Genomic DNA, 144,179 nt, shown 5'->3' with positions numbered 1-144,179 from the left:
TTAGGAAAACTTTAAGTACTGGGGACCTTTTTTTTTTTTTTTTTTGCAGTAGGTAACTTTGCCGCCTCTTTTAGGAAATAGCTTCATCTCCCAGAATTTGCCTTCTGAATTGGAACTGAAAGCTACCCCATGGATTTGCTCCTCTACTGAGCCAGAACTGCAGATATTTGCTGTGATTGGCTCTAATTAAGACTCTCTCACCACCTTTCATCTCAGGCAACTGACCTTTCTTGAAATTTTTCCAGTTTATCTTGAATTGGAGAGTATTTTCATTCCATCAGACTCAGTTCATAGACTTGGTTTCATATGGTTTTTGAGGGAAACTGGAAGAGCTCAAGCAGGTTATTGATTTTACTATTATCTTGGCTCCAACCCCAGAAGCTGACCAAAAAAAATTGAAAATGATTCACCTTTTATTTATCATCCTTCCATTTTCTAATTGCTTCAAATGAATTGGGAGAATTTAATTTGGGCTGTATAAATTGAAGCCTATTGTAGATACATAAAGAATACCCATCCCTACCTTAAATAAACTCATATGCCTACACAATTTATCTACCTAGTTTCAGTTTGTCTAAGGAATGCTAAAGATTACTCCCAAGAATATCACTTTCTTAAAACTATTCTCAGCTTGGAAACTGTCCATTATCTTTATCTTCGTACTGAATGCCACGCATAATGGCTCCCAAATCCATCTTTCTAACCTAACCTTCCACTATACCTAGAGCAAATATTATTGTCATGTATAGTGTAATGTCTGGACTAGAGTTATGGAGGATTTCTGGATGAGCCTTGGTCTTAGTTAATAAGTGAAGGAGGCAGGAGAGCCATCATGAGGATGGTCAAGGATGGAGTCTGGAGTCCCCTCTGTGTCTGTATTTGAGTGTCTGAACTCCAGCTGGAGCACACAGTCTCTCTCCTCTCCAGTCCTCTCAGCCTTTAAACACCTTAGTATGAGTACATCACTACAGCACATTGAGCATGTGCCAACTGTAGAACCATTACATCACCATATCACACTAAGTATATGCCAACTAGAGTGATTACATCATTACACCACACTAAGTAAATGTTTACTAGAGAACCATTATCTCATCAATCACATTGAGTAAACACTCTGCTGTAAGTATCCTTGCTTCTAGTAGAACACAGGTGATAATACCTTCCCTGACTTCTCAGGAAAAGGTGTGAACAACAAAAGGAGATGGGGAGCCAAACCAAATATTGTCACCAGGTTTCCTCTGGGGTAAAAGGGTCTTATACCTTACCCAGAGTCCCACACTATCTGTGCCCCTCTACAGTATAGTATATTAGGTCAAATGAATTCCAGTAGTGAAATACCAGCTCTTCTAGAGAGTCTTGGGACAAAAAAATTGGAAAAACAATAATTAACTCCATTCAGTGAGGAAAAAACCTGGAGAATGTTCCATGTAGAAACTTCCACTAATATATTTGAGCATCTTCACACCCTGCCACAAGTACATAAATGTATTTGATCTTTGAGAAGGAATCAGAAGGAATGAAAGGATTTGAAATTTTCTTTTGATAGAAGGGTTGCTAACATGGGCTTTAGGGTACTTTCTCTCTAAATAACAGCAGCAAATTATCAGTCAAGTAATAAATCATTATATAAGGAACAATTTATGCATTATTCTCATAGTACACCAGAAAATTTGAGATATAATCAACCATTAGCAAGTGAAAGTAATTCATTTTGCATTCTCAAAAATGGGCTTCTATATAATTCCTAAAGGACTATTTGTCCTAGCACATTAGAGATACCAGCCTTTGAAAATCCTTCCAGCAATAACTAGTGTCTTTAGAAAACAAGATTTGAATCAAAGGAGAAATTTGTTTACTATGAACTCTCCTTCAAATACACTCTTAGCTGTCAACACTTCTGCTGTCAAAGATTCTTTTGAAGTAGCAATTGTTAACAGCCACCAGCTTTAAGTCTGGAAAATTGCTATGAAGTTCCTTATCAATGCTATTCATTCTGAGAGATCTAAAAACTTATTACTTTAGATATCCCATATATTGTAGACCTTGTCTTACTGAATCTTTTGTGGCAACTCCCTTGTATCTAAAAGCTCAGGTTACTAAATAAACAAACAATTAAGAAAGCCAAGATGTGAAGATAAAATGCCAATGAAACGAGTCAAAAAAGAACTTTAGAAAAGTAAAATTTAATTTATAAACAGAATCCATGTGAAAAAAAATATCAAATAATTCCACCTCACCCCCCCCCCCCAATCCCTCTTTGATTGGATGTAGCTTTTTTAAATGATTTCAGAATGATAGAAGCAATAGAATGAACTTATTCTAATTTTAAGCAAATCTTGTTCTTAAATAACACATGTACAAAGTAAAAGAAAGGCAGATGGACCATTATTGCTTTTCACTCTTTAAAATGTGACATGTGTTTTGATTACATATATTTAGATATATGAAAAATGATCATTTAAATCATACTAATAGAATTTAAGTGTCACTTTACAAATCTGAAAAGTACTTACCTAAAGAATCTCATTTAAAACTCATAACAATATTTTAAAGTTTAATATTTTAAGTATTGTAAGTCACAACTGAAGCTTAGAGATGTAAGTAACTTAAGTCCTCTGGTTTCATCAACTTATATTGTCTGAGGGAGGCTATGACTTTGTATCTTTCTAGAACCCAAACCAAAATGCAATAAGATTGACTTCTTATTCCTAGCTCCATTTTAACAAGGACATGTAGACCAATCATATCTTTTTTTTTCCCCAGCTAGTTTCTGGAAGTTGTTTTCATTAAAATATCCAAGTGTGGAATTATTGTCTCTTCCTGCTAGAATATAAAGTATTTGAGTTCAGAGACTGTCTTTCAGCTCAAGTTTGCATGTACAGTGCCTAGAACATAGTAAGTACTCAATAAAATCTTGTTTACTACTTGTTGAACATCTAATTCCATGTAAATTCACTAGTTGGATTTCTATATAGCTTCTGAGAACCCCCATACATTCATTTGGAAACACACATAAGAACATCTCAATGGCTAGTCAATTATTCCAGTGCATTGGCTAATCTATAGCACCTTATTTTGAAGGGAAAACAAAATTTAATGAATAGGCTTTTAATATTTTCATGACAGTTGACACAATTCAGAAAAATCTATGGTGTTTCCATACCCATTAAGTAAAAAATCCATTTTGTTTCACAGTATCATAAAATTTTCTGTTTTATGTTAGTACATGTAGAAGGCCGGAATTCTGGAGAAGTATATTTGAAACAAGGTGTTAACTCAGTGGAATTGATGAGATAATGGTTTTCTAATTCACATATATCTAGTATGATATAATCACTCTAGATTGTCGTATACTCAGTATATTATAATGATATAATTGTAATAGGGTATTTAAGGTGGGGACAAGTAAGATACAGATGGAGACTGGTTGAGACTGGCAGAGTGTCAGACAGCTGTAGGAGACTGGGTCAGACTGAGATTGGGTCAGATTATGACAGACACAGACTGTGAAAGAGACAATAAAGACTTTGGACTCTATTCTTGTCCATCTTCTGGGTGACTATTCTGCTGAGACCAAGGCCCTTCCAGAGGACCTCCAGAAAGCTAGCCCAGACATTACAATGACATATAATGTCTTTTGCCTTTCTTTGACTCTCAGACTTAGCACAATAGTGAACACATAGTAGGTGCTCAATAAATTCTTCTAGATTGAGACTATGAATGGGGATAAGGATAATATTTGTGGGATTGTTGAATAGGTAGGAGAGAAGTGAAAATAGCACTATTAAATGGGGCAGAAATACATCTGCAACCTGGTCTCTGAAATAGATGATTGGAAAGTACATCTGTGTTTTTTTTTTGGAGCTAGTAAGCATGAACTTATCCATATGCATATTCATTGCAATAATTGAGTACATACTTTTACTTTTCCTGTGAAAACAGAGCTGAGTTCATTTTTTTCACCTGCAGCTCTGTCTGTTTCAGAAAATCAAAGTTCAACATGCTTCCATGAAATTAAAGAGTTTGACAATTAAGAAAAAATAAGTCCAAACTGCAACAATTGCAAGAAATATTTATTTCAACACTATGTAAGTCAGCAGCATATGCATTAGAGGTACAAATATATCTTATTTATTGGATAATACTGTTTTATTGGAAAGAAAGAAAGAAAGAAAGAAAAAAAGAAAGAAAGAAAGAAACAAAGAAAGAAAAATGAGAGAGAGGGAAAGGAAGGAAGGAAGGAAGGAAGAGAGGAAGGGAAGAAGGGAAGGAAGGAGGGAGAAAGAAAGGGAGGGAAGGAGGAAAAAAGGTAGAAAGGAAAGAAGGAATGAGGAAAAAAAGCACAGAAAAGAAAAAAAAATTGGCTTTGTTTTTCTAAACAAATCTACTTTGCTAATGATCCATTCAAGGCAAATTAAAAGGCAGCATGAACCATTAATTAACCAACAAGAAGTTTAACACACAGAGGAATGACCAAGAAACTCTAATAGGTAATCTGTTAAATTCTTAATTTCTACATGATCAGAAGCATTATCAATGCCCTTTACTTTCTCCTTGGCTTCCATCTTTGACTTTAGATCAATCAAAGGAAATGCAATAGAATTTTTTTAAAAATTGGAATTGAATTCTAAAGCAAATTTATTATAAAGATTAGTCATGGTTGCATATTCTCTGTGCTTAATAGAAATAAAGGCATACTTAATGAGAACTTAGAAATTGACATAATAAAGCAAAACAACCATCTCTCCTATTTCCAGGCTTTATGCTATAAAACTTAGATTAATCAGTGCTTAAAAACTAATTATTGCATAATTAAAATAAACAAATCATAAGAAAACAATTTTATACCAAAAATCTACATGTCAAAAGAAAATTTGAGACAGGATGTGATATTCTAACAAAAATAAATATAATTTTAACAATTAACAACAAAACTATGTTGTCTGGGAAAAAAAACAAAACTGGTGCAAATGCACAGGCAACTAGATAGATAGATATGCATATTTTATATACACATGTACATATACATATATATCTACACATGTATAGATAAACACACATGTATATATACCCAGTATACTTCTATTTGCACATACCCATTACACAGAAAATAGAATCAAGAATAAGTACCTAAGAAGTACCAAAGCTAAGCATCAAGATAAGTGAAAAGATGATAAGAAATTGCATAGCTGTCTTCAATGACTTTGCAACATCAGGCCTACATAACAACATATCTAAGATTTCTAAAGGAACATGCAAAAGAAATTGTATAGTCAGTATTTGAAAACTATGAAAACTTATGATGACTAGGAAGTAATCTATAACATCAGACATGGGAAAATGTCATAGTCCAAAAAAAAATAATGGATGCTTTAAACACCCTTTAGTTAGTGAACTTAATTCTTGTTTAAATTTTGTATTATATAAATGAAAATATTCTTTATGTGTATATAGAATGGGAAGATCAGTGAATGTTTGTGGGTTCATCAAGAACATACTATGCCAGACTTACCTAATTTCCTTTTTTTTTTTTTTTTTTTATAGTTACTAGAAAATTACATTGAAAAAAATCTGGATTTCATCTAGGCATTTGAGTTTTTTACAATATTATTTTAGATATTATAGGAACGATATGGCATAGACGCCAGTAGCAGTCAAATAGAATCAGAACTGGTTTAATGTCAAAACATAAACAATAGTGATTCACAAATCAGTGCTAAGCTTCAGGGAGATCTCTGATTAAGAGAGTTCTTGTGATATGTCCATGACCTTATTTTAATCTAACTTTTTTTTTAACCAATGGTTTGGCTAAATCATGGACAGCATGCTAATCAAATCTGGGAATGACAAAATGTTGAGTTGGATCGTAAAAAAAATTTGGATTGCAAAATCAGAATTTTGAAAGTTGTTGGAAATTTTGAGGGACAGGCTGAATACAACAAGATGAAATTTAATTACAATAAGCAACAACATCTTTCATTTGGCCTCTAAAATCAACAATATAAGTATAGGAGGGCAAGAGTATATCTTAACAACAGTTCATATGGAAAAGATCTGGTCTTTCTTGAATAACCAGTTCAGTATGAATTCTGGAAGTAAAAATAAAATAAAATAAAGAACCTAATTTTAAGATAAATTACTACAATAATATGAGGGAATCTTTAGGTCTGCAGTATTTTGTCTTAGTTTTTAACCACATATTGGAATGTTGTCTCATTTTTATGTTTTAGATTATGATTGACTTGACAAAATGAGGCATATCCAGAGAAGGCTGACCAGTATGGTTACATGGCAATAAATTGTTTAACACATGAACAGTCATTGAGTTTTGGTTAAAAGAACTGAGATTTGTGTCAACCAATCAGTCAATAAATTGAAGAACTTTTTTTTGTTTTGTTTTGTTTTGTTTTGTTTTTTTCAGTCTGAGGAAGAAAATATTCCAATAGTCTTGGAACAGAATAATTCCAATTATAATAGATATGCCAGTTGTCTTCAAGCACTAGAAAAGAGGACTAAATTCTTTTCCTTGCATTCAAAGGAAATAACTAGGGTAAAATTTGTGGTAGACAGTTTTAATTTGAGGTAAGGAAAAGCACTGCAATAATTCAGATCTAAAAGGAGAAAATTCTACATTATAAGGTAGTGATTTCCTTGTCTAAAAGGTTATGAAGAGCTGAGTCTGGAAAACCATTTGTGGGGATGTTTGAGGAAGAATTTTTGCTAAAATATTATTTGAACTAAAATTGAGGGTCTTTCTATCTCTGAAATTACCTCTAAGATCAAAGATAACCTATCTTTACCTAAATATAACCTATCTTTCCTTTTTTTTTTAACTTCTTACTCCTCTTCATTTACTTTACAACAAAATGGCACTGACCTCCTTACCATTCTTTATATAAGACATCCTATCTTTTGACTATGCAATTCCAATGCTTTCACATTTGAATTCCACATCAAATATCCTTTCATGCTAATTATATGTCCACAATATCTGACTAAGCATATGCACTGATAGGCTTATTATTAGACTTCCCACAGAATTGCTTTTATAATTACATTCAATAAGTATCTTTCATCTATTTGACTTCTTAGTGGATTTCTTTAGTTCTTCAAAAATCTATACTTTTCTTTAGTAAGATATCTCCCTTCCTGAGTCTCCTATTAATGACACCTCTTTGTCACAATAGATGGTGTTCAAGACCTTATTGTTTTTTTTCTCATCAAAAGAAAATCATCATATGGTCATCTTTTCCATGTTAATATCCTTACCTATCAATTCTTTCCCTTTGTACTATTTAGTACTTTATTACTTATAAAACCACAAACTTGTATTACTTTAATATGTGCATATGGGGGATAGAAAAACACATGCAGATGGACTAGACAGAAAAGTGGCATTGTTGATAAATAGGGTTGTTGCAGCATAAATCATATGGAACATATACAGCCTGCACATATATCTAATACTTTAGAAGTATTATTTTCTTTTTTGTTACAATATAATAAATTTTACTTTATTTACTACTTAGAGCTGCTTATTGCTTAGGGCTCCAGAAGTCAGTAACAGCATAAGAATGCTTATCACCAGCTTGAGAAAAGGTATCCAAGTTGCTTGGTATGAACATAAAAAATATCTGAACATGTGGAACAGGAGAAAGCAATGCTGAAACATAATGCTAAGAATACATACACCACTGTTACCCTTAAAGGATGAATTTTGAAAAATGGCAGTTAAAATTAGAAAAGAAACATCAGAAATATGGCAATTATATTGCCACCAAAGCATTTGGGAGCAAATTATGCAATAGAATTTTTTAAGTAGCCTAAATTGCCTTACTTAAAAAAAAAAAAAGAAAAAGCTTATTCTGAATTAAAAAGGCAATTCTTTATGGATGACTGGTTTATTCATTGTTCATGTCATTTAAATATACCTATTTATGTTGAGATTGAATAAAGATCAACAAAGCTAAATCCTCTAGCAGATCACTATCTTTAGGAATACCTTTATCCTCCACTCACCAGAGAATCAGCAACCCACCATCTGAAGATACACGATCCTTCAGAGCAAGCCCATAATCTGCTGAGGAACCTTATTTCCTCTGACTGGCTACTGGTTGCTACTTCAGGCCCGTTCGTTCCTAATTCAGCTCAAGATGCTTTTCGTAGAGGCATTTGTGATGGTAACAATCCTATTTGGCCTCATATTGCGGCATATCCAGTGATTGCTATGGCATTAGGTAGTTTTTAATTTGGGGGTGGTTTATCAATAGGGCGGGAGCCTTGGGGACGCCATTAAAAGTGCAGACTTACATAACAAGGCCAACAATGTTTTAACTGGACATCAACTGAGAATGAAAATCGGACACGTGCTTATTTCCAAAATGGTGTTATTCAATGAATGATGATTAGACATTATATTAATTAAAAACAATAATAACATATAATGCTTAGATATTAAATAAAGTATTATTAATCAATTAAATTAAACACATAATTAATCAAAGATCAATAGACATATTATTATTATATTACTAAAACCTCACTAGACATGCGTTTATACTTCCCCCCCAACAATATGTAGCTCTCGACTAGACAAACATACTAAGGATGCATTTGTGTGGGTGCAAGTCTGTGTGTATGTGTGTGTGCATGTGTGTGTGTGTATATGTGCATATGTGTGTATGCGTGTGTGTATGCGTGTATGTGTGTGTGTGCATGTGTGCATGTGTGTTTAGGCAAGAAGCAAAGACAAACAATATTTATAATAGTTTCTTACCACTAAACACCCCTACCCCTCTTACTAAATTTTATCGCTTCTGTCAAACTCCAAAACCGGATGATAGGCCTTTAGTATGGTAATTAAATACCGGGGAGAAATAGATACTAAAACACATGCAAGCAACAGCTAAGTCTAACTCAAACCCACAAACAGCCACTCACTGTTAAACTACTATAGCTATTATAGGATATTATACTATTTCATTTACTGACTCACATTAGAGATGGAAATCACATGAATCTCAAAAGCTGACTCATGTTTTATTTTTTGTGTAGATCTCCATCACAGATAGAATTTTTCATTGGTCATTCCTCAGAACTAAATCCACTCATGGGTAAATAAAGGCAGTGAAAATGAATTTCACTAATAACAAAGGAGGAAAGGCCAAAAGAAGAGAAAAAATGTCACCAAGGCTAGTTCAGTTCTTAATTGGCATCAGATTTTGTAAGGGTTGACTCATAATAACCTAATTATATAATTGTTTGGGATCTAAGTTTCATTTGATCAGTGAGTGGCCTGTCTGAAAAGAACCAGTGATGACTATTTGGTTTTATCCTTCCTCTGAATTCAACCTCCTCTTTATGAGGCACAATGTGGATGATTTTAAGACAAAAGTCTGAAATCTTTGTCTATGGGAAACCTAAATGGAGTTGACATTCATATCCAGAATTTGATGCTGGATCCATAATATCTAAAGTTTCATTTAACTTTTTTCTTCAATTATGTTGATTGATGGGGCCACGCAATAGACTGAAACTGATATATATTTCTAAATTCACCACAACCCTTTGTAAGGGCATCATGTGGGTAATGTAATATTTGTATCTTCAGTAATTTCTTGTGCCCATTCATGATTATTGTCCTCATATACACATACAGCAGCCTTCATAGGATCTCAAATTTCTTTGCAACCTTCAAAGATTGGTGTGGTATCCCAAAATTCAATCCTCTTGCTGTGCAGTGGTTAATCTATCATGGGATAATCACTTTTTTTTTTCCCTCAGAAGCTGATTATAACCCAATACAATTTAGGTGCTTTCTAAGTTCTTGTTGAGGCTACCTGAAGAGTCATTCTGGATACCCACAGAAATGCCCATGGGATGTTTCTGCCTCTCTGCTTCCTCTTCCTTGATTGCCACTGTCACTGAAGCCACCACTATTACTGCTGTTGCTGCTAAAGCCATTATTTTCAACAAAGTCTATGTAGATATTTGAATATGAATTTATGCAAACCAGAGTTTCTAAATCTCACAGGTATGAAGAGATAGAATTCCAGGTATGGGAGACAATTTGTGCAAAAGCTTTGGGCTAGAATGTATCAGTTAATGTTTGATAGAAAACGGTGCTATCTGTTTGATTAAGTCTTGGTGAGCATAAAGGGGAGGATAGAGTCAAAAGTTTGGAAAGGTAGATTATGAAACACCAAAGGAGTCTGATGAATAAAACCCACCAAAGGATAAAGTTTCAGGGTAATTAATGATCAATTCATTAAGTAAGATAGTCTGTAATCAACAAATTGATGGTCAGTGATGTCTCCTGATAATCAGAGACATGAGGAGAGCCTCTGGAATGCCTTAAATCCCTTCTGAAAGGGAAGTGCCCCCGATAGGTGGTACTCAACCCTAATTGTTAACATTTAATGAGGAGTTAGGCTAAAAGTCTTCAGTTCTAAGAACTGCTAAAAACTTGTATCCATAATGATGAAACAAAGCTGCCTCAAGGGGAAGGAAAAGCCATTTTCTAGCTGGAATTCTCTGGCTAATTTTCTCTTTATTGAGTTGGGTTGCCCTAAACTCTAATGAAGGGGATAAAGACCAAGGAGTTCCTCTCCCAGGCATATACTTGGCAAGACTATATTCTGTTTATATTCTAAAAAATTACAGTTGGGATGGGGTCCTGACCAAGACAACCTAGTTAAGAAGGATAAGCATGTGCCTTGGGTTCTGGTAGAAATCTCATCACTCAGAGATCAAAAAGTTGATCATTTTAAGAATTTGAGGAGGAATAGTATATATCATAAATGAATAGTTATTAATAATACAGTATTAATTTCTCTCATTTCCCCTTTTATATACTTTAGGCATGTCTCCTCAATGAATTACTAATTGGTATGACAATTACTTCATCAGATTTTTAAAGCTTAGGACTTAAGATGGGAAATTATATAAGGAAGACAAAGAGATTGACTGAAGCATTTACAGGAGCTATTGTGGCAGATAGATGTTACAAAAAGCAATGGCATAGTTTATTTCTCAATAACCCATTCCTATTGTCCATTTTATCAATCTAAACTGTTTGTGGCATCTATGCAAGTACTTGAATTAGATACTGTGTGCAATGGGCTGAAGGGAAAACCTAAAAGAATCTATGAGAATCTGACTTACAGAATGAGCCCTTTTAATTAGGAATTTGGTATTTAGCAATGTAGTTATATAGACAAAGACTGCACATTCATTTAACATCTGTGTTTCTATTTCATTCTTCACTTCAGATTAATGTCCCAGAAGGGGAGGAAACTTCAGTTTATTACTTATAATTGAATTATCATATACTATAGTAAATCATTGTTGATATATTTAAGAAATTAAAATTACAACTAACTTTCTTATATTGATCAGGGCAAAAGATGAACAAAACAATTCTATCTATACACACATATATGTATATGAATATATCATATGTGTGTATGTGTGTATATAAATTTTGAACCCAATTTTTATATTTGACTTATTTAATATTTGGTATTATTATTTTATATAAAATAGTTATTTTAGCGGCTCAGGAATTTGTAAAGAAAAGAGTTGCAATTTATTGAAAAAAACAGATAAGGTGACATAGTGAAATCTGAGGTTTAAGAATATCACTATGGCAGCTATGTGGCATTTGAAATGGAGATGGGTGAGGTCTAAGTCATGAAGACCAACTAGGAGGCTACTAAAAGAGTTCAGAAAAAATATAATGATCTAAAGTACAATGCTAATCATGTGAAAAGAAAGAAAACATATGGGGAAATGCTATAGAGATGGACTCAATAAAACTTTGCAGATAATTGTGTATCACAAAACATTTTATAAGCACTATATATATATATATATATATACACACCCACATTTATTTATTTGATACTCATGCCATGTATATATATATATATATATATATATATGTATGTGTGTGTATGTGTATAAATATATATGTATATATATTATATACACAAATACATATAAATATATAGATTTAGATTTATTGTCTTAAGGCTGGTCCATTGTGGAACCACAAAAGGAATCATGATCATTTTCATTTTTACTCTCTTGTTGTTCAATCATTTAGTTGTGTCTAACTCTTTTTTACCCCATGGACTATAGTCCATGTATTTCAGGCCATTTAACATGGGCTTTTCCTAGTAAAGAGATTGGAATAGTTTGCCATTTTCTTCTCCAAGGATCATCCTTTGTCAAAACTTTCCATTTGGATCTGTCTACCCTGGATAATCCTTCATAGCATAGCTCATAGTTTTGTTGAGTTGCTCAAACCCCTCTGTCACAGAAAGGCAGTGATTTAGGTGATGATTCAGGCTTGTATTCAAAAGTAGGTAAAGATTTAAGCTCATAAGTAACTTGTTAAGCAAAACCTTATTCTTCATTTTTTCATGGTTTTCATAAAACATGATTGTTCCATCACTCAGTGTTTTGTAGCTTTTTATTTTAAGGAACCCAATAATGTATTTGCTTCTCTACAATCATTACACCTTTAAATGTGAACTATTATTATCACAACAACAAAAACAGACTGCAATTGCCTCTTAGGGAAAAAAGAATTGGAAAAAATAAGCACACAGATATTCAATTATAAACCTTCTTAATTATCAATACATTTATCATTTTTAGTCATTTTCTCAAAAAAAAGAAAACCTTGAACCTCCATTATAAATATTTTTTATCCCTCAAAAGGCATATTGCCTTTTCAATGCTGCTTAAAAAAAAGCCCACCTTAAATTGTTATCTAAATTTGAGTTAAGTGTTCAAAATGATCAATACTGAATCATACTGCAACTGTGGTCAAAGTCAATCCTGAGTTTCAAGCAGGAAATATGAACACTAAAGAGTAATACATTTTAGGAGGAACTAGTACAGATGATGCTGATGAAATCTTGATCTAGGTTGATGATGTATCCCTTGGAGAGGTAAATCCTGATAACAAGATAGAAGAAAGAAGATGCTTGTTATTAGAAAAGTTTTTATGTATTCATAAACATATATATTATACATAATTTTCACACATTATGTATTTAATATACACACACACGTGAGTGCAAAATATACACTGGTTAAGTGTTTCCTTTGTACCTGATGTCATGGTAACTACTATATCAATATTATCTCATTTTTGTCTCATTTGATATTCACAACAGCCTTGGGGTTAGAAGCCATCATAATGGCCCTTTTATATTTGTAAAAATTGAAGCAAATAGTGAATAAATCACTTAGTCTCAAATAGCCAATAAATGCCTGAATCTGAATTTGAACTCCAATTATCCTGACTCCAGTCAGAACTCTTATGCACTGAGTCGTCTTGCTACTGAGACATAGAAAGAATTCAAAAGAGTATGTCACAAAGTAACAATACTACAAGAAAAAGGGAGGAAACTATAGAAAGGTATGAGGTTATGCAATTTGGATGAAGAAGAATGCCTAAAAAGTCCATTACAGTTGATTATCACATAATCTTGTTGTTACTGTGTATAATAATCTCCTGGTTCTGCTCATTTTACTTAGCATCAGTGCAAGTAAGTCTCTCCAGCTCTTTCTGAAATCAACCTGCTGATTGTTTCTTACAGAACAATAGTATTCCATAGTATGCAGATACCATAATTTATTCACCCAATGCCCAAATATTAGGCATCGACCCAGTTTATATTTCCTTGCCACTACAAAGAGGGTTGCTACAAATATTTTTTTGCATGTCTGGGTCCCTTTCCCTCCTTTATGATGTCTTTGGGATACAGGCCAGTAGAAACACTGCTGGATCAAAGCAGGGAGGGGAGCGCAGTTTGATAATCCTTTAGGCATAGTTTCATCCTGTTCTCCAGAACCATTGAATGAGTTCAAATGTGTTATTCTGGTACTGCTATGCCACCATCTTTTGAATTTTTTTTTCATCAATTCCCTTGTCTTGGCCATTTTTTCTTTCAGATGAATTTTGTTATTTTTTTTCTAGTTACATAAAAATTTTTGACAGTTTGATTGGTATGGCACTAAACAAGTAGATCAATACAGACAGAATTATCATATCTATTATATTGTTCATTCTACCAATAAGCACTTGATATTCTTCCAGTTGTGTCTATGATTTGCTGTTTTACCCACTCATTCTCTAGGATTAGACTCTTTAGTTTCTAATTAATTTTTGGTCTATTTTCCCTGGTCCTTTTTTAGATGTAATTTTTATTGCATCATGTTCTGAAAAAGATGCATTTACTATTTCTGTATTTCTATATTTGATTTTGATGTTTTATGACCTAATATCATTTTTGTGGGGGTTTCATATGCCATCGAGAAAAAAGTATATTTCTTTTTGTCCCCTTCAGTTATGTCCAAAAATCTATTAATCCTAACTTTAAAAAAAAAATCCATTTACCTCCTTAACTTCTTTCCTGTTTGTGTTGTGCCTTTATTTATCTAGTTCTGATAGAGCAAGATTGAAATCAGTGTATTCCTGGTTCTGCTTGTTTCACTCAGGATCAATTCATGTAAATCTTCCCTACTTTCTAAAATCAGATTGTTCATCATTTTTTTATAGAACAGTAATGTCTTGTTACCTTCATAGGCCACAACTTGTTTAGTCATTCTCCAGTTGATGGGCACCTACTCATTTTCCAATTCTTTGCTACTACAGAAAGAGCTGCTACAAATATTTTTACACATGTGGGTTATTTTCCCTCCTTTATGATTTCCTTAAAATATAGACCCAGTAGTGCCACTGCTGGGTCAAAAGATATGCACAGTTTGATAGGCCTTTGGACATAGTTTCAAATTGCTCTACATAATGGTTGGATCATTTCACAATTGCATGGACAATGCAGTAGTGTCCCAGTTTTCCTACACCCCCTCCAAAATTTATTATTTGTTTCTCCTATCATCTTAGCCAATCTGATAGGGGTGAGGTGATACCGCACAGTTGTTTTAATTTGCATTTCTCTAATCAATAATGATTTGGAGCATTTTTTTTTCATATAACTGCAGAGGGCTGTAATTTCATCACCTAAAAATTGTCTGTTACAAATGTTGGAGGGCATGTGGGAAAATTGGGACACTAATAAATTGTTGATGAAATTGTGAAGTGATCCATCCATTCTGGAGAGCCAAAGGGCTATCAAACTGTGCATACCTTTTAATCCAGAACTGTTTCTAGTGGGCATATATCCCAAAGAGATCTTAAAGGAGGAAAGGGATCCAGATGTGCAAAAATGTTTGTGACAGTCCTTTTTGTAGTGGCAAGAAACTGAAAACTGAGTGGATGGCCATCAATTGAAAAATGGCTGATTAAGTTATGGTATGTGAATATTATGGAAAATTTTTGTTCTATAAGAAATCATCAGCAAGATAATTTCAGAGAGGTCTGGGGAGACTTACATTAACTGATGCTAAGTAAAATGAGCAGAACCATGAGATCACTGTATACTGCAACAAGATTACATGATGATTAATTCTGATGGACGTGATTTTTTTCAACAATGAGAGAATTCAGAACAGTTCCAATGATCTTGTGTTGATGAAAGCCATCTACATCCATAGAGAGGATTGTGAGAACTGAGTATGGATCATAACATAGCATTTTCACTCTTTTTGTTGTTTGGTTAAATTTTGTTTTTTTCATTTTTTTTCCTTTTTGATTTGATTTTTTTGTGTGCATCAAGATAATTGTAAAATATGTATGCATATATTGGATTTAACATATATATATATATATATATATATATATATATATATATTTTACCATGTTTAACATATATTGGATCACTTGCTTTTAGGGAAAAGGATGGAAGGAAAGGGAGGAATTAGAACTCAAGGTTTTGCAAAGGTTGATACTGAAAAATTATCCATGCATATCTTTTGAAAATTAAAAAGCTTTAATAATAAATAAATAAAAATTCAGTTTTTTATTTTTATTTATCTATTTGTATTTTTATTTATATTTTTATATATTTTAGAAATGAGACCTTTATCAGAAACACTGGCTATAAAATTTCCCCCTAGTCTTGTACTTCTTTTATAATCTTGTTTCTGTTAGTTTTGTTTGTGCAAAAAGGTTTTAATCTAATCAAAGCTGTCCATTTTGCCTTTCATAGTGCTCTCTAGTTCTTCTTTCGTCTTAAATTCCTTCCTTCTCCAGCAATGTGATAGGTAAATTATCCCTTCCTATCCTAATTTATTTATGGTATCACCCTTTATGCCCAAAACATATACCACTTTGATTTTATTTTGGAATGAGGTGTGAGATTTAGGTCTATGCCAAGTGTCTGACATATTATTTTCCAGTTTTCCCAGCAATTTTTGTGAAATAATGAGTTCTTATTCCAGAAGCTGGACTTTGAGGGTTAATCAAATTCCACATTACTTGAGTCATCGATTATTGTGTCACGTGTATCTAACCTATTGTCCTAATTTACCACTCTATTGCTTAGCTAATACCATTTGTTTTTGATGATTGCTGCTTTTTAATAGAGTTTTAGATCTGATAACTGGTAACCCATTATCCTTTGTATTTTTTCCCATTGATTCTTTTGATTTTTTTTGTCTTTTTTTTCCTTCTGGATGAATTTTGCTAAAACATTTCTTAGCTCTATAAAATATTTTTTTGGCAGTTTGATTGGTATGGCACTGAACAATTCTTTAAGAGATTCAGTTAATGGCTTACCTAACTCACATTGTGAAAAGAATCGCTGGGCAAGCTGTTCTTATTTGGCCACATCTGGAAGGGACATTTAAGGTGATTCTTCTGTCAATGATCAGGTGTTTTTTCTGATTATTTGGGGCTGTGGGTCCAAATATGGCTAAAGCAGCTAGACCCTGTACAGTGATTGGTGAGAGTTTCAACCGAGCTAAGTTCTAGGCATAAATTTGTCTTGGTATATACCTGGTAGATCTAAATGAAAATCAATTCATATGATTTTAATTATAATTGATTAGCCCAACTAATTATCTACAGCCCCCAGAATCAAGATCTGAAGGCAGTGAAGCTAAATCTAAACAATACAAAACAATCAAATAACAACCACAAACCACAAGTCAATAGAAATGAAAAATATGACCCAGAGAACTAACAACATATTTGTTTAGGTTTTTGTCATTTCTACGAGATGATATAGTGGTTTAAAGCACATAATTAGTCATTGTCTCTTGTCACTGAAAAAAAAAGGAAACATTTCAATCAAAAAATGAGATTATTTTATAAATAAAGATCATCTTTCTTTTTTAAATTCTTTCTTTTTCCTTCCCTTTCTGCTCTTTGTTCCTTTCTTTTTTCTGCAGCTTTCCCTTTCTTTCCTACCTTCCTTCCTTTCTTTCTTTTTTTCTTTCTTTCTTTTTTCTTCCTTTTTTTTTGTTTAAGAGAATTACATGGACAATCTCATCAGATGATATAATTACATTTTCTGTGAGTTTATAAATAGACATGATATCCTTTTGTCTATGTTAGGCTCTGTCTGTGCCTACACAATGCCAAAAGAATCAATTGAAAAGTAACAAGTTCAAGTGAGTTAGTTCATTAGTATCATGGAGCATCAGACAGTTGTTTCTAATTAATTCAAATAACTATTTCTCAAGGTCCCTTCCTATCAATTTATTATATTATTTAGTAAAAAGAAAATGAAAAACATTTGCTTAAAAGTTCCAAAGATGACTGAAAGAGGGACATATTTCTTTTCTGGATGAATTATAAATAGTATCAAAAAATCATGGTTTTAGATCCATAAGGAATTTCAAAAGTCCCTGTGCTTAACACTTAACCCTGTATTTGGCATATAGCAAATTACTTGATCAATGGTTGTTTCCTTTCTGGGTTTTTTTTTTCCTCCCTTTATCTTCTTTTTCTTTTCATTTTATTTCTTGGTACTACTCCCCCTTTTATTTTTTGGAAAGGAATAATAAGTCCAGATTGGTGAATGATTTGCCTTAGTTGACACAGGTATTAAAAACAGAAACAGCATTTGAACCCATGTCTCTTAACACCCATTCTGTCCACTCCTCCACTCTGGCTAATAAAGATCATTTTGATTTATATAGTGCTTTAATTTTTGCAATTCCTTTTATAATTGTCTCATGTGATCTTCACAGTAACTAAGTGGCTTAGAAAGAGTTATTATACTCATTTTAATAGAGGTAAAAAATTGTCTTAGAAAGATTGGGTAACTTGTCAAGGATCACTCAGCTAGTAAATGTTTGAGGACTTACTAAAAGTTTATCATTTCTATTTCAAATGCTTCATGGCTTAGATTTTGTCCTATAATGATAAGATCATAGAGATCATAGCATGACCTGCTGCTTATTTAGAACTTTTATTACACTAAAACTAGTCATTCACCTGCCATTCCCAACTCAATTAAGTCATATGATTTAACATCTTGCCAACTTGAAAACATTTGATAATGATATCTCAGAAATCTTGTAACCAAGGTGGATCCTCATTCTAAGCAAGATCAATTAGGAGTTTTGTTCCTTAAAACAGTCTGACTGGTTTTAAGGAAAATAGAGATCTGTCTCAATGCCCGAAAATTCTCTAAGAATTTCTCTAAGAAAATTCTTCTTTGAGAGTAGTGAAATTAAATAACCTCAAAATTCAGAAGACATTTCATCCACCTTATTGGAACAAAATTACCCTCTACATAAGCATAATAATAGCTAGCATTCACATAGGGTTTTAAGATTACATCTCTCTTAAAATAGTGCTTTATCTGATCCTTACAACAATGTTGTAAACAGATGTTGTAACAACTGAGGTAGGAAAGTATAATGATAATGACAGTCAATATTTATATCAATTATAATAATTATATAAGTTCTATTATGTGCCAGGTATGATGCTAAGTGCTTTCTAAATATTAGTTTATTTGATTCTCAAAACAGCTCTGGGAGAGTTTGTGGCTATTGGTGATATCAGCTCTATTTTACTGATGAGAAAACTAAAGTCAGAAGAAATAATGGTAGCTAACAGGTATACTGCACTTAGTATTGTAGGCATTGTGCTATGCACTTGACAAATATAAACTCATTTCATTCCCATAACAACTGTAAAAGGAAGATACTATTATGACACCTACTTTAAACATGAAAAGACTAAAGTGCAGAGAAATCAAGTGACTTATTCAAGGTCATGTGATTAGTGAGTATCTGAGGGTAGATTTGAATTCAGAGTTTTCTGATTCTAAGTGCAATGCACTATACACTGTATCACCTCACTACTTCTAAATGGTTGTCAGTCTTTGCCTGGGAATGGGGTGGGGAGGGGATACCCAGAGAGGAGAAGCCACTATTTGCTAAGATTAGCTATTTTACTTATAATTAGTCTGATTATTATGTATTTAGTGAGCTCTTATTCACTTAACAGAAAAATCCAAATTCCTTTATTTGATATATAAAGTGCTTTATAGCATGGTCCTACTTTCCATCATTACATATTAAATCTTTTCCTTTATAGTCAAACCAAATTAACCTTTCTTTGTTGTTCTGTATACATAATACTCTGTTTCCTTTCATCTTCTAAGTCCATGTCATTACACTGATCATCTCCCAGGACAAGAAGTGGTCTTTTACACATTTTTTTTTCTTGAAACCCTTTGTTTCTTTTAAAACAGGGCTCAAACACTTTCTTCTACTTTCTTCTTCCTTCCCTTCTGTCTTCCTTCCAAAAGTACTTCTCATTTATTTTGAATAAATTCTTCATACACAGTTCATATACATATATCTGGTTACATTATTTTTCTCCAATAGAATGCAAGCTTTTTGAGGGTAGAGACTATACCATTTTTTGCTATTGTATCTACAAGGGATAACATGGTCCATGACCTACTAGTGTATCCTAAAAGTCATTTAGAGGAATTTTCTCACATATGAATGTGATTTTGTGCATGAGACACATTTAAAGAATTTTTTATCGATGGGAGACATTGCAAAAACATCTATAAGGGAGCATTTTGTTTTAACAAATATGCCTTTTTATAATTAGAAAATAAGAACAGTGGATTTGTGAAAATTCACACTTTAGGTTTGTAATGGAGTTTCCTCCTGCTACTTTTTTTTATTAGGATCTTTCACTAAATGGCATTGTTTTGAAGTTGTTGTTATTATTGTTGTTGTCTCAAGACAGTGGTAGTACTTTAAGAGCTATAACTTTCAATAAATCTTGATTCAGAGCATGCCTCCAATCTGGGATAACTATTTAAGGAGCTGGCATATGAAAGGAGTACTCCAGGTGTTATATGTATCGTTAGCTTAAAAACAACAATGACAATAACAATATAAGTAAATAAACAAATAACAAAATTAACCTTATTCCTATTCAGCAATAGTACATTTCTGGGTGTTATTTGAAATGACCTGACTAGGTGATCATGTTGAATTGTTAAATATCCATTGAAAATGAATGGGAAAAGAAATGGAATTTCATGTTCTCTATAAAAGGTCTACTAGAACCTGTAATTGAACAACAATGTGAGAAAACACTGTTTTAGCACCTGTTTTATTGCCTGCACTTGTTGTAATTAGTGAATTTAAAGACAGCCCTATTGGTTATGCCATATGGTTTATAATCATTAGTAAAATAATAGATATACTGCTTAAAATGGAGCTTTGTCAATTGATTCCTATTGTTCCACTATGCTAGAGTATTAGAATGATTTCATAACTTTGACCAAATGCCCATTTTGAATCTACAGCACATTTTGGATCTCCATCTGGAGAAAATTTAGGTAATACAATAATAAATTTATTTAAATCTAAATGAATAAAATATTGCTAATTATTTTTATATTTAATAGATATAAGAAATTAAAAATTAATTATTATCATTGAGGCAACATGATAAAGTAAATTACTATATTTTGAATTAGAAAGACATGAGTTCAAATTCCACTGTCCTTATTTTTAAATTATAAGACATATGCTCCCTTATAGATATTTTTACAACATCTCCCATTGTTGAAAATTTCTTTACAGTGTCTCTCAGGCACAAAATCATTCATGATTTCTAAAAAGGTATAAAACAATTATTTATTATTTATATTCAAAGATCACAAATATCAGGTAAGATTACTATGTGCAATGACAGAAAAATACATGTTTACCACTCATTACTCTGAAGGAAATATACTCTGGAAGAATACACACACAAACACACACACACAAAATGTTTGCATATAGTCAAAATGTGATTCCCCATTTGGTGGTGACATCTTCCAAATTCTAAATTTTCATTTACTGTAATACAGAGATTAGAAATAAAAGAAAAATTACTTTAGAAGATAAATGTTTCACCAAAATAAGAAATCATTGCTATTTGTGCATTGAGATTTTCATAGAGATTTTCCAAGAGAATTTTTAAAATTTTTTTTTAATCAAAGAATAAAAAGCACTTATAAACATTTGTGTTCATCAGGCACTGTGTTAAGCACTCAGGGTACAGAGCAAAAGCAAAAACAATCCCTGCCTTTAAGGAACATACATTCCAATGTGATAGATGTATGCAATATATATATATATATAATAAGTGGAAAGTAATCTGAGAGAGCAGGGTATTTGCAACTCCCTACCACAGTTAAAAGATCAGAGTAATATTTTATTAACTCCCTGTAACCTTTAGAATCAATTATAAAATCCTTGTTATGGTGTTTAAAATAATTCATAATCTTTCCCCCTGACCTGACCTTTCCAATCTTTTTCCCCCTTATATCCTCTGCATATTCTAAGTTCCAATAACAAGCACCTTTTTTGTTGTACTTCAATACTTTTATATCTGATACTCCATCTGGAAATTTTCATTGATTTTTTCCCATGGCGGCATTTTCTCTCTCCTCATTTCTACTTCCTGTTTTCCCTGGATTCCTTCAAGCTCCATCTAAAACTCCAGTTTTTATTTTGCAAAACATTCTATATGCTTTATTTAGTTAAATGCTTCCAACAACTCTGTGAAATAGATTTTACAGATGAACAAAATGAAGCCAAGATATTAAGACCCCTTGCCCTGATCAGCTTGCAAACTTAGTAAGATCTAAGGAAGGATTTGAAATCACACAATTTTGATTCCATGTTCAATCTCTGTGGACTGTGCCACCCAGTTGCCTCTGTAGACTCCTTTAAAATTATTTAATTTCTAATAGTTTTTCCCAATTGCATTTTAAACTTTTTTTTTTTACATTTGATTTTAAAACTTTTGAGTTCTAGATTCTTGCCTTTATCTTAAACCCAGCCTCTATTAAGAAACCACAGGTGAAGTTATGGAAAACATTTCCATAAAAGTATTTTGTGAAAGAAAATGTAGATCTCCCAACCCTCCAAACATTCAAGAAAAATAAAGTAAAAAAGTAAAAGAGAGAGAGGGAGAAAGAGAGAGAGAATGAGACACAGAGAGAGAGAGGAAGAGGGAGAGAGAGAGAAGATTTCATCTCTATTCAGTCACAATCAGTATCTTCTCTGGGTAGGGATAGTCCATCAGAGTAGTAGTAGATCACTGTACAGCTGAGAATAGCAAAATCATTTACAATGTACATTTCATTTTCTTTGAGTTCATGGAATACTTGATTTTTCTCTGAGAGCATCCTGATAATCATATCCCATAGAACAATAACATTCCATCATAATTACATACTACAATTTATTCAGCCATTCCCCGGTGGGCATCTCCTCAATTTCCAAATTTTTGCACTGACAAGAGAGCTGTTATAAATAGTTTTATACACATAGTTCCTTTTCTAGTTTTGTATTTATGCACAGTAGTGATATTGTTAGATCATTATACCATCTGATCATTTATCAATGGAAGCATAGATTTTACTGTTTTTAGAAATCTGATTCAGTTCCCTCTATGTTTGAGAATTGAGACCTTATCAAAGAAACTTTCTTCAAAATTATTTTTACACTTATTTTCACCAATTGTATTTCCTTCCATTTGTTGTATTCTCTCATTTCAAAGTGTCTTTCCTCAAAAGTGTTTTGTTACTGACCACTTCCTCCCTCAATAGGTACTCTCTTTTATCATGCTCTTCCCTTTCTGTATCCCATTCCCCTCCTACTTTCCTGCAGGGTAAAATAGATTTCTATAACCCTATTGATATGTATATTATTTCTTTTTTGAGCCAATTCCAATGAGGGTAAATTTCATTCATTTCACTTTCCCTTCCCCTTCTTCCTCTGCAGTGTAAAAGTTTTTTCTCTTTCTTTTTCAGGGCAGATAATTTACAATATTCCACTTTTTCTTTTCCCTTTTCCCAAGGACATTTCTCTCCCATAAAGTAATTTTTAGGTAAATTGAATTTGTTCCTACCCACCCATTCCATTTAATCTATATAACAAAAGCATACACAAAATGCCTTTACATAAGTAATAAACTATATTAAAATGCATATGGATTATATATTGTACTGTGATAATAAACAACTTTATTAAATGAAGGGTAAAGCTAATGATGACATATTCATAGCACTGTACAGTAAAGTGAACATAGGTGTTCAGTATGTTGCTCTATCTTTAAATAGAACTTTGGAAAACTGGATTTTGATAAAGTCCATTTTTCTTGAAATGGAATTACCTGCCTATGCCTTAAACTCAAATCATTATGGCTGTCACCGATTAGCTAATCATAGGCCCCAAACCAATGCTCAGTTGGTCATTATTTGTTTTTTGTTGGCTTAGCATGAATGTAAGTAACAGTTGTTTCTTTTCTGCCTAGAATTCCTGAGGGGCTTCTCCCAGACTGCCTTTTTTTTTTTTTTCAAGTAGGTAAAAGAGGACATTTTTGGTCTCATTTCTTACTTAACCTTAATAACTGAATGAATGTTGCCTGAGAAACTTAGACCCAGAAAAGACCTTAGCTGAAAAAGGTCAAGATCTCCTACTGCATTCTGTGCTGTCTCCAATTATCCTGATCTATATCTTACTGCTGGACCCAGATTGCTCTGGAGGAGAGAATGAGGATGGAACATCTCTGCCTCTGATTTTACTTGCAATTCAGGACATCATCTTCATGATATCATTGTTCCTCTTTAAAAACTAAGAATAAATAACAACAAAAATACAGTCTACCCTACAAGACTAAGCTTACATGCTTAGGATGACAATTTTTCCTCCATATTTTCTAATTATTTTCATTTTAATTTCCAAATCTGTTGGCTTATGCTTAAAAATACATTTCCTGCTAGTCATGGTGAAAATATAAAGATCACTATTGAACACAAGGTGAGGCACAATATCACTCACTGTCTGAAAAAAACAGTGATCTAATTTAGAGATGCTTCTCAGCTTCCCATAACGGTTTAAACTGCCAGCATCACAGTCTCTGTTTTGCATTAGAAATTTTGTAATATTTTTAAAAGGAGAATTTGTGCCACAATTCTTTAGGCAAAGTCATGAAGTGCAATTTGCATGATGCAAATTTATGTAACATGATATTGTTGGTACATTAAATTAGTTTTTCTGTTGTTCTTCAACTTTCCAATGTTCATAGTTTCTATATCTCTGCTTTCTTTTTTTCTTTTTCTCTCTCTCTGAGGCTTTCCAATATTTGTAATTCCATTTAACAAAGTAACATTTTATTCCATTAATATGCCATAGTTTGTTCAGCCACTTCCTAATGGTTAAAGAAATAGTTTAAGTTCAATTTTTTGATGTGACATATAGTATTATTTTCAATATTTACATAGAGATGAGTCCTGGAGGTTTTGTTTGCTTGTTTGTTTGTTTGTTTGTTTGCTTGGGTTTTTTTTTTTGTCTTACTGGTAATAATCTGTTGGGAATATATGCCTATAGTGGTCTCTTTGAGTCAAACAAAATAAAAAAAAAAGTTTCCAGATTTTAAATAATAATTCTAAAATGCTTTCCAAACTTATCAAACCAATTCATAACACTACTAGCAATTAATTATTATGTTGTTTCCCCATAGTTCTAACACAGTGAATTTTACTATATTTTATTAATTTTAACTTAAAATCTCAATTAAATGGAACAAAACTCAATAGACTTATCTGAGTCAAATGTGTATTATGATAAGGCAAAAAAAAAACCTTTAATAATGAAGTGAATTAAACTTCAATTTATTTTCATTTCAAATTACAATTCAGTTTGTTTTCATTTCATTAATTCTTCTGAAAATATTTATAAAGTATCAACTATAAGGCATGTATTGTTTAGGTGCTATGGGTAGAGAGGAAGAAAAAAAGAATTAGCTCATGTTCACCAAGAGTTTAATCTCTCTGTTAAGGAAAACAACATGTGCACACATAAGTACATGCAAAATATGTAAAATAAAAAAAATACATATGTACTTTCTGAAACAAAATTATCAATTGAGAAGGATCTTAAAAGATCTTGTTACATGTGGTTTAACTTTGTGATATTATCTGATCATGCAAGTAATAATCCTATGAAAAACATTGAAACTGAGAGAAAGTGAGGATGAGAGAGAGGCAGAGATAGAGACAGAGAAATTCTGCCAATACTCTTCTTTTACATTCACCAATATGTTGAATTTTGTGACCTTACTTTCTTAGGGTCAGGATCTTTTAATGATTTTCTGCTTACCCATTTTCAATATCCTTGATTTCAAATCCATACTGAGGAGTATTGAGGAGTACTGAGAGGTCAATAAGAATTCCCTATACTTCTTGGATCAAATATGTCATATTCAAAAGACTTTATTCCATGACTCTATCCTTTTTCTCCATTCTCCTTCTCTGAGTACCCACAATGAACTTTACATTCTAGCTCCATTAGTTTACACTTCAAACATCAAACTCTATTTTCGCCTCAGTGACTTTGCCCTGGCTACCTGGAATCTGGTCTTTTTTGTTTTTCATTCTTGGTGGTTTCCTTCAAAAGTTAATTCAAATATCTTCTTCTAGAATGTCTCTCAGAAAGTTCTTTGCTGCTAAGTTGGTCTTCCAAGTTTGTGTTGGGCCAACTTTATATGAGTATTATATATACTTATATATAAGTACATCTAATATGCCCCTAATTAAGATGGAAAGCCATTTGAAGACAGTAACTGTTTCACCTTAGTCTTTGGATCCTCAATGACTGTTAAAGAATCTAACACTTAATAAATGCTTTAAAATTATTGATTGAATATTACATTTTGCTTATAAGAGTTCAATATTACGGCAATGCTTAATGCTAATTTAAAGATAAATGTTACCTTAAATAATATTCATTTTCTAAGAAGTTACATATTTTCATTTGCATAGAATACTAATAAGGGAGCTTAGTATACCAATGGTAATCATCACCTATTTGGGGATTTATATTCTTTGAACTTTATCCAAAGACAATAATTAGACATAAAATCATTTGCTTGGGACCCCATAGCAGATCCAAAGAGAGACAGGACATCCTGACTCAAAAGTTTCCTTGATACCCACTAAATAGTGCTTTTTCTTTTCCAGAATTAACATTATTTTGTAGGCACAGGTTGATTTTTTTTTTCCCAAAAGGTTTAAAGATAAACATCTCTACTCGGAGACTATAATTGGGTTCAATGAATTTAGGCAGCTGGCATAAAATACATTAAATATGACCTTTATTAGACTTGATTTCTATGGTAATCTGATTTGTGGAAAACAACTCCTATTTTATTGTAAGTTTGTCCTTTGTTCTGTAAGCTTATAATATGAAATCATAGGATAGGGAGTAACAAGCACAATTCTGACTAGAGCCAATGAAGATTGTCTGGACCAAAAGGATTATATGAAAACTATACTTGGTACATCTCTTAGTACAGTTTTAGCTCTTTCTCCATCTATCTTATTTCTCCAACAAGGCAGGAATTCTTTCTCTACTAGCCATTCAAGTAGATTTGACTGTGGCTCCTTCTGGCATTTCCTCAGGGCTTGACAGTGCTCATTCTGCCAATACGCCATCCCACAGTGTAGGCAGATGGCTGAAGATAAGTTAGTGACTAATGTTAAAACCAGTTGTCTCTCCTGAGTGTTGATGGAGCACTGACTATATTTTCTCTTTTAATTATAAGTCTGAAGAGATTATATCAAATTGTTCCCTCTGTAAAGAAGACTACAGTCTTCTCCTCTCAGTTTTTCAAAGAATTTGTGTTTGGTACTGTTTGGGAACTTACCATTTGAGCAAAGTTTATCACAGAATAGAGTCTGTTGACACATGGGTGAAGGAAGTAACTGGGCTTTAAAGATTTTGTCATTTATATTCATAACATGCTATACATGAAGTATGACTATTTCCAGTAGTTAAAGGGCAAATAAGTCAGGAAAATACTTTTCCTCAAAGAAAAGATGGCATAATGAAATGTACCAAATAATTCCATGCCTTAGATGAATGTTTGTATCACTACCCATATAAGTGACAAAAATTCAAGTTGACAGGTAACTGAAAGACTACTTTAAAATGCACATTATCTTTTCATAGAGCTTATAAAGGTATGTATAGAATCACAACAGAATAATTTTTAAAGTGCATCTCATATCTTTTATCTATAAAAGTTCATTGTAGGACAAGGTGACAGCAGATTAGTACAGTTTTGAATACTCAGTTCAGGAGTGATAAGAAGAGTCACATACCTAGAACACTTTTATTTCAAAGTAAAAGGAACAAATTGGTTGAGGGATTATGCAAACTAAAAGTGTTCTCTCATAGTTGATCTGAACAATGCAGGGAAAGAGGAAAACCCATTCTTCATTCTAGCTTGCATTTTAAGAGAAAAAATTATTTTGAGCAAAATATATTAGAATTATTTTCTGTGGCTTACAGAACATAATTTTAATTCAATACATGATTTTCACATTAACAATATTTGTCATATGCTAAAACAACTTTTAGCTGATAAGTTCAAAGTATTTTCTCAATAAGCACTATCCTATAAGGAATAAATATGACTTCATGCATGAAATCCAGAAATTGCTAACAAAAATAAAGAATTAGAAAATATTATGATTATTTACAAATTTTCCAAAGGTAAAGTATAGCCATTAAATATTTTTTAAAATACCAATCATGTGCCAGGAACTATGCTAAGCACTAGGGATACCAAAAAAAAAAAAAAAAAAAAAAAAAAAAAAAAAAAAAAAAAAAAAAAAAAAAAAAAAAAAAAGCAAAGATAATTCTTGCTACCAAGGAACTCAAGGAACTCCCTGTCTAATGAGTGAGTCAACACTTAAAACAATTATGTACAAACAAACTAAATGTAGAACTATTCATTTGAAATTTAATAACAGGAAAGAAGGTTTATCAAGTAATAAAATTCTTGTTAGCAAACATACCAATATTCATACTTCTGATCCAGTGAAGACAGTATAACATAATGGAAAGATCAAAGCCTGAGATTTTGACCTTGTCTTTTGTCAATTATAGTTACATAACTTTTGGTAAGTTGCTTTTCTATTCTACTTCTAAATACTGGCTAATAGAATGAGAAGAGGTGAACTAGATTTATATGTTTTCTTCTATTTCTAAATTCTTTATCTTTACTTTTTCCTATTTTATTTAAATGATTGTTATTGGGACACTTTCTAAATTTGATAGGGTCGATTTTATGTTATAAAAATGTACGTTAAGGCTGGTATTATATAAATTTCATTTCTTCAAATATTTATTTTAACATTTAGCTTTGATTTTAGGATACTATTCAATATTTTAATGCATTCACTCAGAACTTTGACATTTATTGCTTTATTCCCAATGTATCTTGCTTGAATGAAATCAAGATATCTGTAAGTACTTATTCCATACATTTTTATATATAATCCCTGGTTTCAAAACAAAATCTTAAGGTAGCCAAGTGTGATTGTAAATTGAGTTCTAGTTTCTGATGAAAAAGATTCAGGTTCAAATCTTAAACCCTTAATAAAGCTATATGAATTTGGGCAAGTCGCTTAATATATTTGTTTGCTTCAGCTTCATCATAAAATGAAGATAATAATATTACCTACCTTCCAGGGCTATTGTAATAGTCAAATGAGATAAAATTTCCAATGTTACCTTATTGACTGACACATAATAAACATTTAACAAATGCTTACTTCCTCCCTTTAGTCTCTGTCTTTTCCTTACGAACATTAAGAATGGATGAAACAAACAATATAAGGATTTTATAAACTGATGAAAATTTTTGAAAAAGAGAGAAATTTACACAATCACAATATTATACTTTAAACATTATTTGAACCCAAGTCTAGAATTCCAAAGATGAAATATGGTACTTCTGGAGAAGTGATGGAATCAAGTAGAATAAGACATGTATGTGTGTATACATATGTGTTTTTGTATAAACATGGCCAATAAGAAAAAGTATTTCGTTGGACTTTTTTGTTAGTTTTATGTTTTAAAATCATTGTTCAATTGAGGAGGAAGCTGTGGGAGAGATAATGAATACTTGAGAATTTGGCATGTGGTTAGATTGTATTGGAGATCTCTGGTATTGGAGAACCAGAGATTGGATGCAGAATATAAATTGGTAAAAATAGTAAAAGTCTAGATGAGACTTGTGAGGTCTTGACTAAACAGGTGATTGCATAAATATAGAAAAGATACATATGAGCTATTTTCTAGTTATGAAAATTAATAGAAGGAAAAATTTAGATGAGGATAACCTTGAAACTGAAACTCTTAGTGATTGGAAGAAAGATAGTGACTTGACAAAGTCAGGGGATACTGGAAAATCAGAAAGAGAAAAACAATTTTTAGGGGTTAGCAGAAGATGAGGATAAGATAAGATTCTGTTTTGGACATGTGATTTTCAGAAGCTGATGGGGCATTCATTTGAAAATCTTCAATTGGCAGTTGATTCTCCAAGTATATAGGAGAGACCAGGTCTGGATAGGTAGATTTGGGTATTAATTGCAAAGAAATGGTAGGGAAACTTTGAGAGCTAAAAAAGTTATTTAAAAAAGAGAGTGGAAAGATGTAAAAATAAAGGGGGTTCAGGACAGAAACTTTGAAACTATAAATTGTATATGAAAGCAATTATAAAACATGAGCTGTAGAAATAGTGTTAACATGGGCAGAATCATTGATCTGAGCAAATAATACTTCAATATGACAGCATTGTAATTTCTGGTGTAATTGTTAAAAGAAATTTCTTCTCAGAACCTCACATAGATTTTATATTATTAGTTAGCTTATTGCATGTTTACATGATTGTATATGGTATATGCATGTATGTATATGTGATATATATACACATATGCATGTGCATAAATTTATATAGGATAAGATCAGGGAGTAAAAATAGGCCTGCATTTTTATTGACATAGGGAATTGCAGAGAAGAAAACAAACCTTATTAATGAAGTTTAGCACCTTTATAGATAATTGGCCAGGGCACTGAGGTACCTATCCCATAGCAGAAACAATATTGTTTATGTGTGTTTATATTAATTCTCCTTTATGAAAGTTATTCAAAGGGAGTGACAACATCTTATGTCCATTAGGACATATCATAAATGTTTTAGATATTCTAATTTAATTTTTTGAGTTTCATATAAAAACCATGCTTAGATTAAAAAAAAATAAACATCAAGATCACCCACATGTAACAAGAATTCAGCCATTTAAAGACTACAGACACCATGATTGTTGTAACAAAATTCAGCAGAGCAGAGTAGTTCTGACAGGTGATGGAGAATAGGGCTAACAACTGTGGCTGACAAGGTAGTTTGGAAGAGGAGAAGAGGAGATAAAGTAACTATTTGGGAGACTAGTTCATGCAGTATGAAAAGCAAAAAGAGTAGCCAGTAGCTGCAGTTACTTCAGTAGCAGTCAATTCACTTGCCAGGATTAGAGGCTAATCATCACATGTATGCAATGGACTTTTCAGTCACGGCTGCCCATTTGGATAAAGGAAAAATAAATAAGTCACCCACTAAACACTATTTACATATTTCCATTCAACTGAAGACGTAAAACCATTTCATTTCTAATTTTAAATCCTAGAGATTTTAAAGAATTTGTCAAGTTTTAAAAGTTCAGAGAGGGAGATCATGTAGATTTATCTTAGTATTTCCAAGCTGAGGTAGTCTGAATTGGACAAGTTCTTTGATATTGATGTGACTTGTCTAGAAGCCAGACTTCAAAGAGAAACTGTTGTCATTAGAGGAAGGAAAAAAAAAGAGATTCACTCTCCCCCCTCCTCCTTTCTGATCAAGTAAACTTTTAAATTCAGTCATGAACATGGAGGGTAGGTTATATATAGTTTTGAACTCCCTTTTCTCTTTCAAACTGTATTGAAAGTAAACTTCAAAGACTGTCACCCAAGGCTGCTTACCTTGAGTTGAAGGTATGATTCCTACTTGCCTCAATTCAGCCTTCAGGGACACATGTAGATCTGTTTCATTGGAGGATATGGGACTTCCTCAGATCTACTCATTCCTTAAAAATAAAAGCAAACTCTACATTTGTGAAGCCAAAAGAATGAAGGAAAAAAATAGAAAAGTCTCAATATATTTCTACTAATGATGATCACGTTGAATTTAAATTATGTTTCTAATGGGAAGTATATCCTCAGGCTTTCTTCAATTTCTAAGGGAAAAATAAAAAATAAAATCCAGGCATGTATTGGACATTTATTGTTTTCCTTTACATCATGAACATTGTAGAAAGGAAGTATGTCTTAGGGGATAAAGAATGGGCCTTAGCAAACTCACGATTTGGGTTTGACATACATTCTGTCTATGATCCTGGACAATTCCTAGACTACTCTCTAATGTAAAAAGTAGTAGAACATTTGCTATTCTGCATTTGTAAATGAAGTTTTCTCTGTGAAGAGCCCCATATGGTAATAAATAGATCTCAAGGGGAAAAAATAATTATGCAAGACCTATTGCTGAATGACTAATATAAGAAAATTAGAATGCACACATTTTGATTAAGCTAGTTTAAAATGGAAATAGGGTCATAAGTGTAGGAGACAGAATGAGACTATACTATTTAGTATACGGAGATATAATTCTGTGATTAGGATGAGATGGTATTGCTTAAAGATAAATCTCATGTGTGAAAGTTTTTTGCTTTATTTTGTTTTTTTTGCAATTCATTGTCATTTCTTGGTTCTTCTTTGTTTTGTTTTATTTTTACATTGCATCTGAAAGCTTAGTGGAGAGAAGAGAAAGCAAAATTAATAATAGTATTTAAAACTGGGCCTTGAATGATCTAGTTCAGCCCCTTATTTTATAGATAAAAAAAAATAGAGAGATAAAGTGATGTGTTCAACATCTTAAAAGTTTTAAGTAGCAGTCAGGATTTGAATGCAGGTTCTGATTTGAAAGAAATATTAATAAAGAACACATTAAGAGGAAAAGAAGAAAATTAGATAAAGGAAAAATATAAAAATGTTTTGTCTCAGCTACTTCATCCTAGATTCTTTCACTTTGTCTTTAACAATATCACAATTAAACATTCAATTCTTATATAATTCTCAAAGCAGCCTTCTCAAGTAGTAAGTATAAATATGATTATTTCCATTTATCAGGTAAGAAATTCAAGATTAAGATATTTATCTGACTTGCACACAGTCACCAATAATAAATGCCTAAATCCAGGGTTGGAATCTGAACCTAGGTTTTTCCGACCTTCAGAGACCATAAGTCTATCCAGTATGCCAAACTGGCAATAACTGCATAATCATGGTGGCCAACAATATTGCTACATTGCAACTTCACTTCAATGACAACCTTCATTTCTTCTTTTGACTCATATAGTGGACTTCTCCAGTGTCCCCAAACCTTATTTTCTGTCCTTCATTCCGGAGATGAATTTATTTTTGTTTTTTCAAACTACTGACTCTTCTCATCATCTAGTGACCTCCAGGCTTCTATTGCTCCTGATTCTCTCCATCCCTTTCTCAAAGGACTTTGGTCAATAACTATGGGCTGCATTATTATCATTGTCACCAATAACTTCGTAATAAAGATATATTAAGTACTTTATATATTAAAGGCATCATGCTTTGCACAGAGAACCCACTCTCTCACTTTGGCATATGGATAGATAGGAATTGACTCTTTGATTTCATTTATATCTGGAATTATGAAATGAGCAAATGTTTAACAATGCCCATTGTCCCCTTAACATTGAGAAATTTAGTGTTATGCCCATGGTCACGCAAGCAGCATGTATCAAGTCAGAATTTGAATTTACATCTTTTTGGTCCTGGGGCCCTATAAAGTGTTTATTGTTGCTATTATTGTTTTTAATAAAACCATATATGTGTTTTTATTCATTGATGGATCTGTCATTTCATGCCTTTATCTACAAAAGTCACAACTTTCTATGACTTCTTATACTTTATAATTCTTATCTTCTAACTTTAAAAAATATCAAATATACAAAAAGGTAGAGAAAAGTAGAAGATATATTATGATTAGGAATAAATAAGTAACATATTCAAGTGCTCTAGGAGATTGCTCTTACCTCAGAGTTGGTATATTTCAACAAGCCTTTCTGAAGAAAAAAGAGCTCACTGTTTCTTGAGGACACAGGAGATCAAAGAAATGGACCAAAAATATGGAAGGACATTCCAGATTTTAAAAACTCATTGCCAGATAAGGCATTTATTTAACATAAAACATCTATTTTTCTTCTTCTTCCAATCTTCAATTAAACTCTTAGAATATTTTAACTTTAATTTTGGACATAATATAAGTGACCAACAAAATATTTTCTTTTTCCTACTGAGGCATATAGTTATTTGAAATTTGCATAAGATTATGGCACTAAACCTTAACCCACTCAATATCTTCATTTCTGTGGTTTGTGGTCATCCTAGAAAATCCAGAAACTATAAGGTTTTCTTTCTTTCTTCCATCCAATTTGTGACCTAATTTTCTCATGATTTTTCTAGATTTTAATTAGCTACTTTAACGATTAATGTTAGATTAATTTAATTAATTGATGACTTTCTTTTGCCACTCTAAGCTTCTTGATTTGTGTTTAAGAACTGTGGAGTAGAGCCAGAAGACCTTATCTTTGGATAAATTCAGAACTTTCAGCAACTAGTATTCAAATACTTAAGATCTTCTCAGTCACAAAACTGAAAAGAAGATATCCTATCAAATATGACACTACCATAAAAAAAATCAATCTAATTAGAAGTCATGCTATTAATATTTCCTTGGATAAATTCATTCTTTGTACTTGGAGTCAGAAATATTTGAGTTTAAATCTTTCCTTAGACACTTACCTAACTGTTTACATATAGATATAGATATAGATATAGATATAGATATAGATATAGATATAGATATATAAAACTAGCTATGTAATGTTACCTGTTAAAAGTTTCCTCATTTGTAAAATGGCAAAGTTAATCCTTTCAGTGTTGTTGTAATCATAAAATAAGAAAATGTTTAAGATATTTCTAAAACCTGAAAGTGCTATATAAATCTTAGCTATTATTGTTGCTAAACTGACTCCACAAATTTAATAACTGCTCATATTTCTATCCATGCATCAATGTTTTATTATGATATAAAGAATTTTTAGCTTATACTGATTTTTCATTCAGGAACACACAGGCAAAGTAGTTCATAGATTCATATGGCATTGTTCCTTTTCCTTCATATAGTACTTCAAATTATCAAGTATTTTCAAGGTCCTTGTTAGGAATATCAGCCATTATGTAATCATTCTAAAGTTAGTCAAGAAAAAAAATTGGGATGAACTTATGCTAATTTTATAGAACATCATAGAAGTAGTTTCTTTTAGAAAAAAAATCCCTCTTTTCCATTTTCTTGCTTAAAATGTATATCTTTTTTATTAAAAGAAGAGATCTTTCTATGCAAAAAAATTAGAAAATTATAAAAATAAAATATGAAATTTATGATTACTTAGACATTAAATAAACAGGGATTTAGTATAAGGTTTTGTATTTATCTTTTCTTGCTGTTCAGATTAGAAATTCCATCAGGTAAGAGATGGCATCTCTTTCATATTCTATCAATTCCCAATGGTTACTCAGATATTTGTGGTGGTGATTCTAAAGTGTGCAAAACATAAATTGATTCCTTTTACACCTCAGTCTGCATAAACTGTAGGATAATTTAAAAATGTGCAAATTGTATATTTTTCCTCCAATTTGTAAAAAGCTTTCAAAACAATTGAATGATTTGGTTTGAGAAAATTATATGTATTGGGAAAAAATAAAGACATTTTAATCATCAGATTCAGTTGCCATTTCTTTATTTTCACATAGGCTGGTATTTATTCACTTTTTTTCATACAGATTTTTTTCAATGTGAACAAGTTTCTTCAATTACTTATTTCTCAAATAAGATATGTTTCTCCCTTTGTACTCAATAATTTGGCTTTTTGTGAACAATCAGTAGATACTTTGAATGAATATGTGCATTATTAACAGATCAGAAGTACAGAATCCGTCCACAATTCAACTATACATTATGGATAAAATTAACCAGTATAATTCGGGAAATGTAAACCCGGTTATAGAGCTCCCAGTAATTACTTCTGTCATTGAAGGATCATAAATTGAGAGAAAGGTAATATTTTAGAAACAATTTGATTAAATTCCATCATTTCACATAATTTAAAAATGGATGTTAAGAACATATAACTGATTTTCCCCAAAGTTGCATAGTATGCAATATCCAAATAAGTTAAATCACTTTTCTCCAAGTCTAATGTACGTGTGCAATATGTTTGCATGTGTCTATGCTTGCACATGTGTACATTTATCTATATATACATACACATACATATATGCATGTATATTCTTTTCTTCATTCCATTTCTCTTTCTTATCATTTTCACTTTGCAATATTTATGCTATGATATTCATCTATTTTATATCCTTGTCAATTTTCCTTTTTCACATTATTTGATGCCTATCTATCAAAACAGCACTTGGAGTTATATCATTTAAGATTCTGAGGCACTTTGTCATTCATAATTCTAATCTGGATTTGTCAGAGAAAAGTATAATTGATGTTCATTCTCTAAAGAGCAATTCTAAACTAATTTGGTATGGATGAAAGGATAAAGAATTAATGGTGGTAAAAGAAAGAAAAGTGAGAAGGGATGAAAAAGAGGGAATGACTGGGAGAAGAGAGAAGGAAGAGCTACATTGGGAAAAATTTCCTCATACAAAAGAGAGGTTTTTTTATTTTATTACCTTTTAAAAATATATTTATTCATTTGAAGCTGAATACAAGATGAAAATAGAAAAAGAAAAGAGAAAGACATAAAAATAAGATAAAACAAAACAAAACATTGCTAGAATCCAGAAGAACATCAGAGAGGATTCAAAATATTTAACAATAAATTGCCATTACAAGAAAGCATACATATAATAATAGAAGAAATAATACTTTTGTGACTTATGCTATAGTCTTTATTCTAAACACCCTTCTGTAACTCTCCTTATTGTATGCAACACTTTCCCTCCTTCTTATCCTTTTTCTATTAATTTACACATCTGTGATCAATATACACAGTGTTCTATATCCCATTTTATCCTATTTCTTTCCCCCTTATTTCTTCATAGATTTTGGAAAGTGCCATACCCTTCACGGTGTATACATGTGCATATATGTATGCACGTGTGTGTGTATATATATATATATATATATATATATACACGTGTATATCTATGTATATACACATAGATATAAATTTTCATTCTTTATAGTTATACACATTCACACACATATATGTGACTATATGCAAATACATGCAATATACATGTGTATTTATATGCACACATGTATATATATACACACATGCATACATAAAGAAGGAGAGTAAGAGTTCCCTATTTAACCCATTCTTGATGTGATTAGGTTTTCAGAACTGCCAGCCCTTCTCCTTTTCCCTCTAATACCTCTGTATCAGTTCTTCCTCTGTATCTCATTCATATAGCTTAATTATTATTTTTACCTTTTCCTAGAATTTTTTGCTTTTTAGAGCCAGACCATACTCAGCTCTGCCCCAATTTTCCTTTTGAGCTATCCCATTACCAATGTCAACCTTAAACCTTACCATTGACATTACAAATGTCAACCTTAAATATGATATGCATTTCCATGTAAAAAAATAATAATTTGTCCTTTTTTGATTACTTTGAAATTAATCTTTGGTGTTGACTATTGTGTGCTAGATTTTCTTTTAATTTTGGGTTGGGTTGAGACAAGGTCCGAAGATCTAAAAGTTTGTTAAATGTCAAATTTCTTTTTCATTCAATATTATGGTTAGTTTTGCTGGATATGATATTTCTGCCCACAGGTCTAGTTCTTTTGTTGTTGAGGTATGTGATTCCGTGACTTGTAATCTTTTATTATAGCTGTTGATTAATCCTGTACAATTCTAATTGTAGCTCCAGCATATTTGCATCGTTTTATTGTTGTTGTTCCTTGTAAAATTTTCTTTTTGATTTTGGGGTTTTCTAAATTTGGCAGTAATATTCTAGTGTGTTTTCCATCTTTAATCTCTCTGAGATCTGAGGTGGTGATTGGTGGATTTTTTCTGTATCTAATCTTCCCTCTTGTTCTCTCACTCTAGGACAATTTTCTTTGATTATTTCTTGCATTATTGTATCAAAGTTCTTTATATTTGGTCACAGTTTTCAGGTAATCTAATCATTGTTATATTTTCTCTTCTTGATCTGTTCTCAAGATCCCTTGTTTGTCTTATAAGATGTTTCAGATTCTATTCTATTTTTTCATTATTTATATTTTGTTTTGATATTTATCTCAAACCTGCACTGGTTTCCCTTTACCCTATTCTAATTTTAAAAAAAATATTTTCTTCTTTAGACTCTGTATCTCCTTTTCTAGTTGGCTAACCTTTTTAATAAAATTTCTTGGATTTTGTTGGATAATCATTTTTTTAGTAATTTTTAAAGTTTATTTTTAATCTTTCTCATTTGATTTTTAAGACATGTTTTATTTCTTCTATAAATTCTTTCTGGGAAATAGCCATTTAACATTACTCATTGGGATAGAAAAGGCTTTTTTTCTTTACTGTTTACTTTTCTCTGAAGATGAATATTTCCATAGTAAATTTTTATGATTGGGGTCTTTTTTCTTTGCCTGCTCATTTTTATGTTTTTTTTTTGTTTGTTTGTTTGTAATGAGAACTATTCATGTAATCACCTCAAGTTCTGAGTTCAATGAGATGCTGCTTCTAGTTTTACTTCAGCTCTCTCCTCTGACCTGGAACCTGAAACTGAAAGCTCCATCACTCTCCTACAAGTACCCTAGCCAGTAACATCCCTAGTCTGCTGTTTCTGAATTCACAAGGTGGGCTGGTTTCTTCTTGCCCAGGGCCAGGTCTCTGAAGTACTAATGGACCTGGTGTTCCTTATAAGAAGAAGGTCCCTCAACCTTTCCCAACTCTGATCCCTGACTCCCCTCCTTGTCTGAAAGATGAAAGTTCCTGTGGTTTGGGCTAAGGGTATCCCTGAATCCACCTAGCCACAGGACCCCCTTCTGGCTATTTCTTTGGAGCTAGCCTGGAGATGTTTATACTTCACACTGGCTAAAATTCAGTCCTGGGTCTTTCTTGTGTCTTAGATTCTCTCAGGAAGATCCGTTTTCTGTTCCAAGTCTTATTTGTTTTTTACAGATCTATATTTACCTTGAGCCACCATTTTGTTCTGTTTTTGAGGGAGATATGGAGAGCTTGGCATTTTCTGACCTACTTCAACATATTCCAAGAATTCTCCAAGAAAGAGCTTTTACAATGGAGAGAAAGTGAGGGTGGGAAATGCTTTAACCTCAACCTCATCAAAATTTGATCTAAGAGGAAAGAATATACAAGGGAAAGGGGAAGAAATAAGAAGAAAAAAATGAAGAAGGGAAATAATGAATTAGTATTCATAACTGTGAATATGAAGCAAATAGCAGAATGGGTTCGAAGATATACTATAACAAAATGTCTTACAAGAAACACACTTTAAACAGAAAGATACACACAGTGTTAAAATGAAAAACTGGACTAGAATCTAGTATGTTTTCGCTGAATAAATGGGGGGGAGTTGGAATAGAAATAGTAATCATTATCTCAAATAAAGGAAACGACAAAAAAAGATCTGATTAAAAGAAATAAAAGAAACTATATTTTGTTAAAAGATAACATAGATAATGAAATAATATTTCTAAAGAATTGTGTTTTTCCCCAATAAACGCCTCATTTCTCAAATATATAGATTATTGAGTCAAAGTAATAAAAATAAGAGCCATTTCCCAGTTGATAAATTATCAAAGGATATGAACAGGAAGCTTCCAAAAGAACAAAGTAAAGCTATCTATTGTCATAAAAATTCTTTAAATAGCTATTGATTAGAGAAAGGCAATTTAAACAACTCTGAAATACCACCTTAGATCTAAAAGAAATGACAAGTTCTGGAGGGAATGAGGGAAAATAATCACACAAATGAATGGAAAATAAGTAAATAAATGAAGTATTCTTACAAGTTTGAATTATTCTTACAGTTCTGGAGAACAATTTGGAACTATGACCAAGGATCTATAAAATTGTCCAAACCATTTAAGTAGGCAATGCCTCTACTAGATCCTTGCCACAAAGAGATAAAAGAAAAATGAAAATGACTTCTACATACAGACATATATAAAATAGCTTTTTTTGAGGAAGCAAAGAATTGGAAATTGAGAGACACTTCTTAATTTGGAAATGGCAGAACAAGTTGTGGCATAAAATTATAATGAATACTACTGTGCTAAAAGAAATAACATGAGGAGTCATTTAAGAAAACAAATTATAATCAAATCTTATGTGTATGATGGAAATGGACTATTCTGACCAATAAATTTGTCTAAGAAAATCCCACAGAACTCATGATGAATTAAAAAAAAGAAAGGTATCTTCCTCCAGAGAAATGAATTCTGAGTACAAATTGGAACATAAATTTCTCACTTTCTTTAGTTTTCTTGCTTCATTATTATTATTTTGGTGATATAACTCACATGGAAATATATTTTGCATAATTATATATATGCATATATATACACATAATTTATATTATATTACTTTATGCCTTCTTACTCAGTGGATGAGAAGAGGGTTGGAGGGAAGGAGAGATTTTGAAACTCAAAATTTAAAAGTCCTAAAAATAAATAAGTAATATATTTATATTTATATCTATTTGAGTTCAAAGTGACTTTATGTTAGGCAACCATTAGTAGTTATTTACAATGGAAAGGATATGTGAAAATCACACAAGATTAGGTGGTAGGAGTCAAAAGGCAAAAATGATAAATTTCTCAGTGCTTATCTTTTTATTAATAGAGAAACATTTCTTGGCCACTGGGATATAGCACACATACTGGAAAAGTAAAAAAAAAAAAAAAATGTATGATCACAGATAAGGAAAATACACCTGTACTATATGTATTTAGACATATCAATCTATGAATAATAACTTGCAATGGAAACATAAAAGCGGGGGGGGAAGGGAAAAATGATAAAGAAGTGAGGCCTGCTGACAATGTTAATCATATATGCATATGTATTTCTGTGTGTATAATATACGCCCATCCTCACCCACACAATATGTCTCTCTCTCTCTCTATGTGTGTGTGTATGTATGTGTGTAATACATATATATACACACAAATGCACACACACATGCACACACATGTACCATCTGTGTATATGTATATATATAGCTACCTGTACCTATATCTTTTCATGTCTGTGTGAAATATATATGCATAACATATGTATGTATGTGCATAAACCTGTATTGTGAGTCTGTGTGAGAGATATGTTTGTATTTATCTCCCTTTCCATCTATCTCCCTCAAATGAAGCTTATATGAGGCTGTTCTTGACTCCCTCTATTTTGTTTTCTTTCATTGACATTCTATATAACCTTAGTACATTTTAAAGCTACAAGTTTATTTTTACACTTACAACTCTTACAAGATGAGCTTTCTACAGCTGCTATAAGTTATCTCACCTATCCATCTCACTGAAGTCTCTGAAGCAATGTTTGCCATTTTCCTACTTATAGATCCACTCACATCACATCAGCTGCAGAGATTCAGTTGCAAGGCATTCCTAAAGGTCATTGCTCTTAGCCCCTGCTGTTATATTGCTGTTTTGGCATGAAGCATTTCAGAGATTCAGTCAGCCCTTAGAGAAAAGCTCAATAAGCAATTAACAAAAACAGAATTCCTAAATCAAGCATATGTCTTTACTCTTCCATTCTTTAGAATTACAATTAAAAACCTTCTCATCTGTATGTGTTTAACATTGTAAGCCACATGTTCATGATTAATATTATCCCCAAAGCAAGAAAATTCTCTTTGCAAGATGGAAATTGGATAATATGTCACTGACCAGATGTACACAGTGTTGACCTCTATATGCATCCTCTTGATACCAAGTTAGAAATCCAGCCCTGACATAACTATTAAGGAATTATAGGGAAACCAACTGTGACAACACACCTTGCATCTGCTTATTTTTGATAGGAAAGAATTCACCTGTGGGATTGTAGAAATTTTCTCAGAACTCTCTGAAAGTTTTCCCAGTTACCTAAACCCTAAAACTTGATTTACATGAGTACATTACAAGACCTATATAGTCTTTTCCCCAAGGAAATAAACATATAATGAGACAAAGACTTTCAGCAATCTGTTTTCCTATGCATCCTTTCAATTTATAGTATAGGTTTGTAAAACATGGGTGTTAAGGGAGCTGTTCAAAGATTCTATTCCACCAGAGACAAATATTGCATCAGTCTTTAATAAAGGAAAGTAGCAAGAATGGCTCTTTCCCTTGAATTACTCTTACTCCACCTCATCCCTTTAAAAGGAAAAAGAAGAAAAATTAAATACACGTTATATAAGCTTTGCTTTAAAGCAAAGTGTACTGATCCAGGAGTCAGGACACTTGAGTTTAAATTATAGAATTGCTTTGCTGCTAATCAGCAATGTGATTGAGAACAAGTCAGCTGACTTCTCTGTATCCAAGTTGCTATATTTGAAAATTATTAATTTGAAATAGCTTTAATAATATCCAATATTTTCTATTTTCTTTCTCCCTTATTAATTAACAAGTGTTTGCTTCAACTTGAGTTCTTTCAAGGTCACCATCAATTTTATTTCTGTTTTCTGATAAGAAGCATTGATTAGATGCTTTATAAACCCATGAAAGCAAACATTAAATGTATTTTAAGAATGTTTAAGAAATTTAGAAGAAAAACAAGTCTATCTGGTTTTGACCATTAACAACTTCTTTGATTTCTCAGTATTTTCCCCATTGTACTTGATTAAATAGAGGAAATAAAGTTGGAACAGAATAAATAATTTATAATAATCCATAATATACATTGTTACTTTCAGCCCTACTTTTGTCACATTTAATAGCTAGGGGAAGGTGTTTTCTTTCAAATCCAGTTATGCTTGAAGAGTGATGCTGTCCCTTTGGGGGAATAGGGGAGATATCATTAATATCTCGAGGATCCAAGCTGACTTTGTCCTTATTTAAACTAACATTGAGGTATAACATTTATCAACTATTGAGACCTCATAAGAATTTGCCAGAAAACTCCATATAAAACATCAGCCATGGAGAGTTCCATAACTAACAGTAAAGGGTACCTCAATGTCTATTTCAAAGCTGATTTGATGAATACAGAAAAGGTCAAACTAAAAATAACCAGACTGAATCAGTTATAAGCATAGTAACATATGCCTCATTTAATAATGAACTCTAAGTTTGCACCACCGTTTAAGTGGTATCAGGAATGCTAATTCTGACAGTAAAGGGTTATGAACTACCTGTCGACTTACGTCTGGCACAAGGTCAGGCAGTTATATTGTTAATGAAACCCTGATGTACCAGAAGGTGAGTGATTGACATGAGTGGGTTAGGGGAAAGTAACTGCTCAAGTACGATGGTGCATTCAAAATGACACAGTGTCCTAAGACACAAATGATTGCACTCCATCTGTTTGTAAAAATCCAACCATTACATCAAAATATCCCCTGCACAGCAACATTCCTGCAAGATTTTTTCTGTTGAATGTTTAGGTGTTATAGATGATAAGTATTTTCATTTTCTCCCTGTCTATTTATTTCGATATTTCCAAGATATCACATTAAGCTCTTCCCACACATCCAGTAATAACCAAGAGGTACATGTAAGGATGAGGGTAAGATTATCATTTTTGTACCCTAAATGTGCCTTCTCAAAAACTGAATACAGTTATAGCTGGTTAAGATTTTTTTTTAATTCTGTAGTCATCATGGTAATGGAATAGAAATATAATTTAACTTTTTAAAAGAAATCGTTAAATGAAATAAAAAGGCCTAAAGCACTAACGTGCTGATGAAAGTGGGCAATGCTTTTAAATAATCTGAAAACATATATTCTTGCTAGTTCTCACTTTTATCATATCGTCAAACACTTTAAAACTCACAGAAACACTTCAGCTTTCTGTCTGTCTTTTTAAAAGACCACTCTGGAGGCTGGAGGTGTTGTTCTGACTCCTTCACACTCCTCCTCCCCAAATTGATCATTTTTTTTTTATTCATGACTTGAGGACCTGGCAAAGAAAATAGCTATTGAAAAAAAATCCTGCCATTGAGATTATACTCTTATAGCTGGTTGATTTAGCAATATATTTATACCATCACAGACACTCAGGAAAATGCTTTATGGTCTATACATTTTCAAAGTGAAGGCTTCTAGCTGCTTAATGCATATCTGTGGCCACTGCAACAGCAAGTTTCCATGAAGGCTTGATAACAATACGTTAGTTTTCAGAATTACAGAATGTGTAGGCTGAAAGAGATCTTAAGTTCTAACTTGCCCAAGCCCTTAGAAAAGATCAAAGATAAATGGAAAAATGGAAAGAACTCTCAGAAACCTGTTAATTGAACTTTACATCATGCTAAAGGAAACTAAGGTTCTGGTAGCTTAAGTGGATCACTCAAAGTTAAATAGACACTTTGATGACAAATCCATTACTTCATTGACTATCATAATGGCTTCTTTTTTTTTTTTTTTCATTTTACTTTAGCAGTGTAGTTCCTGATGAATTTAATTACTTCTCCAAGGTCACAATCAAAATAGTAGCAGAACTAAAACTAGAATTTTGTCCTCTTAATTCATTAATCAATGCATCAAACATACTATCAGCAAGTGTCAATAAGAATTTATAATGTATAAAGCAATGAGAATATAAAGAAAAAGGAGTTATTTCTTGCTCTCACAGAGCTTACATCTTCTCTTATACTCAGTTTCTCCATGTATAAAGTGAGGGTCATTGATAACTTTTAAGATCTAAATCCATTGTCCTATGATCTTATAATTCTAGTATGAGAAACCATTTATATACTAGATATAATCATGGTTAAGCTGGAACCATTACTAATGGTTCACAAGACCTAAATATTATATTCTCAGTGCTATGATTTATACCAAAAGTATCAGGAAAGAGTACATATTATCTTAATACATTGTTTTACTTATTTTCTAGACTTAGAAAAATAACAGAGAAAATTCAGTTTATATTTAAAAATATGGGATAGTATTTTTTTTTTAATTTCCAAGAGCCAGCACATACAAAATAAGATACAGAATAAATAGAAGGCAACTTTAGAGAAGACCCTGGATGTTGGGGAGACTGGGAAGGACATCCTTTAGAAGGTGATATTTGAGCTGAATCTAGAAGATCACTAGAAAATTTTGGAACCAAGAGGTAAGAGGGGAAAATATTCAGATAAAGAAAACAGCCGTTTCAAAAGGCAAAGAGGTGGATAATAGTCTTGAGTTTGAGGAACAATAAGTAGTTCATATTGCACAAAGTGCAGAAATGTATAAGAAGACTAGAAAGGTACAAATTAAGCAAACTTAAAAAGGATTTAAAATGCTCAATTAGGATGTTTATATGTTTTCCTAGAGATAATAAGGAGCCACAGAAGATTATCAAATATGAAAGTGACATTATAAGAACTATGCTTATGAAAATTACTTTGGTAGCTATGGAGATGATGGATTGGAATCATAGGAGATGATGTACAGAGAGTAATTATGAGATTATTATAACAATACAGGCATAACATGATACAGGTCTGATTAAGGATAGTCATGGAATAAAAGGAGAGAAAAATATGTATTCAAGATATGTTGTGGAGGTAAAAATGAGCATATATGGCAATGGGATCAGAGTGAGAAGTCAAGGAAGACATAAAGTGTGGAAAATATGGCAATTGTAAGGCTACTGCATGTCCTTAGTAGAAATAATGGAGTTCAAAATAAGAAAAGGGAGAGATAATGAGTTCTGCTTTGGAGTTTAAAAAGCTTTTTGAACATCCATTTCCAGATAGCTGAAAGATAGTAAATAAGAGTATGAAGTGAATTGGGGTGATCAGGATCAAGTTTAGAGAACTTAGAATCAAGCTCATAAGACTGCATCAATGCACGTTTTATGTATACAACCAGTAATTTATATTAATGACACTTTAACATCTCAAACATAACAATTTACTTACCAATAAAGCAAAAGAAACAGTAATATTTTAAATACCAGTATATATCGCAATACATATAAAATCAGAACATTCACTCACCAATGTACGAGAAGTAAGAGGAGAATGAAGAGAAAGGAACATCACAAAAATCCATAAAGGTGAGAATTTTAGTCTACAAATATTTATATAATTTATTTCTTCCTTTGATTTATCTCTGTCCCTCTACATCTCTCTTCCTCCCTCCCTTTCTCCCTCTCTCTTTGTCTCTGTCTCTGTTCAATGACACATTAAAATATATATTTTCTTTGCTTCTTTAGGTATGAAAATTTTAATTAGGAAAAATTTTGTCCATGTGCTTGAGTTAAGAATGAGAGTGCATTGCTGACACTGGGAAGGCTTTCTGTAACACATTGAACCAGCAGATAAAATGTCTATTTATATAATGCACAGGAGTTCAATTTGGATGCAACATTATGTATTTGAAGGAAAATATGTGAAGTTGGAATTGTAGATTATTTTTTATTAGAGGAAATAGGGAATCCTTGAAGTGTTTTGAGGAAGAGAATGAGGTGTAGAATACAATCTATCAGAATATACTTTTGCAGTTAAATGGATGGTGAATTAATAAGTGAAAAGACAAGAAGCAGAAATATTAATTAGTCCTGATCAAATATAACAACCACTTGAATTAGTGACGTAGACATGAGAATGAAAGGAAGAATAAAAAAGATAGTTATGAAGGGATAATTTGAAATCTATTCCCAAATATGAGCAACTAATTGGTTAGCTGCTTTCAAAAGAAATGAGTAAGACTGAAGAATTGATGCATTTAGGGCAGGATTATAGGTTTGCAAAATATAGAAAAGATAGGAAAGGGCTCAGTAATCACTGAGTCCAACCAAACTTTACTCCAAAATAACCCCTACTGGAATAAACCAAAAAAGTCCTCATCTATCAACTTTCAAGGGAAAATATTTCCTCTTCTAGTCAACTATATAACCCAAAGATTTTTTAAAATCTTTTAAAATTTAAAAAAGAATTTTTTTAGGAAGTTTGTACTCTAATAAAGCTTAAATTTGCTTCTTTGTAATTTCCCTACTGTTCCTGATTCTGCCATCTAAGGTCAAGCAGAATGTCTTTTTCACATTCCATATGAAAATTTTTCAAATATTTGAAGATAGTTATCATGACTCTTATCTTATACAGGCTAAAATATCCTCAGTTCAAATGATCTTCGGGAGTCCTGGGCTCAATGACTCATAATTCTAACTAACTTTGTTGAATATACTCCACTTTATCAATGTCCTTCTAAAATTGTAATGATCTAGAATCAAACCAAAACTATAGATGATATCTGACTAGAGCAAAGTACATTTGAATGATAACTATGTTTTTAGTGAAATCAAAGAATGAATGAATGTTTTCTCTGATATCACACTTTTGACTCATATTGAGCTTTGTTGTTCATTAAAAGCTATATATGTATACACACACACACACACACACACACATATATTTCAAATTGCAGCATAGTCTTACCTCTTCCAACTTATATATATAAAATTGATAATGATGATTTTTAGAATTCTAAATTTTCAAAGTCCTTTATGTCCATTATATCATTTTATCTCCACAATAACCCCTTGGGTTAGACAAGGGTAATTATTATGAGGAAATTTTACATATTAGGAAATTGAAATTTTGATTTCCCTATGGTAACACAGCTATGAAGTACCAGAACTAGCAAGTGCACTGAAGTCTTCATATTCCAAATCCAGTAGTCTTTTCATTATACTGTACTGCACTGTTTCACTTTAAAAAAAGTTCAATTCTGAAATCTAATTTATTGTTATCAAATAAATTATACCTATATTTTAGAATGGTATTTAAGGGTATTACATGGGAATTTCGTAAATGTAGACATTTTTTGTTATTTTCTACCAGGAGGCCAAACTTGTTTAGCCCTTCCATATGGTAATACCTCTAATTAAGACATAATACAAGGGGAAAAAACACACTAAAAAGTAAAGAATAAAAAGAAAAAAAATATAAAGTTTTACTAATTAATCTTCATCTATATGAACAATAGGTGGAATTTGCTTTATGTTCACTGCAAACATAAAAACAAGTGAAACATTCAAACAACAAACATTTATTAAGCACAAATTATATGTCAGGCACTATATTTGGAACTGGGTACACAATAATACACTACATAAAACAAGGCTTGCAAAAAGCTTGCATTATGTAGGAAAATAAAGTAGGTATTATATATATATATACACATATGTATTCATATATGTATGTGTATATATGAAATAAATATTTTAAAAATACATACAAGTAAAGTTCAAGGCATTTTGGGAGAGTGAGAATTAGTCCTCTACTTGAGGAAATTGCTAAAGGCTTTTAGAAAGTTTCTCTAGCTGTATTCTGGAGGAAGAAATATTTACTGAGGTGGAGGTGACTAGGGAGTACGTTATAAGGATATAGAATAACCACTAAAGCAGTAGGGAGATGGAAGTCTTAAATGTCATAAAGGAGAATAGCAAATAAGACAGTCTGACTAAAAGATAAATGCCTTAATGAAAATAATGTATATTAACAGTATGTTAAAAGGCAGCTATTAAGTGATCTCTGTTCCTGACACTTCACCAAGCACTGGGGATATGCAGAAAGGCAAAAACAGTCCCTGCCTTCAAGGAGTTCACTCTCTAATGGGAAGACAACATGGAAAAACTATGTTCATGCAACATACAAATAACATAGAAAGTGATCTCAAAGAGATAAGCAATTATAGGGGGAGCCAGAGAATGTCTTTTGCACATTCTAATATTTCAAGATGAGAAGAAAGGTATAGATATTGTAGAGGTAGATATAGTAAAATTTGACAACTAAATAGATTTGTGGAATGAATGAGGTATCAAGAATAATGCCCAAGCTTCAGTTTTAAAAGACTGTAAGGAATCTTTCGAGGAAATAGGGAAATCTGAAAAAGGAGAGATTTTGGTGGGAAGATACAAAGTTCTTTATTTATTGTACTAAATTTAATATGTTTCTGGCATATCCAGTTTAAAATGTCTAACAGGAAGTTGCTGATTCTATATGAGAGAGACAGATTGAATATATGAAGCTTTTTATTTCTTTGGTTTTTAAAGAAAGGAATTCTCGGAGCACAGTGACATGTTCTGGGACTGTTTCTATCTGAATGTTATTAGAAAGGTTGAAGAGAATAAGAGAATATCAAAATTTTTAAAAATTAAATAAATAAAACTGTGGTCCTGAGAATCCAAACACCTTTGTATATAAAGAGCTTTATAATCTTTAAAATATTATATAACCATTGGATATTATTTTCTATATTTTTGTAATCACATATTTTAAAGATGAGACTACTAATATTCACAACTGTTGCTTTTGGACCACAGAATCTGCAAATTTTTAAAAATCTGAGAGAAAATTTAAGTTCACCTTCCAAATGCCATCTCTGATTTAAAGTGATTTGGCTTTGTCATCTAGCTAGTTAGTTATTTATTTTTGTGATGGGAAGCTCATTCTTTTTTTAGGTAGTCCACTTCATTCTTAGACAGATTAAAAACATGGACAATTCTTTCTTACAAAAAATGTCTCTTTAGAATGTCTTTCAATTGGTATAGGACATTACTAAGAAATCTATTCTTTGTGATCAATCACATCTGGTTAAAGTAGAAAGGTGAGCAAAAGTGGAGCTCTATTAGAAGCATATTTTGACATAATCAAGAGATGATTAAAGCACTAGGAGAACAGTTTTCTATTACTTCTGGCTTAGCAAAGAGAATGAAGTATGCCCTGAAAAAGGGAATGAGGGATAAGGTGGGATGGGATGTATTTCAAAGATGTTTGATGTCAATTAAACAAAGCTCTATCCTTCAGGAGGCAGAGAAAGTAATCCACTTTTTTCATTGATGTATATCAGGAAGGTGGCTCTAACTTTCTAAACCCTCACTTTAAAAGACCAACTGTAGACTTTTATCAATGTCCAAAAGCTTAGAGAGTGGTTTCCTTGCATTCAAATCTATTTTTGATCAACACATTAGCCAAATTTTTAGATCTATACTTTGAACTTTGCCTCTTGCTTGGTGATGAGTCCATTATCAAGATAGATTTACCTGCTTCTCCTGTTTCTGACCTTTCTAAAAAAGTATTTGATAACTGAGTAATAAATCACATTCACTCCTTTCCTCTCTGCTGCCTCATTGTCTCTTACTCTTCCTGAATTTTGATCATTTTTTTTCCTAGTTTGTTTTGTTTCGCAGGTGTTTTATGTATTATTTTCCAACTAGATTCTAAGTTCCTTGAGGTTAGGAACTCACATTTTTATACCAATACCTAGAAAAAATATTAATATATGTTTATTAAATTGAATAGAATTTAATTTGTTTTCAATAGTTATTAGATTTTAATTCCAGGCTAAGAATCTATAAACAATAACTCAAAGCATAGTGAAATACAAATATCCATCTGCAAGACAACATTTGATATTGGTTATCTGAGGAGAAAAAGTCAATGTTAGATAAATATTAGGCAAAGCTTTATCAAATATAAAAAATCAGAACAAGATATTCTGCTTTAGTTAAGCTCTACATGAAGGCATTCTTGAACAATATCATAACATTTCATCAAAGGGATTTTTAAAATGAAATAAAATGAATAGGGAAAAAGACTCAAGGTATTTTAAACTTCAAACAAGTATGACTTTTAATATCTCATCTTGGATTCCTGTGTAATTGTGCAGAACTGGGATTACCTCAGTGATATATATTACTGAAATTAATTTTTCTTTTTTCGTCCTTAGCAACGTTTTCTCAATTGCTATTTCTTTAAGTTAGAATCAAAGGAGTACTGAGCAAGATAGATGCGCGCACACGCACACACACACACACACACACACACACACACACACTGAACAAGCACTATAGGTTGCATTTCTCCTCCTCCCTCCCCCCCAATATTGAAGAGTGAGATGAAACTCTTGATTCCTTAAATAGCTCATGTAAGAGTATGTGCAGTATTCTAAAGTTTGATCTCGGTCTGTGTCTGTCTGTTTCTTTCTGTCTCTCTGTCTTTCTCTCTTTTTCACATTCTCTTTTTCTCTCCAAGCTGAATAATGGCTATCAATTATGAAGTACTTAAGAAGCAGCTAAGTATTACAGTGGACAAAGTACTGAATCTAGAAACAGGAAGCCTTATTTTCTTAAATTCAAATATGGTCTCAGACAGTTATTAGCTGTATGACCCTGGGCAAGTCATATAACCCTGTTTGCCTCCGTTTTCTTATCTGTAAGATGGGCTGGGAAAGGCAATGACAAACAATTCCAGTATCTTTGCCAAGAATACAACTAATGGGGTCATGATTGAAATGACTGAACAACATTAAATACTGTCCTTTACGTTTTTTAAAGATTCTTCACATACCTTATCTCATTTGATGAATGAAAACATTAAAAAAAAAAAACAGGAAAATCCCTACAAGTCATAAGGAGAAGTATTATTGTATTGACATTATGGAATTTTAATAATGATTAAAACATTCAAAGATAGAAAATTAATTACTTTGAGAAATGTTTACATTCTATTTTTAACCAACTTCTTTTCCAACATCAAAAATAAAAAATAACATAGTTTCCTTACATTATCATTAAAAGTTTTTATCTCAGAAAGGGGCATTCCAAAATCTTTATTTATAATAGACTGTGAAAAACTTGCATTACACAGGAACTCTCTAATTCTAGAGGGCCTCTAAATAAACTGGCTCTAATTTGAGGTCCAGTGCCAGGTCTGACTCAGTTGAGTCTCATGGTTCCAACTAAAGATTAGAAAAAAATGAAACACTTCTTGACCATCTTACAATTAATAAAAACAATTTTATTTATCAGTAGCATAATAAAAAATTCTAAAAGGGTCTAATGTTGTGAAGTTGGATATGGCTTCCTGACCTCTCCATTTCTAGTAGTGGATGGCAAATCTAAAATCTATGTCAAATGTAAGGGAGGAGAGAGACTCCAAGTTTATTTGCATGAATTTTGTTCTCAAGTGGCCAAGAATTTTTTTTTTTAATGATTCAAGACTTAAGTTCCCTGGACTAATTTAAGCTTTGGGAATTACTTCATTACCATTTATGGAAAAAAACTTAGACAAATTGCACTGGAATAGATTCTGTTCCCATGACGTTTGAAGAAATCCTGGTAGTTCAATTCAAGATAGAAACAAAGCTATGTCAGCCTGATCTGAGCCAGGAATCACTTTCAAAATGTGGAGAAATGTAAAAATTTTTCATGTTTCATTTTTTAACTCTTTTTATTCTAGAGTCTCCCAAGTATCACTCCTCACTATATAACTGCAATCAGTAAGCTATATCAATTTTTAACCCCTAATTCTAACCACAATTAATGCTTTCTTTAAGAAACTTTATTAATCTCTATCACTACCTGTTCCAGTTCTTCTGTGTCTATATACCTATTTATACATATAGATGCACACATAAACATATATATACATTTGTAAATATATGCATATATGATATATGTCTAAATATCTGTATATACAAATATATATGTATGTTTACATATATATGTGTATGTATTATGTAACTATTTCTTTAAAATGCCAATTTGTTAGTTGTTTTCATATAATCTAAATAATCATACTTTATCATTGCAAATATTCCCAAGGCTAGGTCCTATTTATATATTTAATTCCCTCTATTAAGTGACAAGATCCTTGATGGCAAGGATTGTATCATCTTAATATTTTATTTGCTTTCTTAAATGTGCACTTATTAAACATTTGTGGATAATTTTGTACTCGTGATGGACAACCTTGTTAAAAAATAAAGAAGCCCTCTTACTTCTTGGTGTTGGGTATTCATTTGCTGGAATAAATAAGACACAATCTTAATAAGCTCCTTTTAGAGTAGATCAGGTTGTTTGGCATGGCAGGAGCAGTCAGAGAGTTTGACATTCTTGGCCCAGTGATATACAATATACCTAAATGACTTCCAGTTGCTTATGGCACTTAACTTATATTGTTAGTCCTTTGCTGATTCATAATAAGAATGTTGTAAAGGTAGAAATCATTTGAAGGGGAAGAAAAATCAATGTCGATGACTGTTCCTACTGACAACTCTAGATAAGCTTCCAGTTAGTGATCTTGGCAAAGCTGCTGCCTCCTCATAATGAGGAATCCATCTCCATTTTAAATCTCCAGGCATTGTGCCACAATCGACATTTAAATACAGCAGGAAATCCCATCCAGTAATTTGGGGCAGGTAGGAGGGAAAGGGCTGAGACATGCATCCTGGCCTGTCAGGGAGCTGGAGTTGGTTTTTTTTTTCCCCTTTTTCTTTTTTTATCTCTCTACCTATACTTGAACCATTTTTATGAACAGGGATGTTTGTGGTTAGACAAAACAGTAACTTTGCTTCCTCAGAGAAGCAGCAACTGATTTTGCTTCTTATACAAGTCTAATCCTCACTTCTTGCTGAGAGCATCCTTATTCATCAAAATAATCACACTGCTGCTGGTATGAAAATCCCCTTCAGATTGAGCCTATAGGAAGAAATTGGCTCAAAAGTTTTGTTTTAAGTCATCGATTATAGAGATAGGGATAGGAACTGCATCTTAATTATTGCATATAGTGAGTTCCCAGATAGGTAAATTCCTTCCATCAATGAAGGTTGGCAGCTTATCTTCAATTTATAGTCTGGGAGAGTTGCCCAAAACATCAAGGGTTAAGTGATTTGCCCAACATCATATAATATTTGTCAGAGTCAGACCTCTATCAATTATGTTGCATTGTCTCTATGAATTCTTAGAGAGTGGTACAAATGAAAGAGGAAAAAAAAAAGTCCTGGAAAAGATATTGAGGTAAATGAACCACAGGATATTATTCAGCCATGTGTGGTTTTGGTGACCATTCAATTAACAGAATGACAGATTGGTCATAAGAGTATAAATATTTAAAGTTGGAAGAGACCTTAGAAGTAATTTAGTATTAAATATATGAAAACTGTAGCCAAGAGAAGATCACATGGTAGCAATAACAGAATTATAGTTTGAATCATGACATAAAAATTTCTCTGACATAAAGATCAATGTTTTTTACTGGGCCATATGTAAAAACAAAAAAAAAGAATAAAATGACTATCTCCCAATCTAGATTTCGTACCATAGATACAAAGGATTTTAAGGGAATTTAAAGATTGATCTAATTTCTCATAATACAGATGGGAAAATCAGTATTGGGAGGAAAATAGCAATTTGCTCATCAACACACAGAGACTTAATGGCAGATCAAATCTGCAGAATTCTATCCTTGCTATTGGGATAAATGTGATAATCTAGTGTCTTATGTGGTTCTTCTCAAAACTGTGATTCTGAGCCGTAAATTACCTAGACCAAAGCTTCTTTCCCTGACTACAATCCCCTGCTGTCTCATTATTCATGAGAATTTTAATCTCTGTCTAATTTTACCTTCACTTTCTATTGTCCCTTGAGTTACTTTGAGGAAAGAAGACCACCTTTTGAGTTAGAGCATCTGGGTTAAATAATTTTGCTTTGATGTTTGCTATCTGTGTCCTTCAGCATATCACAACACCTTGTGGCCTTATTTCTGACAATAAGGAGATTAGGCAAGAGGATTTTAATGATACTTTGAAGTTCTAAATCTATGTTCCTATGAGCACACTTATTTTTTTTTTTTTGTTAGCAAACTGATCTTCATAATTTTTCTTCCTTTATGTTGTTTTCATTTTCTTACCATCACAGAATCTCACTGTACACTGATGAATAGGGCTCTCTAATCACTCTACTACTATTTGCTTTCATAGACCATTACTCCTATTCTGGTGTCACTTTCCTCCCTTTGAAATCTAAACCCATTCATTAACCAGTTCAACTTCATGGTGAATTAATCCTTATTCCCTTTATCATTATCATTACTCATCCTTTTCCAGACTCCACCCAATATTATTTCCACCTTTTCCCTTCTAAATTCTTGCTAATGAGCAATTGATCACAGATGGAGGAATTCAGAGAAGCATGCTAATAAAATACATTAAAAATTTATTATTGAATCTCCACTGGACTTTATGGGCATATTGGTTCTTTTACTCTTTCCTAATTCCTGGACCACATCTCTCACAGTGGTCTTTCTCAACTTTTTTTTTTTTTTTTTTTTTTTTTTTTTTTTCCCAAAGACACCTATGCCAAAATATCTCCATTCCTCTCAATAAAATATTTTATTTAGCAAAAATGGTTGGGAGTTCCAGCTCATTCATGATTCCACACTTCATGTCATCATAATATTCATCCTTATCCTCTAGTTCTTAGTACTAGTCTTAGAGAATGAGATAGTCTTTTTCTATGCTCTCTAGCATTTGATACTGTTAAATGTCGCTATTCCTGTGAGGTGTTTCTACCCATGGATTTCATGTCTTCTATGTATTTATGCTCTCTTTAACTGCCAGATTAATTCTTCCCAGTCTCTTTTGCAGATTCACAATTTTAATTTTTAATTCCCCAAAGCTAAATGGCAGTTTAGATAGAATACTAAATCTGGAGACCAGAAGACTCATTATTGAGTTGTTTTTCAATTGCATCCAACTCTTTATTACCTCATTTAGAATTGTCTTTGTAGTCAGATATACAAGGTATAACTCTGGGCCTGTCACTATATCTACTGTACCATTTGGTCTCAGACACTAACTAGTTGGGTGACCCTGGGCAAGTCATTTAATACTATTTGCCTCAGTTTCCTCATTTGTAAAATCAGCTGCAGAAGGGAATGGCAAATCACTTGTTATTTTGGCCAAGAAAACTCCAAATGGGGTAACAAAGAGTTAGGCACAATTGAAAACAATTCAACAACATTAAAAGTCCTCTTTCCTCCTGATTTTTCCAGTACTATCAAGGACCCAAACATTGTTCTACTCACTAAAATTTGCAACCTTGAATTTGCAGACCTAACTTTCACTAATACTACAAATCTAATCCATCAGCAAGTCTTGTAGATTCTACCTCTCAATATATTCCTTATATAGAGCTTCACTATTTTCACATCAAGATAACCATAGTGCAAATAACCATCATCATTTATCTGGCCCATTTAAACAGGCTCTTAATTGGTTTCTCTGCATCCAGTGTAGTAGACACCTCCTTATAAGCACTAAGTTCCTCTCTATATACAAAAGTTAGCAATAGCCTCCTCAATTGAATCCTCTGTTTGAAATTCCCTATCCAGGGGAATAATATTAGATAACCATTATTAATAGAATAAATAATAGAAGTGATAAGGGTATAGCTTTGAACTCATCCTAAAGTCATTTTTAAAATACTTCCTTAAATTATAATTGTCCAAAAGTCCAACAATTGAATTGATAACCTTAAAGAGATCATGGGACTATTATTTTTTAGTTTTTAAATTTACTTATTGTTTTTTTAAACTTAAGGAAAATAACTTTTCCAGTTATATTTATTCTTCTATTTAGAATCTTTTTTTTTTTTTTTTTTTACTATTACCAACACTTCATTTATTCTACATAGAATTAATAGAATCACATAATTTCATATTTGGCCCATTCAGACATGCCAATCAATCCTTAACTGAACAAAGAAATACACAATTCAACAAGGAAATCTTCACATCTCCACTTGAAAACTTCCAAAAAGTGGTCATCTACTATCCCCAAAGTCATTAATTCAACTATTGAACTTTTGGATGGCTGTAATTTTTAGGAATTTATTTTCAGAATGCCTTTATAATGAGTTCAAGTTTATTGACCCTATTCATTTATTTATGCTCTCTCTCAACCTGCCAGATTAATTCTTCCCAATCTCCTTTGTAGATTCACCATTTTGATTTTTAAATTATCTTTTGTCACTTCTTCTCCTGCATTACTACTCTTACTTTGCTCTGCCATCATTCTTCTGCTTCCTCAGGAAAACAGAACAAAACTAAATCCAACATGACATAGTGTGGTCAAGCACAGCTTTGAATCCCACATAAGATATTTTACTTTATGTTAGACCTGAGCAAGCCAATCTTAACACCCATGTAGTTTCCTCATGTGTAAAATGTAAATAATCAATGTAATGATCATCTGGGATGGATTTGGCCATTCTCAGCAGTGCAGTGATCAAAGACAATTTCAATAAAGTTGCGATGGAAAAGACCATCAAGATCCAGAGAAAAAATTATGGAGACTGAATGTGAATCAAAGCATAGTATTCTCACTTTTTTTTTTTTTGTTTTTTTATTTGCTTTTTCCTTCTTGTGTTTCTTTGTTTGTTTGTTTTTTTCCTTTTGGTCTGATTTTTCTTGCACATGACTAATATGGAAATATATTTAAAAGGATTGAACATAATTTAACATATCAGATTGCTTGTAGTCTTGAGAAGGGAAGGGGAAGATAATGTAAGAGATAAGAGAGAGCAGGAAGAAATACTTAGAAAACAAGGTGTTACAAAAATGTCAAAAACAATCTTTATATGTATTTGGAAATATAAAATATTATTGAGAATAAATATAAATACTCATAGCACTTAATTGAAAAATCAACTCATTGTTAGGATCAAATGAGATTGTATATTTAAAGTGCTTTACAAAAATTAGAATAGCTCAGGATACTATTACCACTACTGCTGCTACAGATGCTGCTGCTGTTCCTCCCCTTCTATTTCTTCTGCTCTTCTTTCTCCTTCTCCTCCTCCTTCAGAAGCTCATATTTGTATTGCTCAACAAAGTTTATAAGTAAAAAAATTACATTTTGGTTATTACTTCTACCCATGATCCCCAATTCTAACTATAGTTGGATTTCAACTGTTTCTAGCTTGTTTAAAATCGGCTTTGAGTTTAGTTGTATTCTCAACTAATCAGCTAACTAATTCGCAACTAATCAACTAAATCAGCATTATGTATTTTTTTTTTTTGCAGAGGCAATTAAGGTTAAGTGACTTGCCCAGGGTCATACAGTTAGGAAGTGTTAAGTGTCTTAGGCCAGATTTAAACTCAGATCCTCCTGACTTCAGGGCTGGTCCTCTATCTACTGCACCAACTAGCTTCCCCTATTTTTGTTTTTTTAAATGTGAAAATTGTAGTCCAAGTGATTAAAATGAAAAAATAATCTTAATATGTTTGCCAAAAAAGCTTTATATTGTTCTTACATATTGATAAAAATGAAAAAGAAATAAGTGAATGTTGACTTTATAATATGTTTAAGAGTGATAGGAATGGAAAGAAATATGGAACTCATATATAAAACATTTTTTTTTTTGACAATCCTTCACTAATAGGTGCACTTTTTTTTTATTCTAGCATTGGCTTGACCATCAACATATGTATGTACATTTTATCATACAAATATTTTATTTTGCTTAATTCCATTTTAATTTTTGGGTCTATGTATTTCCCAACCTTCAAATTTGTTAGTCAAATAGTTTCTGTTCTTCCATATGCTACATCCTAATAGTCCATTTATGTGTGAGTTAAGTAGTTTAATAAATCATAAATATATATTATGCAGGTTTTGTATAAATTATTTAAATTTCCTGTATATTAGCAGTCTAAATCATATGGAAATAGGCCATTTCTCGCCCATGTTAAACCTAGGTGACAGATGATTGTCTTATGCTAGTTAATATGGGAAAATACACAATATGATTCATATTTGCTTATCCATATAAAATATCTATTTTGTAATAAATTGAAACTTGGAAAAATTGGACTATTTGCCTGAATATAGTTAGTTTTCTCTTATAAAAAAATGAAATAACTTAGGAGTTATTTTCTATCTTGGGATCTTGGCTCCCAGTCCTACGGCATAGAGAGGAAGATAAGCTGTTCTGGGAAGAGCACTATCCCTAATTGATTGTTATACATTGTTGGAAAAGTCAGTTTCCTGGAAAGTATTATTTTGAAGGTGTCAGGGAAAATCCTTTACCCCAACTAATTACTTTTGAATGCCTAAATTCTTTCAACAGAGAACTAAGCCTTATTTTCCAGTATGAGTGATTCAGTTTATAATGAAAATGATCTTTTGGAATTATAATAAGAAAAAAATCACTTTATCTAAGGTTTATAAATTCCTTCTACTTAAGTATTGCTCACTGGCTTCATTGGGCTTTAATTCTAACACTCAGGATGTCATGAAAGAAATAAAAATATTGAAAAGTATAGAGTTATCTATATCTATACCCTTAGCTGATGCCTCCATTGACTATCCTTATTGATGGTACTATCAGAATCTGTCAGTGTAGTATAGCATATGATAATGATAATGATGATGATGATGATGAGCTATAGGGATCACAGAATCTCAAATCCATGAAGGATTTCTAAAGACTGATCCTCTTTTCTCCTTTTGTGGAGACTAACTGTTTTTCTTACCATTATTACTCTATCAATCTCTAAAATTCCTTCTCAAGGAAAGTTTGTAGGAAGATATAGCTTGGCAAGGAAGGGAAATTAGATATAGTTAGTTAGTTAGATAGATAGATAGATAGATAGATAGATAAATAATCAGGCTTCATGCTGATAGCAACATAGGCAATCCAGTCCATATTATATTATGATAAGCAATGAACCACATTCATCCATTTTTTTTTAATAACAAATAAATGAATGTTGACTTTAGGTAATATGTTTAAGAGTTATAGGAGTGGGGGCGGGCAGTTATGTGACATAGTAGGTAGAGCACCAAACCTGCAGTCAGGAGGACCTGAGTTCAAATCTGGCCTCAGACACTTAACACTTCCTAGCTGTGTGACCCTGGGCAAATCATTTAACCCAATTATCTCAGGAAAAGAAAAAAAAAAAAAAAAAAAAGATTGAGAGTTATAGTGTTTGGAGCCACAGTCTCTAAACTGATTGCCAAAGTCCAGCACTGAGATCAAATGTGCACAGCACTCATGCAGGAACAACTTCCTTCTATGATTCTCATTAATGAACTACTATTTCCTATATTATTTGTAATTGGCTTGATTACAGCACTAAACATTATCTAAAAAATAACATTTTGTGCAAGTTAACTAGAAATGATTCCACCTGCATATTCTGTCCTAATAAAACTAATCTCTCACAGAGACAAATGATAAAGGAGAGAGCACCATGGAAAGCATTGTCACTATGGGAGAGAATCCAAAGATCTAGGAAACAATGGTGTTTACCAACTTAAAAGCAGAAAAGATCAGTATGTCTAGAAATCAATAGATGGTTAAAGTATAACTGGAATTGCCCTGAATGCCTATGTACACAGTTCCAAGTCAGGGAAATAGAGGGATCAAACAATCCATAGGATTGACAAAGAAGACATAAGTAAACTAACAAAATTCACTGACATTTAACCTTGTATAACATTTACCTTTCATTATTACCTTCATGTAATGTAATCAATAATTAACATTTAACCATAAAAAGCTTACTCAAAATATTAAATGTCAAATATAGTAACATATAAAGGTCAATAAGTCAGACACATGTCTTAAGACTATGTTGATCTAAAGAAATATATATATTAATCAGGAAAATTGAATAATCATGATATAGTATACAAATAAAGCCTGAAGGAGCCTGAGGAAGTAGGAGCATCACTTCCATCAGTTCCTCATTCAAGCTACTCCACGACTCCTGTCTTCCTTTGACACTGATCCTATTTCTCCTGCTCAAGTCCTTTCAACCCCCTGCAAAGACTGGACTCCTGCATTGGGAAGAAATATGAATGGTACATAAAGCATCTTTTTTTTTTCTAATAATCTCTTCACCAATAGGTATACATTCTTTTTATTCTAGCATGGGATTGACAATCATCATATGTATGTACATTTTATCATAGGAACATTATATTTTGATTAATCCCAATTTGATTTGTGGACCTATTTCCCAACATTCAAATTTGTTAGTCAAGTAGTTGATCAAGTTCTTCCATTTCCTATATCATAGTATCCATTTATGTGAGGTAAAATAGTTTAATAAAACAAAAATGTATATTATCCAAAAGAGTTTCTGTCTCTGAGTTACAAGTGCTACTGAGTATCATTCTAAAATTCACTGCTTTTAGAGCCTTTTGCCACTAAACTACTGCTATTTAGGCCTATTCTGTGTCTACCGCTTGTCAGCATGCTGCCCTGTAGTAGTCAGTACCAGTTCTTTCTGCATCTCTGCTGGCTGTCAGCTCAGCTAACATCAACTACTAACTCTACTCTCTGGGAAAAGACAAAAAAAGCACGTTTAAGTCTTCAACTCTTCCATCCTATTCAGGCAAAAGGTTACAGAGGACCCAGACTGAATAATCTCTACTGAGGTCTGACTCCATTCCTTTAGCACAGCAGATCTGACTCTATCTGCCTATGCAGGGTGTTACTATGGATTTTGCTACTGGTTTATGTGTCAGCTGGAGCATATTGATTATGCTACTCTAGGGACCTAGTTCTTCCCTTTTATGCTGAAGTGAGGTCATGGGTCAAAGGATTACTAGATGGTCCATATCATGCGATGAGGTCAGAGGCTGCCAATGGGATGGATCAGAAAACTCCAAAGGGTTTTAAAGACACAAGAGGATTTAAATGTTCCATCTTGTCAGTGATCGTCTTTTTCAGTGCAATCTATCCAGCTTTCTGCTGCTCTTTCACTGAGTGATCTAAGAACTCCAAACATTTCAAATTTCAGAATTCATGGTGAGAGTGAAATATTTAAAATTGATACAGCACCCCTTCCCCTGTAACTGTGCAGAAAAATTATTGTGAAATAATTGGGAAATTTGTCCATATTCCCCATCTAGAAATATGTCAGGGTTTTAGGGGAATTTTGAGTACTGTCTGTCCTTTTAAGGGCCCCTTCCAATAGCCTACACCTAGTTCCTGTCTCATAACTTCATTTGGCCTCTGAAATGTCAGATGAAATGAAAAGTGGAATAGAAATCAAATGTTTTTGTTTTTGTTTTTTTATGAGAGTTTTAGACAATCCTAAAAGTTCTCATTTAAAAATTGAGAGAGCAATGGTGAAATAACTTAATCATAGAAACTTACTATGGAAATAGGAATCATGGGGGTTTGATTTCACAGGAGCACACTGAAGTTAAAAAAGAAAAAAAAAAGTTTCTCCTACCCTAAAGTACTCTTTAGGGTACTAAGGGTATTAAGTGGCAATTTTTTCAGATAGAATTTATAGAAGAACCTCAAAAAACATTCAAATCATATGAGAGTGAATGAGGAAAATATTTTTTTTAAAAGAACCAAGAAAAACAAGAGAATTATAAAAAGTTGACCAATTAGAAAAAGGAATCCAGAGCCTTAAAAAAATTATTCTTTAAAAATTAAAATTGAGTAAAGAGAAGGCAATAAGGCTATAAGAGGTCAAAACATAATAAAACAAAATGTAAGGAATGAAAAAATAGAAGAGAATGTGAAACATTTTATTAAAAAAACAAACACATCTGGAGAACAGATCAAATAGAGAAAACATAAAAATAATTGGACTACCTAAAAGCTTGACCAAATTAAAAAAGACATTGACACAATAATACAAAAAAAAATCAAATTGCCCTCAAGTGATAGGACAAGAATGAAAAGAGGAAATAGGAACAAATACACTGAGAACCACTTCAGAGATACCCTACAAGGAAAATATAAAGGGATATTATGGCTAACTTTCAAAACTCCCAGATCAAAGAGAAAATTTTATTATAAACAAACAAAAAAAATCAAATATGCTGGAATTAAAATTAGACATATAGAATTTATCATCAGCTTCAATAAAAGACCATAAATTCTGTATCTACAATCAAAAGAACTAAGCCTCTGGCCAAAAAATATTATATCCAGCAAAAGTATGATATTGAATGAAAAAAATGGACATTAAATGAACTCTCAGATTTCAGGATTTTGTCTCAAAAAAAAAAAAAAAAAACCTGAACTCAATAGAAAACTTAATACATAAGGGCCATTATCAAAGATCAATTTCAAGGGACTCAAGACGGACAAACTATTATTTATTATTTATATTTGGAAGTATAAACCATGTGTCTTAGGTTAATATTAGTAATTGGATAGCCCAAAAGAACAATTTGGTCTGAGATCTGCATAATCTAATTCTAAAAAGCAAAACTGTCTAGGAAAATATAAAAATAGTAATGAGGTATAGAGGAAAATCCAAAACAAAGAAATTACAGGAGAGGAGGCAATTCTGAAAATATACTCACATTAGGAATGGTTAAATGGAAACAATAGAGTGTGTGTATGTGTGTGTGTGTGTGTGTGTGTGTGTGTGTGTGTAGTAATAAGGGTATGAGGAGGAGGAGGAGAAAATAGCATAAGGTGAGATATGATTTATGGCAGTACGACAAGATGTGAACATTAATGGGAAATAGAAAAAGAGGGAGGAAAAGAGTGGCATAGGATAAAGTGGAGTACAGAAGTGTACTTAGATTAATGGGAGTTGAATAAGGTATGTACACTAATGGAAATGAGATAAAAAGACAGGCAAAGGTTGAGGAAAGAAGATAAAGGAGGGATGTATGGGTGGGGAGAACTTAAGTAATAGCAAGGCAAGTTAAATTGTAGAATTAAAGTTGAAGAATTATCAGGGATAGGAAATAAAACATATACATGACCACAGTAATGATCATAAGTAGACTTATTCAGACAAAAAAGTAAATATAGTAATCATTAGATGAAGCAAACTTAAAGATTTAATCTGGAGAGAATTCTACATTATGTATCAGCCATATTAACATTGTTTTAGCTACATGTCTATTTTTGTGCAGGTGCTTGTATGTATGGATATGTGTATATATGCATATATCCATGTTTGACTGGGAGAAGTGGGAGGATAAAAAGGAGGGGAGGAGATAACATAAAAAGGGCACAGAAGAGAACAAAAGAAAACTTCACAGAAGCAAAGAAAAGATGGACAGTCATGAATATAATGTTTTCTATTATTATATATACTTTTTATTGTTACATGTTTTGAATTTGTCTGCTAAGCATATTAATATTTTTCTTTTTCTATTTTTCCCTTATTTGTATTTTGTGTGTGTGTGTGTGTGTGTGTGTGTGTGTGTATGGATAATACTGTCATCTATTTCCCAGGTTATTGTGAGGATTGAATGAGTGCTTATCATATACATTTGAGTTATATAAAATGCTCATTTTTCATCATCATCATCATGATCTTAAAGGATCAGTTCTAAGAATATAAAATATTTACATTGGTTTCTTTTTGATAAATTGCCAGGGATTTATTCTCTAATTTCCAAAGTAGAGGTATCTCCAAGGGTACTCTCAGAAAAATGAAGGCTAATCTAGATTCACCATTCTTTATGCTAGTCATCCTCAACTTCAGTTAGATTTTTTTTTTAACCCCTCAAGCCTGTAAAACTTTACTAATTAATCTAGATAGCTGCAATCAGGCAAGTTTCTTGCAAATTGAGTTTGCATAATAGAAAAAAAAATAATGCAGCATAACTAAACCAATATTCATCCTCATACATTAGAAGGATATTTTAATAGTATAGAAACTTATAGTTTCTTCAACTAAGTTTCCATATCTTGCCTGAGATGTCCAGGTTTTTTGCACAAGCTAGCAATTAGAGAGTTTCTGGAACAATTTGTGGGTGTTTTGTACTCAGGTAATCAGGAAGTGATATTAACATTATGAGTCTTCAGTGCATTGGGTGAGGTAAGAAAGGCTTAAAAATAGTTTTAATATATTTTAAAGAACAACTATTCTAAATTGCTTGGGGAAAATGGTTAGCATACCACACCAAGATTATTGAGGAAATAATAAAAAAAAAATCTATTTATCTCTGATAAATTTAAATGCAGCAATCAATTTATAAACATTCATTAAGCACCTACTCTGCATCAGACTGGGAGCAACAAAGTAGCACAATAGTTAAAGTACTGAGCCTGGGGTCAGGAAGACTTGTTCCTGAGTTCAATCTGGTCTCAGATTGGGCAAATCACTTAACCCTGCTTGCCTGTTTCTCATCTGTAAAATAAATTGGAGAAGGGAATGACAAACCACTCCGGTATCTTTGAGAAAACCCCCAAATAAATCCAAAACTAGTGAAAAGACAACAACAAAAATACACCAGGAACAGTGCTAAACTCTGAATATTCAAAAAGTAGCAAAAGAGAGTTTCTATCTTGAGGGAGTTTACAATCTAATTGAGGAGGCAACATGCAAACAAATACACACACATCAAGCTATATATGAGATAAAAAAGAAATAATAAGCAGAAATAAAGTTCTAGAATAAAACAAGTTTTCACTTAGAAGGAAGGATTTTGCTTGGGTCTTAAAGGAAACCTAGGAGGTGAGTAGTCAGTATGGAGGAGGTAGACTGTTCGTGGCATGGGGGGACAGCCTTAGAAAATGCCTGGAGCTGAGATATAATTTCTTGTTCCTGCAACAGGCAGGAGGTCAATGGTATTTGAATAAGAATAAACGTGGGGAAGTAAAGTGTAAATCTGGAAAGGTGGGAGGGAGATAGATTATAAAGGGATTTGGATTTTGAACAAGAGTTTGTTTTTCTTTGTTCATCACAGGATGTGTGGCGCGGAAAGGCAATACAAAGCCACCTGAGTTTGTTGAGTAAAAGACTAACATAGACTTGGCAATTTAGGAAAATCACTTCAGGACTGAATGTAGAGTGGATTGTAGTGGAGAAACACTTAAAGTAGGCAGACCCATTAGTAGGTTATTGTAGAAATTGAAATGTTAGGTAATGGGAGCCTGAACTAGCAGTGTTAAAGGAAAGAATAGGATATTTATAAGAGATATTAGAGAAGTGAAATCAATTGACCTTAGTAGTTTAGATATGGGGCACGAGAGATAAAGAAGAGTTGAGGATGACTCCTAGTTTGTTAGCCTTAGGGACTAGGAGAATGGTGTTGCCCTCTACAATATTGGGAAAGGTGGAGGGCTCCAGGTTTAGGTAGAATAAGAAGGCGTTTGAATGAGCTAGCTCTAAGGTTTCTGAAAATTAAAGACAAAATCACACAAATCTGGCACATATGATTGCAGAGCAAATAGCTAATATTTTTTAAAGTAATGGAAATAGAGAAGGGTCATAATACAGTGCTTTTGTCTAATGGACACAGAAAAACACAAATTATCATTATGTATATTATATTGTAGTTTAATCTTTTTTTGTTAAACATTTCTTAGTAGTATTTTAATGGGGTTCATACTCTGGAGTTTGGTTAATTTTTTAGTTTCAGAAGCAAAAATTACAAACAAAAAAAGTACACATACAATCATTAAAAAACAAAAAAAAAAGTATTAAAGTTCTACTACTAACACAATGTAGCAAGTCACTTTATCTCTGAGTGTCTCAGGCACTTCACTTTATGGTATGATATAAATTGAAGAAGAGTCATCAATTTTCATCGAGAGATAGAATTTTTTTATGTTACTGAAATCTCATATCTAGTAAAAACAAAACAAAAAATGAAAAACAACCTTGTTTTCCTTGATTTAAATAAAGGATTATCAGACAAAGTTTTATTGTCATTTTTTTTTTCTTTTTCCTGCAAGTTAGTTACCACAGCTAGCAAGTGGTAAGTGAGGTCATATTTGAACTCAGGTTCTCCTGACTCCAAGGTTGCTGCTCTTCCATCTACCTGTACCATCTACCTGTGACAATTGTTATATTTTTCAAAGAATGTTTTATAACTTGACAAGATGCATGGAAATCACTTTATTTTTTTTCTTCTGTACGTAATTGAATCCTGCAAAGACCTGAGCATTGACTTAATTTAGTTCATGCCAGACTATTTTGTTATGTAACTATGGTTCAAAATGAAAAACAAAACAAAACAAATAAATATACACAAGTACATTAGAAGTGATGACACCACCAACTAAACTGAGAAGAGGAATACTTTCACTGATTATATTAGAATTCAAGAAAATTTGGAAAAGTGAGCATAAACAAATAATATAAACTATCGTTTGTGCAACAAAAATAAAACATTCAGCGGCTTACAGTAGAGAGTACACCTGACTAGATGCTTGGGGAGATTAAAGATAAAATAAAACATAATCCCTACTCTCAAAGAGTTTACAATGAAGTAGGTAGATAAAATAGGACAGCAAATTATAAAACACATTATGCAAGATTAGTTTGTTAGAGACTTTCAAACCAATATGAGGAAAAAAAGGGTCATTGCTAGTCAGAATTGTAAAATTTATTGAATGACTTCATCTCAAGGATTTGAATTGAACTCTAGTGAATCGGTCCTATTTAACAGTGGAAGATGAGAGGCAGTTTAGAGGAAAAAGTTTACTAAAGGCATTTAATAACAAAGAAGAGAAATAACATTACATCAAGATTAAGAACAGAGGATTATATGTATATTTATAACAATTTGTTTTTTAAATTACCAACCTATATAAAATAATTATTGCTTATCTAGAGACTAGAAAGCTGAGGCTTACTGAGAAAGGAATTTAAAAGTTAATTTTTCCATAATATTTTTGTGAAAATGTGAAGTCTGTAGCTTGAAGAATATGGGTTGTGGGGAGGAAGAGAAAGAACTTGAATAATATAACAAAAGAAGAATTCAATTAAATGTATTGGCAAATGACATTAGAGAATCTGAAAGCTTACTATAGATGAAATAATGCTGTATGTCCCCACTCCCAATAAGAATGTAAAAGATGTCATAAATTTAAGCTGAAAATGGAAGGTATGTAGCTTAAAATATACAATCAACAGGAAATTATAGTATCTTGAATAGATGATTAAAATCATTAGTATGAGATTTGTTTATTTAAGTTGTATTTAAGCAAAATCTTTTTGAAAAGAAGTTGACTTAATTTCTTGAGTCTATGTATGCATTGATAGAAATAAAAATATTCTTTGAAACACTAAAGTTAGCATATATATTATTTTAAAAGGTTCCAGTTATAATCAGACTTATACTTGCATAAACACACATGCATATGCACGTGTACATATATACATGTATGTTTATGTGTATACAAACAGAAAGAGAAAGAGAGAGAGTTTTCTTTCATGGTTAAAGTCTGGATGTGTGGCATGGAAAGGACTGAATATATATGATTAAAAAGAAATTGATGCTCAAGAGAAATAAAGAAAAATAAAAGTTGCCTTTCAGGTTTTTAAGTCAACAGTTGCAGCTGAGCTATATCACTGCATGGTAAAAAGGAAAATAAAACTGCTTGAGCTTCTGAGGTATCATCAGTGATCTTAAAAAGATTTTAGATAACTGGAAGGATTGAAAAAAAAGGAAATGGTTATCTTGATGTTCGAAAGTCAAGAGAATAGAATCTGAAAAGTACAAGTCAAGAATTTTTAAGGGTATGTTTAATTAATTCATGAAAACTCCTATTTCGACAGATAATATATGTTAGCCTCCATTCTTTAATTTATTTGTTTAGCCATTTTTTGATAAAATTTTAGACCACAGAATTTTTAAGGGTATGATTGGTTAATGCATGAAAACTCTTATTAAAACACATAATATATTTTGTTGTGAAATATAACTCTTACAAACTTAAAATCTCATAATTTTGTATATGAATACAACCTTTTGTCCTATTTAGCCACCTGTGTTAGTGGAGAAAACCCAACTTTTCTCAGAGATGTACTAACAGAAAAATAAATGAATAAATAAATATATAATATACAGACAACAAACGAATGAATGAATGACTTGAAAAATGCTTATTGAAAGACAAGCAAATGTGATAATTGCAATGTAGATTCCATCCATTTGTTTATGGGAAAAAATATAAGGTACTGTACAGTGTGATGTCCATGGTCAATAATATTTTCTTCCATTATACATGAGTAATAGTTTCTCAGTACATCTTTATTTTCAACTTGCATATTCTAAAAAAGTAGAACTTTAAAGAAAAAAATGAAGTTTGTTTTATTCATGACTGGAAGATTTGCATGTGCTGTATGATTGACACAGAAAGAAATATTATGTTGTACAATTCTATGGCAGACAAGCCCAAGGCTATTCAGATGAGAGAGCTAATAACAATGTTGACAAAAGAAATGCCTTATTAAAACCTTGTTAAAAAGAACTACAATAATTTATTAAGGGTTATATTATTATAAAAATCTATCATTCTTATAGACTTCTTCCCATGGCCTTAGTTTAGCACCATTTGACATGCCCTTTATACTCTGAAATTGGGTGAAGTTAAAACTGATTTATATACTCAAAATATTACATATTTCACATAGCACAAAAATAACTGACACAGCTTCCCTATTCACATTTAATTCCCTAGTGAGAGGAAAGCCAATATATCCCAGGGCAAACCATTCCATTTTTTTGGATATCCCTAATTATTAGGAAGTTTTCATTTTCCTAAATAACAAGTTCTGTGCTTGGGGGTAGGTGGAAGGGGTTAAGCAGGAAACACTATGTTAAACCATTTCTTTTTAAGTGTTATTATTGATTTTCTTCACCTACTAGTACCAATATGACAGAATCTATCATCCCCTAACTATTCTGGTTATATTCTAGTTTGTCAATATCTTTCTAAAAATGTGTCATGTAGAACTGAATACGATGCTCTTAATTTGGTCTGATCACAGAGGGCAAAGGATATTATCAGTTTTGGAATTCTAAAAATCAGGAAGGAATATTTGATATGTTAGATGGCAGAATCAGAATTTAAAAACTTGATAGACTAAAATAGTGGGTAAAATTTAATGATATTAAATGGGTTTTTATTTCACTTTTTAAAAAAAAATAAGGTCGTTAAAAGTTGGTACTTTTTTACCCCTTGTGCTTCTTTTGAGTGTCTAATAGGTGCTTAATAAATGTTTGTTGATTGATCTTTACCACCCTTATTTTAGACCTATTTCTATTTCTTTTTTAGCATACCTTAAGGTAATGTTATCTTTCTTGACTATTACATCATACTTTTCACAGTATTATCCTTATTCCACACACAAAATCTTCAAAAAACTATCATGTTTCTTTTAAGACTATCCCAAGCTAAGTATGCTAAGTATATTTAATTCATTTAATAGATCTTCATTATCTTCTCAGGACTTGATGAATGAACATTAAATATCCAGTGCACTAAAAGTTCCATCTTTTTCCCTTCTGTATGCATTGTTTGTTGTCCAAGTCAATCTCTATCCATTCTCTCATTGTAAGAATAATTTTTTGAACCCAAGTGAAATGTTTTATTTTTGTCTCCAAAATAATCAATGTTATGAGATTCAATACAAAATTTTCATATGGCAAGTTTATTTTAGGATATTTAACTCTTATTCAACCTTTAAGTCATCCTTCCTGGTTTTGTATCACTTATATAATTCATAATTGTGCCATTAGGGATTTTGTCAAAGCTAAATGCAAGCATATTAAATATTATGGAGCAAAAACTAGATCCAGGTATAACCATGGGCAAGTCATTTAACCCTGTTATCTCAGTTTCCTATCTGTAAAATGAGCTGAAGGATAGCAAATTATTCTAGTATCTTATCCAAGAAAACCACTAAATCCCAAATGGATAGATGAAGAATCATACACAACTGAACTATTGAATATCAATATCACCTTGCAAGTTGTTATTAATGGAAACTTTTTAATTCTGTCCTTCAATCTATAATAAACTGTTGTAACAATATATAATTTTGGTACATATTTTCCATAAGAAGAACACGAGATATATTATCAAATACTTTGCTAGAATCCAGGCTTCTGTGGGAAAGTCATTATCTATCTGATGCACATCTGAGAGAGTGAGAACTATACTTCCCTGCCTATTAGACAACAAGCGCAAGTTCATTTTATCAAGGAATATGTATGTAGTTTTATTCCTCAGGTTCAAAGAATTTAACATAATAGCCAGGGTCCAATACCTGGAATTCTCACAGGCATGTACCAGTACCAAAGAGATCATTATTATGGAGAAATAGAGAATGAACTGGAATCACAGCCATAAGACAAAGGCCAATCAGAAAAGGGAGATGAGATTTAACTAGATAAATAGATTTCTGGTCAGGCTACATAAATGGCTAGTTGCAGATAAAGACTAGGTATATAGTGAGATATTCTCTAGTTCACAAGCAAGATCTTAGTTTCTAAAAACTAGCTTCTTCAGCTTTTGGTGAGAAACAAATACAAAATAATCAAAATTATTTTTTGAGCTATTGGCTTTTTTAAGTGCCAAAATGTAGGTGAGTGGCAGAGAAAATGTTAAAAATGTAAATTCAACTTAAAAGTGTGCTTTGTCTATTTAGAGAGCCAATTGTTAAACTTACCCACATACAACTGACTCAAACTCATCCCTCCCCGCTGCTTTCCCATTTTAATTAAGAATACTATCTTTTTTTTAATCATCTGAGTTCTTAAACTTGCTTGACATTATCCTAAACACTAATCTTCCTCACTCTCCATATACAATTTTTTGCTGGTTCTTACTTATTATGATTTCTTAACATCTCATCTTTCTGTCTTTTTTTCCTTCCCTCCTACCAGAGTCACACTAGTTCAGGTTCTTCTCACCTCTTACCTAAAGTATTATAAGAACCTCCTAACTGGTCTCCTAATGTCTAGTTTTTCTCCTTTCCAATTCATCGTCCATACAGTTACTCAAATGCTACTCTTTTTTTTTTTTTTTTTTTGAGTATTTTATTTTTCCCTAGTTATATGTCAAGAACTTTTAGCATTCATTTTTACAAGATTTTGAGCATGAAAATTTTCTCCCTCCCATCTTCTTCTTTCCTCTTTCAAAGATGGTAAGCAGAAAAACAAATTATTAAACAACTATGTACCAGGCATTACTATACCAGAACAAAAGCAAAAACATCCCTTGCCCTAAAGGATTTTAATTTTGCTGATACATGTCAGAAGGTATGTTGGAAAGTATATTCAAAGTAATTCAATAAAACTGGAACTCCATTTTTTAATAAGGAGAGGAAGATTAAATTGTCACATTGCTGTTAAGTAAAATTCTACAATCTTTTTTCAGTCCTTGGACGATGAACTATTATACTCCAGGGACACATAAAATTTGTTGTGAACATGGCATGATTAATTCTTGAGTCAGTCTCTTTCACTAATCACTGGAGCTACTTTCTAAACACACACATTTGCCATCAAATTGTAAAAGGGACAGAGAATAATCGTTTTTGCATTAAATGAGTGAACCATCCCAGTCCATTAGTTGGATTCATCCTGATAAACCTTTGCTGTAAGTGGTTTGGTAGCTTGAACCTATCACTTTCACTAGACCTTTCTTGACATTGATTCTTTATCACACTCTTTTGTAGTCCTGAATGATAGATTTTTAGATAATATCAGTGATGGTGCCAATTCCTGTAATAAGAAACCTTTCCAAATCTCCATCTTCACTCTTAATGTTCTTAGAATAAAGGGCTGAATTTCTTTTCATATTGTTTAAGCTAAGGCCATACTTCTGCCTACTGATGTCAGCAATAGATATTAATTATTTAAAGATAACAAAATGAGACACCCCTCATGTTTCCTGTCTTCCTCCCTCTCCCTCCCAAAATTTAAATGCTTAAAGCTTATATAAAATGTTCAAAAAATTTATACTTTCTTGTCTCATTCTCTGTCACATCAATCAACTACAGGAAGTTAGCCTAGTCCAGTATAATATGCTAATTAATTTTAATGATGAGGAAACAGAAACTCAAAGAGGTTATGTGATAAGATCTAGGAGACATAGCTATAAAGGCTAGTAAATGGAAGAATCAGTCATAAAATGCATATCTTTTGATCCCAATGCCATTTTAGCTACACCATACTCATCAAATGGGATTTTTAAGGTGAGTTGATAGAAAATTTAACGCAAATTTATCATAATTTTATATTCCTTTTATTATTAAACAAAAAATGAAAAATAGGAAAATATCCTAAATATCTATGAAGAATGTTGTTCAGTTTTAATTAATACTTTCACCATGACATGACCTAAGATCCATTCATAAGCAAAATTGTCATTTTATTCCTCATATCCATTTCTCATTTCCAGTTTCTCACATCCACTCACATCATTACTACTCTCATTCATACCTTCAAAACTTTTTGCTTAGACTGTTTACCTAACTTTTTATCCTCTCACCTCAAATCCCTTCTTTCTCTAGTTTATCATCTGCAAAACTTCCAAAGTAGCACTTCGGAAATGTACAATTTTGATCATCATATCATTTCACTGATTAGCAAATTCCATTAGTGCATTGTTACTTCTTTTGCAGCATTTAAAGTCCTTTATAATTGAACTCCAGCATACTTAAATATATATATTCCTCCTTTTTCCTGCACCATAACATAGAGCCAAACTGGCTTTTTTGTTCTTATTCACAGAAAATATCCCAATCTCCTATTTCTGTGTCTTTGATCTGACTGTCCAATATCTAGAAATTATCCCTTCTCTATTCATGATATCCCTAATTTCTTTCATAGCTGACCTAAACAACAAACAAACAAACAAAACGTCTTACAAGGGCTTTTAGTAATCTCCACTGCTGCTTCCTCAATCCCCAATTATCTTTTGTTTATTGCACATTTATTTTACAAATGAGCATAGTATACTATGTCAAGTAGACAGAATCAGATAAGCCCTTGGAAGTCAATTTGCCTTTGTATTCCTCATGCCTACTATAGTACCTAATATATAGTAGATCTTAATATTATTTTTAATTGATTATTGCCTTTATTTAAAAAGTGATTCTTAATACTGAGGGTTACAAGTGGCTTTAGAGACCTGTTTTTTTTTTTTTAAAGATGAGAAAACTGAAATTCAGAAAAGGTTTAACCTTTTCCTTTCAGAATTCCTAGCTTCTTTTGAGGATCAGGCCAAGTGCAACTGCTTAGAAAAGGCCTCTCCTAAAATTGCATATAACCACCTTCTAAATATTGGTACACTTATAAGTGCTTCCTTTGCAGTCAATTTTTTTTCTTTTTATATAATTATTTTCTTTATACATATTTGCTCCTCCCAGTATAATATTTTGTATTTTGTTTTTTTCTTTAATCACTTTGATCACCTAGAATCTAGCAAAGCATCTGACACAAATTATTCAACTAATAAATGATCTTTTTTTTTTTCCTTTTAATACTTGCTTTCCCTGTTTCAGTTACACTAGAAGGGCAGTATCCATTCATAGGTCTGATCACACTGCTGGTCTTCATTGAAGCTTTGTATTATCTGGTTTAGGGCCTCTGCCCACTGGTTTAGGTGCTGGATTAAGCACCTCAACTTTAGTGTTACTTTAGCTCATACCTCTTAAACTCAAAGAATGAAACAACCTCAACATCCCACCAAAAGAAGGATTACAAGCATATACCATTATGTCTGGCATAAATGACTGTTGTAAATTTAATTTAGTTTAGTCAGCTTATTTTTTTTCAAGTGTGAAATTTGACATTCCAAGTATAAATAATTTGTTCTCTCTCTCTTTTTCTTTATCTTTTTCTCTCTCTCACATATGCACACACACACACACACACACACACACACACACAAAGGTAGTTACCAAATTCACTTATTTCAGTTACTAAGCTGTAACTACAATTTATAAGTAAGTTAAGGACATTTTTAAAAAGCAAATAAAGAATATATATTCTACAAGAAATCTTCATGTGTATACAAACACAAAGGTTCAAAAGGCATCCTAATTCTCCTCCCTCTTTCTCTTTCTGTCTCTCTGTCTCTCTCTTCCTTCCTTCCCTTCCTTCCTCCCTCTCTCTCTCAACTTCATAATTCTCTTTCTGCATGGCTTCAATTTTTAGATTGGCCCTGTGCCGCATGAATTGGCTACCTGCCACTAGAGGATTTTCCTGTTTCATTTATAATAACTAAATGTAGATGTTATTTCTATATCTACCAATTAAATTGAGGGCATAATAGGTGTGTGTAGGTAGTTTCATTTAAATGCCTTCCCATTTAATATACAATAATTTCTGTTGATCAGCTTTTGAATAAGCTACTGAAAGGTATTTCTTCCCTATAACCTCAGAAAAAGGGCCGACGTACACTGTTATAAACTGGGAATAATTCCATTTCCAACGTTTTAGGGCATTTGGCTCATCTAAGCAATGCCATTTTATATTTCATATGATTCGGTTCCAAATGTCTTTATTGGATTGTAATTGTTTTTATAATTACTTGCTTTATATGAGCTTCTTCACACACCTGCATTGGCACCACACTCAAAAAATATCATGATTATCATTCATTTTGGCCTTCAGAAGCTAAACACAGCACTTAATATAGATTCCCTGTCACTTTTCTTCCCCTTTGTCTCTCTTTCTGACCTCATGGATCATCATGACCTTCTGCTATAGATTCTTTTGTAGAGAAGGCACTCCATGCATCAGAATCATGAATCCAGAATCCTATTAATCCCCCTGGATTGACTATACACATCTCATTGAAGCTTTTTCATAACTGTTAAATGCTTAGATAAGTCACTTACAGGACAAAAATATAATCTTTCCCCTATACTACTAAAGGCTTGTTGGTTTTGGTAGTGTTGTTTGTTTTTCTCTCCTTTCACTTTTGCTTAAATTATTCCACTGGCCTGCAAAACTACAGAAAACCTCTAGATTATTAAATCCAATCACTTTGTCTCAGTTTCAATTTAAATTGATCTTTATGCAAAATTTGGCATGATGGAATAATCCTAACAAGTCCTTTCTCTTTTCTCAGCTTCCATGACACTGTTCTTTCCTCTATTCTAACACCAATATTTATTTAGGTCTTTCTCTTCATCTCCACATTGCTCCTTAAGTTGCAGTTTTATAACTACAAATACTTGCCAGTTAACTTTTTTATTTCCTGCAAGTGCCTTCAAGTTATAAGATTAAAACTGAGTTCAGAACATCTTTCAAATTTTTACCTACTTGCCAATTTTCTAATTTCTCATGTTTCTACCACTATCTTCTTAAATACCCAAGTTTGAAACTTCATGGTTACCCTTCTATCTTTCTCCACAATCAATGATTTTCTAAGCTCCGTGAATTTTAATTATACCCTCATATAAGTATCTTCTTAGTACAAAAATATGCACAAAAGAATATAATAAATAGTTGTACTGTGTGTGTGTATGTGTGTGTGTGTGTGTGTGTGTGTGTGTGTGTGTGTGTGTTACGGTCTTCTGATAAATCTCTCTTAAATGGGACAGTGAATTTTTCATGTTATCTTTTATTATTTGCCTTGGAAGTAGGGGGATAAAAAGAGTAAGGAAAAGAAAATATTTTCTCAATTCTATTTGACATTCAACCATAACAAATCACTATCAATTTCTCATTTATGGACTTTCCTAGTTGCCTTATTTATTCCTGAGGAAGAATGCACATTCTATTTTTTTTTTTTTTTACATGCCACACTAGAATGAGAAAAGAAATCGCCAGGAGTCTAGGTTAGCATTCAGATTAAATTTTATTCAGTTTATTAAACATTAATTTGTTGGAATCTTTACAAATTGTTAAGTCATTAGAGTTCATAGAGACAATAATTATCTAATTTAGCATGGTTCAATATGATTGATTTGATCTTAGAAGGAGATATTTTGGGCCAGAACTTGAAACAAAGTACTAAGTACAGCTGATAGAAACGATGCTTGTGTTCACACCTTTAGAGAGCTCATAGAAGCAAGAAATATTTAATACTCATTGGAGTTCACATGTTCGGGAGATTTCAGGGTTTAGAAAGAGATATCTGAATTCATACCTCCCTTAATCCCTGCCTCCAGAAGGTGAAGTCAGCCTTTTACACTCAGCATAAATACTCTCTCAAGTGAGCCACTCTAGAGAATTTCTCCAGAACTGGACTGGGATCAGAAAGGAGCACTCTGGAAGGAAGCCCACAAGCCCTATCTTTGAGGCAAGAGAGATTCATTGCATCTTCCAACTTGGTGCTGGCTGGAGGCTGAAGAAAGCAGAGGCAGAAGCTAAGGACAAAGCTGCAAGAGCTCTTGGAACCAAGCAGAGAGATAGGCCTGAGCTAACCGGGCTATATTGAAGGACACAATAAAAGATCTGAACTTTTATCCGCTGGCTGCGATTTTGGAGTAATTATTTATTTTCAACAGAAACTAAAGCTGCCTCCAGAAAACCTCCCTGAGAAACCTCTCCCCCAGAGAGAACTCTTATTTTTTAAAAAAGAAAAAAAAAACCCAACATTTTCTCTTATTAGTAAATCATTGCATTTGATTTTATCTGAAAAGATAAAAAAAGTGACACCATGTATGTTCTTTTGGAGTTTGCATTCTAAAAGCAAGTTATAAGACAAGTATGTTAAAAAGTACGATAGTAGTAGTGATCATAGTAGTACCAGTAGTAGTTTTAGTAGTAGTAATTTTTGTGATAGTTGTTACTGTTATAGTAGTACTTGTAGTATGGATAAAATGAATATTCAAAGTGTTTTAAGAAAGTATGAGGGAGACAGCTAGGTGGCACAGTGGATAGCACACCAGCCCTGAAGTCAAGAGGACCTGAGTTCAAATCTGTCCTCAAAGACTTGTGTGATCCTGGATAAGTCACTTAACCCCAATTGCCTCAGAAAGGAAAGAAAGAAAGAAAATGTGTGGGAGATGCATCTTCCATATAGGGTAGAAGAAAATGTCTTACAAAGGAGGTAACCCTTATGCTGATCATTGATAGAAATGAAGATTTCCTACAAGAAATATAAATTTGGGGAGCAGAGCCAAGATGGCAGAAAGTAGACAGAGTCTCTATATAACCTTCTCTTAGGTTTCCTCAAATCAACAAAGGATTAAGCCTCTGAACTAGTTTTGGAGCAACAGAACCGACAAACATTTGGAATACAACAAATTTCCAGAAGAAGAAACTTTGGAATAACTTCAGAAAAGGTCTGTTTCATTTGGGCAGGGAGCAAAACTGTCAAGCCCAGACCACAATGCAGGGAGCCCAAGGCAAGGAGCTAGGGCAGGGAATCAGGGTGTTGCAGAGTCTATGAACTTGGGAATCTACTGTGAGGTTCTTGGACTACTCTGTACTGGTTACAAGCCAGTGGATCAGCATATTTGCAATAAGACATCCAAAGCAAAGACAAAAAGTAAATTATGAGCCCCTGAACCCCAGAAAACAGGACTTGGCCACACCTACCCACCACTGGAAGTCAGTCAGAAACACCAGCCCCAGAGCAAACTAAAGTGACAATCACCCCTTTACTTTAAGAGCAGACATCAACCCTTAAAAAATGAGCAAAAAATCAAAAAGAACTCTGACCATAGACAGCTTTTATGGAGCGAGAGAAGAATAGACACCAAACCCTGGGGTTCCTAAAGGCAAATCAGCTTCATATGAAGCCCCAAAGTTTGATACGAGTTGGTCCCCATTTTATAAGGCTGTCTTGGAAGAATTCAAAAACAATCTTAAAAGAGAGAAGAAAAATTGGGAAAAGAAATGAAATCTTTTCAAGACAATATGGAAAAAGAAAAACAGAAATTATCTGAAGAAAACTCCTTAAAAATAGATATGATGAAAGAGGAAAAACATTTAATTCTCTACAAAATAGATTTAAGGAAATGGAAAAAGTATATAAATCCTTACAAAACAGATATGAAAAAGAAACCAATTCATTGAAAAACAGAATTTGTAAAATCCATAGGACAAAACAACTCATTTAAAAATTCAATTGGCCAAATACAAAAGGAGATAAAAAAGATAATTGAAGAAAATAATTCACTAAAAATTAGAATTGAAAAAAAATGGAAATTAATGACTCAATGAGACATCAAGAATCAGTCAAAAACAAAAAAAACAAAAAAATAAATAAATAAGAAGAAAATGTAAAATACTTCTTTGGAAAAACAACTGACCTGAGAAATAGATCTCAGAGAGATAATTTAAGGATTATTGCACTTCCTGAAAACAATGATCAAAAAAGATCCTAGACATTATCTTTCAGGAAATCATGAAGGAAAACTGTCCTGATGTCCTAGAATGAGAAGGTAAAATAACCATTGAAAGAATTCAAAGATCACATCCTTAAAGAGACCCCAAAATGAAAACTCCATGGAAAATCTTAGCTAAATTTCAGAATTGTCAACAAAAAATATAACAAAAGCAGCCAGAAAGAAACAATTCAAATGTTGAAAAATCTCAATCAGGATTATCCAGGACTAGCAGCTTCTACCTTAAAGGATCAAAGGCCTGGAATCTGATATTCTGAGAGGCAAAGGAATTTAGATTGCTGCCAAGAATCAACTATCCAGTTAAACTGTGCGTTATCTTTCAGGGAGGAAGATGGACATACAGGTAAATTTAATTTATTTCTGATGAAAGGACCAGAGCTGAACTAAAAATTTGGTCTCCAAATACAGGACCCAAGAGAAGCATAAAAAGGTGAAAAGGAAAGAATGCTTGAGAACTATATCTCTGCTATGGTTATACTTAAAGAATGTGGGTATAATTTGATTTTATTGTGGTAATATGAAAAAGAAACTAGAGATGGAAAGGGAATTTTACTGTAGATAGAAGAAAATAAAGGTAAAATGAGGGAAATTACATCTCATGAAAAGGCAAAGAAGACCTATTATAATTGAGGGAAAGAAGAGAGGGGGATGAACATTGAGTGAATCTTAGTATCATCAGATTTGGTTCAAAGAGAGAATATCAGACATATTTGATTTCACAGCTAAAATCCTCTTACTTTATAGGACGTGGAAGGGAGAAGGGGAAATGAAAGGGAAGCTAATAGTAAAGAAAACAGAAATAGTATGGGAAAAGTATAAGAAAGGGGGAGAGGCTATAAAGGGAAAGAGCTAGTGAAAAAAGTGATGATCACAAGCAAAATACTGAGGGGGGAGGGAAACAAGAAAAGGAAAGAGAAAAGCATAACTTGGAGTAAATAAGACGGCAGGAAATACAGAATTTGTCATTTTAACTGTGAATGTGAATGAGTTGAAATTTTCCATAAAACAGAAATTGATAGCAGACTAGATAAAAAGCCTGAAGAATCCTACCATATGTTGCTTACAAGAAACACACATAAAACAGAATGATACATACAGAGTAAAAGTAAAAGGCTGGAGCAGAACCCATTATACTTCAGGTGAAGTAAAAATTAGACAGGGGTAGCATTTCTAATCTCAGATCAAGCAAAAACAAAACTAGGTCTAATTAAAAGAGATAAGGAAGGAAACTATATCTTGCTAAAGGGTATCATAGATAATGAAATAATGTCAGTATTAAACATATATGCACCAAGTGGTATAGTATCCAAATTCCTAGAGAAGTTAAGAGAGCTGCAAGAAGAAATAAATAGCAAAACTATACTACTGAGGGATCTCAACATTGCTCTCTCAGAACTAGATCAATTGAACCACAAAATAAATAAGATATAAGTATGTAAATACAATTTTATAAAAGTTAGATATGATAGCTCTTTGGAGAAAACTGAATGGAGACAAAAAGGAATATACTTTTTTTTTTTTTCTCAGCAGTTCATGGAACCTATACAAAAACTGACCATGTATTGGGACATATAAACCTTGAAAACTAAATGCAGAAAGACAGAAATAGCAAATGCATTTTTTCAGATGATGATACAATAAAAATTACATGCAAAAAAAGTCAAGGGAAAATAGACCAAAAATTAATTGAATATTAAATAATCTAATCTTAAAGAATGAGTGGGTGAAACAAGTCATAGACACAATCAATATTTTCATCCAAGACAATGGTAATAATGAGACAACACACCTAAGTTTTGGGATTCAGTCAAAGCCATTATTAGGGGAAATTTTATATCTCTAGATGCTTACTTGCATAAAATAGAGAAATTAAAAATTAAGAAAAGAACAAATTTAAAACCCCCAATTAAATACCAAATTTGAAATTATGAAAATCAAAGGGGAGATTAATAAAATTGAAAGTAAGAAAACTATTGAATTAATAAATAAAACTAAGAGTTGGTTTTATGAAAAAACCAACAAAATAGATAAACTTCTGGTTAATTTGATTAGAAAAAGGAAAGATACTTGTCTAATATCACATAATTATCTAAACATGAGTTTTCTGACTCCCAGTCTTGTGGTATTCCTACAATAACATATTTTTCCTTACAAATAATATGATACGGTCCCACTCCCTATGGAAAATGTATTAAATTGGGTTCTATATTTCCTAAGCATCTTGAGCTACTAGTAGAATCACCAATATAAACAAGTAATCTCTAGTAGTAGGAAGAAGAGAAAAAAAATATATAAAAACCAAATCTTTATAGACAAAATAATCACAATGTGTAAATGGTGAAATTTGGTGAATAAGTTATTACATGGGTTAAATTCTTATACTTCTGAAATAAATTCATCCTTTCATAAAATTTCGGTGTCATTTAGCACCCCTGAAGAATGGATTTATCATGTGGCACTGGAGTCAAGAAATAATAAATTCATCAGACATGAATAAATACTTTATTTTCAGGGTATTCACTCACTGTACCTTTAGAAGTGACTAACTATATAATCAAAAATAAAGGTATTAATTTTACTAGTATTTTTTTTCTGATCTGATGAGATTAGAGGTATATAGATTTTTATATGAAAAGTTCAGCTAAATTGTTATCCTTTGCCATGTCTATGAAAATAGATGAAGAAAGGAGAACACCACCACCATCTTTACTTATAAATATTGTTTTCTGTTTTTAATAAAAATAATTTGTCTAACATGCAAAATGATGTTTCAGTTGTCTTGAAAAAAGATGGATGAAAAAGAAAAAAGAAATGAGAAAAATAATCTAAATCGCTACTGCATTTTTGTGAGGTAGTTTAGAAATGTTATCTTAGAAAAACAAATAACCTTCATTTGTGAACAATGGCAAAATAAAATAAAATAAGAATTAAAGAAAACATAAGTGCTAATGTAGTCTTAAGACCAAAATAGGAATGTCTTTTGTACAGTAAAATATATTACAGCTCCTTAGAACACAGAGAACAAAATTTTAATGTACTGTGAATTAAAACAAAAATGAGCATCTTAATAACTAACTCTAATTGATCTTCCTACCCTTGAAAAGTGCCATTCAAATATATATATATAAACCTATCCTCAAATTGATTTCTGAGTTTTTAATGTTGGTTCTCTCTATGAAGGTGGAAGTTACTTTTTCATCATGGGTTTTTTGGAATTAATTGTCTTGGATGATTATTTTGGTGAAAATAGCTAAATCTTTCACAGTTGATCATTCTCACAATATTGCTGTTACTGTGTGCAGTGTTCTCTTTATTCTGCTCCATTCACTTTGAATAAATTCATGTAAATCAACCTTTGTTTTTCTAAAGTCGTTCTGCTTGTCATTTTTTATACAAAATATTATTCCATTACAATCATATACTATAATTAATGGGCATGTTCTCAATTTCCAATTGCTTGCCACTACAAAAGGAATTGCTATAAATATTTTAGAACAAAAGTATCATTTTCCATCTTTATTTGATCTCTTTGGGGTACAAACCAATTAGTAGAATTATTGGATTGAAGGGTATACATAGTTTTATAACACTTTGGGTATAATTCTAATTTGTAATTCAGAATAGCTAGAATTGTTTACAACTACAACAATACATTGTGTAACAGGTTTTCTCCATCTTTTCTCCAACATTTTTTCATTTTCTTTTTCTGCCATGTGAACCAATCTGTCAGCTGTGAGGTGTCATCTCAGAGATGTTCTAATTTGCTTTTCTCAAGTCAATGGTTACTTAGAGCATTTTTTATGCGTCTTGATAGCTTTATATTCTTCTGAAAATGTCTTCTCCATATCTTTAAACAGTTTATCAATTGGGGAATGGCTCTTATTTTTATAAAGATGATACAGTTCCCTACATATATGAAAAATAAGCCCTTTATGAGTGAAACTTTTTTTCCATAGTTTTCTATTTTCCTATTAATTTTGTTTGTGTGAATGTTTTTAAATGTCATATCATCAAAATTATCTATTTGACTTTCTATAATCTTCTCTATCCCTTATTTGGATCTCCTATCCATAAATCTAACAAGTATATTTTCCATGTTATCTCAATTTGTTTATAATCTTACTCTATATGTTAATCATTTTGACCTTATCTTGATATATATTGGTCTATGCTTAGTTTCTACCAAACTCCTTTACAGTTTTCTCTTTTGTTACAATCTGAGTAGTTATCCCCAAATCTCTGTTATCAATTATTGCCCAATTCATTCTAATGATCCACCACTCTGTTTCTTAACTAAAATCAGATGATTGTTTTTATGTCTATCACTTTGTAATATAGTTTGAAATCTGAAAATGTTATGTCAATTTCCTTCAGATTTTGTTTTCAATGATTTCCTTGATAGTCTTGATTTTTTAGTCCTTCAAATAAATTTTGTTACATTTTCTTATTACATAAAATAATTCTTTGATAGTTTGGGACTTCCAGGAGCACATTCAAGATGGCAGAGTGAAGCCTGGAAGTTTCTCAACCTCTCCCAGTTTTCCTCAAAAAGCACATGACATCAAGCTTCTGAACAGAGCCTGTAAAGACAGAGCCTACAAAGTGATGGAATGAAAAAATTTTACAGCTCAAGGTAGTTTGGAAAGACTTCAAGAAGGGGTAGTCTCACTAGGGTGAAAGGAGTGTATAGCCCAGCTATGTCAGATGTCAGAGAAAGTTAGTGAAAGGGTCTTAATCACAGATGATCAGCAACTGGGATCTTCCATTGGTTCTGCCTCAATAAAACAATAGCAGAGCAAACAAGTATGGTAGTCTCCAGTCCCAGCACAAAAGGGAAATTTTCAGCCTGATAAATTATGGAACAAGAAGCCAGACTAGGCTTAGACTATCCCCAGGTTTGTGGGCAAGTCACAAAACACAAATGGCTTCTGTGCTCAAAATCAAGGCTTAAAGCCACATAAGAAGCTTGGGATGGTGACCCCTCTACCGCAGGAGCAGAGCTCAACTTTAAAAGTCATGCAATAGGAAGGGAAAAGAAAGAAAGAAAATGAGCAAGAAACAAAAAAAAGAATCTTGACCATAGAAAGCTACTGTGGGGACAGGGTAGACCAAATCACCAACTTAGAAGAGGACAAAATGCCCACACTTAAAAGTAGCAATGAGACAAAGCAAAAGCAAAAAACAGATTTAACTGAAAAAGATAAGGAAGAAAAACACATTTTGCTGGTGTACTGTAGAAAAGGAAGTAATATCAATACTAAATATATATGCACAAAGTGGGAAAAGTGCCCACATTTTTAGAGAAGTTAAATCATTTAAAGGAAGAAATAGCAATACTATGCTAGTGGGGACCTCAACATCACTCTCTCAGAATTAAATAAATCCAATGACAAAATAAAAAGAAAGAGATTAGGGAGGATAATGGCATCTTTAAAAAATGTGGATATGATAGGCCTCTGTAAAAAATCTCCAGGGCCTAATGGATTTGCAATTGAGTTCTACCAAACATTCAAAGAACAGAAATTTCCAATAGTATATAAACTATTTGGGAAAATAGGTAAAGAAGGAGTTCTGCAAAGTTCCTTCTATGACACAAATATGGTGCTAATGCCTAAATCAGAAAGAGCCAAAATAGGGAAAGAAAATTATAGTTCAGTCTTCCTAATATTGATGCAAAAACCTTAAATAAAACATTAGCAAAAAGATTACAACAATTTATTATTAGAAAAATACACTATGACCAAGTGAGATTTAAACCATTAATGCTGAGCTGGTTCAATATAAGGACATTTATTACAATAATCAACTATATCAATAACAAAATAACAGAAATAATATGATAATTTTAATAAAAGCATAAAAAAGCATTTGACAAAATATAACATTTATTCCTATTACAAACCCTAAGAGAACAGGAATAAATGGAGTTTTCATTAAAATGATAAGCAGCATCTATCTAAAACCATCAACAAGCATTATATACAATGGGGAGAAGCTAGAAGCATTCCCAGTGAGATCAGGGGTGAAACAAGAATGCCTATTATTATCAGTATCATTCAATATTGTATTAGAAATGTTGGCTCTAGCAATAAGAAAAGAAAAATAAATAGAAGGTATTACAGTAGGCAGTGAGGAAATAAAACCATCACTCTTTGGAGATGATATGGTATATATAAAGAATCAACCAAAAAAAAAAAAAAAAAAACCCTACTTGGAGCAATTAATAACTTTGGCAAATTGCAGGATAGAAAATAAAGCCACATATAGCATTAACATTTTCATGTGTCAAAAAAAAAATTTAGCAAGAGATAAAAAGAGAAATTCCACTTAAACTAAGTGAAGACAAAATAAAATATTTGGATGTCTACCTGCCAAATCAAACCCAGGAAATATATAAGCACAACTAAAATATATTTTTCATGCAAATAAAGTCAGATTTAAAAAATAGGAAAAATATCAATAGTTCATGGGTAGGCTAAGCTAATATAATAAAAATGGCAATTCTACCTTACCTAGCCTACTTATTCAATGCTATACCAATCAAACTGTCAAAAATATTTTTAAAATTAGAAAAAATAATAACCAAATTCATCTGGAAGAAAAACAGGTCAAGAATATCAAGGGAATTAATGGGGGAGTGGATGCAAAGGAAGGGGATTTAGCAGTACCTGACCTAAAGTTCTATTATAAAGTAGCAGTCTACTGTTTGAGAAACCTAAGGACTTCAGATTCTGGGGAAAAAACTCACTATTTGACAAAAAATTGATAGCAACACTGGAAAATAGTATGTCAGATATTTGAGAAAGGGAGGAATTTATGACCAAAGAAGAAATAGAGAACATTACAAAACTCAAATATTTTAGTACAAACAAAAGTAATATAGCCAAGATTAAAAGAGAAGCAGAAAGCTGGAGATTTTTTGTTTTACTGCTAGTGTTTCTGATAAAGGCCTCATTTCTAAAATATATAAAGAACTGACTCAAGTATATAAGAATACAAACCATTGTCCAGTTGACAAATGATCAAAGGATATGAACATACAATTTTCAAATGAAGAAATTAAAGCTACCTATATTCATATGAAAAAGTGCTCTAAATCACTATTAATTAGAGAAAAACAAATTAAACAATTCTGAGATTCCAGTTCACAACTATCAATCAAGTTGCTATATATCAAATAAATCCACTTAGCTCAGTAGCATTTTTATATGTTAACACTTAATCTCAGTGGAAAAAGAAAGAAAATGTCCTTTCAAAATAACTTCTAAATGTATAAAATACTTAAAGGACTATTTATCAAAACCTATATAGGAACTGAATACAATTACAAAATTTATTTAAATTAATAACTATAGAACTAAATAGTTGAAGGTATATGAATTGCTCATAGGTAGGTCAATCCAATATAATAAAAATAAAAATTATATATATATATATATATATATATATATATTATATATTCTGTGACAAAGCAAATTGCCAAACAATCACTTTGTAGAACTATGCAAAAAATAATGACTTACATCTGAAGGGAAAATGACTAAGAACGTCAAGATAAATCAAGGGAGAGAAAATGGAAGGAAGGATGTCTAACAATACACATTTAAGCTATACTACAACTATATTACAAAGCATAAATAATCATTATTATTTGTTTTTTATTTTTTAAGTTGGGTGGCAAAACATTAGTTATATAACTCATAAAAGCTTATTTGTAAATAAAAATTAATATCTTATTCTATATATCAAGACATTGGAGTTCTTTGCCATTTTTTTCTCAAGTTCATTTTACAGATGAGAAAACTGAGATAAAAAGGGTTACATGACTTGCCCAGGATCACAAGGGACTGGGAAAAATGAAATTCAATGTATCAGCAGTCACAGAAAACATTCTCCAAATAACTAATGATTAGACAAATGCAAATAAAAATAGGTATAAAACTCCTAATGGCATATGGGCAAATAGGAATTTTTAAAAGAACAATAACAAGTGCTTTTGGATTTGTGGGAAAACAGGCACAATAATGTTCTCTTCATAGTACAATGAACCAGTATAGACATTCTCAAAAGCAGTTTTGAACTGTGAACATAAAGTTACTTAAGTGCATAAATCTGATGCAGAAATGCACTCACTAGTCCTGTGGCCTCTGGCAAGTTATTTTAAGCTTCACCTATCTCAGTTTCCTTGTCTATAAAATTGTGATGATAGTGGATACCTAACTTCCAGGGTTATTATGAGGATGAAAATAGATAACATTTATAAAATATGCTGCAAACCATAAAAAATTCATGGAAAAACTTTGTGGTAACAAAGAATTCAATGAAAAATATGCATTAATCAATTAGAATATGGCTAAAAAATTTACGGTGTATGAACATACTATAATATTCCTATACTGATAAAAAAAAGTAAATATGAAGAAAAGCCAAAGCATAAGAAAGCATTCAAACCAGTAAAGAGAAAAGTAAGGAGATACAGGATAACAGTATAAGAGCTGGCTACAAAAAAATGTAAATACAATTGATAATAATCATGCAAGTCGCCAGGGAAGAAATGAAGAAAACACACTTCTTTCTTTAAAGTTTGATAACTTTTATATTTATTTAAAATAAATAGCAACTTATAATATATATATATATATATATATATATATATATATATATATTGTAAAATGCACAGAGGTTACATCTTGATGAAGGCCAAGGGCTGGAGTAGGACATTGGTAATAGGAATGTAGAAAAACAGAGTCATAAAGCAAGCATTCCAGAAAAACCAAAGACAACCATGCAATACATAATAAAGTAGGGTTATCTTGAATAGAAGACATAGCATTGTACATAAAGAATTCTGTGCTACAAGTCCATCTTTAGCAGCAAGTTCCTTAACCTGATAACACAGATAAGGATGGAACTGTTACCATTTTTGTGTCGTTAGTTTATTTCTTAAAGTTCGATATTATATTATGGCAAGATAAAAAAGTAAATGAATTTTATCTATTTCATATTTTAATGAAAATACTATGACTCTGGAGAAAGGTAATATTTTCAGGTGCTCTTTTGAATACCTAACATTTCCCGCATTTCATTTAAAAGATGAAAGTAAACATACTAGTCTTAGATTTGTACCTTACAAGAAGACTTTTTTAAAAATTTGCAACATTTTTTCTTTCAGGCATAATAGACAATGGGCAAATTTGTATACATATTTATTCCCTATATAGTTTATGTCATAGAAATTTGTAATGGGCTGAGGCTTGAGTTGATGCACTGAGGTCCCAAGCACTTGAGGCTAAATAGTAATTGGGCTATACTCTATTAATATACATGCTTGGATAAAGAATGGCCCCGCCCACTCTCTGTGCAAGTCCTGATGTGTTGTATAGGAAATGATGATTTTGGTGGGTTGGAGGCAGAGAGACAGGAAGAGAGGTTGGGAGAGATTGGGCCTGGGTTCTATTCTGGTAGCGGCTGGTCATGTGGCTTCTGGTCTAGCTAGCTTCTTGACTCAGCTGCACACATTGCTATTGTCCATTCTCTTCCACCTCCCATCTTTCTTCACTGAGAATAAAGATTGACGATTTTCCCCTAACCTGAATTCCTGACTCCGGCTGATTTTAAAATATGCGGTCATCACAGAAATTAAAACTTTCAAAGGTGATATCTCTAACTCTTATTCATTGCCAGAAAAAGAGGGGGAAAAGAACTAATTACAAATTTGAAATATGTTCAAATTAGTCATAAAATTTTATAAACCTATTTATCATAATTGGTAAATATCATAATTTTCTGAGACTTCCCATTAGTGCTCCTCATTTCACAAAGTGCTAAAGGGCACCAATCCAACATAAATGTGTGCATTGACTGATAGAATAGATTGTTAACCAGTGCATGTCATAATTTAGTCAATATGACAGTGTCATCCATTTTGTTATTCCTATGTAGATTTCTATGACCATCATTGATGATTGGAGAAAGGTATATTAGTGACTATATAGTTACCTCCACTTTTTATAGATGAAGAAACAGATTGTCTTTTGCCTAAAGTTAAAAGTGACAGAGTATTGAAAAGTAGATCTTGTAACTCCAAATGTAGTGTTCTTTTTTTATCTCTGGATGATGAAACATCAGAACTGGCTAATCAACTAAATAACAACAACAACAACAACTTTTGTTGATCAATAATTTCAGAGTCTTAAGTCACAAAAGATTTCATGAACTTCTCAAACCACTAAAATTAGTAAGTAGAGAAGAAAATAAAGTAGTCTAAGACATACTCAGAAGTGCTTCTGATTGGATGAAAAATATTTCTTGGAAACTGTGTAGAGGGGGATTTACAGAATCTTTATTTTCCTGATAAAGGTTTCATTTTTTTCAAATATAGAAATAATAAGCCAAATTTTTGGGAGGGTAAACACCATTATCTAATAACTAAGCAAAGGATAAATAGTTTTCAGAAGAATAAATCAAATAATCAATAGTCACATAAAATGCTATAAATAATATTTTGAAAAATTAGATTAAATTTATGTTAAAACAATTTTGAGATGTCTTTGCTAATCAATGGATGAGTGAAGATAACAGAAAAGGAAATTGGCAAATACTAGAGGAGATGTAGGAAAACAGGTAAACTTAGACACAGTTGGTAGAGATATGAACTAGACTAAATAGCATGGAGAAGAATTTGGAACTATATGAAAAATGCCATAAGACTGCGCTTATACTTTGACCCAGCAATACTGCTACTAGATCCATACCCCAAAAATATGAAAGAGAAAACAAAAGGACCTATTAAAGTTATTCATATATATATACTTTTTTTGTTGTTGCCAAAGAATAACTAAAGACATACCTTTCAAATAGGAAATAGCTGAAGTAGTTATAGCATGTACTTAATTTGGAATTCTATTGTTCTGTTAAAAAAATGATGAAAAATGTGTTTCTAGAAAGAACCAGGGAAGACATAATGAACGGAAGCAAAGTGAGCAGAACCAGCCCAAAAATCTGTACAATAATATCAATATTTTAGAGATAATGAAAGACTAAATGACTCTACACAATGATCCATCACAAGTCTAAAGGACTAATGATGTAAAAATATAAAAAAACTATCCAATTCTAGTTAGATAACTGATAAATTCAGAGTACAAATTGTACTTCCTTTATTTTTCTTGTATTTTTCATAACATGTCTAATACAGAAATGTTTCACATGACTTCTTATTGTATAATGGATATCACAATTTTTTGTCTATTCAATGGGTCAGAAAGGAGTACAGGGTAAAAGAGAGCTTGAACTGAAAATAAAAATAAAATTATAAAAATAAAAACAAACCAGAACTCTTTGGGGATGATGGGGGAAAGAAAAATCTATTCAATTTCCTCCCTAGTTGAGACCTAATGTATTGTTGATAGTCAGATTGGTAAGTGAGTGCAATTTCTGTGACTCATTAATAAGTCTACACAAGAATGTAATTATGAGGACACTCTAAGAATTACTGTGTTGGGTCAATATGTATAATTTCTATTTAGGTCAGCAGAGGAGGAAACTTTTCAAAGAAAATCATATATATTATCATAAAAATTCAGTTAAGTTGTAAATTATGCTGAAAATAATTAGACTTTGTAGGATGTTACTACTATGTTTCCTTCATTTAGCTAAGCAATCTTGGATATTTTCTCAGTTGCAAAACAGAAATAATAACATTTGTATTTTACATGTTTTAAAAGTATTAGTATTAATTAGGTAATAGGAATGTGTGGATTAGATGTTTGAGAAAAACCTTATATAAATCCAAATTATTACTATAATATGTTTTATATATGCTATATGTCAGTATATATATAAATATATATATATATATATATATATATATATATATATATATGTAATTTTATACATCAGTGTGCTTGAAGGAAATCTTTTCTGTACTTACCAGATATTTTCATAAGGTCATTTAAAATAGATTTGCATTTCTTTTCATAACCTGATATAAAAATAAAAGGTTATTTCCATATTTGGTTTTTGGGGAGTTGCAAAGCTCATCTCTCTGTGTGTTGGGACTGGAGGCTTATTTCTAGTCTGTAAATGTCTTTTTGCAAATTTGTAGATATTATATTTCTTTAAACTCAAATTGCCAAGTCATTCATTTTTGTATTTTGTTGTTAAGTCTTAAGTTTCTAAAAGGTAAGCAAGTCCCAAGGGCTTTGTAGTTTTCTGCTCAGGTAAACATAAAATCTTAAATGAAGGTTAAAGTAACTGACAGTCAATTAGGGTCATGGAAAGTGCACAATATATCAAGGTCAAAAGCCAGATGATGCCATAAGCTAAGCTAAGATATGAAAGCAGCTAATTTTTTTTTTATTGCAAAACCCATGAGTGTCATTTGCTATTCTCTAGAAGTTTTCACAAAGATTGTTTGGTGATGGGTGTCTAGAAGAAACTTTTTTTTTTTTTTCCCGCCCCTGCAAAGATACCACTTTTTTTTTCTTTTGTTAAGGAATATCTGCAGTATTGTGTTTACCATTGTTGTACCTTTGTGACTCTGCATAGCCTTCATTCCATCACTCCCTTGGTGAGGTAGTTTTTTCTAAGTTAAATAAAAGCAGGAACAAAGAAAGAGGGAGAAAAAAAGTGTTGTAATCTTCTGACCCTCACACTGACAGTCCCATATATTTTGAAGCAAATAATGATATGGTAGCAGAATTATGAAATGAGCATGCACTTCAGAAGGATATTTCATAAATTTATTGCTTAACTGTGTACTGCAACTGCCATAGTTTTTTGATGGGCAAGGACATACATCTAGAAAATAAAACAAAGATAGTAGCTCACTGGAAAATGAAAGATAAAAAACATTTGTCACATGCAATTGTTCAGCAAATGTGAGATTATTGGTTTCTTAGGGATTTATTAATTTGATCTACTTTAATCCTTACCTGCTAAAAAGGTAGAAACATGTCACTCAGTTGATGGAATCATAGTCATTTTGTAAAGTGTTCTGATCATCTTTTCAATTTATATCTAGAATTCATCTAGCTAACTGGAAATAAAATTAAAAAAAAAAAAACAGCAACTTAAAAAAGGTCTCTTCATACACAACAGAAAGTCACCTGCAATGACTGTAAGAGCCCAGAGTTAGGCTTCAAATGTCACCACATTGCCATCTTACTGTGAATGACTGAAATTTACTTCCCGTTGTTAGTAGTGCTGAAATTGCCATGGGTTTCCACAGTTTATAATGTATTGTCTAAACTGAAAACATTTCCCAGATTGAATTGACCTTTTAGAAAACTGCACTTTCATCCTCAAAATATAGGACTGTTGCAATATTTTATTTAAAAGGTTATTTTGTTATAAAGCTTGGGGAAAGGGTAAGGGATTAGAGTTGAGTATATGTCTTTTCGCATAATATTTTGCTGTCAAGAACACACACACACACGCACACACACACACAAATAAATCAAACAAACAAAAACTCCCAATTATTCAACTACTAAAATTCTATTCAGAAAATGATCTGGGAAAAAAAAAAAGATAATTTTAGTTATTTTGATCGAAGATAGGTGAAGTAAGGAAGCTTTCTGGGATTTTGTCCAAGTGGGCGACTTCATCCATCAAAATGGACTAGAAGGAAAACATTAAATTTGATCTATCATTTTCAAAGACAACAAAATAAAAGTTTAAAAGGATGGCCCATAGGATAGGTTTGCTTAGCTGTACAATTGTTGATTTGGACTAATAGAAACTCTAAAGTGTTTTCAAGGTCAAAGTCTATGATTCTTTGATCTACTCATATTTGACAGAGTACTAGAAATAGAGATTATATCAAGTAGCACAAAAAAAGTTCAGTGAATAAGCACAAGCAATGGGAAAGCAAAATTAGCTCTGTAAATGATATAATGGTTTACAGAATCATACAAAATTAAATAAGAATAGAAAATATTAATGCATTAAATAAATCTGTTTTGTGCAAAGTAAATTTATAGAAAACACTGAGCTTTCCTGTAAATTACTAACAAAACTCAAGATGAGACAGAATAAGTAATTCCATTTATAACAGAAAAAGACACAGATAAAATTTATAGTTAAAACAATTTTTTAAAGTTTTGTAAGAGATTAAAAAAAACCTTGAGAAATGAATTAATGAAAAATATTTATTTAGCACATATGATAGTAGTATAATGAAAAGTATAATACATAGTATAATATATAGTATATATAGTATAATGTAGTATAATGAAAGAATATTTTTATAATATTAATTACTCATTATTAAATTAGGATTAATATTGTTTTCTCCTTACAGGGTTCAGTCATTGTAGGTCATTCAGCCAGTTTCTGAATAACAAAGATGAGATAATCTAAATCCTCTAGGAACATGTTCCTCAATTTTAGGCAGTACCCTTCCCAACCAAAAGACTTTATTTTTGTTTACAGTATAAACAGAATCAAATCTATGTGAATTCCAACCCTAAAAGCAGTGAATTGGGATTGAGGATAACCCAGTTTATGAAGGAGAAAATGAATACCAGTGGTTTGAACAGAGATAGATTGTTTTTTGTCCATATTGCTGGAGGTGGCTGAATCTTATAATTAAGCCATGTTCTCAGCAGGAGGATTTCTAGGCTTTTAATTTACTTTCTTATTTGAAAGTTCACCCCTTTTTTTATTGTATTGATCAAAGTTGCTTTTCACCTATTAGGGCCACTCCTTTTCTAAAGGTATATAAGCATTAAGTGTTTTCCCCAGTTTAGTCTTTGGTTAATAAAAGAAACCGCTGGTCATCAATAAATTGATTAACAGCAAGCCTAATCAATAAATTCATTATTAATTATTCTGAAACTCTGTCTCTCAGTCTTTCTATGTTCATCCAAAAGGTGAAAAAAAGAAAGACATATGACAGAAAGCTTGAAGGACAGCTCTTGGCAGAGAAGAAGGGAAAGCTGAATTCCCTTGGCTGCCAATTGTGAATAAGGCAATCCAAATATCAAAGAATGGGAACTGAGCTGCTTGCTAACAAGGATAGGGAGATGCCATATTCCACTGGGTAGCAATTCCTACTGGCGTTTTCCAGATTAGATAGGAAGTAAGAAAGGAAAGAAGCACTTATTAAATGTCTACTATGTTCCAAGTACTGTGCTAACTGCTTTAAAAATATCTTATCATTTGATACTCATAACAAACCTAGGACATAAGTAGTAATATTATGCCATTTTATAATTGAGTAAATTGAGGTAACAGAAGTTAATTGACTTGATTAGGATCAAACAATTAGTAAAAGTCCAGTGCTGAATTTGAACTCTGCTCTTTCTGCCTAGAGTCTCAGCACTCTATCCACAGTATTATATAACTGTTTTTAGGGAGGCAAGTACTAGAAATAAATATATACATTATCCTAATGATAAGTAAGCCCAAGTCAGGGAATCACTGAAAAAATGGATTGCTTATTCAAAAGAACTGTTAAAAAATAAAAAGGGATCTAGGTAAGCAGATGTAATTCAGCATTTTGTATAACTTATAATAAATTCACAATCTGTAAGAACCCAAAAATAATTTAACTATTGAAAAAGTTGACATCAATTGAATATTAGACACTATACATATATACATGTATATATGTACATATATATATTCACACACACATACACACACATACACACACACATATATAAGAAGAATCTATTACCTAAAATAATATTGGAGAGTCTGAGAAAAAAACAAATATTAATAGATGATTTCAATGAAATACATTTTAAAATCATTTATGTGTATGAAATCAAGTCTTCTAGAAGAAGAAAATATGTGTACTGAGAAAAGAATAACAGTAAGTAACTTTGATAAAAGTCTGACATTTGACATCTATATCTAAAATAAAAACTTAGTCTTTATGATCAATTCCTAACTGACACACATTTATGTATATGTGTGTGACACACAATTCCCCAAAAAATAAGTGATTAAAAGCTACGAATATTTTTAAAATAAAAATTATTCATAAAACATGAAAAAATGACCTATCTCACTGAGAGAAGCACAAATTTTCTTATTTAATGTATCACACTATCAAGTTTGACAAAATGTTAAGAGACAGAAAAACGTATTTTATGTTTGTGGAGACATGTTGACCAAGAGATAACTAATGTAAATGATACTTGAATCATTAAAAGAAATGTGACATTATTTAAGAAAAATTAATAAATTGTTCCTTACTTTTGCCTTATATATTCTATAACTGGAATTATCTCACAAGGAAATTATTGACAAAAAAATCATACATATTTTATAAACTTTTTTATTATAAAAAGTTTAATAAATAGATAAGTTCAATATGTAGAGCTAAATAAATTATAATATCTAGTTTTGTTGGACTCTAAATTTGTAATAATTAATGATATATATGAATGTGAATAACAACAACATGAAACTACTTGCATCATATGATGTAAATAGTGGAGAAAAAGAAAATAGAATATAAAAAATACTACATACAATAGCTAAACAAAATAAATAATGTCACAAAAGAACCAATCAAAAAACAAGAGTAAATATTTCTAGCTTGTTATTAAAATAAAAATCTATTTCCTCTATCTGTTTTCATTGTAAATAGGTTGTTTTGAGACAATGAATTTTTGTGAGGTTATTGTATGGGTGTTTATTGGAAATTGTTGATTGTATCTGTAATATCCAATCTAGCTTTCTGGAGGATCTCTGGACAGGCCTTAGTCTTTACGTGGAGAAGTGATGAAGTCAGGAGAGCTGCCACAAGGATGGTTAACGATAGAGTGTGGCATTTGTCTTCTCTGTTATCTGTGTCTGAGACTCTGCGTTCCCAGTCCTCTCAGCCCTTAAATACATCAGTACAATTACATCACTACAGCAACTAAGCATGGGCCAGCTGTAGATATATTTAACTAGAGAACCATTATCCCATCAATCACATTGACTAGGTGCTTAACTATAAGCATCCTGCTGTCCTTGATTCAAGTATACCTTTCCAGATTTCCAGCCCTCTACAGTATCAAAATAAGATGTATTAAAAATTGTAAAGTGAAAATATTGAAAAATTAGTTTTGAGTCAGGGAATAGGATTCTGAATTTAGACAAATGTAATTCAGTCAACTTTTCTCCATTCTGATCCCAATTCTCTGTCTATCTTCAGTGTTGTCCCATTTTTATGTGTTGACTAATAAAGCAATCAACTCTCTGTTCAACAACTCTCATAACATACCATAAAAAGCAACATAATCTGGAGACATGAGTTCTTGATCCATTTATTTTACCCATTTTGATAGATAAGTGACAGTGTGGACAGGGCACTGCCCTTGAAGGTAGGAGAAATTAAATTCAAATCCAGCAACAGCTATTAACTGTGAGACTCTGAGAAAATCATTTTTCTTTCTTTTTCTCTTTCTTTTTCTTTCTTTTTTTCTTCTCATTTCCAAGTTCACCTTCAAATGATTTTGAAATGCTTTTGTTTTGTCAGGTCCATTGGCAAGCATTCTGTAAGCTTCTTTTTCTTTCTAGTGCTTCTTAATTTACTAAAAAGAGATATAACTCATTTCCGCATTATCCAAAATATTTTTCAAAACAAGTTTACATATTAAATCAGTATTGTCCTTAGCTGACATCTCCCCCTCCCCCTTATCAAGCTAATAAAAAAAATAAATAATGGGGCTTCTCAGTGTGGTGATAGAATTACATTTGCTTACAATTCTTTAGAAAATGTCACAAAAGAAAACAATATGATATAGTTGACGAGTTGATGAAAAGAACCAGAGAAAAGAGACTGGGTTTTATGTGTCTCTAGCTATAACATGGATTATATGGAGAAAGGTAAAGTGTAAGAATACTGGAAAAAAAAGAAAAGGACAGTCTTTCTAATTTGCTTCAAGTGCAACATTTAATTCCAAGATAAAAGGTAATAAACTGTATTTTATCAAAATAGGGGGTATGACTTGTTCAACCTTATCCTTTAGAAATATCAGTTCGGCAGTCAAATGAAAATGGACTAGAAATGGAAAGAAATTTAAGGCAAAAAGTCCAAATAAAAGGGTATTAGAGTCTTTCAGAAATGAGATGGGAAGACTAGCACTAGGAAAGCATTTGTATGAGTGAAAGAAGGAACATATAGGAGAGATTCTGTGAAAAAATAACCAGTAATAACTGGTAACTGTTTTGACATTTCAGTGAATTTTCATACTTGATGTGAATATCACAAATGAAAACAAGGTTGTGAACTTGAGTGAGAAAATATTTGGTTCTCTTGACTGCATGGAAGATGATTTAGCATGGAATAAAATAAGTTGTCTTTTCCACAGTTGAGTTTGAATTCTTTTGGGATGTGCAATTTGAAATGTACAAAGGGTAGTTAGTGACCTAGAGTTTAACAGACAAGTTAGATACTAGATGTATGAATTATCTACATGCAAATGATAATTGCATCCATGGGACCTAAAAAGATCATCAAGACAGTGGTCTACAGTGGAAGAAGAGAAAAAGAAATCATAAAATATCCTTGAACATACCTATAATTAATAAGAGTGACTTGGATGAAGAACCAGGGAAAATGAAAAAAAAATATGAAAAAATGCTAACATTTAAAGGAAGAGAACACAAAGGAGATCAGAATCAGGAAAACAAAAGGTCTTTGGAAGAGACTATGCTAGAATAAAGTGCTTGACAATGTCAAAGACAACAACTCAAAAGTGATGAGAATGAGAAAAGTTCTTTAGATTTGTTAATTAAGTGCTTCTTGGTATTTTTAGAGTTTTCATTGAATGATGAGGTCAGAAGGCAGATAACAGGATATTGAAACTGGGGAGAGGAGAGTAAGAAGAAGAATTATCTGGAGATAGTTTTTTATCAAGGAGTTTACATATGGAAAGCAAAGGAAACATAAGACTGATTATGGGTAGAGGGGAATGGTCAGGTGAAGTGAAAGTATTTGAAGAAATATTTCCCATAGAAAAGCATATATTGAAGATCAGTAAGAGAGTGGGGAAAATAGAGGGGTAAACTGACAGAAAAATCCTTTGAATTGTGATTATCAATGAATCTAAGGAGATTTGCTTTGTAAAGAAGGAAAATTCATTCCTCAAGAGATTTAGGGGCAAAGAAGAGGTAATGAAGGAAGTACCTAAATGCTATGAGCAAATAGAATCTAATATTTTTATTTTTTGATGAAAAACATGAAGTAAGATACTTAACTAAAAAGACAGGGAAAGTGTTTTGGGAGGGTGATTGGGAATGGATGAAATGATTTGAAATAACCATTATGGTGAAATATATATATATATATATATATATATATATACACACACACACATATGTATACACACACACACACACACACACACATATATTTATGCATATAAAACACGTTAAGGTTATTTAAAAGGACTATTTCGCCTTAGTGAGGGCCCATTTCAGAATGTGCTCCCTTAGGAAGAAATGAGGTTTTTTGTTTTTGTTTTTGTTTTTTGTCTATTTCATTTGAGTTTTTAGATGATTGATGTTGGGTTTGGCTTGGTTTATTTTTTTTTCCTCTAGAGGTCAAAGCAAAGTCTGTGATAAAGTCTTAGAATTTGTAGAAATCATTCTTGTTCAATTATAAATAAAACTAGTTCTTCTCCGAGTTCCTTTTTAATTTTGATGTTCTATGATACATGATTAGATATCACAAGAAGCCTACAGTTCATTTCATTAGATATCACAAGAAGACTGGAATAAGCAGGTCAAATACCTATTTAATTGAAAAAATAAAAAAAAATCCACAAAATTATATTATTTTTGGAGAATTATTATTTAATCAGTAGTGGTCAGGAATTAGAACTCAGGCCTACTGATTCCCATCTGGCAAAGTAGTTATTTGACCACTTAGGTCCTATGGGCTATTATTCTATATTTAGCATGTGAAAAATATTAATCTTCTGCAGATGGATTTGACTTTGAAAATAGCTAAAACTTGTTCTTAGTTAAGCATTGTGAATAAAGTAATCAGCTGACAAATGCTTCTTTTAGTCCAAAAAGCTATAAAAATAAATGTTTTACTATTGAAAATGTATGTTTTAGGGATACTTGAGAGAATGACAGAGTAAGAAATAACTTAAAGCTGCTTTTCCCACAACATATTAAATTAACAAACATAACATCTCCTCCCAGAAAAGTAGAGTACAAAAATGCGGAAAATTTATCAGTGACAGAAAGATGATAAAAGGATATGCTTATAGATATTCCTTACAGAAAAAAAGCTAAAAAACAGCTCAGAAAGCCCTTGCTTCCTATGCTTTCTCATCAGTTTTCCTTCCTCTCCCAGAGTTCCTTGACTGTATCCAAAATGCTAAGTTCAGGGGTTCCCTGAATCACTTTTAGCTACGATAATTTTAAAGACAGATATTTGAAGTGCCATCAAGATGACGGAGAAAAAGCAGATACTTGCTTAAGAACTCTTCCAAACCTCTCAGATCATGTTTAAATAATAATATACAACAATTAGTAGAGTGGGAGAGCCCACAAAAGAACAGAGTGAAATAATTTTACAGTCTTTGACTGGTCAGCAGGAAAGGTCTGTCATACCAGGATGGGAGTAGAGCACAGTCTAGCACAGGCTGTGCAGCACAAACTTGGCTTCAGCAAACCAGGAACAAACCTTGGGAGCCATTGAACCAACAGTCCAGTGGTTACTTCTAGAGCTCTCAGTCCATAGATGATAAGGGGGATCAAATAACTGGTCAGAAGGATATGACAGGAATCTCTTTGAGAGACCCACTGAAGCAGAACATTTACTATACTCAGATCTGGGTCATAGTCCTGGATGGCAGGACCAGGGCAAGGAAGAATACTGTCATGCCAAAGTTTGTGGTCTCAGTGGATCACATACCCTCATCACAATTCCAGGGCAGGAAAGAATGGCTTTGGTCATTCATAGAGTGCAGGCCAGGAGAATAGTAAAAACCTCTCCTTTGATCACAGAACTTTAGAACAATAGAAAACTCCCAGGAATATTATAGCTAAATTCTAGAGCTCCCATATGAAAGAAAAAAATATGTTGCAATCAACCAAAAAGAAAAAAAAATTAAGTGAGCAGAGCCCAGATGGTAGAGAGCAGATAAGACTTTCTGTGACCTCCTCTGACCTTCTCTCAAACCAACAGCAGATTAAGCCTCTAAACTGGTTTTGAAGTCAAAGAACCCGCAAATATTTGGAGTAGAACAAATTTCTAGAAGAAGATACCTTGGAAGAACTTCAGAACAGGTTTGTTTCAATAGGGCAGGGGAACAGTATGCTGAGCCCAGACCTCAGCACAGGAAGACCTGGGCAATGGTCAGGGATGGGGAATCAGAGGGTTACAGCTTTCACACATCTGGGAATCTTCTGTGAATCTCCTAGGGTACTCCATCCTAGTTGCAAACAGGTGGTTTGGTAGATTTGCTTTTTATAAAAGACAAATTGTAAACCACTAAGCCCTGAAAGAACACTGGACCTAGCCACCATTATCCACCACTGAATCAATCAGCAGGACTTCCCCAGCACAATTTAATTTTTGCTCCTTTGCATTGAACAGACATCAAGCCTTAAAAAAATGAATAAAAAACAAAAAAAGAACTCTCACCATAGACAGCTTTTATGGAGAGAGAAAAGAATACACCTCAGGTTCTAAAGTGTTCCTAAAGTCAAAACAACTCCAGAAGTAGTCCCAAAGAAAGACATGAGCTGGTCCTCATTTCACAAGACTTTCTTTGAAGATTGCATAAAGGATCTTAAGAGAGAGTTAGAAGAAAAATGGAGAAATGTAATGAGATCATTGCAAGAAGGAATGTTAAAAATGGAAAAAGAATGCAATGAACAAAAAAATTTACTTGGCCAATTACAAAAGGAGCTAAAAAAGGTTAATGAAGAAAATAATACACTAAAAATAAGAATTGAAAAAAATGGAAGTAAATGACTCAATAAGACTTCAAGAATCAGTCAAATAACCCCCCCCCCAAAATGGAAAAATATGACATATGGAATATCTCCTAGGAAAAACAGCTGATCTGGAAAAATAGATCTAGGAGAGAAAATCTAAGAATTATAGAGCTTCCTGAAAGGCATGATGGAAAAAAAGAACCTAGATAGGAAATCATAAAAAACAAAAACAAACAAACAAAAAAAAAAACTGCCCTGATATTTTAGAATCAGAAGATGAAATAGCCATTGAAAAAATCCACTGGACATTTCTTGAAAGACACCCCAAAATTAAATTCCCAAGGAATATTGTGGGTAAATTCCAGAACTGTTGTACCAAGGAAAAGATGTTGCAAACAGCCAGAAAGAAACAATTTAAACACTGAAGACCCATAATTAGGTTACCCAGGACCTAGAAGTTTCCATCTTAAAGGATTGAATGGCCTGGAATCTGATATTCCAAAAAGCCAAGGAACTGGGATTGCAGCCAAATGAGCATTATCTTTCAGGGAAGAAAAAGGACATTCAATGATATAGGTGAATTCCACCTATTTCTAATGAAAAGACCAGAACTGAACCAAAAATTGATCTCCAAACATAGAACTCAAGAAAAGCATAAAAAGGTAAAAAGGAAAGAACTACTGAGGATTATATTTCTGTTATGGGTATTCTTAGAGAATGTGGTTAAAATTTGATATTATCATTATAATATGATAAATTAGAGGTAGAAAGGGGATCATACTGGAAAAAGAGGGAAAAGGAGGTAAAATAAGGGAAATTGCATCTCATGAAGAGGCAAAGAAAACCTATTACAATTGAAGGAACGAAAGGGGGGATCAGCATTGTATGAATCTCACTCTCAACAAATTTGGCTCTAAGAGAGAATATCAGACATATTTGGTATCACAAATAAACTTGTCTAACACCATAGGAAAGTAGGAGGGAATGGGGGAAAAGAAAAGGCAAGATTAGTAAGAAGGAAAACAGAAGAATTAGGGGAAAGGTGTAAAACTAGTAAACAAACAACAAAAAAGTGAAAATACTATGCTTTGATCCACATTCAGTCTTCATAGTTCTCTCTCTAGATGCAGATGTCTCTTTCAATCAAAAGTCTATTGAAATTGCCTTGATCACCTCATTATTGAGAAGATACAAGTGCATCAAAGTTGATCATCCCATAATCTTGTTGTTGCTGTGTATAATGTTCTTTTGGTCCTACTCATTTTAGTTACCATCAGTTCATGCAAGTCTTTCCAGGCTTTTCTGAAATCAATTTGCTTGTCATTTCTTATAAAAAAATTCCATTATATTCATATAACATAATTTATTCAGCCATTCTCCAATTAATGAGCATTCAATGAATTTCCAGTTTTTCACCACTACAAAAAGGACTACTACCAGCATTTTTGCATATATAGATTCCTTTACCTTTTTTTATGATCTCTTTGGGATGCAGATTCAGTAGAGACACTGCTGTATCAAAGGATATGCACAGTTTGATAGCCTTTTAGCATAATTTCATATTGCTTTCCAGAATAGTTGGATAAATTCACAACTTCATCAACAATGCATTAGTGTTCAATTTTCCCATATCACCTTCAACATTTATCATTATCCTTTCCTGTCATGTTAGCTAATCCGAGAAGTGTGAAATGGTACATCAGAGTTGTCTTAATTAGCAATTCACTACTCAATAGTAATTTAGAACATGTTTTTCATATGACTAAACTTTAGTTTCATCACCTGAGAAGTCTGTTCATATCTTTTGATCATTTATCAATTGGGGAATGGCTTGTATGCAGCTTTTTGCTTCCTTTATAATTTAGCTTGAATTGGTTTTGTGTGTATAAAACCTTTTAATTTAATGTAATCAAAATTATACAATTTGCATTTTATAATGTTTTCTAGGTCTTTTTTGACCACAAGTTCCTTCCTTCTGCACAGGTAGACAATCTTTTGTTCTCCTAACTTGCTTATAGTAGTACACTTTTATGTCTAATCATGAACCCTTTTAACCTTTATCTTGGTATAGGGATTTCAATTTGGTCAACACCTAGTTTCTGTCATACTAATTTCCAATTTTCCCAACGATTTTTGTCAAATAGTGAGTTCTTGTCCCAGAAGCTGAAGTCTTTGTGTGTATCAAAAACTAATTATAATCATTATTTTTGTGTCTTTTAAATTTATTCTATGTTGCAGATCCACTACTGTATTTCTTAGCCAGTACCAAATGGTTTTGATAACTGTTGTTTTGTAGTATGATTTTAAGTCTTCTGTTTTTCCAATTTATTCATGCATGCATTTAGTGATATAAAATTTCCTCTAAAAATGCTTTGTCTGAATTCCATAAATTTTAGTATGTTGTCTAATTATTGTCATTTTCTTGGATGAAATTATTGACTGTTACTGTGATATTTTTGTTTGATCCACTCATTCCTTAAAGGTAGATTATTTGTTTCCAATTATGTTTTGGTTTATTTTCCATGGCCTTTATTACACTTAATTTTTATTGAATTATGATCTGTAAAGGACACATTTACTGCCTTTCTTCATTTGATTGGAATTTTTATGACCTATTGTATGGTTTTGTGTAGGTGCCATACTACTGAGAAAAGGGTATATTCCTTTCTATCACCATTCAATTTTCTCCAAAGATCTATCATACCTACATTTTCTAAAATTCAATTTGCCACCTTAAGTTTTTTTCTTGTTTTGGTTAGAAAGAGACAGGTTGTGATCCCTATAGTTTTGCTATCCATTTCTTCTTGCAACTCATTTAAATTCTTTCTAAGAATTTGGATGCTATAGCACTTGGTGCATTTATATTTAGTATTGATATTTCTGCATTATCTACAGTACTCTTTAACAAGAACTAGCCTCCCTTGTCTTTTAATTAGCTCTATTTTTGCTTTCACTTTTTCTGAGATCAGGATTGCTACCTCTCCATCCTTTTACCATTTCTCTGAATGTAACTCTGTCTTTCTTGTAAACACCATGTTGTAGAATTTTGGCTTTTAATTCAGTCTGCTATCCATTTTCATTTTATGGGGGAGTTCATCCCATTCACCTTCATTGTTAAGATTACTAATTCTATATTTTCTCCCCATCTTATTTTTCACAAGTTATATCTTTCTCTCTCCTTCCATCCTTTACCTCTTCATTAGTGTATTACTTATAACAACAACCTCTCTCAATCATTTCCAGTCCATTTCTTTCTTTCCTTTTTCTCCTCCGCCTACTCTATGGGGTGAGACAAAATTCTATATACCAAAGTACATGTTATTCCCTCTTTTGAGCCAAATCTAATCTGATTAGGATTCATACAATGCTCATGTATTTTTAGTCCTCTCTTTTACTCAAGTATATTAGGTCTTCTTTGCCTCTTCAAGTGATGTAATTTACCATATTTGATCTCCTCTTTCCTTTTCTCTTATAATAATCCCCTTCCACTCACAATTTCTTTTTCATATGATCACATTAAAATCAATTTATAACTACGCCCTCTACATATTTCCTTTCCAGCTGCACTAACATATATAGTTCTCAAAAGTTGCACATACCTTCTTCCAGTATAGGGATGTAAACATTTTAATCTTTAAATATATATTTTTCTTCCATTTACCTTTTTATATGTCTCTTGAGTTTTGTATTTGGGGATCAAATTTCCTCTTTTGCTCTGTTCTTTTCACCAGAAATGATTAAAAATCTCCTATTATATTAAATACCCATTTCCTCCCTGAAAGACAATGCTTAATTTTGCTGAGTAGTTGATTGTTAGTTGTAGTCCAAACTTCTTTACCCTCTAGAATATCATATTTCAGTTTATCTGATCCTTTGATGTGAAAGATGAGAGATCTTGGTTAATCGGGCTTTTTGTTCTTTGATTTTTGGATTTTCTCTTTCTGGCTGCTTTCAGTATTTACTCCTTGATCTGATAATTTTAGAAGTTAGCTGTTATATTTCTTGAAATGTTTATTTTGAGATCACTTTCAGGAGATGATTCTTTCAATGATTCTTTTAATCTCTGATTATGGAATATCAGGACAGCTTTTTAAAATCGTTTCTTAAAAGATGTTGTCTAGGCTCTTTTTTTCATCATGGCTTTCAGGTAGTTTTATAAAGCCTCTCTTCTGGATTTTCCAGCTATTTTCCAGCTCAGTTATTTTTCCAATGAGGTATTTTACATTTTCTTCTATTTTTTTTCATTTTTTCATTTTGTCTGATAGATTCTTGAATTATCATTAAATCATTCCCTATGTGAACAAAGCATGTGTTGATTTATATTCAAACTCCTTAGTTCTTTTTCTGGTTGCAGATAACATTTTGTTTTCAAAGTCTATTGGGATTGCTTTGGATCAATGAACCATTGAAAAGAACTAAGTCTTTCATTGATCATCACAACTTGTTGATGTTATTGTGTACATTGTATTCCTGGTTCTGCTTGATTTGCTCAGCATCAGTTCATGTAGATCTTTCTGGGACTTTCTAAAATTAACTAGTTCCTCATTTTTTATAGGGAAATAATATTCCATTATCTTAATATACCATAACTTATTCTGCCACTCCCTAATTGACAGGCATCTACTTATTTTCCAATTCTTTGCTATCACAAAAAGAGCTGCTACAAATATTTTTGTACATGTGGGCCCTTTAAGATTTTCTTGGGATACAGACACAGGAATGGCATTGCTGGATCAAAGGATAAGTATAGTTTTATACCTCTTTGAGTATAGTTCCAAATTGCTCTCCAGAATGGTTGGATTATTTCACATCTCCACCAACAATGTATTAGTATCCCAGTTTTCCCACATCCCCTCCAACATTTATTATCTTTTCCTGTCATCTTAGCAAATCTGAGAGATATAAGGTGGTACCTCAGAGTTGTTTTAATTTGCATTTCTCTAATTAATAGTGATTTTGAGCTCTTTCATATAACTATAGAAGGTTTTAATTTCATCATTTGAAAATTGTTTGTATCCTTTGATCATTTATCAATTGGGGACAATTCCATTTTTAAGGATTTATTCTCTTCAATATATTTTCCCTATTTCATCAAATTTACTTTAAAAAAAATTGTTTCATTCCCCAGTTTCTGTGCTTCCTTTTCCAAGATTTTGATCCCCCCCCCACAAATCTTTATAATTGTCCTGTAATACTCTCATTTCTTTTCCCCATTTTTCTTCTCTCTCTCTTTTTAGATCATTTTTGAACTTTTGAACTGGAGACCTACTGATATAATGCTTTGAGACTTACTCTGCAAGTGTTGTTTTGTATTTGCTTTCTTTTTCTGAGTTTGTGTTCCGGTCTTCCTTGTCTCCAACATAGTTCTCTATGGCCAGAGCTTATTTTTACTTTTTTGCTCATTTTTAAAACATGACTTACACTCTTAGGGCACAGGGGAGATTGTCCTGAGCTTTCTCTGCAGGGTGACAGGAGTTTCTCACTGACTATGCTCAGGCAGATGTTGTAGTCTTCCTCTCTGTGCTAGGTGGCCTGGTCAAATCCCACTCATTATATTAGAATACAGGGCTTCACAATTTGTCTTCTGTGGTTGTGTTGGAGGTTTCACAGTTGGTCTGTTGGTCTGGCCTTTTGAATGAAGACAGAGTAACAAACACTACCATATTTTGCCTAAGAGCCTTTGGCTAGATTCCCCATGCTAGACCTTCTCATGTTGCATCTGCACTGGGCCACATTTCCCCCTGCCCAATTAAGACAGACTTTTCCTGAAGTCCTTCCAAGATATCCTAAGCTGGAAAATTATTGCATTCTAAATGTTTATGGGATCTGTCCCTCCAAAATCTGTTCAGAATCTTGATCTAGTGCTCATCCTGAAAAAAAGCCAGGAAGAGATAAGGCAATGTCCTGTCTACTTTCCACCATCTTGGCTCTACCTCAGAAATATTAAGTAATAGAAATGCAAATGGAGACTATTGTAGACATAGGAAATAATGTACAGACACAGAATTGGACAAAAGACAGAATGAAATTTGGAGATAGTGAATAATGCAATATGCCTGACTGAGATTATGTGATGGTTAGATTGCATTAAATATGGAAAGGAACAATAGAACTAAATTGTAAAGGGCCTTGAATACTTTTATTCTATATCTCATCCCTCTTAAACAATCAAACATAAATGAAAGAATAAAATGGTTATTGAAATAGCAATTAAAAGATCACTTTAACTGAAGATAATATTATCTTTGAATTATGAAGTCAGAAGACAGAAAGCCAATACCTGTGATGAGAATGACAGGAGACAACAGTACTCAATTTTGCAAAATTTGTCTGCGTGCATGACTTCTACTTTATGTTTTCTCATTAACTTCACTTTAAGCTTTGTAGCATGGATTCTGAAGTTATCACTTAATTGAAACTAGTTTTATAAAGCCACCACAAGCACTATCATCACTATCATCTTTATCACCATTACTGATATATGTTCGCTTTACATTGTTTTAATTTTTACCATCCATTCCTATATTTCCCATGTAGAGACACCATCCCATTTTTTTTTTTACCATCAACCAAAATTTATTAATTCTATGTGCATTCATAAACATGCCAAGTACTAAAATATTGATAAATGGGCCTGGCACTGTGCTAGCTCTGGAGAGGGGTACAAAAACAAAAATGAAACACTATATCACACTGTTATCTCTAAAATAATAACTCGCCTTTATATGATGCTATAACATTTATAGTATTTTTCCATCTTAAAAACATTTTATTTTAACAAACCTAGATTTCTATTCATTTTTTTTTTGCAATTCTTACATACATATTTCCACAAATATGCTGCACAAGAAAAATCAGATTAAAAAGGGAAAAAAAATGAGAAAGAAAAAAATGCAAGCAAACAACTACAAAGAGTGAAACTACTATGTTGTGGTCCACATTCAGTTCCCATTGTTCTCACTCTGGGTGCAGATGGCTTTCTTAATCATAAAACCATTGGAACTGGTCTGAATCACCTCATTGTTGATGAGAACCATGTCTATCAGAATGAATCATCATATATTGTTGCTGGACCAACCTCCCTTCTCCTCATCCTCCTCCAACGTGACTCTGGCTTGTCTTACTTCACCCCCTAATCCCTCCTATGATTATCTGTATTCAACAAAAGATTGAACCAGAATGGAATAGTGAGAAGGGCCATTTTCCAGGCATATGCTAATAGAGTATTGTCCAAAAGGTAATTAGTTTTAAGTTCTTGATTGTCTGATTCTACTGCACCTATTCAGAGTTTCAGCCCTTTGCACACTTCCACAAATATTTTTGCACATTAGGGTCTTTTTTCTCTGGGTGCAGATGGCTTTCTTAATCATAAAACCATTGGAACTGGTCTGAATCACCTCATTGTTGATGAGAACCATGTCTATCAGAATGAATCATCATATAATGTTGCTGAACCAACCTCCCTTCTCCTCATCCTCCTCCAACGTGACTCTGGCTTGTCTTACTTCACCCCCTAATCCCTCCTATGATTATCTGTATTCAACAAAAGATTGAACCAGAATGGAATAGTGAGAAGGGCCATTTTCCAGGCATATGCTAATAGAGTATTGTCCAAAAGGTAATTAGTTTTAAGTTCTTGATTGTCTGATTCTACTGCACCTATTCAGAGTTTCAGCCCTTTGCAGACTGCCACAAATATTTTTGTACATTAGGGTCGCTTTTCCTCCTTTTTGATCTCTTTCAGATACAAGCCCAGTAGAAACACTGTTTGGTATGGCACTGAATAAGTAGATTAATTCAAGTGGTATTGTCATTTTTATTATATTTGCTTGGCCTACTGTGAGCACTTGATATTTTTCTAAGACATTACATTTGACTTTATTTTTGTGAAAAGTCTTTTGTAATTGTGTTCATATAGTTCTTGACTTTGCCTTGGCAGGTAGAACTCCCATATATTTTATGTTATCTACATTTTTTAAAATGCAATTTCTATTTGTATCTCTTGCTGCTATGTTTTGTTGGTAATATATAAAAATGCTGATCATTTATGGAGATTTATTTTGTATCTTGCAACTTTTACAAAATTATGAATTGTTTCTAGTAGTTTTTACAGTTGACTCTCTAAGATTCCCTAAATATCATCATATCATCTACAAAGAATGATAATTTGGTTTCCTCCTTACCTATTCTAATTCTTTTAATCTCTTTTTTCTTCTCTTATTGCCAAATTTAACATTTCTAATCCAATATTGAATAGAAATAGTGATAGTGGGCAACCTTGTTTCATCCTTATCTTATTGGGAATGGTTCTAGTTTATCCCCATTACATCTGATGCTTGCTAAAGGCTTTAAATAGATGGTATTAATCATTTTAAGGAAAACTCCATTTATTCCTATATTCTCTCATGTTTTTAATAGGAGTACATGCAATATTTTTAAAAAGGACTCTGTAAAGGCTAAAATATGAAAGAAGAGGAAAAATAAACACAATTTACATAATTTTAAAAGTCTGAATAATATAGCTGATATTCTATATTAATGGACATCCCCTAGATCTTCAAAGAAGTCAAGGGTCTTGTTATATCTCTTCATTGGGATCATAATTGCTCTTTGTGTTTTTGCAGTATTTAATTTTGATTGTTTTGTGGCTGGTACTTTCCATTTATATTGTAATCATTGTGCACATTGTTATCTTTACTCTGCTTAGTTTTTTTTTTTTGTTTGTTTGTTTTTTTAGCATTTTATGAAAGTTTTCCTTATTTCTCAAAACCCATCATATCTTTCATTTCTTGGACCTAGCTAACATTATATTGCAATCATTTATCATTATTTGTTTAACCACACTTCAATTGATAAACTATGTTGTTTCAAATTCTTTGATTCAAAAAAAATGATGCTTTAAACATCTTGGATATTATGGGGAATATTATCATATCTATGATTTTCTTAGGCCACATGTCTAGTAATACAGACTTATTATTTTTTAGTATATTTATTTATATAATTTTAATTATTTTCTAAAATGTTTCCACTCATCCATAACACCTCCAGTTATGTATAAATAGTTTTATCCTCTCATGAACATTTAGTTATTGGCTATTCTCATCTCTTTTGATGATTGCCAATATTCTGGCAGCATGATGAAAACTTAGACTGGTTTTGATTTGGATTTACTATGGATTTGGAACAGCTATATATACTTCTCATTAGCTTAAAAATATTTTGTTTCATGTTTAGCATATATTGTATTACTTGCTATTTAGGAAAAGTGGATGGGAATAAGGGAGGGGAAAATTTTGGAACACAAGGTTTTGCAAATTATGAAATTTAAAAAATTATCCATTAATATATTTTGAAAATAAAAAGCTTTAATCAAAAATAAAAATGCATAATAAGTAATTTCATCACTCCATCCAAAAAATGTTTCTCTCTTTTGACCAGTTCTGGAATTGATTTTAATTTTAAATATTTCCCTTAATTACTTGTGCATTTTGAACCAGCCTTACCTGAGAAAATTAGTCAATGTTGTTGTAGTATTTTTTTTTTTTTTGCTTTCCTTAATATGTTAGATGTATTAATTTTGTTCTTGTCAGAGAGTTTCATTTTCTTATAATCAAACATATATTTTATTTTTAATCTTTTTAATAGCCTCTATTCCTTGTTTGAGTAAGAGTACATCTCCTATCCACAGCTGTGAAGGTTTTCTGGAGGCACCCTTAGTCTCAGTTGAAATAAATAATTACTCCAAAATGCAGCCAGCTGGTAAAAATGCAAACGTTTATTTCTCCTTCCAAATTAGCCCAGTTAGTTCAGAGACCTATCTCTCTGCTTGAGCTCTTGCAGCTTTGTCCTTGGCTTCTGCTTCTGCTTTCTTCAGCCTCCAGCCAGCACCAAGTTGGAAGATGCAATAAATCTCTTGCCTCAAAGATAGGGCTTGTGGGTTTTCTTCCAGAGTGCTCTGTCTCTGACCCCCGTTGATGTTCCGGAGAAATTCCCCCCTTAGCTCTAAGAGCTTCCTCCATATATATCATCTCCCAAAAGTTAACTCCTCCTTCTTGAGGCAGGGATTATGGGTTATCTCCCAGAGTGCTCTCTGGTCCTAAGAACTTCAAGGGAGGTGTGAATTCAGACTAAGCCAGCTCTGAATTCTCCAAAACGTTGAACTTCATTGAGTACTTAGATACTTATGAGCTCTCTAAAGGTATGAACACAAGCATTGCTTCCATCAGTTGTACTTAGTACTTTGTTTCAAGTTCTGGCCCAAAATATCTCTTTCTAAGATCAAATCAACTCCAATGGCTTAACACTTTGTAAAGAGTCCAACACACAACTGTGAATAATTTATGATCTTTTTTTGTAATATGAACTTAAGATATACCACATATACTTCTTATTCATTATTAATGTGGTATAAAATACTGATCTAAGCTTAGAGCTTATGCAAAAATAGTATGGCAGTGCAACGATTTGGCCCCTGGCTCATAGTTTGCCAAGTGTCTAGACAATTGAATTTTCACTGTATGGCAGTGTCTTTTACAATATTATCACTAATTTCTCTTCCTATTGGTGGGTCAGATCTTCAAAAGAAAACTGAATATTATTTCCCTTAGCTTTAAAGGGATAACCCTGTGGAACTGAGGTTTCTATTCCTATCCCTCCTAAGCCCTGATCAGAATTGATTTACAGCCACAATTAATTAGCTTTTAGAAATGATATTTACTAAACTGATATTTGTTATAATCTTTCTATAAATACTAACCTTCAACCCAAATCCTTTTCTCCTATTGCATAGCATAGCCAGTTGGCTAATAATTACACATGCAACCAAAGGATCATTGAAACTCTTGGTTCTGAGAGATGCTTTTCTCTCTTAGTGACTCCTCATAAAAGTCCCCCTAGATGGAATTTTCTGTTTAGCTCAGATTGATTACCTGAATTAAATCAAGTTTTCTCTAAGTTGCAAATCTATCAACAATGTACTAACAGATTTAGTTTCTCTTAAGCTTTTTTATGTGTCTCTTTTGTCCTCAGTGTGTCTCATCTCCCAATATAAGTAGTGCTGTAAATCAGAGCCACTCCAGGGATACTGCTATCAATTCTCAGGGGAACTTTACATGCTCCAATTTTGACACGAAATCATTGTCTGGTCAATAAGGAAAAGGTGTGAGAAAGTAAAGAGAGCAAATTCTCTTAAATCTCTTCCACAAAAGAAATTTTATTCAAGAAGTACTTTGCCATTGAAATCAATAAATCTTTAAATGAATGGCTCTGATGCCATTGAACAGTTTTCAAAATAAGCTTCGTTTTTTTTCTCAAATTCATATCTATGTTATTTTTAACATTTATTTCTCCATGCCTTTATTTTGTAGCCTTCTCAATATCTATGATGTTGATTTTGTGTTTTTAAATTCAAGATTACAAGGTAATGTATTTTATTTTTTGAAACTATAATAGAAGGAATCAAGTTTTTAAGGTAATGTATTTTAAAAGAATGTCATTGTGAAACACCATTTACTTCCTTTCATCCACCAGATATTATATCTCCACATCAAATTACTGTCATTTTAAAAATTTCATGACAGTTCAAGCATATGCCACCTATTCAGCCCATGAGTTGTTAGTTATTTTCTCCCTTACTCATTTCTTTTTGTTTCCTTTATCCATTCCCATAAACTTGTCAAATTTTAGTTTAATGAAAATGATTCAGAATAAATTTGGCTGAGCATACACTTCCCTTATTTTAAGAAGGCTTTGCAAAAATCATGTTTGATTAAACTATATACCTCAGTGCTCCAGGATTCAACACACATCGTTACAGTGGACCCTTGAGACCCAAGTCAAAGGGAATTTAACCAAGAGTTTCTTTGAAAGTCCTTCTCTTAAGTTTTGATAATAAACTCTGAGGAATAAGTTTTATCTTTTGCAAATCACTCATGTTCAGATTTCCATTTATTAAGTTATATCATTCAGTCCGTGGCCAAAGTTTGCAGAAACTTTTCTGTAGTTAGTAATATCTTTTCCCATGTACTTTTTACAATGAAAATACAATAAGAACAATCAGAAATGGATAACTGAAATTATTTAATTACAGGTTGAAAATATTCTATTTTTCTAATTTCAATTTTCACATCTTCACCCTTCAGAAGTTATGAGATATTCTGTGCCTTTATCCTCCAGTACATTGTTCTTAACATAATGGGTACAGAAGGTTATTTAAAAATCTCCTCTAAATCTCCCAAATTAATGTTCTGTGGAGTGAGCACCTGCCAACTCCAATACAGTTATGGGATTAGATATTTTTGAATGATTTTTGACTTTGAAGGTTGCTTACATGTGTTACTGAATCTGGCTGTGCAACAGCTCCAGCATCTTCTATTTCCTGCAGGATTTGCTGTGAACCTGAAGTCACTAATAAATGTCTCCCTCTAAATTTATAATTATTATGCCTTGTAGTTGCTTCAGTTGCAACTTTGGCATTTTCCTGCATATCAAATGGCTACTCTGGTAATTATCTCTCTAAAAAGCAAAGAATGATCAACAATTTAATTTGGGAAAAAAATGTGAGCTGCTTATTTCATTTTCTTAGGGGAAATCAGAAATAAATACACTTTAAATTATTTAACTTTTATAACTCAGATGCCACAGATAAATCCAGAATCAATATGATTTACAATTCAATAATAACACAATAGACAAAAAAGGCTGAATGACAAAGATATGAAAAGAAAATGAAATTAAGATACTGTTATGAATCATTATAATAATGCTGCTGTTGTTGTTCGTCATTTTTCCATTGTGTTTTACTCTTCATTATCCCACATGAAGTTTTCTTACAAAGATCCTGGAGTGGTTTTCCCTTTCCTTCTCTAACTCATTTTACAGATAAGGAAACAGAGAAAAACATGGTTAAGTGACCTGTTCAAGGTCATACAACTATTAAATATCTAAGACCAAATTTGAATTTAGGAAGAGGAGTCTTTATGACTTCAGGCCCAGCATTTTATCCTCCATACCACCTAGCTGTCCCAGAAATATTGTTACCTTATGTTTATATAAATACCATTATACTAAGACCCTATTACATAAACATGTCTTATTCATCCTTTTTTTTTTCTTTTTGCAATCACAAAAAAACTCTATATCATTTTAATTGATAACTATAATCAGATTCATTTTAAAAGGGCTTCTGTCTCCTTTAAGAAACCAAGCTATTAAAAAGGAGAAACAATTTATGAGGAAGGAGGAGCTTTGTGTGAATTAAGTTTGATTAGCCCGTTTGATTATCTCTGCTCTAGATGCTTAGAAAAAGATTGTTTAGGGAGTGAGATTTAATCTTACTGAATGAGCTTCAGGATTATAAAAAGCAGTGGGAGGAAGAACATCTCAAAAAAGACCCCAGGATTAGATGGGAATCAATAGAGAGAAAGTAAAACAAGCCATTTCTATTGAGTAAAAAGATAATAAGAGGGGACAGTCAGAGAGGAGGGGCACAGTTTAGATTTTTCAGTGATCACAGCTACAAGGAGGGGCTCAAACCTGTAATATTAGTTGAGTTTTATATGGTTCTTATCTGGATCCAGCGGATGTAGACTTTGGGGAAAGGAAATGTGGACAATCTAGATACAATGTTTGGATCAAATTTTGGAGATTGGTACTGGGGTGTGTGTGTGTGTGTGTGTGTGTGTGTTTAATTTGGATTCTAGTTTATGCCTCAGAGGTGGAAATTAATGCTTGGAATCAAAGATGACTATAAGAAAGAAAAGTCAGCCTGTTTCTCCATGGTCTGCTTAAGAGCTGTATTGCTATATTGCTCCAACCATAACTTTCAGTCAGACCAACCAGCTGGGGGTCAATTTGAACAGCAGTGCAATTAGAGAAGCTATACATCATTTCTCTACTGAGCACATTTCTGAGAAAAAAAGCTGATCGGTTCCACTGAAAACGATTGGTAGGACAGTTCAGAAGTCGTTCTGCCATCATGGGTATATGCAACACCACAATTAAACTGATGGATTCACTCACATGTTATATAAAATCTATTTTACACTTTTCTGTCAGTTAAATTGCTTCAAAGTATTTTAATAAAATCAAGCTAGAAAAAGATCATGGTCTTAATCAGTAGAAGAAAAAGGAGAAAAGAGCACTTTATCTATGTTTGAGCCATTAAGACAACCCCTGCTTTCTAAGGGCCTACAGTCTAGTAAGAGGCATTTGACAAATACACAAATAGTACCAGTTGTAATGTGACAAATGAGATGACATGAGAAATTTGAGCAAGAATGATAAAATATATCAGAAATTTAAGCAATAATGACTGACCACTGTTCTACGAAGACTATTGACCCTATCTACATAACAACAGTGAAGCTTAAGTGATCATAAATTCTTTTTCATTTTAATTAATGAAAAAATTGACAGATTCAAGTAATTTTAAATAAATATTTCTTTCATCTATCCTATTTCTTTTCAGTAATTTGTGTTCTCTAGTGATAGACATACTTCAGTCAAAAGTCTTCTCATATCAAATATTACTTATTGATATCTATAAATAAAAATATTAAATTTGCCTTTTTTCATTAGTTTATCTTGAGAACTGTGTATATATATATATATATATATATATATATATATATTTTACATTATATGCATAAACATTTAAAGTCATTGGCTTTAATGCTGGTTCCTCCACTAGTGTATGATTCTATATATCTATATACACACATATATACATATATATATATATAGACATATGTACATATGTATATATTTGTCTTGTGAATTTTAATTAAGAGGGATCTCTATCATCATTTTTTTCCCTACATTTTAACTATGGTACTTTGCTTTGAAGATAAACAACTATGGGTTTCTTTCTTACCCTCTCCTCTTTTTTTTCAGTTTCAATCCCTTTTGGTTAGATTTGGAAGATTCCAGTCAATTATGTCTTTTACCAAAATCTGAACCAGCTAAAGAAACCATCATTCCTGTAACTTAAGCTTTAGTCCATAAAATCAAATAGTGTATGGAGTACTAATCCTAGGAAAACTGGCCTCAGACATGTGAAGTTGAACAAAAATATTTAATCTCTGTGTGCCTCCATTTCTCCATCTGTAAAATGGGGATAAGAATAGCATAGTACCAATTATTTTTTTAGATATTGTGATGGGAATCTAATGAGATAAAAATTATAAAGCACACAGAACAGTGCCTAGCACAGAGTGAGCATGATATTAATTTATATATTATTTATTATTACTCAGCTACTCATGGAATTTGAAGAACTTTAACAAACATTTATCAAGTGCATATTTAATGATGTGGTAGCCTAGATTCTAGTGATATAAACACTTTAACTTGAGGGATTGAAAAAGGAAAAAGGTTACAGGCCATCAACCTTTTTAAAAGAATATATTTTAATTTTTAAAGATCATGAGAATAGACAATAGTGCATACAAAAGGAACCCCTATCACTGTTTTAGAGAATAATGCATACAGAAGTAATCTCTATCATCCTTTGCTGTTTTAGAGTTCACATGGAATTGCATTCCCCATAAAATTAACCACAATTTTTGGAGGTGCCATAGAAACAGTCACTAAAAGGTCTTGAAGCAGCAAGTGCTACATTCTTACTTTGAGATTAAAAAAAAAAAAAAACTATGGGGGGGGATAATCACTAAATGGCATCTATAATCACTCACAAATTTAGAAGAGAATTTTTTTTTTCTTTAATAGGATATGAACAAGATTTGCCCCAAAGATCTTCAGATCCATGGTAAAACTCTTCCCCTAGTTAGGAAAAAGGTGGATGAGCAATATTCTTCTAATGTCAAGGTGCTAATTAAGGTCAGGAATCCAACTTCTCTAATAAAGTACAAGAGAAAAGAATCTGTTCATCTATACCATATAATTACTTCTGTAGCTTTCCTATTTCAAGGAAAAAAGTTACATCGAAAGGAAGAGCTCAACTCCTCAAAAAAGTGAATTTTATTTGTGTTCTACCTTTGAATCTTGCTAAAGAACTTTGTGAAACTTACTGTAAAGTGGCAATCTTAGCAGAGATAACAATTCACATTAGTTTTTCTATATTAATTGGATCCATATGATTGACAGGTTTGAGATGATATAATGTCTTTTTATGCAGGGCTGCTAGAATATATAAAAAAAATTGATTGGTTGTGCAAAAAGGAGATTGAGGAAGAGTATACAATGGAAATTTATTTAACTCTTTTGAATACCATCCAAATCTTATTGTGACTCTCCTAGGAAATTTCTGTTTTAACTCAACATATGGCCTATAATTTTGAAATTAGATTCATTTGTTTAATTTTGATACAACAGGAATTAAGCTTAAGATGTAGGATACAAGGATGTGGTAGTTTTCCTCATAAATATGACCCTAAAATTTTGAGGTGTGCTGAGTTTGTTTTTATTATTTTTAGAATTTCTTACTATCTAGTAATAAAGCAGCAAAATATTGATTATTGCTTACATTTATAACAACTTGTCATCAATGTAAAGTACAACCTTTCTTCATATTAGACCATCAGACAGGTTTCATAATCCAATGGTCCACCAGAGCTTTGCATCTGCCTTTATTGTTTCTCCTACTACTAACACATACCACTTTCTATCTCTTATTCTGGGTTTATTAATCAAATACAATTATTACCTGAAAATAGCTTTGTCAATTGATTACTCTGAGGATCAGGTCATTATCCCCATCACTCTCCAGATATTACAGAAAACCAGTTCTTCCTAGATAGCCTCACTGCTCCAGCTTGCTACAATACTATTTTTCCTGGTTTTCCCTTTACTTGTCTAATTTTTTTTTGGTTAGTCCTCCATTTTATCACTCATTTTGGTAACCAAATCAGATCCTTTGGGTTTACCTATAATCCCCATACTGATGACTTCCAAAAATATTTCCAGCCCTATTCTCTTCCTACAGCTTCAGCTTTAATTTCCAAATCAATATTTTAGAAAAATCTTATATTTAGAATGTCTAAAGGGAATTAATCATCTTTTCCTTTAAACTTTTTTTTCTTTTCTCAACTTTTGATTTCTGTTGAAGTTACCATCATTCTCCTAGTGTCTCATGTTCAGAATTTTAGTATTATCTTAGGGTGTCATTCACTCATTTTCACTTATACAAATAGTTGCCAAACATTGCTGTTTCTAGCCCATATTTCTCACATCTGATAACTTCTATTTACTTTCAGCCATCACCATTGTTCAGGCCCTCATAATCCCTTGCCTACATTATTGTAAAAACTTCCTAAGTGATCTTTGTTTCTCAAGTCTGTCACTACTACTCAACTCTCTACTACTGGTTTATTTCACACACTGCTGCCAAAATTACACTTTAGCAGAGATCAGATCTTGTGACTAATCCCCAATCTACAACCAATCTCAATTTTTCTTATTGTCTAAAATATAAACTTTTTAATTTAATATTTAGGTTGCTTCGTAACACAATTCTGGGTCATTGTGCTGGGTCAATGATCAAAAAGTGGTTGTTGTTCTTTGATCATTTTTGTCCTGACCAACTGAGCACATTTTGTGGATTTCTTGGCAAAGATACTGCATTAGTTTGCCATTTCCTTCTCCGATGGTACCAAAAACCTGATTTCAAATCCAGCCTCAGACAGATAGTAGCTTTGTGAATCTCAGGAGATCATTAAAATGATTTAGTTTGCTCAATTGGAAAAATTGGATAATAAACACATCTACCTCATAATATTATCAAGAGGATCTAATGAGATTATATTTGTATAACACTTAGTACAGTGCCTACCACAGCATAGGTTCTTATAGACATTTATTCCCTCCTTCCCTAAAACCTATACATTCTTTCTATCCCCCTCTGACTTCACTGACCCATTTTTATTCTGTAAAGAAGTCAAAATGACCATCTCCCTATTCCTCATTAATGATACTATATTTCTCATTACTGTTACTTTGCCCTGATCATTGTTGGTGCTTTAGAGACTCCCATTTTTACTGTTGCTTCATAAAGTTCATAAAATGGGTTCTCTGCAAGTCAAATAATCAATGTAATATGTTTTTATTAAGAACAAAATGTATGTGTAACACTTTACCAAATACTGATTTTTTTATTTTGCATTTTTTTAAATTTTTCAAAGTGTTTTTCCCCCACATTTTAACCTATTATTTCTTCTTTTTGGTTCCAATAAGCCAAACAGAGAAAATGTAGGGTAAAGGAAGAAGAGGAGGAATCAAATTATGTTATTATTCTTTATATGACATAAACAAGCACTACAGTAACATGTTCTTTAAGCTTAAAAACAAATTATATACTCTGATTTCTCTCCTCTAGTCACTTTTATCAAACAACCATGCAGCTCAACATTAGTACCTATTAGTGTTATAATGTATGCATTCAAAGAACACCTAGCACAAAAAAAGATAAAATGATTAGTATTGCATTCCTTCTCTAGGCATATGGAAGTCTTAACTTCTGGATCCTTGGTTCTTTGCTTAGGTTCCTAGTTAATAACTTTACTTGTTTAAAACTCAACTTGCCCTCTGACTGGTAATGCTAGTCTTGATTTTGGCACAATAATCTCTGATTTGTTCATTTCTCTCAAACCTCAGTGTAAGCTCTACTTTTTCCATTGAATCCCTTTTTTTCTGATTCCCCAAGCTATTAATATCTTTGTAGCCAAATTATCTTTCATTAATTTTGTACATACTTATGTACAACCTGTTTCTTCTGATTGAATGTAAGGCCTTTGATGACATAGATTTATTCACATCAGAACTTAGCACAGTGCCTAGCATATAGTATACAACTATGACATAAATAGCCTATAAATCTGAAGACATATTTCATAATTTACTATTTTGACTTTACAATTGAAATAACATACAGCAATATTTTCTAATGCTTAATATTCTAATGTGAAACATGAATAATCAATCTTCCAAGAAGAATTTAAAAAATTTAAGGGATATTTTTTTCTTTTTTACATTGCTGTCCTGTTTATCTAATACAATTATTTGTTTATATGGAATGTTTAATAATTTGTTGTTAAATTAAACTGAATGAGTATATTAAATTGAATGAGGATGAAAAGTTTACATATTATGACAATTTATTTAAAATAAAAACTAATATTTTTATTGAGATTATCAAATTTTAAGAAGAATTCAAAGAGAAAATACTTTGGGAATTAAAAGTCTCAGTTTATTTAAAGATTATCATTCTTCTGAGGGGCATAGTTAAAATGGCAAAGAGTAGACAGTTTTTTGTCTGAGCTTTCAGACAAAATTCTCTCATATTTACACCAGATCAAGCCTCAGAACTGGTTTTGAAGTGACAGAACTCACAAATATTTGGAGTATAACAAATTTCCAGCAAAAAATATTTTGGAAGAATTCAGAAAAGCTCTGTTTCAATTACCAAAGGGAACACAGGTGCAATGCAGTGACCCAGAACAGTGTGGGGATTCTACCAAGAGGCTCTTAGCCAAAATACAGCAGTATTGTCTTGGTTTAGAAGTCAGTCTATCATGAGGCTATCTGTAAGACATCCAAAGCAACTTGAAAACTTGAACGAAAAAATAATGGAGGACTTGGGTATGCCCACCTAGCACAGGAAAGAAGTAAGTAGCACTGGCAGGAGATCAGTATGAATTCATTGTTGCCTGTAAATGAAACTTTGGACAATTTTCCCTTTGCCTTAAGAGCACACTTCACTTTAAAAATGAGCAAAAAAACAAAAAGAACTCTGACCATAGAAAGCTTTTAAGGAGACATAGAAGAATACACCTCATATCTGGAGGACACTGAAGGCAAATCATCTTCAGATGAAGGACCAAATGATCTCCACCTCAAAAGACTTTATTGGAAGAATTCAGAAAGAATATTAAAAGAGAGTTAGAAGAAAAATGGAGAAATTAAATGAGGACTTTGTAGGAGAGATTGGAAAAGGAAACACAGAAATTATAGAGAGGAAAATACCTTTTTTAAATAGACACATAGAAATGGATAAAACAAATAACTTCTAACAAAATAAAGTTGATGAAATGGAGAAAGAAGCCAATTCTTTGAAAAAGAGAATTTGAAATGGAAAAAAAAAAATAACAAAGCAATTCATTTAAAGGATTAATTTGACAATTGCAAAATGATATAAAAAGTTAACTTAAAATAATTCACTGAAAATTATAATTGAACAAATGAAAGTTAATGAATTAATGAGACATAATCAGTCAAGCCAAAGAAAAAAGAAAAACAATAGAAGAAAATTTAAAATACCTCAGTGGAAAAACAACTGATCTGGAAAACACATCTAGGAGAGACAGTCTAAGAATTATTTAACTTCTTGAAAATAATGATGAAAAAAAGAGCCTAGACAATACCTTTCAGGAAACCATGAAAAAAAAACTATCCTGCTGTCTGAGAATCAGAAGGTAAAAAAGCTATTGAGAGAATTCACTGATCACCTCCTGTCAATGTGAATGGGATGAATTCTCCAATAAAATGGAAGTGTATAGTAGACTGGATTAAAAGCCAGTATCCTACAATAAGTTGTTTACAAGAAACACATTTTAAAGCAGGTGATACATGTAGAGTAAAAGTTAAAGGCTAGGGGAGAATACATTATGCTTCAGTTGAATTTTAAAAAGTACCGGTAATGATCTTGACCTCAGATCAATCAAAAGCAAAAAATAGAGTTAATAAAAAAAGATAAGAAAAAAAACGACTTTTTGCTAAAAATTCATTAATAGTGAAGTAATATCAGTACTAAAGCTATATGCACCAAGTGGTATAGCATCCAAATTCCTACAGGAGAAGTTAAGAGAGCTGCAAGAAGAAATAGCAAAACTATATCAGTAGGATATCTCAACTTTGTTCTATTAGAACTAGAAAAATTAAACCACAAAATTAATAAGAGAGAAGTGAAAGAGGTAAATAGAATTCTAGAAAAGTTAGGTATGATAGACCTTTGAAGAAAATAGAATGAAGACAGAAAGGAATACATTTTTTTTCCCTTGGTGGTACATGAAGCGGTACACAAAAATTGACCATGTATTATGGCATAAACTCCTCGAAATCAAATGCAGAAAGGCAGATTTAGTAAATGCATCTTTTTCTGATCATGATGCAATTAAAAAGTACATGTAATAAAGGGCTAGGGAAAAATAGACCAAGGTTAATTGGAAACTAATTAATCCAATCTTAAAGAATGAATGTGTGAAACAGCAAATCACAGGCACAATTGATAATTTCATCACAGAAAAATCACAATAATGAGACAATATATCAACATTTATGGCACATAGCCAAAGCACTTAGGGAGTTTTAACTCTCTAGATGTTCCCTGCATAAAATAGAGAAAGAGAACATCAATGAACTGGGCATGCAACTAAAAATCTAGGAAAAGAACAAATTAATACCCCAATTACCAAATTTGAAATTCTGAAGAAAAAGGAAAGATAAAAAATATTGAAAATAAAAACAGTTAAACTAGTTAACAAAACTGAGAGTTGTTTTTTTGAAAAAAAATACATAAATCTTTAGTCAATTCCTTTACAAAACAGAAAAAAGCAAATCAAATTGTTAGTATCAAATATGAAAAGGGAGCTATTTGACCCAATTGTATGCCAATAAATATGATAATCTAAGTGAATGGGACAAATACTTACAAAAATATAGATTATCCAGATTGAATGAGGAGAAAATAAATTACTTAAATAATTCCACTTTAGAAAATGAAATTGAATAAGCTATTAATTAAGTCCCTATGAAAAAATCTCCAATGTCAGATGGATTTACATATGAATTCTACCAAACATTTAAAGGGCAATTAATTCCAACACTGTTAACTATTTGGAAAAATAGGGAATAAAAGACTCTAACCAAATTAATTTCATGACACAGATATGGTGCTGATACCCAAATCAGGTAGTATCACAACAGAGAAAGAAAATTATAGACCAATTTCTCTAATAAATATTGATGCCAAAATCTTAAATAAAACATTTGTGAAGAGATTGCAACAAGTTATCCCCAAGGATATGACCAAGTAGAATTTATAACAGGAATGCAAGGCTGGTTCAATATTAAGAAAATTATTAGTATAATTGACTGTATCAATAACTAAACTAACAAAAAATATATGATCATCTCAATAGATGCAAAAAAGCATTTGACAAAATCCAACACCCATTATTATTGAAAACAGTAGAGAGTATAGCAATAAATGGAGTTTTCCTTAAAATGATAAGTGGCATGTATTTAAAACCTTCAACAAGATCACATGCAATAGAGATAAACTAGAGCTATTCCCAATAAGATTAGGGGTGAAACAAGGTTGTCCCTTAAGTTTATCACTATTTAATATTGTATTATAAATGTTAGCTTTGGAAATAAAAGAAGAAAAATAAATTAAAGGAATTAGAGTATGTAATGAGGAAATTATCACTCTTTGAAGATGATAGGATGATATACTTATAAAATCTCAGAGAATCAACAAGAAAACTACTAGAAACAATTCACATCTTTAGGAAAGTTGAAAAAATAATTCTTCTGTTTATAAATTTCTTTCCTTGGAAAATAGCTACAGGGAATAATTTCAAATATTCAGGTAAGCCTGCTTCAAATTTTTGTTTAACAGATAGTGACTCCATTTAGATTTTCTGCAGTCTATTTTATAAACCATTTATATGAAGATATTCTCTTAGTTAAGTCATGAAATTATTGGAAACACCTTTATAAATATTGTTTTACTTTTTAATAAGTAAAATAGCTGTGAGGCAACATACACTTTAATTTAATGAAGTCAGTTTTCAATAGTTGAGGAAAGATTATTTTGTATTTTAATATATGCCTTAGAATTTCCTAAATTTGCATTGGAAAGCTGAAATTGTGACTACTGTTTCTTATAGTTAACCATTTTCTGATTACTTTCAGTCATACTTGCCATTTTAATGCAATCAAACTAAGGAGAAAGAAATTGGATTTTTTTTACCTAGGGAAATATTTCCACTCTCAGAATTTGTGTTTTATTTAGAAAGTCTTGGTGTTTTTTGTTTTATATTCAATTATCCTTGGAATAGAAATTATAGTGATACTGAATAGCAGGTTATTGGCAATAGGAAAATGTGAGATTCAGATCATTGAGATTGAAGGCTCAGATGATTTGACTGTAGCTGGGGGCTCCTCACATAAGACAGAAATAGATATGAATAGAAAAACCATATTAAAATTATATCTGTCAATGAAAAATACCTTGAATAAATTGGAGGGATACAACATGAGTTTTTATAGTGCAAGAAAATTATGAAAAATTTCAAAGGAGTTCATATAACAGTGTCAAATAATAATGCTTGACTGAAAAAAAACTCACATATTTTAAAGATGCATTTGCATCTATTGTCTCCAATATAAGAACTTATGTTGAACTGATATTTTAAATGATTAAATAAGTATCTCTTCAAATTCTTAAAAAAATATGCTACTTTATTTTGTTTTTTGTAAAAAATTCCATAAGTCATTAAATAGCAGTACTCAAAGTTGTCATGAAACTATTAAAAAATCTCAGATATTATTGCCATTGTTATTATATAAAGAAGCTAAAGAATGTCATTTTATTTGTTAAGATGTGATCTCTGTAAGCAAAGAAAGATTATTTCATTTTATTCTGTAAGATATCCTTCAATTTATTTAGAAAGATAAAATTATGCAATTATTAAAATTCCCATTTTATAGATGAAAAACTGTGAAAAAAAGGTTTTTGACTTTCCTAAAGTTCACAATGCTTAATAATTTTGAACTTTGCCTTGGATTCAAATTAGATGATACTTTAGCTGCAGTATTTGTTTCATTCTAATTAATTTAGCTTTCACATAAAATTAACTGAACCACTTCTGGAATATTTTTTTTCATATTATTTCTCAATTTCTCCAATCTAAATAATTCAGGTAGCTATTAATTAGATACAAACTTATGAAACAAGTAGTCACTCATTGGGAGCCTTGATAAGGGAGTATGTGATTTTTTAAAAAAAAAATCATAAATTGATTTGTTACAATAAGAGAATGTAATTTTTATTTTTTCAACATCTAGGGTCTAGGTTTCTAAATAGCAGTGCAGTCCACAGGCAAGAGAGCATTTTAGAGAGGTTTTGAAAAGAGAACAATTGTTATTTAAATAGTTGAGCTGGGGCTCATGTTTGGGGTCAAGTTTTGCCCTAAGACTCTAAAAATGTATGCAATTCTGGTATCAGGTTTATGTCTTTGTCATCGTCATCACTATTCAGTTGTGTCGGATTCTTCATAACCTCATTTTGGGTTTTATGGAAAAGATATTGAAGTGGTTTGTTATTCATTCTCCATGGCATCAGGTCTGTGATCTTTCTAAAGTTGTTCAATTTGAATATGCTATAATTTTAATCAGTATATAGTTTCTAATTAATGTCCAATGGAAAACAAAGCAAAAAGCATTAGTCCTTTTGATTAAATGGTTAACTGGTATGTGTTTTATAAAATTTTTGAAGAGCTTTTCCATTTTTCTCTTCAGTTTGCTATGTATTCTTTAAACATTTTAATCCTTAAAATTCCTGGGACATGATTTTTCTTAGTTGAAGATATCATCAAGGTTACTTTAAATTGATGTTACATACTCAAGATATAGGAAAAATCTTCTAAATCACTATGAATTAGAGAAATGCAAATGAAACAACACTGAGGTACCATCTCACATCTCTCAGATTCCTTAGAATGATAGGAAAAGATAAAGATAAATGTTGCAGGGGATGTCAGAAAATTGTGATAGTAATGTAGTGGTGGAGTGGGAAATGATTCAACCATTCTTGAAAGCAATCTGGGACTGTGCCCAAAGGACTATAAAACTGTGCATGCCCTTTGAACCAGCAGTGACATTACTAGGTCTGTATCCCAAGGAAATCATAAAGGAGGGGAAAAGTACCTATATATACAAAAATGTTTGTAAACAGCTCTTTTTTGTGGTAGCAAAGAATTTGAAAATGAGGAGATGTCCACCAATTGGGAAATGGCTGAACAAGTTATGGTATATGAAGGTAATGAAATATTATTATTCTATGAAAAATGTCAAAGAAGTTGATTTTAGAAAGGCTTGAACGGATTTGTAAGAAGTGAAGCTGAATGAAACAAGCTGAACCAGGAATACATTGTACACAGTAACAGCAAGAATGGGCAATGAGCAAATTTGAAAGATTTACTTCTTCTCAGTGGTTCACTGATCCAAGGCAATTTCAATAGACTTTGATAGCAAATGCCATCTGCATCCAAAAAGAGAACTTTAGAAATGGAATATATGTAATAAATGGAACACATACTATGTTCACTTCTTTTATCTGCTTTTTCCCTCTCCCATTTCTCTCCCATTAAATTAATTAATTTTTAAAAGGAACAGTGCATTGACAATTATTGAAACAGCAGGTATATTGGCAATATTAAAAGAGATAAAATAATTGCTTAATTAAATCTTGGAAAAATATTTGAAAAATAAATAAATAAATTGATGTTATACTCCACTGATTATTGTGAGATTGCAGTAATATTTCTCATAATATACATTGTTTTTCTGTATAAACATTTTATAAAAATATCATAGATGGTAATTTATCAGAACCAACAATCACAAATAGCTAGAAGAAAATGGCTAAAACTTTGGATCTTAGTCATGATCTAAAACATACTTGATTGGCTAGCACATGCATAGAATTAAAGTAATAAAATGTATTAAGGTAATTATAACTTGTTCAATTTGGATTCAAAAAATCAGTTGAACAAGTGTCAGGTGGGAGAAACAAAGGCAGGTAATATATATAAAAAATAAATGGGTATATTTAGTCAACTAAAGGCTAAATATAAATCTTCAATATAGAATAGTATAAAGCAAAAATAATGTAATATGGGAAAACATTATTTTATAATGTAATATAAGCTATAACTTCTAGAAATAAGTGGATAGTAATCTATTCTATTCATGGTAAAGGCAGAGTTTTGTATTAAATTTTAGTTGCCATATTTTCAAAAGAATCTTCATATTAACAGAGATTTTCTATAGGAGAGAAGTAATAGTGTAAGGCTTTGAATTGACATCACATGAGAATAAGTAAAATACAAGGAAATTATTAGCTAAAAGCATAATAGATTTATGGAATATGTGACAGCTATTTTGAAGAATTTTAAAGAATTGCCAAAGAGCAGGGATCACAAGCAAAATATAGAATTGTTAAGATGTAAATTAAGGCTTAACACAAGGACAAAAATCCTAAAATTCAAGCTATCAATAAGTGGACTGAGGAATAGGCTTCTTCATTAGGTAGTGTGCTCTCCCTTCTTAGAAATTTGAATGAAGTGATTAGATGACCATGTATCTGACATGTAGTTGTGAATATTTTCATCCAAGTACAGTTTGTACGAAATGACCACTGAAATCCCTTCCAGCTCTTAAATTCTATAATTTAGTAATTTCCAGTTTTAAAATTTAATACCTTTGTGGTCTTAAAAAATGACATCATCTTCCTTTGCCTTTTTCCTCATTTCTAAAATGATTGGGTCAACAAGATTATATTGTCCCCTCCAGGTTTGAATGACTGATCCAATAGCCAAGTAAGAATATGAGCTCAAATCTTATAACCCTAAATTTTGATGATGCTGTGACTCCAATTCCGAATTATGGTAAGTGACCCATGAAAATCATTAGATAATGGAAGAATCATCTGGGGAAGGTAATTTCAGATGGGCCTAATAAGGAAAAATATATTAGCAATTATGGAAAGAGAAGGTATATTGGTAATATTTAGAGAGACAAAATAATTGTTTAAGATATTCCTCAGAAAAAAATGATAATTGTTATCTTCTTAATCACCCATAAAGATCACCTGCCATTGGAAAATAAAAGATATTTGAAGGACCTACTCTCTCAATCCTATCCCTGAAATTGCACTGAGATCTGATGGGTCTTTCATTCATTTATTCATTCAGAGATGACAGGAGTAAAAGAGCAGTTAGAGAAAATAAGATACCTTTGCAATAGAAAGCTGGCAACTTAGGAGAAGGGATCCTCCTTTCTCAGCATCTTTAGTTCAGCCTACTCAGCATGGGAAAGTATTAATCTCAAGAGTGGAGTCAATGTAGCTTTCCTCCACTAGCTGTGAAGGTCACTAGGCCTTTGCTTCTCTGCAGTAAGGAACACTGTTGCCGAACTCTTTGTATGTGTGCCTCATTTGACAAGCCATTTTCTGTGACTGCTGCTGTGTTTCCATCTGTCAGAGCTCAGTGTATCTCAAAGATAGGGTTAGAATAGTCAAGTGTTTTGTAGGGAAAGGAAGCTCAGAAAGCATTTGCTTTTGGAAAAAAATGCAGATAGTTGATTAGTCTAAATCCCATTTGGAAATATTAAAATGGATAAACATCATCTACAAAGACTTTCTTTGCCCCAAATGGCCATATGTTAAGCTAAATGTTTTTATCATTTTTTTTTCATGAGGGAATGTTGTGCTTAAGAGGACTCTTTGTAAACTTCAAAAAATAATATTGTCAGCATCAGATATCAATATGATTCATTCCAGGGGAGCAATCACCCCATCTTCTATCCTTGTGTCTTTAAAGTTTACCACTAGAGATTTATGCATTACCAAATTATGTACAATTATGTACAAAAATATTTATAGCAGCTCTCAGGACAAAAAAATGGAAATTGAGAGCATGTTCATAAATTGTGATGAAATATTATTGTTCTATAATGATGAATAGAATGTTCTCAGAAGAAAAAAAAAACAAATTACTCCATGAACTCAAGAAAAGTGTAATGTACTATATACAAAGCAATATTAATGTTTTGGGATGACCCATCATAAATGATTTTGCAAGTCTCAGTAATACAATCATGCATAACTACTCTGAAGGAATTATGATGAAAAATTCTATTCATATCAAAGAAGAAGCTAATTGTGTCTGAATCCAGATTTGAAGTATTCTTACTTTTTTATCTCTCTCTTTGTAACTTAATTTTTCTTGAAGGTTTTTATTTTCATTAGAGTGGGAAATCTATGTTTTCTTTCACAATTTGACTTCTATGGAATTGTTTTACATAACTTTGCATGTGGTTTCTTAATTATGGTAGGGAGATGAGAGAAAACTAGAACTTAAAAATAGTAGAAACATGTAAAAAATGTTGTTTTGATTGTAATTGAGGAAAATATTAAATAAATAAAATGAAAAGGAGGAATTAAAAAATAAAAATAAATTTTCCTGGAAAACAGGTAAGGGAGAAGACTTTCTTAAAACCATGATTTGAAACTGTTCCCAAAAAGAAAAGTCCCAATAACATCATAGTCAAAATTCAGAGCTTCAGCATCAAAAGAAAAAAAAAAATCCTACTACCCTCCATGAAAGAATACAGGGACCAAGGCAACACAGTCATCATCATATAAAATCTGATAGCTTTTACTTTAAATAAAAGGAGATATGGGAACATGCTCTTCCAAATGACAAAAGAGATATGGTTACAACTATGGATAATTTTATCCTACAAATTTTTACATAATCAAAAAGCCAAAAAAAAAGTATTTTAATGAAAAGGGGAACATTTTAGCATTTCTCCTGAAAAGAGAGAGCTGAATAGAAACTTTCAAATATAACTATGAGATTCCAGAAAAAACTAAGAAGATAGATGTATCTGAACAATTGAAAAGAGGTATATGTTATTATAAGAATAATGTTTTAATAGGAGGAAGAAGGTAAAGAAATATGCATATCTTCAGCACATTAACATCTTCATAAATTACTGAGGGAGGTAAAAAAAAAACAAGAACAAGGAAAACAACTGATCTGGAATTGGTTCAGTTTATTTTTTCTTTTGAAGTTTCAGTTCTGAGCATTTTAAGAGGAAAAAAAGACAGAGTTAAAAGAATAAGTACATGTGTGTAGAAAGGAGGGAATGATTGGTAGAACTTAATATTTTTCATAATTGAAGTACATGAGAAGATGGATATATAAATACAAAGGAAGAGATGACAAAAGCATCCCACTTATCTTAAATGGACAAGAAATATTGAACACATATACACACAGTTTGGTATAGAAATACTAACATTTAAAAAGGGGGAAAAATGAGGATTAGATGTGGGAAGATAACAGCTACAAGTAAAATAAACTTTCTAACACTGAAAAGGATGGGAGAAGGGTGGGAAGATGGGAGAAGGGTGGGGAAGAAATGATAGACTAGGAAAAACTAAAGGAAAAGGAAGAAAAATAAAGATGGATACCAGCAGAACAGGGATATGCTCACTAATTGGGTATTCACTGAATAAATTACAGTACAAAAATTTATTAGCATATTATTGAAGAGGAAAAAAATATGAAAGACAATAGCAGATAATTGTGAATTGTATGAATTGATATAAAGTGAAGACAACAATTTATAGCATCTGGCCCATAACAGGTAAATAGCATATGTTTATTAATTGATAGTACCAAAACAAATTCATAAAATAAACAAACAAAAAAACCTTTTAAATCATATTATGCACCTTCTAACAAAGAAGTAATGAACTTAAGTAACAAAAAAATTTTTAGACATGACCACTGCATGTATTTGGTTTTCTTAAATAGTTTTGTTCCTCAAAAGTTTAGCTGTTTTTCTTTTAGATTTTCATTGTGAGTTGCAGAAGAAAAGATTCTATGGAAAGTGGAGTTACATTAATGATGTTACAAATAAACATAACGTTATTTTAAGTATCATACTCATTGTTTCTATTGTTTGTTTTTAATTGAACAGATAGGAAAAGAAATATGTTCAGAGAAAACAAAGTTCTAGAATTTGATACCACCAGCCAATAAAAGCTTCTGAAGTTCCATCCCATCCAGAAAGAGCCCTTCCACAGCTTAAATTCTGCATTTCATCTCCTACATAACTGACTTTTTAAATGAGGAAATATCTGTTATCATGATTCATATATCTTGCATAATATTATTCATTTTTTAACAAGTTTTTTGCATTGAATAAATTACATGTCTAGATATGTAAATGAATTCTTTTTGGAAGATAATTTTTTGATATAAATTTTGCTTAGTGGATATAATAATTTTATTAATCAAGAAAGCAATTAGCATAATGGTAGCTATACTCTCTACATGTTTAAGTAAATTGTATGGTGGTAAAAATGCAGTCCCGTGCAGAGTACCATTTGAGAAAATCTATTGGTCTCTAAAATTCTCATGAAAAATGTACTCAATGAAAATATATATGGTTTTGATAAAATAGAGAAGTAGTCATATAGATTAATAACATTTTTGGTTTTAATCTTGCTTTTTTTATTTTCTTGCTTTTCTTTCAAATATTTTATGAACCAATTTAACTTCATTCTTCTATGAATATTTTTATTTATTATATCATTATCATTATTTTATGTATAGTTTTTATTATTTTAGTTATTTTTAGTATAATTTTTACCTTCTATGGAAACATATTGGAGTTGTAATGTCAAAGACCAAGTTCAGTTGCTCCATTTTTTTAAATGGTGAAACTAATTTGTTATTTTAAAATCTTTAAAGACTACAGTCATATAAAATAGAAAACTGTCCTGGGGGAAGATTTGGTTCAAGATTCTGATTGGCTGAGGACCCTGAACAAGGTACTTAATCTCTCTGTGATAGAAATCTAATATTATAGACTGCAGAGAAATGAAAATTTATATTGGAAGAATTTTCTCATCTGTGGCTTCCTTATGTCAATGGAAAAAACAGATTAATTTCCTATCTATACAAAAATCTATGCAGATCTTTTCCATTTTTGTTTATTTTTTTCATTTTCATCTTCTATTTTTTTATTTTCTGACTTAATTGTAAATCCTCATCAATTTTGTATCAAACTATTACTCAACTCAAATGATTTTTTTGAAATCAATGATTATTGCATTAAGAAATTTAATGGTCTTTTCTTAGGCATTATCTCTCTTCAAGCTTTGACAATATTTATCATACTCTTTTTCAGATTAGTCTCTTCTCTTTATACTTTCATAGCTGTGGATTCTTCTGATTCTTTCTTTATGTTGAACCATTTTATTTCACTCTTCTTTATGGATTTTCTTTTTGTAATGGTATTTTCTTTTTCTATATACATATAAAGATAGTTTTCAACATTCACCTTCACAAAACCTTTTATTCCAAGTTTTCTATGTCTCCTACCCCCTCCCTTCTTCCCAAGAAAGTAAGCAATCCAATACAGATTAAACATGTGCAATTCTTTTAAACATATTTCTGTGATGACCACATATTTTAAAATCAGTCTGAGTCAGGAATTCAGGTTAAGGGAAAATCTTCAATCTTTATTCTCAGTAGAGGTGAAGAAGGATCGGAGGTAAAAGGGAATAGGAGGTAAAGGAAGATTAGCAATGTCAGCAGCTACGTCAAGAAGCCAGCTAGACCAGAAGCCACCAGACCAGAACCCAGCCATCAGTCTCTCTCGGCCTCTCTTCCTGTCTCTCTGCCTCCATCCACCAAAATGGTCTTTTCCTACACAACACATCAGGACTTGCACAGAGAGTGGGCGGAGGCCATTCTTTCTCCAAGCATATATAGTAATAGAGTATGGTCCAATTACTATTTAGCCTCATGTGCTTGGGACCTCAGTGCATCAACTCAAGCCTCAGCCCATTACATATTTCCATATTTGTCATGCTGCAAACAAAAAAAAAAGAAAAGAAAAGAAAAGAAAAGAAATAAAAAATCAGATCAAAAGGAAAAACAAATGCAAAAAGAGGGGGAAAATAACAACAAAAATGGTGAAAATACTGTGCTTTCACAGTTCTCTCCATTTATGGGAAAATAAATGTCATGTAATAGAAAAATAAAAATGCAAATAGATAATTTTCATCTCTCTGAGAAATGTGTCATATAACAAATTCTAGTCTCAGACTGATGTTTAGAAACTCTATGTCCTTATGTGAGTGTTTTAAATTATCTTAGACTGTGTTTACTCATCTATATTAGGGAAGCAACTATTCTTGTACCTCTTATTTCATAGGTTATGTTAAAGGATAAAAGAAATTCTCCTTTTGTATGCAGGAAAATCAGCTAAGTATTAGGAAAATGTACAGTATGGCTGAGACGAAGCCCCTAAGAACTGTATGGAGCTTGTGGTACAGTTGGGGCTAAGATACAAACACATATAACAAAATGCTATAGTTCGTATACTTTTATAAAGATTTGTATGGACAGTAAAGTAGGAAAGAACATGGAGAAAGTAGCATTTCATTATAGTTAAGAAATAGTGTTAAAAATGTAAGTAGACAGAATTTTCAGATATCTTAGAATGAGAATGAGGGAAAGGTATCCAGCTTAGCCATATCTCTGAATATATATAGAGAAAAATAGAATATAATAATGTAAAGAATGATGCCAGTTTATGGGGAGTCATCATTTATTCTACCCTATAAGCAATAATATAATATTTCATGTGAAATGAATACACTATTACTATTTCTACTTGAGAAATTCATGGACGAACTAGGGAAGCTGAGTCTATTTAAGTATGCTGTGAATTCTAATGATTTGACTATATCCAAGAAGCTTATCATCTGTGGATTTTTTATGGCAGTTCGTTTAAAGCTACAATATAGGTTTTGGAAATTTGACATTTTTATAATGGCAGGACTGTCATTTTATTGACTTTTCACTTGGTCCTGACATTAATTGTGCATTAATACAAGGCTGACAAAAGATGAACATAAATATTTCTCTAATTCCTTGTCAATCAGTGTCAGATAACAGTTGACAATTCAATGACAACTTTCAGCACAATTTCAATCATTCTCTTTCTCATCATGAAATTTTACAGTTTTTTTTTTTTTTTTGGTTTGTTTTCTTTTTGATAACTTGTGGTAGCTCAAAAACTTTGGTCTATTGCTAACTTAAAAGGTAATATTGTCTTTCTATAAGAACTAAATTATTGCAAATCTTCTGTTGTATGGATTTCTAGCAAATATATATTAATATCCTGAAGTATTTTCTTCATATATTTCCTATTTATTAAACTACTAAGGGGAGAAATAAAAGACATACAAACAGAACAAACTACAGAAGGAAAAAACCTCACCAATTGAAAATACAGTAATATTTGAGGAATAGTAAACTGAATCTAAAGGAGTTTATTAGAAACTAATAAAAGATGAGACTCAAGATAAATGCTGAGCATTAAGTTGTCATTAAATGAAACAATCACTGATGTTTACAGCAAAATTGTTGGAAAAGTAAAGATCTTGAGAAAATAACAGAAACTTTAAAAATGATTTATGGGAAAATACTACCATCCTATAAGGAAAATAGCAGAAAATGTTGGGGTTTAGTTATAGGGATAAATATTTGACCTCAAATTTCTCAATAACTTTTATGTATATGACATAAGTGTATCAACATTTACATTCTTTTTTTGACAGACATTTTGCTTCTTGACAAAAAGCATGATATAATGTATAGGAAACCATCTATAATGGCTGAAAATTGTATTTCTGATCCCGTTTTTTTTGTTTTATTTTTAATGAACCATATTGTCACTATGGGTAAATTACTTAACATCTCATTCTTCTAGGAAATTTTGTAAAATAATAAACTGCAAGTAACCTGTTCATTCTTTTCTTCCTCTGCATTTAGCTGGGATATAATAAATTATGTTTCAGCCCTTTATCGTAACTCAATAAGACTCTTTTATATTTTAAATGCATTTCTTGTAAAAGCAAACTGTTGTTTTATTTTCCGAATTCATTTTGCAATTTTTTTCCCTTTTCATTAGAAAGATTTTCCCAAAGCTTTATTTTTGAAACCTTTTTTTTTTTTTTTTTTAGCTATGAAGCATTTCCTTTCCCCTCCTTCCATTCACCTTAATTATTTCACCATTTTAAAAAGAGAAGAAAAAAAAAAACACTTGAGATAAACATGTATAGTCAAGTAAAACAAATTCTAATAATGACAGTACAAATAATTGTGTACCATTCTGCATATTTTTTCAATTACTATCACCATTCAAATGAGATTGTTAAATTTGTTATTACCAGTTATATGGAAAAATGATTGATCATTGCAGTAATCAGATTCAGTCTTGTAATTTGCTTTCCAAAATGTAGTAGTTGTAGTACTTATCTGTTCACATGTGACTTTCTAAGTTACTCTGATAAAAAAAAAAAAGGATTTTATTTTAATTATATAATGTATTTTGGGAAGCCATTTCTAAACTGGTTGATACCACTTTAATTTTCCTGTATTTTTCAGGTAAAAGAAAATTGCTATAATTTTCCTTGTGTTATGAACTTATTTTTATGATCCTTGGGAAAAAACAAACAAACAAACAAAACAAAGAAATACCTATCCTGGGGCAGAGTAAGCATTTTTTAAAGCAAATTAGGAACATAACTCCAAACTGTTTACCAGAATATCAGTATCAAATAACAACTCTTCACATAGTTAATAATAAACCTATTTTCCCCAAGCTTTCCCAACATTTATCATTTTTAGTTTTTATCAATAGAACCTCAAATCTGTTTGAAGTATATTTTAATTTACATTTTGAAGCATTATTTTTGTATTTGATTATAAGTATATTATTCTTTCTTGAGAATTACCTATATATAAACTATAAAAAACTTTTCTTTGGGAGAAGGGATTTTATTTGTAGGTATTTCAATCAGTTCCTTATATTTCTTAGAAATGAGAACTATAAAAAGAAAAATTAAAAAAAAAATGTGTTTATTGATTTTCTCCCAGTCATCTCTTTCCTATCAAATTGTGGTTTCTATGACTTTAATTTTAGAAACAAATCATTTGGATGATTACTACAAATAATTACTTTGAGATATGTTTGTTTTGTTTCCTTGATTATTTTTAACATTTTATTCCTTCAAATAAAGTTCACTGTTTTAGATGATAATGATTTGATAGTATATTGATATGATAAATTACCATAATTTAGGTAATATAGTCATTTTAAAAATTTTGTTGGCTTGTCTTATTTATAAATTCACTATTTCTCCAAATATTTATATATTCCTCCTTTACCACAAGAATAATTTTATAGTTTTATTTATATAGTAGGTATGTTTTTTTTAGTGAATTTTAAGTATTTTATACATCTTGTAGTTACTTTAAATTGAATTTTCCTTCCTATCTTTTTCTCCTTTTGGTGGTAATATAGAGATGCTGATAACTTAAGGAATTTATTTAATTCCTTCTGCTTTGATAATTATTAACTGTAGCAATTAACGGTAATAATTTACTATGGTATTTTAAACATAATCATAAAAATTTCAGAAAATGATTTCTTTTATGTTTATTTCTTCAATTTATTTTACTTTCCCTACCTAAATCTAGCATTTTGAAAACTGTATTAATTTGTAGATAAAAATATATCTATTTGAGTTATACGTAGTTCTAATCCTATTAAATATTATACTGGGCCTTTGTTTCAGACTTATTTACATAACATTTAATATATTAGGGATGGTCCATTCCCCCCCCACCCATTTTTTTGGTGCATTTTTAACACCAATGTGTATTGTATCTTATTAAAAGGTTTTCCTGCATCTATTGACAGAATCACATGATTTTTGATGTTTTTGTGATTTATATGGTTGATTATGTTTTTAGTTTACACATATTAAATCAACTATGCATTTCTAATATAAAGCCAATTTTATAGTGTATTAATTTTAATATTTGCTAACATTTTATGCTAATATTTCATTTTTTGTTTAAATTTATGTTTATTAGCAATATTAGTCTTTCTTTTGACTTTTCCTAGTTTATATATTGAAGACGTATTTATATGATGGAAGAAATTAATTTGCATCTATAAAGTTCTTATTTTTCCTACCATTTATGTAAATATGAATCAAATGGATGACTTGATAGGATTTGCGCATATATCTTTCTCTTCATAGGGTTCCTCTTCCCTTTAGGAATTGATTTATGCCTTTCTGAAATTATTTTTTTTCTGAATTTGGGCTCATGAAAAATTATATTTTTTGTTTTATTAATCTTTGTATTTAATTTTTTTAATATGCAATCATTTTTAGTTGTTTATTTACTGGCATATAGTTGAGTCAAACAGTTTCTAAACTTTATTTTTACTTTGTTTGTTGTGAATTTTTATTTATTATGGCTTTTTCAATTTCTTTTTCTTCTTTCTTCTTAAACAAAACACATAATTAAGGCTTAACTTAAAAATTGAATATGGTTGTATGTATCAATGTTCTTTTTATTTCAATATTTTAAACTCTTTTTAAAAATGATTTTTTCTTTCTAAAATTTTATTTATTTATTATTTAAGACTTAAATGTCCATGATGTATTATTAAGTTTTGTGATAGTTATCTTTATTTTGCTATCATTTATGTTGCTATATAAACAATTTGTTCATTTATTAATTCTTTTTGCTAAAAATGTTTAGAGAAATATATATAATACTAAGGATTTTTACCTTTATTCTTAAAATTTTTATATTTTCTCAACTTTATAATGAATTATAATGTTGTTTAAAACATCAATTCTTTAGAATTAAATTGTTTCATTTCCAAAATTTTTAATGGGTTAATAAAAGATGCATTTATTATTAATAATTTTAACCTTTTCTTGAAGTTTTTAAGCATACCTTTGTGTGTGTATAAGAATTTTTTTTCTCCTCATTTTCCTTCTCCTCCCCTCTCACCCCATTCTTTAAAGAGATAGAGAGAATATTTGAAGATTAGAAAAAGATTCTGGGAAAACAACAGAGGAGGTCAGAAAATTCCAAGCTTTCTAGATTTTCCCCTTAAACAAGACAAAATAACTTCAGGGTGAACATAGAGCAGTAAAATCAAACAAAAATTGGGAGAGATCAGTGTCCTCCTGGGACAATTAGAGAAGATAAGATTGAAATGGCAAGAGAAAAGTCCTGCGATTATCTGGGTTGAGACATCTCATAAGAAAAACAAGGTAACTGGAGAACAGATCAGGAACAGAAAAAATAGGAATATGAAAGATTCAATAAGAAAAAAAGAATATTAATACAACAAATTTTTCTTGAAATTGAAATGTTACGCAAAAGGCAAAAGTAGAAATTGAAAAAATCCACAGATTATACCCACAAAGAGATCCTACAAGGAACACCAACATGATTATCATAGTCAAATTCTAAACCACACAGATCAAGCAGAAAATATTATGAGCAACAATATAAAAAAAGGAAAAAAGAAAAAGGAACAAAATAATTTGTGAGGGCAGAGCCAAAACAATGGAGAAGAATTAGAAAGTTGCTTGGGCTCTCCCAAATTTCCCTTAGAAACAAATTTGAAATTAATTGAAAAAAAAAATTGAATCAATCCTTTAAACAGATTCTGGAGTGACAGAACCTTCAAAAGGTTGGAATAAAACAATTTTCTATCTTAAAATAACTTAGAAGGATTTCACAAAAGGTCCGTTTCATTTTTGTAAAAGGGGAGCATAGATCATAAACAGGAAAGCTAGTGTGGGGATCTTAGCTGCAGCATAGATCAGGAACTGAGGTATCTTTGTCCTAGCTGGACAGGCCAGTGGCACAATATGTAAGCAGAGGAACTTACAGCTCCAGAAACCAGGCAACAGAAGGCTTGGATAGCGTGGGCTTCCCCCAATACACTGAGTAAATCACCAATGCCTCAGTCTCAGCACACAAAGCCAATGAACAGCCTTATGGTCCCCAATACATAGAGTTTGAGACAGTGATCCTTGTGTCCTAGGATCAAAGCTCAGCTTTACAAACAACCATAGAATAGGAAAGAAACTTAGAGACAGACAGACAGAGAGAGAAAGGGGGAGAGAAACAGAAAGAGAGAGAAAGAGAGAGAGAGACAGAGACAGAGACAGAGACAGAGAGAGAATAGTAGGGTATATGGCTCTAGGATTCATCTGACTAGAGATGATAATTGAATCCATGGAGAGAAGGAGAGAGAGAGAGAGAGAGAGAGAGATAGAGAGAGAGAGAGAGAGAGAGAGAGAGAGAGAGAGAGAGAGAGAGAGAGAGAGAGAGAAATAGAGAGAGGAAAAGACAGAGAAGAGACAAAGAGAAGGAGGAAAAGAGATAGAGACATGGAGGGAGAAAAATAGAGGGGGAACTCAAACTCAGAAGAGGACAAAATCCATACATGCAAAACCTCAAAGTGGGATATGAATTGGTCTCAAGTCCAAAAAAATTTTTGGAAGAGATCAAGAAAGGTTTTAAAATTAAAAAAAGATAGAAGAAAATGTTTGAAAAGAAATGAGAGGTATGCAAGAGAGAGTCAATTATCTGGAAAAGGAAGAACAAAAATTGACTGAACAAAACAGTTCTTTAAAAAATACAAACGGTTAAAATGGGATGGGGGTGGGGGAAATCCTCCTTAGTCCAATGGAAAAAGAGGTACAAAAGCTAACTGAAAAATAGCATATCATAAAAATTAGAACTGGGCAAATGGAAGCTAATGATTCTATGAAAAATCAAGAACCAGGCATTTGCTGGAGAATACATTGGAACTATGCCTAAAAGGCTATAATATTTGAAAATCAATAAAATAGATAAATCTTTAGCTAATTTGATTTTTTAAAAAATTACCATCATTAAAAATTAAAAAAGTGTGTTCACTACAAATAAAGAGGAAATTTTTAAAAAGTAATAATTAAGAGCTATTTTCCCTACTTATTTTTATTGTAATTATCTGGAAAAAAAATGGAAAATATCCTGCCAAAACCCTTTTATGACAAAAATATGTTGCTGATAGCTAAACCAAAAAGAACAAAAACAGAAGGGGAAATATAGGCCAATTTCTCTAATGAATATTGATTCAAAAATTTAAATAATAGCAAAGAGATTCCAGCAATTCATCATGAAGACAATCCACTATAATCATGTAGGATTTGTACCAGTGACACAAGGATTGTACAATATTAGGAAAGATATCATCATAGTTGACCGTATCAATAACAAAAATAATAAGTCGGATGATTGTAGATTCAATAGATGCAAAAAAGCTTTTGACAACTCATTAATATTAAAAACAATAGATAATATAGGAAGAAATGGAGATTTCTTTAAAATAAGAAGTATGTACAAAAACGCATCAACAAACATTATACGTAATGAGGATGTTAGAATTTTTTCCAATAAGATTCAAGGTGAAAAAAGGACCATGATTGTTCAATATAGAATTCAAAATTTTAGCTTTTGCAATAAGAGAAGAAAAATAAATTGAAGGAATTAGAATAGGTAAATGAAAAAACTAAACTATCATTTTTTTTGATGATATAATGATATTCTTAGAAAATCCTAGAGAATCAAATACAATTTACTTGAAATAATGAACAAATTTAGCAAAGGTGCAGGATATAAAATGAATCCACACCATCAACATTTTTAAACATTTCCAACAAAATTCAGCAGTAGAAGTAGAAAGAGAAATTCAATTTAAACTAACTCTAGACAATATAAAATATTTGGGAATCTGTTTGCCAAGGCAAACCAAGAAAATACATGAACACAATTACAGAACATTTTTCACGCAGTTGAAGGAAGATCTAAACAACTGGAAAAATACCAATTGCTCACAGGTAGGCTTAGCTAATATATTAAAAATTACAATTCTACCTAAATGAATTTACTTATTCTTTGCCATACTAATCAAACTACAAAAATATTTTATGGAGCTAGAAATAATGACAGCAAAGTTCATCTGGAAGAAAAAAATGTCAAGAATATCAAAGAAATCTTTTTTTTTTTTTTTTTGGCTGAGGCAATTGAGGTTAAGTGATTTGCCCAGAGCCCACACAACCAGAAAGTGTTAAGTATCTGAGACTAGATTTGAACTCAGGTCCTCTGGACTTCAAGGCTGGTGCTCTATCCACTGCGCCACTTAGATGACCCTAGAAATTTCATTTTGGGTTTTATTTCATGAAGTCCCTAGTGAATTCTATATGTTTTCACTTTATTACTTTGTTCTAATATATCTGGGACATTTTTTTGAAATATAGTATCTGGGATTTTTCTTTGGTCATAGATTTTTGGTAGACTAGTTGAATTTTAAAATTTTATCTCCCAGCTTTCTTTTACAATTCAATTGTTTCTTCCATGATATACATTTTTTATTTTTTCCTTGTTTAAATCTTTGGCCTAAATATTTTTTTATTGTGTCATGAAGACTTTAATCTGTCAGCCCATTTAAATTTCTAAGCAGTAAGGACTTTTGCTTATCCTGACTAAGGCTGATTCTAAGGTATCCAGGGTGCTAACTTGGTCTTCACAGCCACTAATATAGCTTTGCTCTCTATTTACTATTTCAGCTCTCTTAACTTCTCCTCTAGGAATTGCAATGCTATATAACTCTTTAGCATATTTTTAAATAAATATTTTAATTAATATTTATCAATATTTATTGATATTACTTTATCATCTCTGGCACCCTTTAGCAAAATGTAGTTTCTGATCCATTTTTGCTTTTGCTTTATCTGAGATCAGAATCGTTACCCATGCTTCTTTTACTTTAGCTGAAGCATAATAGATTCTGTTCCCCCCTTTTATGGTTTTTCTGAATGTATCACTATTTTAAATGTGTTTCTTGTAAACAACATATTGTAGGATTCTGGCTTTTAATCCAGTCTGCTTTCTACTTCCAGTTTATGGGAGAATACATCCCATTCACATCCACAGAGTAACAAATCTGTATTTCCTTCTTTCCTATTTCAGTTGTTTTCCAATGAAATATTTTACATTTTCTTTTTTTTTTTTAATTTTACTTAACTGATTCTTGATGTCACATTGAGTCATAAACTTTCACCAGTTCAATTGTAATTTTCCATGCATTATTTTCTTCAGGTAGCTTTTTAAACTTTTTATATTTGGCTAATTCTACTTTTTAATAGTAGAATTTTATTTTTTAATCTACTTTATCATATACTTTTTATCTACACTACCATTATTATATTTTACTGTTTATCTACATTATCATTGTATTTTCTTTCCATTTTTCCATGTGTATTTATGGAGCTGTTTTCTTCAGTCAAGCTGATGACTTTTTACAAGCTATTGACTTTTTTATAAGTCATACCCTTGTTTCTTTTTCCAATTTTTTCTTCCTCTACCTGATTTTTAAAATCCTTTCTAAATCATTCCAAGAGAACTTTATGATTTTGAGACCAATTAATATAACCCCTTGAGACTTCATATATAGGCATGTTGCCATTACTTTCCTTTTCTGAGTTTGTGTTCTAATCTTCCCTGTTGCCTTAATATAGTTTTCTATGGTCTGGGATATTTTTGACTTTTTGCTCATTTTTAAAATTTGATCTCTGATGCTATGGCATAGGGGAGACTGTCCCAAGCTTCCTTTGCAAGGACAGGGGGCTCTCATTGGCCTTCCACACTGGGGCTGGTAGTTCTGGTGACTTCCCCACTGTGCTAGTTTTCCCTGGCCTGTTGTGCTGGAATTCAAGGTTTTGCAATTTGTTTTCTGTGCTGTGGCTGGTGGTCTTACAGTTGATATGTACTGTGGCTAAAAACCTCTTTTTAGATTGCTTGCACCATGCCTGGACTGGATACTGCTCCTCTTTTACCCAAGTGAGAGAGGTATTTCCCAAAGACCTTCCAAAATATTTTAAGCTGGAAATTGCTTCACTCTATGCTTTTTGTGTGTTGTTTTACTCCAGAATCCATTTAGAGATCTGATTTCATGCTATTTCTGAAGGAAACTGGGGAAAGCTCATGCAACTTCCTGGCTTTTCTCCACCATTTTGCCTTGCCCCTAATAAATACCATGCTAAATGATTAACATATTATTTGAATTAAGCATATTAGTGAAGGCTTATGAACTATCATTTACAAGAATATTCCTAAGGCTACTTCTAAGACCTTGGGAGTAGTAATAGCCACATTTCTGAGGACCCAACTGATTAGTTGTGGGATAAGTTAGATTGGTAAGTCACATTACACTTTCAAAAATATCAGCACAAGATTTTATGAGACTAAGTGTTCTACAAATATCTTTTCATGACTTCACTAATTTGATGGCTACACTTAAGTCTAGGGAAATTAGCCCTAAAATGTAAGGTTCTTCTCTAACATATAATGTTCTCTGGGAGCAGGTTTCCCAGGGGGCTTCTGGAGGCAACCTTAGTTTCAGTTCAGTGTAATAATCACCTCAAATGCAGCCAAGAGTTAAACTCCAAATCCTTTATTGTCGTTGTCAAAGTCTTGTCCTACTTTGGGCCTGGTTAGCTTTCTTAAAGGCCTATATCTCTCCTTGGTTCCAAGAGCTCCTGCCGTAAATCCTTTACCTCTTCCAGCTTCAGCCTCCAGTCAGCACAAAGGTGGAAGATGGAATGAATCTGCCCCCTCCTCCAAGAGTGGGCTTGTGTCTTAGTGGGCTTGTCCTTTAGTGGGCTCCTCCTTATATATGCTCTCTTAAAGGTGTGAATCTTGTGGAACTCTAATAAGTACGAAGTATATTAGTGAACTAGAGAACTGTTAAGTACCATGCTAAATTAGATAATTATTGTCTCTATCAATTCCAGTGACTTAGTACCTTGTAAGATTTCTAATGCTAAAATATTAGTTTTATTTCCTGTTCATAATGATCTGTTGTAGAATTCAAACAATAATGATCATTCCATTATATATGGAAAATTGATAAGTTTGGAATCAAAAGCAAAGTCTATATGATGAAATTAGTTTAAAAATTTAGCTTTATATATTCATTGACTATGAAAGCAAGACAAAAAATCAGACAGAATTTACTCTTATTGCATAATCCACCCAAACTGAGGAAAAAATATATTCAAGAATGTTTCTTGTTAATTTTCTGAAGCTAATATGGAAAAAGAAAAGCTATATTCATCTGCTACAAATGTTCAAGTTACTGGAGTGTAAAATTTTAATAAAGGTGTTCTTAGAGGCTTGAACAAAGAAATAGTTAAGCTCTTAATGAGAAAAAAGTTTACACAATATTTAGTATGTTAAATAGTTATTCTCAGTGACATAATCAGCATTGCTTTTGGAAAAGTGCAAAAACAATTCTGTGTTATTGAAAGCATTTCAATATACTATCTGAAATAAATGAGTGGGAGGAACAAGGGTTGAGCAGTAAAATATAGCCTTGCTTATTCAACAAGAAACATATTCCATACTGTAAAATATAGAAAACAATGCAATGAGTTAAAGCTAGTGGAAAAAGGGAAAGAATGGTATATAATATAATATATATTATATATATATATATAATTATATATTCTATTATTCTAATATTTATATATATTCTAGAATATATATATTCTAGAAAGAATATATTATATATAATATATAATTATGTATATAATATATGATATAATATAATATATAATAATATAATATAAATAAATATAAATATAAATAAATAAATCAAACTTCTATTTAATGACTATCAATAGAGAACATAACAAATATGACATTTTAATTAAAATATTCATAAAATCATTCTACACATGTGTATACATGTATACATATATATATATATATATATATATATATATACATTTGTATACATACATAAATACCAGCTGGATTTATACATATTTACATAACTATGTAAACATGCAAACATGGATATATATATATATATATATGTGTAAAACTATGGCTAAACATTGATAAATTTTTTTGGAATATAAAAATTATCTGTTAGCTCCCCAAATGGACTAAACCTAACTAAATTATATTTGATGAGAATAAATTAATTTCCATATATTTCAGCTCAAGAAATAAACTGAATTCATATGAAATAGAAGGTGTGACTATATAAAAGTAAAAAATACCTGAAAGTGTGTATACACACACATACAAAAAGACATGCAT

Source organism: Sarcophilus harrisii, chromosome 3, assembly GCF_902635505.1.
Source record: "Sarcophilus harrisii chromosome 3, mSarHar1.11, whole genome shotgun sequence".
In the NCBI taxonomy this organism is placed as follows: Eukaryota; Metazoa; Chordata; class Mammalia; order Dasyuromorphia; family Dasyuridae; genus Sarcophilus; species Sarcophilus harrisii.
This window is presented reverse-complemented; position numbering follows the sequence as displayed.